General features: G+C 43.8%; 2 protein-coding genes across 2 annotated transcripts; one reads left to right on the top strand and one right to left on the bottom strand.

Annotated features, from left to right (window-relative positions):
• The first annotated feature begins 7,210 nt into the window (after nt 1–7,210).
• Nucleotides 7,211–53,564, top strand: Slc18a2 (solute carrier family 18 member A2). Its single transcript, XM_004659303.2, has 15 exons — nt 7,211–7,339; nt 9,365–9,722; nt 22,064–22,122; nt 22,380–22,463; nt 22,748–22,840; nt 23,511–23,600; nt 23,710–23,753; nt 23,825–23,885; nt 26,784–26,879; nt 41,241–41,319; nt 41,498–41,549; nt 42,598–42,661; nt 44,203–44,322; nt 44,441–44,574; nt 51,589–53,564. Exons 1-15 carry the CDS (start codon nt 7,219–7,221, stop codon nt 51,691–51,693), a joined length of 1,560 nt encoding a protein of 519 aa, XP_004659360.1. The 5' UTR covers nt 7,211–7,218; the 3' UTR covers nt 51,694–53,564.
• Nucleotides 53,565–54,761: 1,197 nt separating this feature from the next.
• On the bottom strand, nt 54,762–129,899 carry Pdzd8 (PDZ domain containing 8). Its single transcript, XM_004659302.3, has 5 exons — nt 129,013–129,899; nt 98,743–98,865; nt 86,799–86,901; nt 61,200–61,362; nt 54,762–59,411 (listed from the first exon to the last, which is right to left on the bottom strand). Exons 1-5 carry the CDS (start codon nt 129,882–129,884, stop codon nt 57,196–57,198), a joined length of 3,477 nt encoding a protein of 1,158 aa, XP_004659359.1. The 5' UTR covers nt 129,885–129,899; the 3' UTR covers nt 54,762–57,195.
• Between the last annotated feature and the right edge of the window lie 14,280 nt (nt 129,900–144,179).

Genomic DNA, 144,179 nt, shown 5'->3' with positions numbered 1-144,179 from the left:
TTACCCACCAGAGGTTAATGGTAAGACCCTACTGCGGAAGACACCATAAAGTGTCAGCAAGGACCATGGAGAGACCTGCTTGGGATCCGGAAGAGAGCCAGTCCCCAGATAATTAGCCCATCTAGGGCTGGAAAGTGCTATATGAGCTACAGGAGAAAAGTGGACAGCATATGTCTCAGCAACTCAAAGTCTAAGGGACTCAGAAGCAAACAACCTCATGTGATGCTCACATATGTGCAATAGTGGCATGCAGCCATGGTGGGCAACCATCTGCTCTTGAATTGGCTAACAGATCCACTCAATGGAAAGGAAACCATGCCTGGAACTGGGAAACAAGTCAGAATTATATCCAGATAACGATTCTGCTTTCCATTGTCAAACTCCCACTAATCTTGGGCTATAAGAGGGTCTACGCCCTTTAAATTCTCTCTAAAGTAATAAGGGCTATCTCATTTTACCAGTGCTGACTTCACTTTCTGTTGGAGAACATGCTTCTCTTTTTCAGACAGGAGCTGGACCTGAGGAGATAAATGACCCAGTGCACTCCACCCTGGCCCCAGCTGAAACCACCGAGGAATTGGGGAAATGAGAAATTTCTTAGTGAATTTGATATCAGCACAAGGATGAAGGAGATAGACACTGAGGACACTCAATGCCTACCAAACCAGAGATCCAGAGGCTCCTAAGTGCCCATCACTGAAGTAGACCTAAAATCCACCTAACATGGCTCAGGGAATTTTGCAGAAGAAAGGGCAGAAAGATCGTTAGGGCCACAAGTTGGGACATTTTGCACATAGACATTGCTTCTCCCCCATAACTGACTTCTGCCCCCATAATGCATGACCCACAATATCCATGAGGTTAACCTGCATCCCCAATGAGGAAGGCCTCTTCAGAAAAGGGGCAGGGAGGAGGAAAGGATGGTATCCACATGTGTTGTTTACATACTAAATATGTCCATATCCAATAAAATAAATTTAAAAAAGAATTCAGGGTATAGTAGTAGGAGAAGAATTTCACTTCAAAGGCATAGCAGGTATTTTCAACAAAATCATAGAAGAAAACATCCCCAAAATAGGGAATGTGATGCCAATACAGATACAGGAATATTATAGAATGCCAGACAAAATCAGGAAAGGACCTCTCACCCTCATATTATAATTAAGTTACAAAACACACAAACCAAAGGGGACTGGCAGTATCACCATACCTGATCTTACCCTACATTACGGAGCCATAGTAACAAAAACAGCATGGTGCTGGTAAAAAACAAACATGTAAATCAATGGAACAGGATAGAAGAGCCAGATGTAAGTCTGGATAGCTACAGCCACCTGATCTTTGACAAAAATGCCAAAAAAATTCACTGGAGAGATGTCAGCCTCTGCAACAAGTGGTGTTGGAAAATTGGATACCTATATATTAGAAGGATGAAAATGGATCTTTGTGTTTCCACGCATAAGAATTAAGTCCAACTGGATCAAAGACTTTCATATGAGACTGAAACTCTGAAACTGCTAGAGGAATATATTCAATATATTGACATAGACAATGACTTTCTGAATATAACCACAGTTGCTCAGGAAATAAAATCACTAATCAACCTATGGGACCTCATGAAATTACAAAGCTTTTGTACAGCAAAGGACACTGTGAATAAAGAGAAAACCTACAGAATGGGAGAAAAATCTTTGCCAGCTGTACATCTGACAGAGGATTAATAGCCAGAATATAAAAAGAACTAAAAAAAACCTAAATAATAAGAAACCAAACAACTCAATTAAAAATGGGCTATGGAACTAAATACAGAATTCTCAAAAGAAATACAGATGGCCTATAAACATCTAAAAAAAAATGTTTTACATCCTTAGCTATTGGAAATGCAAATGAAAAGTACTTTGAAATTCCATCTCTCTCCTGTCAGTATGGCTATCATCAAGCAAATAAATGACAATAAATGCTGGCAAGGACATGGAAAAAGGGGAATCCTTCTACACTGTTAATGGGAATTTAAAGTGGTCTAACCATTGTGGAAATCAGTGTGGATGTTCCTGAGATAGCTAAAAATAGATTTATCATATGACCCAGCTATACCATTCCTAGGCATATATCCTAAGGAATCATTGCACTACCATAGAGATACTTGCACATCTGTGCTTATTGCTGCTCTATTCACACTAGCTAGGAAATGAAACCAGCCTAGATGTCCCCTGACTGATGAGTGGGTAATGAAGATGTGGCACATTTATACAAAGAGTTCTATTTAGTGGTTAAAAAAAAATGAAATTAAGAAATTTGCAGAGAAATGGATAGACCTGGTAAGAATTAGTCTTAGTGATATAACCCAGGTCCAAAGAAAGCCAAGTGCCACATGTTCTCTCTCTTGTGTGGATCCTAGCTACAGATGCTTGGGCTTGTATGTGAGTTGGAATAAAACTCAGTATCAGAGGCCAGAGGCTAGAAAGAGGCTACAAGAGAGGGAGGCAAAGGGAGGACTTCAGGGGATGGTATTATATACATGTAAGTAGATGAACAGATTACTGGGGGTGGAAAGGCCTAGGTGAGGTCAGGGGCAGAGATTGAGTAAAGGGCGAGGGAGGGTTAATCAAGATCCAAGAGGATATGAACAAATCATATGGAAACCTACTTTTTTGGACAATGGCACATCCAGAAGCCATAGATTGTTACTAGAAAAATCTCAGTGCCAGGGATGGGATGCCTACCAGTGAGCTGCTGGCCCTGATGGTCCCCAAACATTCCAAACCATTGCCAAGGCTCTTGGCCACTAGGAATAGATGTCAAGACCCTACTGCTAAAGACTCCACATGCTTGGGCTGCAAGGTCACTGAGAAATCTTGCTGGCACTGAGCTACAAACCTCCTCCATGTAGACCAACTGACAGAAAGCTGGAAAAAGCTATGCTACATGAAGCTCCTTGGGAGAGAGAGAAGTCATCAGTGGAGATAAACAACAGCGGACACTGCAAACTTTAAGTTTGGCCAGCCAGGCCAAATGAGCCAATGGGTGCAATGTTGGCATATTTGTAATGGGGAAAACCAACCACCCTCTAACTGGACTGGAGGCCTGTTTCAAGGGCAGGAATACATACCTGATACTGAAAACCTATGGTGGAACAGGTCATGAGACCTAAGGGTGTAATGTCTTCTGGTGTCTGCTTAAATGCATATATTATGCTCATCAAATTGCCCAGTAAGCAGTTTTCTTAATATTCACACCCATATATCAATGCTACTTTTACTTTTGGTTAGAGAAACTCCTCTTTTTTTTTTTAAATTTTTTATTTATTAATTTGAGAGCGACAGACACAGAGAGAAAGGCAGATAGAGGGAGAGAGAGAGAATGGGCGCGCCAGGGCTTCCAGCCTCTGCAAACGAACTCCAGACGCGTGCGCCCCCTTGTGCATCTGGCTAACGTGGGACCTGGGGAACCAAGCCTCGAACCGGGGTCCTTAGGCTTCACAGGCAAGCGCTTAACCGCTAAGCCATCTCTCCAGCCCGAGAAACTCCTCTTTTCAGATTACAGTCACCTCTGGAATGAAAGGCATCATAGTGCTGAGAAGAAGTGACAGAGGAGTGCTCCGCACTGAAACATCTCTATTACACCTTCCAAGGCTCAGGGTCCATTGCAGAAGAAGGGGTGGGAAAAAAGTAAGAAACAGAGGAAGGGCAGGACTCCTTACAACGCGCTCTTCCAGACATGAAATGGCCTGGATATCCGTGACCTCACAGTGCCTGGCAACAGCTACTCAAGACCTTCATAATAGGAGAAAAATGGAGTGTTATCAAAATAAAAGAAAGACTAATTGAGAGGGGGATGGGATATGATGGAGAATGGAGTTGGGGAGGGGAAAGTGAGAGGGGAGGGAATTACCATGGTTTATTGTAAATAAATAAACCTGAACAAAAGGACAATATTGGTGTGTCTTTACTCAAGGATCTAAAATTCTTTTCTCCTTATCTATAATATATTGTAGGATGTCTTTGGTCAATGTAACTACTAACGATTGGTATGCCCACATCATCCTAGAAGGAACTGTGATGTCTAGAGCCTTGTTTAGAGGAGTTGCGAAGATGGCTTGGCAGATAAGAAAGGTATTTGTTTGCAAAGCCTTCTGGCCTGGGTTTGATTCCCCAGTACTTGCGTAAAGCCACATACACAAAGTGGTGCGCGCATCTGGAGTGTGTTTGCAGGAGCAGAGGCCATGGCGTGCCTATTCTCTTTCACTCTTTTTCCTCATAAATAACTACAGATATTTTATAAAAGAAATAAAACATCTAAGTAGGATGGAATTCTGCTGGAAGTGGAAGAACATGTTTAACATGAAAAGGGCACAAAGTAAGAGTTTTTGGCTGTTAGAGAAAAGCCTAAGGGGTGTCTTTTTAAGCCTATGGGGGTGGTTTGGCACTCCATAATAATTCTATCCCATTAAATATAATAGCTTGGTACTTATCATACAAATGGATATATTATCTTTATATAAAGTCAATATATACCACACATCCTAAACTATTTAAATTTGTTATTTAAAAAGACATTTTAGCTGCAAACTTAAAAACAAATACCATATTTATTGTTTTAAAAAGATTCTTTTGGGGACTGGTGCAACGGCTCAGCGGTTAAGGTGCTTGCCAGCAAAGCCAAAGGAGTGGGGTTTGATTTTCCAGTACCCATGTAAAGCCAGATGCACAAGGAGGTGCATGGGGCTGGAGTTTGTTTGCAGCGGCTAGGGGCCCTGGTGCACCCATTCTCCGCTCCCACTCTCTCTGTCTCTGCTTCTTTCTCTCTCTGAAACAAATAAATAAGTAAATAAAACATTAATACATAAACTGTTTTGGAGGAGGATATCAAATAGGTCATGGAGTCCTGGGGGCCTGGTGTGTCCCCTGGAACCAAGCTCCTCAGCTGGCAGGGCTGGGGCTTCGTGTGATTTCCTGTTCCCCACTTTATGAGGTGGCTACTGGATGTGAGCCCTCGAATGCAAGGATTTGAGCTCCCCGGCCTCCACCTTGGCGCTAGCTCAATCAGCGTGTGATCCTCTGCACAACGGCCTCTGTGTGCTAGGGACTACGGCACTGTGCAATGCCTCCTAATTCTCACCGTCACCCTGAAGTAGATCCAGTGGGGGTCCCACTCTGGAGCTGTGGAAAGGATGCCTAACCCATCAGAGGTCACCAATCAAGGAAACAATAGATGGGGGCCTGGACAGGACTCCTCTTTGAACTCCCAGGCATTCTGCAGCTTAGAGCCAGCACTTGGGGGCAGACATGAATGTGACCTCCCACTGCTCCCTTAGCTTTCTGCCATCTGCTTTCTTTTCCTGAGTGGGTTTCCCTCCTTGTTTAATATTTAAGTTACACACACATTCTGGAACTTCTAAGAGACCCATGTCACTGACCTACTTTCCCATCCACACATCTTTTCTCGCAGGGGGAGGGTAGCAACGGGAAGCGCAGGGGGTCTCTGAAGGACAGAAGTGGAGAGAGTGGGTACACTACCCATCCTCACACAGCTGCTCCAAGCAGGCTCCTGCTGCCAACAGGCGGGCATTAATAAAACAAGGTCAGATGCCTCTGCCAAGAGCCTGCGACAGGATAAAACTGATGCTAAGTGGCTTTCCAAGAACAAAGATCCCACCTTCTGGATCCCAAGAACGGCCTCAAAAGGTCTTTGTTATGTGGGGGAGGGGGTGGGCGGCGTTGCACCTCCTCTGTTTGTAATACGGTATTATAGGTGAAAAAAAATTTTTTTTGAGATAGGGTGTCACTCTAGACCAGGCTGACCTGAAACTCACTCTGTAAGTCCAGAGTGGCCTCCAACTCACAGTGATCCTCCAACCTGTCTCCTTGGGGATTAAAGAAGTGTGCCACCATGCCTCGCTTCACGGGTGCACTATTTATTTATTTAATTTTCGAGGTAGGGTCTTTCTCTAGCCTAGGCTGACCTGGAATTCACTATGTAGTCTCAGGGTGGCCTCGAACTCATGGCAATCCTCCCACCTCTGCCTCCCAATTAAAGGCGTGCACCACCACCCCAGGCTGGTGGGACCAGATCCGGGTTACACGAGCACTCAGTCTCCCTTAACCAGCTTGGCACAACCTAGGCACAGTGTGGAGGGCAGAGGGCCTTTCTCCAAGGCTTCATACTCTTCTCTCGTCTGCGTGTCCCGGGCCTGAGGCCAGGTGCTTCTGGACTCCCGAACCTGTTGATGTTTTCAGACGTGGATTCAAAGCCCCGACGGCTCTTACCTGTCCTCACGGTGTCCCTCGTCCCTGTTTCCATTTTATTTCCATGTCACCCTTCTGAGATGACCCACTTCAGTTTGCAGGGGGCGGGGCAGGGAAGGCCCTTGTGGTCTGCGAGAGATGCCTGCCTCAAGGCCTTCATTCATGTCTTTTGGGGCCATTTTAGAGACTTAGCATCCCACAGAGTCCTACAGTGTATTTCTTCTGGGCGGTTCGGGGCCACTCCTTGGAGTCAGAAGAAAGATCGCGACCTCCACACCATTGCTGGGACTCTTCAGCCCTGATCCGTGACTCCTGGCCCTTGAGGGCTCCTGACCTGCACCCATACCCGCAGCTTCCCCTCATCTATGTCCCCGGGCCTGCGGGAGTGGTGGGCGGGCGGGTGGGTGTGGGGGGGTCCCCAGGCGGGGTGGAGGCGAGGCGGTGAGCCCGGCGGGGACAGGCGGTGACGGTGCCTCGCGCGCAGCGACGGCGCGGGGTGGGCGGAGGCCGGCGCCCCGGCCCCCCGCCCGCCCGCGCGTGACGTCAGACCCGGACCCGGTAAAGTAAGCTGGTCGGCGGGGCGCTGGGACAGAGATCTGGCGATCCGGAGCGGCGCGGACACACGGACGGACGGCCAGGCAGACGGACGGACCGAGCCCAGGCGGCGAGGGCGGAGGAGCGGCGCGTGGATCCCGCAGGCGACTCGGAGGTACCCGGGGTGCAGAGAGGGGATCTGGAGAGACCCCACCCCTCCGTATAGCACGGCGCGGGCTGGCGGACGGGTGTCCCAGGTCGGGTCCCCGACGGAGCTCTTGGGGACGCCCTCGGGGTGGGCGCGCGCGCCGAGCCGGCGGTCCTGGGCTGCGGTGGGCGGGCGCCCGGTGCCCGGCAGTGGACGATCGGTACGGTCGCGGGCATCCGCGACCCTCACGCGGCCCCCACTCCAACCCCGCGCCCGCAGCCCTGCCGAGCCATGGCCCTGAGCGAGCTGTCGCTGCTGCGCTGGCTGCGGGACAGCCGCCACTCGAGGAAGCTCATCTTGTTCATCGTGTTCCTCGCGCTGCTGCTGGACAACATGCTGCTCACCGTCGTGGGTAGGTCGGGTTCCCCCCCCCCACCACACCCGCCCCAGCGCCACTCCGAAAGCTAAAGGGAGCTGGGCAACACCAAATGCACGCGCGCGCGCGGGCACACACACACACACACACACCAGCTCTCGCCTTTTGCGCCTGGGCTCCAAGGAGCTGCGTGCTTGTGGCTTTGCTTTCCTGCTGGTCAAGACGAGACCTGTAACACCCTGATAAGACCCAGAACTTGTGTTTCCTGCTGATAATTTGATAGTTTCCTGCTTCTCTTTTGCTCGCTTTGCGCTGCGCCGCAAAAGATTTCTGTGGAAGCAGAGTGGGGCTTTGAGTTTGCAGCCAGGCTTGGGAGCAGATGATCCGCTGCTGGGAAGGTGGGCTCACTCAAAGGCTGGTGTCACTGCGGAAGGAGCAAAGCTAGGACCGTCCCTTAAAACAGAAAGCAAGTGACATTTCTAGGTAAGCTGGCTAACTTAAGTGCGTCCTTGAGGTGGACGCCTCTCCTGACCCAGTGCCAGAGAAAATGAACAATGCTTGGATTCTTTTTCTTAAGATGGGGTGTTCAGATCAACTAATTAAAAAAAAACAGACCTCTTCATTAGCTCCATTTTAGGCGTGTGGCATGCTTTCCTGAACAATACACCGATTTTCAGTGAATAGGGAAACTTTTCCATTCACACTATTAAGTGGTAGGGTCACTTCCTTTCTCCCGTTCACAGGTTCGGAGAGTGTCAGGGTCATGTTTTCAGCTCAGGAGGGTCAGAGCTATATAGGGTCCCATCCTGGTTCAGGAGCCAGGGTCTCTGTTCCTCTTTGTCTTTCTTGAATATTTTGTTGTTACACCAGTGCCCGAAGCCTTAATATTAGAGTCTTACCTTTCCTGTATGGAAATCCAAGGGACTCCTAAATCGTACATAGGATATGGAAAATGGCAGATTGCCAGACACATAAGAGGAGGATGAAGTTGGCCTGTTGCAGAATTTCTTGTTTATTGCTTCCTGCAGGTTTGGCTCCTTCCAAGGTGCACAGTGAATGATGTGCATTTCCTCGCTCCGTTCACTTAGGAGTCTGTCAAGCCTCTCCAGGGAGCCCTGTAGACCAGGGTCAGTAGTGACCTGAATTCAGACAGCATTCGGCTCTTTTAGCGTATTCCCATGAAGGAATATTGTAGTAAAAGTCTTTGGGGTCAGTCCCTTCCCATAGTAGTTGCCCCTGGAGATGGCGGGGCTCCCGGAGCCTCTTCAGGCTTTGTTTCCTCTAGTGGGTGAAGCCGAGTGAAGTGTGTCTCCTGCCCAGGGTTCCCACTGCTGGGCCTCCTTCGACTTTAAAAAAATTATTTAGTTTCAGTGTGTATGGGCATGTCAGGGTCTCTTGCTGCTACAAATGAATACCCACACAGTTTTGTCCTGGTGTTGGGGATATTGAAGCTAGGCTGGCAGGCTTTGCCAAGAGCATCTTTAATCTTTGAGCCATTTCCCCAGCCCCTCCTTTGGCTTTTTTTAAAAAAAATACTTTCCCTCCTTCTCCTCCTCCTCATCCTTCTTCTTCTTTTTTGGTTTATTTTTACTTATATATTTGAAGTGACAGACAGAGAGAGAAAGAGGCAGAGAGAGAGAGAGAGAGAGAGAGAGAGAATGGGCGTGCCAGGGCCTCTAGCCACTGCAAACGAATTCCATACGCGAGCACCCCCTTGTGCATGTGGCTAACGTGGGTCCTGGGGAATCAAGCCTCTAACTGGGGTCCTTAGGCTTCACAGGCAAGCACCTTGCCGCTAAGCCATCTCTCCAGCCCCCCTCCCATTTTTTGAGATAGGGTTTTATTTTAGCCCAGGATGACCTGGAATTCACTATGTCATTTCAGAGTGGCCTCAAACTCATGGCAATCCTTCTACCTCTGTTTCCTGAGTGCTGGGATTAAAGGTGTGCACCACCACACCTGTCTTCATTTGGCTTTTGGCACAACTTCATTTTTTGCTGCCTTTTGTCTCTGGGAGGGCTCTGGAGTCATCATTCCTTCTTGTTCTGCCCTTGTCCCCAGTCCCCATCATCCCCAGTTACCTGTACAGCATTGAGCATGAGAAAAATGCTACAGAAAGCCCGACTACCAGGCCAGCGCAAACAGCCTCCACCTTGGGAAGCTTCCAGAGCATTTTCTCCTACTATGACAACTCTACTACCGTGGTCACCGGGAACGTCACTGGGAGCCTGTGGGGGATGCAGTCACATAAGGCCACCACCACGCAGCACACGGTGACTAACTCGTCCACCGCCCCTTCCGACTGTCCCAGCGAAGACAGAGACCTTCTGAATGAGAACGTACAAGTTGGGCTGCTGTTTGCCTCCAAAGCCACTGTCCAGCTGCTCACCAACCCCGTCACAGGACTGCTGACCAACAGGTAGGCGATGGGACTTGGGCAGCTTGGGGTTCATGTTGCTCCCTGCCCATGTCCCTGCGCATCGTCTTCAGCTGTCAGTGGAGGATCCGTAGTGACTGTGTGGGGAAGCCCAGTGCCCTGGCCCTGACATCTCTGCTCATCGTAACCAAGATTTTGCATTTGTTCCACCTTCCCTTCCTGCCCTCCGTTGCCCTGAAAGGACTAAGATAGAAAAGATAGCAGAATAAAGAGAAGCTTAGTGGGTCAAAAGCTTGCCATGCAAATATGAGGACCTGAGTTTAGTTCGCAGAACCCAGGCCAAAAAAAAAAAAGCCAGGTGTGGTGGCAAGCGTCTGTAATCCCAGCGCTGGGGAGGTGGAGATAGGAGGATCCCCTCCCAGGCTCTCTGACCAGCCAGTCTAGCAAGCTTCTGACCAGGGAGAAAGCCTGTTTTAAGAAGAGGTGAACAGTGTGTCTGAGGATGACACTGGAGGTTGATTCTATGGTTTCAAAATGACTCTCTCTCTCTCTCTCTCTCTCACACACACACACACACACAGTTGTATTCACACAATACTAACATACATATATGAACACCAAACACACACACACACACACACACACACACAGAGAGAGAGAGAGAGAGAGAGAGAGAGAGAGAGAGAGGGAGAGAGAGAGAGAGAGAGAAAAGGAGGAAAACAAAACTTTGGTTCTGTCTAGTGCCGGGTTCATAAGTACATTTGCCCTAGCTGCTGTAGGGCAATGGGATCTCTGCAGTAGCGGTTGGCTTGTGGCGATCATTGCCACGTGGATTTCCCTTGGTGCCGTCTCCTGTTCTTGCTGGGGCTTACAGAAGCTGCAGCGGCTTCTGCTCGGACCGGCATAGTGAGGGCGCTAGAACGCAGGAGAGATCATGCGGTCCTGCTGCGCGGCTCCAGCTCTAGCTGGTGCCAAGTTTCTCCTGTGCCCACGTGCTCCAAGGAAGTGTGCCGAGGCTGCTGTCTGGGGAATACAAGCTGCCCAACCTAACTATGTTAAACTGGAAGTCCTGGATTGGGGCCTGGACGCAGGGAATGATTAACTGCTCACACCTCCATTGTGGGCGACCTTCCAGCCAGTGTTGGTTCTTCTGCAGGTGGGATGGTCTGGTTTTGCCTTGTACACGGGGTCTCAAAGCCCAGGCAGTGAGCTTATGGGCAGCCCCCGAAGATGCCAGTTGCAAGGAGTGGTGGCTGGTTAACTATATGTCCCCACAGGCAAAAGAGCCTAGCATAGTGAAGCGCACCAGCAATCCTTGTACACAGGCTGAGCCAGGAGGATGGCCTCAGCTTCAAGGCCAGACTGGGCTACATGCATAGCAAGATCATTTCACACTTTTATTTAAAAAAAATTTTTTTTTTTAAAAAAGTGTTCTACCTTCTGGCCACACCCAGAGCCTTAACAAAGAAGGAAACACACTAGAGATGGCAGGGGCATCTAAGAGGGCAGGCTGAGGAGGGACCTTCCTGGTGACTGATTAAGGCCTCACGTGCTATGCCAGAGGAGTGGGGTTTCCCTGCCAGCGGCACTTGGAAATCTTCTGAGATTCCAAAGCGACAACAAAGAGTCCATGAGCCAAGCAGTAGAGAGTAGAGAGCTGGAGTGCCAGCTACTCTGGAGGGGAGGGTGCACTGCAAAGTGAAAATGTGGGCCCCTTGCCCAAGTGCCATGCAGCATTTGAAGACAGCAAGCACAGCATAGCAACCACGCGAGGGCCTTGAGCTCTGTGCCTCTCTGGGGCTTAGAGTTTGTGAGCTGAGAAGGCCGGGGTGCCTACAGGGGATCAGAGAGGGTGGGGCAGGTCTTACCTCCCCCCATGGCCAGCTTGGGCACTTGGCTTGCTACAGACGAGTTCATGTGCAGGTGCAGGGAGCTGGCTGCCATCGACAGTGTGATGTGGTGCACTGGGTACCGCTCTGCCACCGGGCCCATGTTCACAGTCCCAGGTCCCCGCTGGCCCTGATACAAAGCAAGTGAACCCTGGGAGGACTGATTATGCACCCCCAAGAGACCCCCATTATGGAGGTGACGTTCTACCGCTCCTCTGTTCTCCTGAACAAAACCAAACAGAGCTTGAGAGTCACAGGGGTGGTTTCCTTTCTTTCTCCCCCCCCACACCTTTTTTTTTCTCTTCAAGACCAAGAGTACTTCTTAAAATGCATCTGGTATAATTACAGAAACCGGCTCAGGGTTTTGTGTTCTGACAGAGCAAACAGCTCACATGCTATATGGGAAAATTGAGGACATTATCGTAATAATGCCTTGTCAATCACTTGGGCAGGACTGTTACCAGCGGCACTAGGTAACGCGCCTTAGAAACTCGCTGAAATCGTGGAGTATTCCAACCTTCCAAATGCAAATAGCAAACAAACAGCTTTTTCAAAATCCCATCTTACCTTTAATGCCTTGTCTGTGCTTCTGAGAAGCAGCTTGTTTAAAATCAGTGAGACTTTCCCCCTGCTACATATCCACGAGCTCTGAGGTCACAGCTTCCAAGCCTTTCATCTGGGTCCCCACAAGGTTGTCTTCCAAGAAACTCCTCATTTTGCTTTGTGACTCATGAAATGTGAACTCATCTTATGGTGAATGATCCACTTGGTAAATTTTCTAGAGCATAATGTTGACCCAAACAGGTTTCCCTAGCTACTCAGCAAATTAAAAAAAAAAAAAAAAAATCTGTTTCAGGCATCCAGTGCTGCCTGGTAACATGGAAATGCAAATAAATTTTAATATTGACTCATGCAAAACAATTGGGTGAACTCTAATTTTCCCTTCACAATGATCATAGTTTGTAACTTTGCTAGCGGACATTAATTTGAGAACTTGCTTTCTCCTCTAAGCACTTTGCGACTGTTCCCTTGTACAGTTTGGAGGGAAATAAGCACAGAAGGGACGAGTCCATTCCATTAGCTTTTACAGTTTTCCCCTGGAGCCATTGCAGTCTTTTGATGTAATTTGTGCCAGTCCCATCCTCAATTATCAACAAGAGGCATGACTCACACTTTCAGTGTTGTAAGCAAGTGTGTTTAAAACAGCATTTTAAAATTGATTAATATGTTTATGATTCAAGAGTTAAAAACATCATGTATGGGGCTGGAGAGATGGCTCAGCTATTTTTTTAAATTATTTATTTATTTATTTATTTATTTGACAGCGACAGACACAGAGAGAAAGACAGGTAGAGGGAGAGAGAGAGAATGGGCGCGCCAGGGCTTCCAGCCTCTGCAAACGAACTCCAGACGCGTGCGCCCCCTTGTGCATCTGGCTAACGTGGGACCTGGGGAACCGAGCCTCGAACCGGGGTCCTTCGGCTTCACAGGCAAGCGCTTAACCGCTAAGCCATCTCTCCAGCCCTGGCTCAGCTATTAAAGGCACTTGCTTGCAAGACCTGATGGCCCAGGTTTGATTCCCCAGGACCCATGTGAAGCCAGATGCACCACATGGTACACGCATCTAGAGTTTACTTGGAGTGGAAAGATGCCCAGGTGCACCCATCCACATACTCTCTCATCTCTCTTTCTGCTTGCCAATACATAAAGATATACTTAAAATTAAATATAATATAATATTAAATATACTTCAAAAAATTTAAAAAAAATACTTAAAATCCCTCTCCTGCTCTTTCCATATGCTTACTGTGATGCACTTTGTACTTTTAGCTATTAAAAATAAAGAACAAAGCTCTGAAATCTTTAACCCAGCCCTATTTTGGGGCCCTTTCTGGACCAGACTGAATGGGTCAAAGTCACTGCAAATATGAGCTGAGCTGGGGAACAAAGAACATTTGCTTTTGGCGCTTGAAATTATCATGTGTCCAGTGAGCGCCTTCCCGGGCTTCGGGGCGCTTTGACTCACTACTCTGTCACCCCGGGTGGACTATTCGACTCTTACTGGCAGCGGGGTGTCAAAAAGAGGTAGCAGGGTTCACCTAGTGATATCTATCCTCATTTGGTCCTGTGGCTTTGGAGCACATAGGTGCATAGGAGAAATGTTCTGGGCAGATAAACAGTGCAAACACTGTTTCTTCTGTAAATCAGGTGACGATATGGCCTCGTGTATGCCAAGCACCCACTCTTACCATTCTGCTGCACCTCCGGCTCCATATATGTAGCAGCCCTGTCTTGACTTGCTTAGCATGCAGTTTAAAGAGTAGTTGAATCTTTTGAACCGAGAGCTCCTCCAAGCCAGCCAGCTGCCTTGGGAGACTTCACTCTGTGGCTGGGGGTCGGCTCCCTGCACTTCCTCCTTAGCTTGTCATTGGGTGTTCTGCTTTTTATCAAGCCAGCATCCCTGGCTTAATTTATTTCCATAGTTACCTGGTATATTTGAAAGCAGTTATTTTTCCTCACAAATCTTAGCTAACATCTGAATGACAAGCAGGAAGCCACAGGGCATGAAATCTCTACGAAATCTACTGGGGTTATTTTTCCTTTTTTCTCCAGCTTCAGCCAGTTGGTCTGAAGTGGGCTTTGTAGGAATAAGCAGCGACCTTTTCAGCTTCTTTGCAGACAGGGAAACCAGCTGTTTGGGAAAGGGAACCTCCCAGCCTAGATATTGTGAGGTTAGTGGGTGGGGGGGCGGACAGAGTCTTCACCAGGAAACCAGAAGACACTGAGTGTGGAATTAGAGCAATTCTCACTCACACATAGGACAGTCACAAGTCTGTGATGCCACCTTACAGCTGAAAAGACTGCAGACCCAAGGGCTCGACCTAAGAATTTAGTTTCCTTTACTGAATGATTGACAAACTTAGATTTATATGGGAGCTAATTTCAAATAGCCTTCCATTCCCTGGCATTCATTTCCGGTTTCATCTTTAGGACTGTGCTGAGATTATTGCAAGGACAGCGCCTCTCAGCTGGTGACGGCTCACACCCTATGGGGTCCTTATTTATGTCCTTCCTTTTGTCATTTACTGTGGCGTGTGGAACTGTGGTCTTGACTGCAAATAGAGTCTGTGTTAGTCTGTGTGGCATTGGAGAATAATCTTGATTGTCAGAGATCATAGAAGGACCAGTACTTGTAATTAGCATAACATTTACTGTTTTACACGTTTTCTGAAGGATTCAATATATAATTTTAGTTGCGTTCAAATTGGATTAACTGCTCCCTGGTTCTGGGTTGAGGATGACCGTGGGCCAGAATGACTCACCAGGGGATGATAACAGGACATTTGGTTAGAGGTTTGCTGAAGCAGATCTATCTCTGTTAGCTGTACTTTAATTGAGATGGCATTGAATTGAGACCAGAGGTCTGACTCAGACAGTGCTGACTAATGTCATTTGAATCCCTGTCCATTTCAGAGACATTGTGAGGAAGCAGAAAGGGTGTTGTACTCTGCCCACTGATCAGTGACCTGAGGGCTTTGCATAGTGGCCCCCCTCCCAGAGCTGGAAGAGTTTGAGGGAGGATCCGCAGAAGTTGACTTCTTTGCCTTGGGGCCAGGAGCTAGGGAAAGATGGTGGTGTGGAAACCCCTGGGCTACCATTGCCAGCAGCTTGGCCAGTGTTGAGGGTGGGGCAGGCACGTGCCCAGTAAGGAGAAGGTGAGTGCCAGTGTGGGTACAGCATGCAATGCGCTCTGCAGGTGCCGCTGAGCTGCTCCCTCTCACTAAGGTGAGGGCGTGGACCGCCGGCCTTAGTGTTTCCTCGGGCTTTGCCTTTTGGTTTTGAAGTCTGTGCTTTGCTGAAATCCCAGTGGATTCGATGTTGCACAAGAAAATACAGCACCAAGCTTTGTGAAAAGCCCCACATGAGGTCCCACCCTGTGGTTTTCAGCCAGATGTCGTGCCCTTCATCCCACTGCCCATTAGGATCCTCTGTCCCTGGGACTGACCCAAATGTATTCCAGTGGCATCTTTAGAGGAGACATACTCCACTCTGCTGCCTGTAGCAACCTGAGGAGTTCTTTCCAGAAACCTCCACTCAGGTGAGATGGATAATTAAAAAAAAAAAATATTTGATTTGGGGTCTGGCGAGATGGCTTAGTGGTTAAGGTGTTTGCCTGGAAAGCCAAAGGACCCAGGTTAGAGTCCCCAGGACCCATGTTAGCCAGATGTGCAAGGGGGCACATGTGTCTGGAATTTGTTTGCAGTGGATGGAGGCCCTGGCTTGCCCATTCTCTCATTTTTTCTCTCTCTTTCTCTGTCAAATAAATAAATAAAAATAAAATATTAAAAAATATTTTAAGCCAGGCATGGTGGCACACGCCTTTAATCCCAGCACTCAGGAGGCAGAGGTAGGAGGATTGCCGTGAGTTCAAGGCCACCCTGAGACTACAGAGTTAATTCCAGGTCAGCCTTGACCAGAGTGAAACCCTACCTCGAAAAACAACAACAACAAATTATTTTTTATGTATTTCAGAGAGAGAGAGAGGAAAAAAAGAGGCAAATAGAGGGAGATAATGGGTTCTCTAGGATTTCTAGCCATTGCAAATGAACTCCAGATGCATGTGCCACCTTGTACATCTGGCTTTATGTGTGGATCCTGGGGAATCAAATCTGGGTTCTTTGGCTTTTCAGGCAAGCGCCTTACTTCACCAGCAAGCCACCTCTCCAACCCCAAAATATGATTTTTGACTTTGTTGCAGAAAAGAATTTCAGGATGACCCAGTCGTGGGCCCCTGGGTCCTCCAGGGTCAGCCACAGTTCCCTCAAGGCACCCAGACAACCGTGGTGAGCGTGCAGTGAGAGAAAGAATAACTCTTGGGAGACAGTCTCTGAACAGCTCACTTTAATCAATAGGGAAATGGCTTTATAAGCAGTTGAGGATCCTAAGGGGACTGGATGTACAAGGTTGCTTGCTGATGCCTAATTAGCATGTGGGGACATTTCACCATGTAGGCAATGGCAGAGGGAAGGTGTAGGGTACAGGGGGATGGGCTGTGTAAAGGTTGCTAGCTGATACCATATAAGGAGTTTCCTAGGCAACTGGCCAGTGGTCACAGGGCAAAGCCTAAATTCAGGTGTGCTGGGCTTGGAGAGGGAGTGGCCTCCTGTAGCCCGGGGGTCCTTGGACATGACTGGCAGCTCAGGCCTGTCTACTGAAGGCTTCAACCTGTGCCTGGCTGTGCCTGATACCAGCATGAAGCAGAGTTTAAGCTTATTAGGAAATTTTAACAAAAATTTAATCATGAGGGTCAATAGAGAAGTGCTCAGAGAAAAGATAAGATACAACCAAGTGTGGGTAGGTATGGGCTGCTCAAGAGGTAGTTATACATAATTGTCTTTACAATAGCTACACATACAATTTTGGTGAGTTCTGTAGTTATATTTTCAAAGGGCTGCTAAGGAAATTAAAGAAGATCATAGAGGGATTCCTTGGTTTTGCTGAATGGTATTACATCTGGAAGGTAAACCCCTATTGTCACTAGGGTTGTATGGGAAGTCAAAATATTTTTACTATAAACAACTTTATATTCTTATTTATAAGAGTCCCAGAAAAATTTAGGTTTACATCTGGGAAAAGTGTTAATGCTTAGATCTTAAGAATAGTTAACTGCTATTTTAACATTTTTACTTGAACTATCTTTCTATAAAAGAAACGTTGTCTCTATGTAGGTAATCTTTCCAGCACATGTAAATTGCTGTGAAGTTCTTGCCTGTCAGTGAGAGACTTCAGCCAGACTCTGGAGCCAGGGGTTTCTTTCCCTACCAAGGTTTCCTTAATTTCCCCACCTTTCTATATTGTCTCAGAGCAGACACTCACAGTACACCCATTACTTCAATATGGGGCAAGTTTTACCTTCCCAGGGACTCATTCTCCAGTCCCAGGCTGACCTTGAACTCATGATGATCCTATGACTTTTGCCTCCTGAGTGCTGGGATTAAAGGTGTGCATCGCTATGCCCAACAGTAGTCATAGGCTTTTGCCTTGGTCTTCAATACAAGGTATGAGTTGCCTCCTGGGCAGCAGGCCTCAAATCCAATCAGAAAACAATTGGATACCTCCCTAACAGTCACATCATTATTGCACCTTGCATGGCTGGTCAGTTGTATGGTTTTCCGGGTCCACTGCTGGTTAAGGCTGTGGATAACTTTTTTTTTTCCTTAGCATGCCTGCTAGTACTTTCTAGCCCTATGGCAACTAGGCAGCAGCATGAGCCATCTAGCTCAGTTCCAGCTTGATTTCTCATTGTTCTGCGATTGGGGTGTCTTTAGCAGTAGAGTCTTAACATCTACTTCTGGTGGGCAACCAAGAGTATTGGCAATTGGTTGTATTATTTTGGGGACATGGGAGAATTCTCCAACTAACCACTCATTGGGGGACATCCCACCCTGTTGTAGACAGCTTCACATTGCTGGGTTAACATCCAAAACAGACACAGTTTATAGGGAAAAAGGGTTTATTTCAAGCTTGCAGATCCAAGCGGGGGGGGGGGGAGTTCCATCATTGGCAGAATAAAATGCTTCCATGCACCCCTACAGAAAGGAAAACTGTAGTAAGTGAATCACCAGCACACACCCCCAAAGGCAGCAAGCACAACACCCACAGCAGGTAGCAAGGACCCTGCCAGAGCTTAGACTTCTCTGTAAACCTTTTGGTTGGAAATCACATCTTCCCCTAAATATGCCTTATGATTGACCACAAGATCCACCCCCCAGTGACACCTCCTCTAGCCAGAAGGCTGGAGACAAGCTTTAAGCTTTGATAGACTCCTGAGTATGTGAGGGACATGCATTCAAAGTACCACATCCCATCCCCGGCCCTCAATAGACGCTTGACCATCTCATATTGCAAATAATACTCTGTCCAACTTTAAAGGTCCACATAGTCTTTATCAACTTTAAAACTGTTCCAAAGTCCCAACTCTCATCAGAGATGAAAGACTGCGTCTTAATTGTGAGTCCTATAAACATCAAACAAGTTATATACTTTCAACATATAATGGCACAGAGCAAACATTTCCATTGTTATAAGTCACAACAAGGAGAGACTGGATGAATGTAAAATCAATAATCATTAGGCAAACATCATACATCTTTAGTTCAAGTCCCATATCTATAAACAGTGACAAGAGTCTCAGGATTTCCAATTCCATCCCTCCAGCTGGCCTGAGTAGCTGTGAAAACTTCCATCTCATGCCAACAGCACTCCATGGTAACCTCTGTATAGTCCTGGTATACCCTAAACATCTTTGGGTCTCTATTGTAAACCATGGTCTATCTTACAATGGCCTCTCTACCAGGGACATCACATCCTTTTTCATTTGCTGTGTCTCAGTAGCAGCTCCTAAAATTGTGTGCATTTTATGACCTACATCCATGTATTCTTCATGTTTCCAAAATCAATACCAGGTGTGTTGGGACACAGCCAATGTTAATCCAGGGGGAAAATAAATTGTGACCTTGAAGAGCAGGTTTTTTTCCTTTTAAGTCATCTCCTTTCAAAAGAGTTTGCATTTCTTTTTTTTTAATTTAAATTTTTATTAACATTTTCCATGATTATAAAATATATCCCATGGTAATTCCCTCCCCCCCGACCCCCACACTTTCCAATTTGAAATTCCATTCTCCATCATATAAGAGTTTGCATTTCTATCATTCATCTTTCCTGGATGGAATCACCTCACACATCTCTCTATTGTTTTAATGTAAGTTGTTAGCCATATTAGCAGTAACCTAAAACCTCTCTCTGTGCCAGTAATTTTAAACTTGTTTGACTTTTTTTCAACCTTAAATCTTTACCTCTCAGTTCTATTTCCTTAGCTAAGCACATCAGCTCAGTACTTCAAATTCAACCTTGATTAAACTCTCTGGGCGTGGGCATCATAATGCAGCCAGCCTTTATGCCAGTAGCTCAGTCCCAACAAAGTTCTTGGTAGTCTTTCCTTCCCCTTTGAAAATTCATATGCAAAGCCTCCAAATACAATTCTCTCTTCATTTAGCATTTTCGAACTCTACAAAATAACTCATAAGTTTTGGGTTACCATACTATGAGGCTTCTATAGTCACAAGTTTCAAGACTATATACATATCCTTCAGTACACAAGTTCCAAAAGACCAAAATCCACAGGGTCAGAGTCACTGCAGCAACAACCACACCACTCCTGGTACAAAATTTCTGTTGTAGACAGCTTCAAGTTTGCTGCAATAAACATCCAAACCAGACACAGTTTATGGGAGGAAGGGTTTATTTCAAGCTTAAGGATCCAGGGGGAAGTTCCATTAGTGGTCAAAGAAACTGCTTCCATACAATCAAACAGAGAGGAAAACTAGTCAGCAAAAACCAACAGCATATACACCAAAAAGAAGCAAGCACAAAATCAGCAGCAAGCAGCAGGGCTCCCTGCAAGAGCACAGACTGCTCTGTATACCTTTTGGCTGGAAATCAGGTCCTGTCCTAAACGTACCTTAGCGCTAGACCTCAGTATTCACTCTCCAGGACACCTCCTCCAGCTAGGATGATGGGAGACAAGCTTTAATAAAACACCTGAGGGGCTGGAGAGATGGCTTAGCGGTTAAGCGCTTACCTGTGAAGCCTAAGGACCCCGGTTCGAGGCTCGGTTCCCCAGGTCCCATGTTAGCCAGATGCACAAGGGGGCGCACGCGTCTGGAGTTCGTTTGCAGAGGCTAGAAGCCCTGGCGCGCCCATTCTCTCTCTCTCCCTCTATCTGTCTTTCTCTCTGTGTCTGTCACTCTCAAATAAATAAATTAATTAATTAAAAAACAAAACAAAACAAAAAACACCTGAGTTTATGTGGGACATACATGCAAACTATCCAACCTTTAGCTCTGAGGTTTTCCTATAAAAACCTGTGGCTTCTGGGAGCAACATTATTCACCCCCACAGAGTTCTTTTGGCCAAATTCTCTGTTTTAAAATGATATGCATATGCATTTAATTTAATTTGAGATAGAGAGCCCATGCTAGGCCTCTTGCCACTGCAGCTGAACTTCAAACACATGCGCCACCTTGTGCATCTGGCTTATGTAGGTACTAGGAAATCAAACCTGGGTCCTTAGGCTTTGCAGGCAAATGCCTTAACTGCTAAGCCATCTCTCTAGCCCTAAGGTTGTATTTTTAAGTAAGAAAGAAGTGGGTTCATGATGGATGCTTTTTGATAAGGCCTGAACTACAAGGAGAACCCTTATGGCATCCGGAGCTCATCATGCTTCGTTTTCTGCTTTCCTGGGTTCACTTAGTTCCTCTCCAGGTTCCTGGGTTTTAAGGAGGGAAGAGAGGCATGGAGATGCTCTAGTTTGCTTAGGGTTGGAATAGCCTAATAACTCAGCAAGGGTTGGCTCTTCTTCCTCCGAGCAGAAGGGTCTAGAAGCTGCTTACATGCGCTTGCCCACCCTGCACATCAGAGACTAAGCTGTCTCTTCATCCAGCACAAAGAGAGGGCAAGGAGGGGTGAGAAGGAGGGGGACGTGCGCCTGCTGAAGAGTCTCCTGTGCTCCAGGATCTGGTGGACAGTTGGATAAGATCCATGCTCTGGTCCTAGGCCAGCTGTCCTGCCCGCTGTGCGATGCAGGAAGACCAGTGGTGCTCTGCCAGCCCTGACCTTGTACCAGAGCCCCGGGTGGGCACTTGGCCTCATAGACACACTTGGATTTTGGCTTTTTTACAGAACATAAGTCTTTCAAGGATGGCTTCTGTCAAGTCAACAGGGAGGCAGGTTTTAAAACCTTGCTTTCTGGGCTGGAGAGATGGCTTAGCAGTTAAGTGCTTGCCTGGGAAGCCTAAGGACCCCGGTTCGAGGCTCAATTCCCCAGGACCCGTGTTAGCCAGATGCACCAGAAGGTGCATGTGTCTGGAGTTCGTTTTCAGTGGCTGGAGGCCCTGATGTGCCCATTCTCTCTCTCTCTATCTGCCTCTTTATCTCTGTGTCTGTCTCTCTCAAATAAATAAGAATAAAAAAAAAAAAAACCCTTGCTTTCTAATGCTTCCTAGATATGGGGCTGTTGTCTATCCTGCAAGGTGAGTCACTTGATGGCCTTTTACCAGAGTCATTTGGCTGCTGTTGTCCCTTTATGGACAGTTCTAGCAAAAGCTGTAATTACAGAAATAATAACAATAAAAATGGGCAGAAATTATGGCAGCATCTTTTGGGTGTGCTCAGAGCTACTTACTTGTCAATATTGTGTTAACATTTATTCCAGAAGAAATTTCCGTTCAGAGTGGCAGTCTGTAAGTGTATTCACGTTCCAAGACAGTCAAACATGAAAAGGTCACTTAGGAAGCACTGAGTATATGAATTTTTAGAAAAGTCGACCAAACACTTATCCAGCTGATCCCACAGGGTAATCACTAGAGAATCAATATAAAGCCTTGAAAAAATAACCAAAAGTCACCAGGTTCTCCTCGTACTTATGTTTTGCAGAATTGGCTATCCAATCCCCATGTTTGCTGGATTCTGCATTATGTTTATCTCAACCATTAGTAAGTGCCTTGTGTTTGCCTTATGAATGCAGGTCTTGGAAGGAGTTTGGCTTCCCATCAGCTGCAGATCAGACAGGCTTGGGTGAAGGGGGAAGGGTACATTAAGGAAGGGCTTCATGGGGCAGCCGAGAGCTCTGAATACAGAGATGTGCATTGGCTTCTGGGAGGGCTTTGAAATTTCCCCTTTTGGGGGTATCCCCATCCTGTAGGTGGGGGCATGGCCTGGATGTGAGGGCCTGGGTCTTTTCTCTTGGCAGTGTTTGCCTTCTCCAGCAGCTATGCCTTCCTGCTGATTGCCAGGTCCTTGCAGGGCATCGGCTCCTCCTGCTCCTCTGTGGCTGGTAGGTATGAAGAGACCTGTTGGGGGGGGGGGGCGCTGGCATCACTCTGGCTGAGACCTCACCCAGTGAACTGGGGCAATCTGGGAACTGAAGGTATAGGAGGGCCGGGGAGAGATGTTTGGAGAAGGTTCCCACTTTCCTGTTGGATTCTGCTTGGCTTCATATTTCAGTTAATCTCACGGGTCCAGGAGGATGGCTGGTCAGCTGGGCAGGGAGGGTGAGTGACGGGTGATGTTTACAGTATTCACCAGACATGACCACTGACCGCGTCTTCTTCCGTTTAGGGATGGGAATGCTGGCCAGCGTGTACACTGATGACGAAGAGAGAGGCAATGCCATGGGGATCGCCTTGGGAGGCCTGGCATTGGGGGTCTTAGGTACATAAAGGCTGCCATGCAGTTGGGGCCCGCCCAGCATCGAGTATCAGTGCTCTTTGCCCATTTCTGGCCACAATAGGACTGACTGTGTTCACATTCCAACAGGCAGATTTCCATCCCTGTCCTTCCTTTCTTACCTTCATGGTGGCTTTGGGAACAATGGACATGGTTGCATCCCAGCCTCTGCCTCAATAGTCCCTGGGCCCCACTGTAAAACACAGGGTTGAACAGCACATTCTGCCACTCCCCTTCCTCTCCACATTCTGCGCCTGCCACTCCAACTGCCTTGGCTTGGGCACCAGGCCAGGGAATGGACACTTTCCCTGAGAGAACTTGGGACCCTGTCCCCATCTTTGATAGTCTCTGGCTTTTGCTTTGGAGCCTGTGGCTCCTGCCTGTGCTGGTAGCTGATGGGTGGAGCCTCGGACCGCCCCGCCACAGAATCCATGCATTCCTTGGCCTGGCTTTCTTCCTCTTGGCCCTTGGTGCAGTATTCCCATTTGTCAGGTGAAAACTGGAGGGAAGTTCACCTTGATGAGCCCCTCAATAGATTACAGGGAGTGCACCTCAAGTCTTTGTTTGGAGCAAAGCATAGGATGGCATGGGAGGTTCTCATGGAAGGAGAAGTGTCCATCCATGGACGTGACTCAGCTCCCCTCTCTTTCCGCAGTGGGGCCCCCCTTTGGGAGTGTGTTCTATGAGTTTGTGGGGAAGACGGCTCCCTTCCTGGTGCTGGCTGCCTTTGTGCTCTTGGATGGAGGTGAGTGAGACCCTGTGGGATCTTTGCATGTGACCTTGGCCTCTGTGCTGGCACATGCTTGGGCCACATCTGCTGCCTGACCAGGGCCATCAGCGTTTTTCTCTTGTAGCTATTCAGCTCTTTGTGCTGCAGCCATCCCGGGTACAGCCAGAGGTGAGTAGGTGGGAGGTGAGGGCTCTGCGGTGTCCCCAGTGACTCTTCTGACCCCCGTTTCCTCTCCACAGAGTCAGAAAGGGACTCCTCTGACCACTCTGCTGAAGGACCCGTACATCCTCATTGCCGCGGGTGAGGCCCCTGGGTTCCTATTGCAGCTCAAGCTGTGAGCTAGAGGTTGAGCGGTGGGGTTCAGTTTCCAGTGACCTGCTGGAAACACGGGGCTGTAGGTGTGTCTGGAAATGGTGTTCTTCTGTCACTGATTTCTGAACCTCAACATGGGGCAAATATAAATGGTGTCTTCACCATTTACCGAGCTGCCCTGCCTCAGACCAGCTCGCTCACTGCTGTTCAATCATGGCTTGGCCTTGAACTTTCTGGAAGGACTTGGTAACTTCAATGCAGAGGTCTTAGGTAGGTGTTCTGATTCTCGTTGGCATGTAGTATAGACACTGCCAGCCGAGCCCAAGGTTGTCTTTCCTCCTGAAGAGGAGGAAACAGAACATCACTCTCTTGGGCTATGGGCCTAGAAAAGCTCAAAGAGAGCTGGCCGGTGGAGGCAGGCCATCTTCCTTCCCAGAGACCAGCCTCGTGCCTGGGCCTGTAGTCTGGGGCCAGGCGTCATGCAGGGACGAGGTCTGGCTGCGTGACGCTCTCTGGGCAGCCCTTCATTTTAGCTCAGTGCCAGGAGGTATGATTCGTCTGAGAAGGGTTCCCACGTTGCAAGAGGGCTTGAGAAACCTGGGAGAACTGGATCCTACTTCACTAAGGAGATTTAAATTCAGCTTTTTCAAGACTCCAGGCTAGGAGCTGAGGACGTAGCTCAGTTGGGAGGGCGCTTGCCTCCCATGCACAAAGCCCTGGGTTCCATCCCCAGCACCACATAAACCAAGGATGGGTGGTGATGCCTGGTGGAGATGAGAAGATGAGAAATACAAAGTCATCCTTAGCTACATAGTGAGTTCGAGACCAACTTTGGCTACATACATGAGACCCAGTCTCAAAAAAAAAAAAAAAAATCAGGTGCTGGAGAGATGCTCAGTGATTAAAGGTGCTTGCTTGCAAAGCCTTCTAGCCTGGGTTTGATTCCCCAGCTACTGACATCAAGTCAGAGATAAGTACTCACTTGCAGTTGCAAGAAACCCTGGTGTGCCCTGTCCCCCCCACACATGCAAATAATTAAACTTTCAAAAATCAGTAATAAAAAAATCAGTAATAAACCAGGCATGGTAGTATATGCCTTTAATTCTGGCCCCTGGCACTTGGGAGGCAGAGGTGGGAGGATTACCTTGAGTTCAAGGCCACCCTGAGACTACATAGTGAATCCTAGGTCAGTGTGAGCTGGAGTAAGACCCTACCTCAAAAAAAAAAAAAAATTAGTAATCAAAGCTCCAGGCTGGTTTGTTGAATCTGCTGAGATATTTGGACAGAGCAGTTCCTAATCTAAGGGCTGGGAGCTGGTACCCTGACTCCTCCATTCAGTAGGCCCCTCAGGGTACCGGCAGCATCCCAGACCCAGATACTCCTGCATCTCTAAGCATCCAAGGTAGAGATTGGCTGTGAGAGGTGTGGGATCCCAGTGTGACTCCCTGAATCTTGAGCACATTTAGGCTGGGCTGGGCAGCCTGGGCCCCTCCTGCTTCCTGGAATCTCAGTGATGGAAGGCAATGGAGAGTCGTACCCACTAATACTGTCAGACAAGCCCCAGTGCTCAGGGTCTGTGGGAGGGGGTGGTGGGGAGCAAGGTGGGTGGGAAGAAAGTCCCGTCAATCACATGTTCTGCCTTTAAATGTCACAGAGAATGAAATCGTCTTTCCTCATTATGTGCGCGTACGCGTGCATCACGATGGCACAGTATTCTTTGATTGTGTCCTAGCAAATTATAGGTTCCACAGAGCACAACACAGGAAGCTCCTAGAATGATGGAGAGCCATTCTCTGTGTCTTTTTCCAGATGGCTCTATACTTACAAATGGTCTTAATTGCAACCTGATAATATTTGCAAAGATATTCATGTGGATAGGTGGTGAGAAAAAAAAATCTGTCCACAGCACACTTGTATTGACCCTTTTTGGATTTTTCTGGCATCTCAGGCCATCATGAAAAGTATCCAAGGTTGGCACTGGGGAGATAGCTTGCTGGGTAAGAGTGTTTCTCACTTAGTCATGAGGGCCTGAGAATCCTAGTCTATTTGACTGCCCAGCACCCACATAAGCAGCTGGGAATGGCCATGCATGTTTGTAACCTCAGTCCTGTGGGGAGTCGAGACCAGAGAATTGCTGGGGCTCACCAGTCAGTTTGACTGAAAAAAGGAAAAGGCAGTTCTGGGTTCAGTGGAGACTCTGTCTCAAGGAAACACATGGATGAGCAGAAGATGGCCAACATTCTCCTCTGAGCTTGGCATGCACAAGCATAGGGCACGTGTATCTGTACATACCCATGCATGTACCACTCACACAGCACATAACACACACATAAAAAGTAAATCCATGGTCATTACATAATAAGACATAATCACCCAGCCAGGCATGGTGGTGTACACCTTTGATCCCTGCTCTTGGGAGGCAAAGGATCGCCATGAGTTAGAGATCACCCTGGGACATTAAAGTGAATTCCAGGTCAGCCTGGGCTAGAGGGAGACACTACCTCAAAACAAACAAACAAACAAACAAACAAACAAACAGACAACAAAAACATAGTCACCCAACACTGGGGTCTGCCTGGCTGTCTGGTGCCTCATGAAGCTTTCCTATTGGAGCTCTTCCCCTTCACTAATGAGTTGGGTAAGTTCAAAGACGTGATCTCCACGGCTCCCTCCCCCAGGTTCCGGACTTTATGACTCTAGAGTTCTGCTCGTTCAGAATTAAAGTAATAATTTAAAATCCCTCCATGCTCTGCTGCTTATCTTTTCCTCACGGAAGCAGGGGAAGTTCTGGGTATCTGAGCTGGGGCCTGTGGGCTCTGAGAGTCTGGAGACGGTCACGACGCTCAGTGTCAAAGCAAAGCCCTTGAGGCCTCTTATCCTTTGTAGGGTCCATCTGCTTTGCGAACATGGGGATCGCCATGCTGGAGCCAGCCCTGCCCATCTGGATGATGGAGACCATGTGTTCCCAGAAGTGGCAGCTGGGTAAGGTTCGCCCGTGTGTTCTCTGCAAAGCCTCCCACCACGAGAAATTCCTGATGTCAGTGCCTGGGGCAGCTCTGGGTCCATTTCAGCTCTGGTTTTTATATCATTCACAATGGAAGAGTTGAGTGAAAGGGGAAATGCAAGCTATTGAGGGAGGCAAGGGACTGTTCACATAGGTGATTGTGCAATATGTGGTTATAACTGTTCTATTTTATTGTAAATTACCATTGTTAATTTCTTCATTTCTGTCTTTGTCTTATAAATTAAATGTTATCATAGGTATGTGTGTGTAGGAGATACGGTGCATACCTAGGGTTTGTTACTATCCTTAGTTTCAGGTATTCACTGAGAGTCTTGAAATGTATCTCCCACCGAGACCAGAGACTCCTATAATTGCATCAGTTTGGGGGCAGCTATCATTGTAACGGTGTGACTATTTTCCTAAGCTGAGCTGTGTAGGGTGTTGTGATCCATTCCTTCTGACCCCCGCAGGTTTTGTTTTAACAAGCACTTTTTTACTTTTCTTTTCACCCTGTAAAGTTAGTCGCTGCTTAGCTTTCTGTTTCACATTCTGAATCTGTTATCTAAATGCAGTTAGGTATCCTGACCCGAGCTTTTTGTTATTATTCATTATTATTATTTAGCTCATCGTAGACACCTGTCCTAGCTCTCCAGTCTACACTTAGTGCTGTTCAGAGGCCACATGGGGACGTTCTTCCCCACCATGTGGGCATCTACTTTGCCTGCTCTGTTTCCTGTGTCCTTCTTTCCTGGGCCTTTCTTTCTTGGTTCGTGCCCTGTCCAGGAAGGAGCTCACCGTCAGCAGCTCTGCGGAAGGGGCCACGTGGCCCGCAGCATCCCGACGTCGTGAGTGTTGGCGGCGTCTTCATCTTCCTCTCACTCTAGTTGACTTAGTCTACCGTGTGATTCCTGGCTGGAAATTATTTTCCTTCAGAGTGTTTTTTTTTTCCCTTTCTAAATAATTTTATTTCTTTATATGTAAGGAGAGAGAGAGAGACAAAGACAGAGAGAGGCCAGGGGACCACTCATTCTCTCTTGACACTGCAAATAAAATCCAGATTTCAGCTGGGTGTGGTGGCGCACATCTTTGATTCCAACACTAGGGGAGCAGAGGTAGGAGAATCACTGTGAGTTCAAGGCCGCCCTGGGCCTACAGAGTGAATGCCAGGTCAGCCTGAGCTTTGAAGTTTTGAGGCCATTGTTCTGGTATCTTCTAGCCTGCAGGTGCTGTGCAGAGGGCTAACATTGTTCTCATGGTGGGCTCCCCACAGGCCTTCCTTTCTGGGATATGAGTGTTTGGGAGGACGCTTTGTAACAAGGCGTAACTTCCTCCACTCAGCCGGGCATGTGCTGGCCCAGCTCGTTCTCTTAGGGAGCCTGTTTCAATTCTGGGAAGCTTTTTTCTGTCGTCACTTTAGTTGACGCTGCCTGCCTCATTGTCTTCTCTTTTATGCCACTTAGGTGGATGTTGGACTTTTTTTTTCTTTGTTTGCTTTTGTTTTATTCCTGACTGTGTGTGTGCCTATCTGCTTGTAGAGATCTGAGAACAACTTTGGGTGTCATTTCTCAGGAACATCATCTGCCTCTTCTGAGACAGGGTAACTCACTGGCCTGCTGGACAAATAGGGCAAACTAACTGACCAACGAGCCTTCAGGGACTTTCCTGCCTCGGCCTTCCCAGGGCTAGGATTATAAGCACTTTCCACCATGCCTGGCTGTTTTCTGTACATACTGGGAATCAGACTCTGGTCCTCATGCTTGCAAGTGGGCACTTTACCAACTGAGCTATCTCTTTAGTCTTATTATCTTTATTTTTTGCCTTTAATTTTTTAATTTTTATTTATGGGGGGGGGAGAGAATGGGTGTGCCAGGGCTTCCAGCCATTGCAAATGAACTCCAGATGCGTGCGTCCCCTTGTGCATCTGGCTAATGTGGGTCCTGGGGAATTAAGCCTCGAACCAGTGTCCTTAGGCTTCACAGGCAAGCGCTTAACTGCTAAGCCATCTCTCCAGCCCTGCCTTTAATTTTTTATGTCTTATTTTAGAAAGAGAGGGAATTGGCATGCCAGGGTCTCAGCCACTGCAACTGAATGCCAGACGCTTGTGCCACCTAATGGGCATGTGTGACCTTGTACTTGCCTCACCTTTGTGTGTCTGGCTAACTGGGATCTGGAGAGTTGAACATAGCACCCTTAATTAATTTTTGAGACAGGGTGTATTACGTAGACCAGGGTGGTCTGGAACTCAGTTCTGGCTCAGTCTCTTCAGTGCAGAAATTTCAGTGTGTGCCACCACTTCCATCTTAATCTTGGTGCTGTCGTATCTTCCATGTCAGGGGCCCTTTGTGTATATGCTGAGTATTGTTTTATGTGTATGACATGGTTGCTGTGGAAGTGACACGCTCTCCTCCTGTTGGAGACTCTCATTCCCCTGACTCAACCTCCACTGCCTCTGCCTCCAAGCTGCCTGTGGTCCAGGGCCCCAAACCATTCTGTTCTGCTTCTCTCTAAAGAAAAAAAAAAACCTGTCTTCTCCCAGGATGAGGCTGGAGGGAAGAAGCCTTTCCACCCTGTGATAGTCAGCCCTTAGCTGGCCTGCGTTTCCCTGGACTCTCAGCTTTCCACCTTTCTTGACTATGGGCCCAGGGGCACTTGCTTCTTGTCAGTATCTCCACATGCAAGTGGAAAGTTCCAGATTTCTCTGCATTTCTCCCATTCTTTCTCTTTAATGCTTCCATTATTGATTCTGCTCCCCTCTCGGATTGTCTGTGCTTAGGTGTGCATGGGAAGTAGTTGACAATTTCATTTATTATGTACTGATTTTAAAAGGAGTTTGGGGGCAGAGTGGAGAGCCCTGTATGTGTACACTGTTTAAGTGGAAGCTTGTTACTCATTTCGATACTTGAATATTGTTCTGTTTTAAGGTTATGGACATGTATTTCCATCCAGATCTTATTGAAGGATGTTTGGGTTAGTATCAGTTTTTTATTTTTAGACAAGCCCAATGGGCTGGCCTTTTTTCATGTGAGAAAGCAAGAGCAAGGAAGAGAGAGAGAATTGGTGCACCAGGGCCTCCAGCCACTGTAATCAAACTCCAGATGCATGTGCCACCATGTGTGCATGTGTGACCTTGCACACTTGCATCACCTTGTACATCTGGCTTATGTGGGACTAGAAGAGTTGAACTTGGGTCCTCGGGCATCATAGGCAAGCGCCTTAACTGCTAAGCCATCTTCTCCAGCTCTAGTTTTTTTTTAACCACTGGAAACCATACCACATGGTTTACATGCCTTCCCTTTTATATTTGGACAAATATCTGTAGGACCTAGTCCCCAAACCAAATGGTTGTTTTGACAACCAGCATCGTTGGCAGTGGCACAGATACTAGCAATCCTTCCCAATCAAATATGTAAGAATGAGCTGGGTGACATGGTAGGCAGAGGTAGGAGGATCACTGTGAGTTTGAGGCCCGCATGAGATTATATAGTGAATTCCAGGTCAGCATGGGCTACAGTGAGACCCTACCTAGAAATAAAGTAGCAAGAATGAGGGTTTAATTTTTTCACAAACAACTGAAACTGAGTCTCTTTTTGTAGCTTTATTGGCAACATGTATTTTTTGTGCAATTTCTTTTGTTTTCTTTTTTTGAGACAAGGTCTCATTATTTAGCCCAAGCTGGCTCCAAACTCTTCCTTTTACCCATGTGCATGTGTGTGCTGTGCATGTATAAGCATGCTCGGCCTGTGGAGGCCAGAAGCTGGCATCAGGCGTCTCCCTCAACTGCTGTCTTCACTTACTGAAGCAGATGCTCTTCCCTTGAACTCAGAAAGTTGGCTGGTTTAGCTTGCCAGTTTGCTCTGGGCATCCCTTATCTCTGCCTCCTGAGTGCTGGGATTACGGACCAGCTGCCATGCCCACCAGCACTTATGTGGGTGCTAGGACCTGAACTCAGGTCTTCAGTGCTTTGACCCCGAGCCATCGCCTCAGCCCCTGACTTCAAAGTCCTGAGCCTCAGCCTTGCGGTGTGCATTGCCTCACTAGCTAGTATGGATTTTTAAATTGGTTTTCTTTGACCACTTTTCTGTTATTTCCCTTTCCATCTTGATTGCGAGTGTTCTTTGTATATCAAGTATCAGTCCTTTGTCAGAAATTTCATCAACATTTCCCTCCCTTTGCTGTGGCCTTTGACCTTAACTGTGGTATGTTTTTACACCGCTACTTCCTGAGTTTATCAGTCATCCTGTTTCATGTCCTTGTCCAGCTCGGAAAAGGCCTTTTCCACACTAAGATTGTATTATGAAATTAGCCACTGTTTTCCCATTTGTCTTTAGCTTTAGAATATTGGATTTTCGTGGGATTAATCTTGCTCTAAGGTATATGAAGGGGTTTTTATTTCCTGTGTGGTCAGCCACTGTTCCAGGTCCATGTCCCTAGGCATACATCTGAATTCCCATCTCCATCCCTCTCTGAATAGTCACATGTTCTTAGAACTGTTTCCGGATTCTCCTCTTTCAGTGATCTGCCATGACTCCTGGGTCAGAACCCCCTCTTAAGCCACCGTGGCTATAGAATGTTCTGGAAGGCTAGTCCCTGTACACACACCTTTTCCAGAAAGCACAGCTCTCAGTCCTGACTTCAGCTGGCATTTTCAGTGCTCTCAACCTTTCTGCAGATGATCTCATTGTCCCTCAGGCATCCAGCCCTCCACCTGTCCCTGCCCTAGACTTGCCCTCGCTCTGCGGGTCTGTCCAACTGTGATACGTGGACCTGCGGAGGGCCAGCCCCATTGGATTCGGAATTGACTACTTGCATTCTTTCATTACACATGTATTCACTGAAAACTCCCAGACTGCACCCTGTACAGGGTGAATTTTACAGAATGGAAATTTTATCACGAAACCAAACCAAACCCAAGCCCCAAATAACACCCATTCTCCACGGAAGGAAAAAGGATTCTTGGCGCTAAACGAAGGTCATTTTTCTGGCAGAAACTGCAGCTCTGACCTTCTTGGAGGCCAGAAGAGGATGCCAAGGGCTTTGAAGGTGCTCGGTGGGCGGCAGTGGGGGTGGGGGTTGCTTTCTCCTCATGAGCAGGTTTGCAGACAGGGGATCTCCCAGCTCTCTGTGTAGATTGCTGCAGGTCCTTGAGGGACATTTCCCAGCCTCCCCTGCTTGCTGGTCCTCAGCGTCCTGGGTGTCATCCAGGTGGGGTGTGCATGGCCCCGCCCAACTCCCTGCTTCTTCTGTGCAAGCTTACTGATGTCTCCGCTGAAACAGCTTCTGGTCCTAATTGAATGTGTCCTGGCCATGTGCAGGGCACTTAGGCTGCTCTGATGTCATCCTTTCCAGACAGAGCCTGCGGCTTTCTTTATAAAGTCTTTAAGGTCAGCCAGGAGCCCCCGGGCTACATGAGTGGGACGGAGCACAGGCCTGTCGCTTGTCCTGTGTTCACTTGACCTGCATTGTACATTGCAGCCTCTGAGTTTCTCTGCCTGCCTTTTGCCCCGGAGGAAGGTTTGTCTCTCTGCAAGAGGTTGTAACTTCCTTGCCTTAGCTCCTGTGTGAGGGGGATGTGGGCTTGTTCACGGGTCTCTGTAGCTTTGGGTTTGTGGTTCTTACAGATTGTCAGATCCACGAGCTGAGAATACTGTAGGTGGCACAGGGTAGAGGACCCTGTGCCCAAGGCCTGTGGCATTTTTGCTGGAGCCGTCTCTGTAACCTGGTCTCTGGCTGCCCAGGAGCTGCTGTTTTTGTCTTTGCAAGTCATGGAGAAAGACCAAAAATCGGCCACGCAGTCCTACTAGGGGTGTGAGTGACATGCAGTTGCTGTCATTAACGACTGTGGCTTTGGCTGTAGTTTCAAAGGGAGGGAGAGGGATGTCAAGCTTGTCTGTTCCAGAGGGCTCCCTTGTAAGCGTGCTCCAAACACTTCCTGTACAGTGTAATGAGCTGGGGTTGCTGGGGAAGGAATCACTTCATCATTTCTGTTTGTGGGTGTGCGCATGCACGTGTGGGTAACACCAGCCATTCCTCAAGTATACCATCCAACTCTTTTTGAGACAGGGTCTTTTAGTTCCCTATAGTTCACCAACTAAGCCTAACTGTCTGGACCCACGTAAGCCACATGTGTCTGGAGTTCGTTTGCAGCGGTTGGAGGTCCTGGTGTGCCTGTTCTCTTTCTCTGTCTAAAATAAATAAAAACAAAATATTTCTTTTTTAAAAAATGTGTTGTCTAAGAGCAGGTCTGTGCACTACTGGCCCACATGGTACAGTGTGCCTGCACAGGTGTGTGAGGTGAGGAGGCTGAGGTGAGTGAGCCTGAGAATGAATTGGGTTTCCTCTTTTCTCAGATGCCAGCTACATGCAACCAGCAAGGAGCTGGGGGCCGAGTCAGTTGTAGACATTGCATTGTAAAGGAGAGAGAGATGCTGGTGGGAGCTCTGCCACTGGGAAACAAAAAGCCCAGGGATGGAGTTTCTCCTTGTTCTTGCTATGCCTGGGCGGAGGGGAAATAGGAGCCATCTCTCACTGGCTCAGGGTGCAAACCAGGACCTTTGGTAGAAGAAACAGGGAAAGGGTGAGGCTCTAGGACCAGGAAGCCCACCCCAAGAGTGGTGTGGCCCAGAGAGTGGTGGACCTGGGTCTCAGAACTAACGACACAGCCGGACGCTGGCCGAGGCGCTGGCTGTCTGCTACATGGGGCACCAAGCTGCCCTCAGGATCTGGGCCGCTGAGATTCCCTACGCTGTGGGATCAGCTGGAAGCCCGACAAACAGGAGGTGCTGAGCAATGCCAGGGTGAGTGACATTGTCACTAGCTTGGAAGTTGGGGACGGACTCTGGGCTCCGGAGCACATTGCTGCTGTGACACCCTGGAGGCAGGCCTGGCTGTATGAGGTGAGGACCTCATTAGGTGCTTTACGTTATGCTGAGTGTCCTTACACTGGACCTTTCCTCTTGATGCCACAGTGCTCTGGCCACTCCTGCATGTCCCTGTAGAGCTGGACCATAGGGACAGTGAAGTACTCTCTGCTCTCTGTGATCTCACTGCAGTGCAGGAAGCACTGCAGATCGGGGTGGAGGATGAGAGATGGGGTGTACAAAGAGTATCAGACCACTGATACCAGAGTATAAAAAGCTTGTCTGGGTCCGTATGGTTCGTTTTGCCATTTGTTTCTCAAATCGACTGTAAAGTATGTAGGATGGGAATGATGGCTCCTTAGGGGCTGTATATAAAGGTTAGAGTGACTCCGGCAGGTGTCAGCCGTCAAGTTCAAGCTAGACTAAACCCTTTATTTCATTTTCCCTAATCTACTACATTTTGCTTGAGAATCTTTACATTGTGTTTAAGGCTGTGGAGTCCTTACCGTCCATGGAGAAAATATGATCAGCTGCTTTTGTGTCCCATGTGTGAGTGTGGTATCCAATCTGGTGTCCTCGTGTCCCGTGTGTGTGAGTGTGGCGTTCTCACCACTGTCCTCGTGTCCCGTGTGTGTGTGAGTGTGGTGTTCTCACCACTGTCCTCGTGTCCCGTGTGTGAGTGAGTGTGGTGTTCTCACCCACTGTCCTCGTGTCCCGTGTGTGTGAGTGTGGCGTTCTCACCACTGTCCTCGTGTCCCGTGTGTGTGTCAGTGTGGTGTTCTCACCACTGTCCTCGTGTCCCGTGTGTGTGTGAGTGTGGTTCTCACCCGCTGTCCTCGTGTCCCGTGTGTGTGTGAGTGTGGTTCTCACCCGCTGTCCTCGTGTCCCGTGTGTGTGTGAGTGTGGTGTTCTCACCCACCATCCTCGTGTCCCGTGTGAGTGAGTGTGGTGTTCTCACCCACTGTCCTCGTGTCCCGTGTGTGTGTGTGAGTGTGGTGTTCTCACCCACTGTCCTCGTGTCCCGTGTGTGAGTGTGGCGTTCTCACCACTGTCCTCGTGTCCCGTGTGTGTGTGAGTGTGGTGTTCTCACCACTCTCCTCGTGTCCCGTGTGTGTGTGAGTGTGGTGTTCTCACCACTGTCCTCGTGTCCCGTGTGTGTGTGAGTGTGGTGTTCTCACCACTCTCCTCGTGTCCCGTGTGTGTGTGAGTGTGGTGTTCTCACCACTGTCCTCGTGTCCCGTGTGTGAGTGAGTGTGGTGTTCTCACCACTGTCCTCGTGTCCCGTGTGTGTGTGAGTGTGGTGTTCTCACCACTGTCCTCATGTCCCGTGTGTGTGTGAGTGTGGCGTTCTCACCACTGTCCTCGTGTCCCGTGTGTGTGTGAGTGTGGTGTTCTCACCACTGTCCTCGTGTCCCGTGTGTGAGTGAGTGTGGTGTTCTCACCACTGTCCTCGTGTCCCGTGTGTGTGTGAGTGTGGTGTTCTCACCACTGTCCTCGTGTCCCGTGTGTGTGTGTGTGGCGTTCTCACCACTGTCCTCGTGTCCCGTGTGTGTGAGTGAGTGTGGCGTTCTCACCACTGTCCTCGTGTCCCGTGTGTGTGTGAGTGTGGCGTTCTCACCACTGTCCTCGTGTCCCGTGTGTGTGTGAGTGTGGTGTTCTCACCACTCTCCTCGTGTCCCGTGTGTGTGTGAGTGTTGTGTTCTCACCACTGTCCTCGTGTCCCGTGTGTGTGTGAGTGTGGTGTTCTCACCCACTGTCCTCGTGTCCCGTGTGTGTGAGTGTGGCGTTCTCACCACTGTCCCCGTGTCCCGTGTGTGAGTGAGTGTGGCGTTCTCACCACTGTCCTCGTGTCCCGTGTGGGAGTGTGGTGTTCTCACCACTGTCCTCGTGTCCCGTGTGTGAGTGAGTGTGGCGTTCTCACCACTGTCCTCGTGTCCCGTGTGTGTGTGAGTGTGGCGTTCTCACCACTGTCCCCGTGTCCCGTGTGTGAGTGAGTGTGGCGTTCTCACCACTGTCCTCGTGTCCCGTGTGTGAGTGAGTGTGGCGTTCTCACCACTGTCCTCGTGTCCCGTGTGTGAGTGAGTGTGGCGTTCTCACCACTGTCCTCGTGTCCCGTGTGTGAGTGTGGCGTTCTCACCACTGTCCTCGTGTCCCGTGTGTGAGTGAGTGTGGTGTTCTCACCACTGTCCTCGTGTCCCGTGTGTGTGTGAGTGTGGCGTTCTCACCCACTGTCCTCGTGTCCCGTGTGTGTGTGAGTGTGGTGTTCTCACCACTGTCCTCGTGTCCCGTGTGTGAGTGTGGCGTTCTCACCACTGTCCTCGTGTCCCGTGTGTGTGTGAGTGTGGTGTTCTCACCACTGTCCTCGTGTCCCGTGTGTGTGTGAGTGTGGCGTTCTCACCCACTGTCCTCGTGTCCCGTGTGTGTGTGAGTGTGGTGTTCTCACCACTGTCCTCGTGTCCCGTGTGTGTGTGAGTGTGGCGTTCTCACCACTGTCCTCGTGTCCCGTGTGTGTGTGAGTGTGGCGTTCTCACCACTGTCCTCGTGTCCCGTGTGTGTGTGAGTGTGGCGTTCTCACCCACTGTCCTCGTGTCCCGTGTGTGTGTGAGTGTGGCGTTCTCACCCACTGTCCTCGTGTCCCGTGTGTGTGTGAGTGTGGCATTCTCACCCACTGTCCTCGTGTCCCGTGTGTGTGTGAGTGTGGCGTTCTCACCACTGTCCTCGTGTCCCGTGTGTGTGTGAGTGTGGCGTTCTCACCACTGTCCTCGTGTCCCGTGTGTGTGTGAGTGTGGCGTTCTCACCACTGTCCTCGTGTCCCGTGTGTGAGTGTGGTGTTCTCACCACTGTCCTCGTGTCCCGTGTGTGTGTGAGTGTGGCGTTCTCACCACTGTCCTCGTGTCCCGTGTGTGTGTGAGTGTGGCGTTCTCACCACTGTCCTCGTGTCCCGTGTGTGTGTGAGTGTGGCGTTCTCACCCACTGTCCTCGTGTCCCGTGTGTGAGTGAGTGTGGCGTTCTCACCCACTGTCCTCGTGTCCCGTGTGTGAGTGAGTGTGGCGTTCTCACCCACTGTCCTCGTGTCCCGTGTGTGAGTGAGTGTGGCGTTCTCACCCACTGTCCTCGTGTCCCGTGTGTGAGTGAGTGTGGCGTTCTCACCCACTGTCCTCGTGTCCCGTGTGTGTGTGAGTGTGGCGTTCTCACCACTGTCCTCGTGTCCCGTGTGTGTGTGAGTGTGGCATTCTCACCCACTGTCCTCGTGTCCCGTGTGTGAGTGAGTGTGGCGTTCTCACCCACTGTCCTCGTGTCCCGTGTGTGTGTGAGTGTGGCATTCTCACCCACTGTCCTCGTGTCCCGTGTGTGTGTGAGTGTGGCGTTCTCACCCACTGTCCTCGTGTCCCGTGTGTGAGTGAGTGTGGTGTTCTCACCACTGTCCTCGTGTCCCGTGTGTGAGTGAGTGTGGTGTTCTCACCACTGTCCTCGTGTCCCGTGTGGGAGGGTGGTGTTCTCACCACTGTCCTCGGGTCCCGTGTGTGTGTGAGTGTGGCATTCTCACCCACTGTCCTCGTGTCCCGTGTGTGTGTGAGTGTGGCGTTCTCACCACTGTCCTCGTGTCCCGTGTGTGTGTGAGTGTGGCGTTCTCACCACTGTCCTCGTGTCCCGTGTGTGAGTGTGGCGTTCTCACCACTGTCCTCGTGTCCCATGTGTGTGTGAGTGTGGCGTTCTCACCACTGTCCTCGTGTCCCGTGTGTGTGTGAGTGTGGCGTTCTCACCACTGTCCTCGTGTCCCGTGTGTGTGTGTGGCGTTCTCACCACTGTCCTCGTGTCCCGTGTGTGTGTGAGTGTGGCGTTCTCACCACTGTCCTCGTGTCCCGTGTGTGTGTGAGTGTGGCGTTCTCACCCACTGTCCTCGTGTCCCGTGTGTGAGTGAGTGTGGTGTTCTCACCACTGTCCTCGTGTCCCGTGTGTGTGTGAGTGTGGTGTTCTCACCACTGTCCCCGTGTCCCGTGTGTGTGTGAGTGTGGTGTTCTCACCCGCTGTCCTCGTGTCTCGTGTGTGAGTGAGTGTGGTGTTCTCACCACTGTCCTCGTGTCCCGTGTGTGAGTGAGTGTGGTGTTCTCACCACTGTCCTCGTGTCCCGTGTGTGTGTGAGTGTGGTGTTCTCACCCACTGTCCTCGTGTCCCGTGTGTGAGTGAGTGTGGTGTTCTCACCACTGTCCTCGTGTCCCGTGTGTGAGTGAGTGTGGTGTTCTCACCACTGTCCTCGTGTCCCATGTGTGAGTGAGTGTGGCGTTCTCACCACTGTCCTCGTTTCCCGTGTGTGAGTGAGTGTGGCGTTCTCACCACTGTCCTCGTGTCCCGTGTGTGTGTGAGTGTTGTGTTCTCACCACTGTCCTCGTGTCCCGTGTGTGTGTGAGTGTGGTGTTCTCACCACTGTCCTCGTGTCCCGTGTGTGTGTGAGTGTGGCGTTCTCACCCACTGTCCTCGTGTCCCGTGTGTGTGTGAGTGTGGTGTTCTCACCACTGTCCCCGTGTCCCGTGTGTGAGTGAGTGTGGTGTTCTTACCCGCTGTCCTCGTGTCCCGTGTGTGTGTGAGTGTGGTTCTCACCACTGTCCTCGTGTCCCGTGTGTGTGTGAGTGTGGTGTTCTCACCACTGTCCCCGTGTCCCGTGTGTGAGTGAGTGTGGTGTTCTTACCCGCTGTCCTCGTGTCCCGTGTGTGTGTGAGTGTGGTTCTCACCCGCTGTCCTCGTGTCCCGTGTGTGAGTGAGTGTGGTGTTCTTACCCGCTGTCCTCGTGTCCCGTGTGTGTGTGAGTGTGGCGTTCTCACCCGCTGTCCTCGTGTCCCGTGTGTGTGTGAGTGTGGTGTTCTCACCCACTGTCCTCGTGTCCCGTGTGTGTGTGAGTGTGGTGTTCTCACCCATGTCCTCGTGTCCCGTGTGTGTGTGAGTGTGGTGTTCTCACCACTGTCCTCGTGTCCCGTGTGTGTGTGAGTGTGGTGTTCTCACCACTGTCCTCGTGTCCCGTGTGTGTGTGAGTGTGGTGTTCTCACCACTGTCCTCGTGTCCCGTGTGTGTGTGAGTGTGGTATTGTAATCTAGTGTCCTTGTGTCCCGTGTGTTAGTGTGGTATTTAATCTGGTCCTTTGTGTCTCATGTGTGAGTGTGGTGTCCTATGTACAAACATGGTATCTACATGTAGACTGAAAAGAAGTGGCTGCTCAGTGGCTTCTGCTGGAGTTTCTCTGCATCCCTCTGGAGCCTCTTCCCAGGCTCTGGTCAGAAGCACTTGGTAGAGGTCATGTGGACCTGGCTGGGTCCTCTGTAAGCTTTATGAGCTTTATGGCTCATCTGTGAATCAAGCTTAAGTAGGTTTCTTTGATTTTCTGGTATAGCAGTGGCCACCATTAGGTTTTACTTCTTAAAAAAAATTATCTCTATTTAAAAATCAGATCTTGGGCTGGAGAGATGGCTTAGCGGTTAAGCGCTTGCCTGTGAAGCCTAAGGAGCCCGGTTCGAGGCTCGGTTCCCCAGGTCCCACATTAGCCAGATGCACAAGGGGGCGCACGCGTCTGGAGTTCGTTTGCAGAGGCTGGAAGCCCTGGCGCGCCCATTCTCTCTCTCTCCCTCTATCTGTCTTTCTCTTTGTGTCTGTCACTCTCAAATAAATTAAAAAAAAAAATTAAAAAAAAAATCAGATCTTATGCAAGAACTCAGTTCCGGCTTATCTAGAAAACACAACCTCCAGTACTGGAAATGCAGTTCCCCAGGGCCGCAGTGGGCCGGTGCGAGTGGCAGTTGTGTCACACGGGATCCGGGCCCTGGCGTCCCACAGAACCCTTCTCCCTTTCTCCAGTTTCCTTCCATGTTGCTTCTACGATCCCGAGCCCGGGTGGCACTGGCTTGCTGTCTTGCTGCTCTGTTCCTCACAGTGTGCTTGCTTCCTTCACTCCTGCCTCCGTGGCCCTTGTTTCTGTTGACCTGCATGATTTCTCCCACCCAGACTCACCTGGTCTCTAGAGCTTGAGAAGTTGGCCACGAGTGAGGTCAGGTTTAAATACCATCCACTTGGGAGCATTCAGCCAGCTGCAGGTTTGAGGTTCCCAGAACACAGTGCTTTTGTTATGTTCTCAGCAAGGCCTTGTCACACAGTTCAAATATCCGTTCCTTGAAAGACATGTTCCATGGTGACAAGATCCATATTGTCATTGTGACTGCTGTGGGCAGGCTTTGGGCCAGGCACATGGCTGTCAGGTAATGTTTGCTGAATTACACTGAACAATTATTTGGTCTCTGCATATTGCTAGGTGTGATAGAAATGAGCGCCTGGAACATGAAAGGAGATTGCTTTCTGCTGTTTCCCAGGACCCTGGGTGTGGCATGAATTGGGTTGAGTTGTTCACAGATCCTGTCCTATTTAAGTTTCTGTGGTGGTGGAGGCTCACCTTGTCCCAGGGTTTGATGGCTTCCATTGGTGCTTTAGCCTTAAAAAGACGTGACAGCACCCGTTCATCTGTGACCTTGCCAGAGCAGCATTGTGAATGTAGCGGGCATCTGCTGGCCATCTATACACAGCCAGAATATGCACTCATGGTTGAGAACGAGGCAGCTTTTACCTCTTGTGGGAAAGGCTCGGAAGCAAGTCCCAGGTATCTGATTTCAAGAATCTACACTGAGTTCATTAAGAGGTTGAAAAGCAGTCTCTTATCATGAGATTATCTTCGTGATGGACAATACAGTTGAGGTGGACAGTTCTTGTGTCCATGTCTGGCTAGGGCTTTTCCTATTCAATGTGGGACCATGTTGAGGGCAACTTCTGCTCCCCCACAGTGCAAGGTCCCTCCCCTAGGGAAGCCTTGGCCATGAAGTGTTAGTCCTCTACAATTTCATCACGAAAAATGACCAAACGGACATTTTTATTAAACTTGAAGAAAAGTCATAAAGTTAATTGAGAAAAGCAGAATACACAGTAGGCACAGCCTAATTCCATTTATGTGCGCAAAACCTTATGTGCATGCGTGCACACACGTATAAACCTGTAAGGGAAAGTAATTGTGTTGCGTGCTGGGTCCTGGATAGTTTTCACGGCTCTTTTTGTTTGATCCGTTTCCCCTAATTCTGTCAATGCCTGAGCCCTACTTGTATCCTGGGGTACAGAGGGGAGGAGGACATGTCTGGCACATATGGATGGCCACTGCTAGGCTCCCAACAGTCGGGACCTGTCTGTATCGGTCCATGGGTAATGCTGCCATCAGACGAAGGTGGGAGGGAGATGCAGTCCTCGATAGAGAAATGGTTTCCATTTCTGGCATGTCTCGGCAGCCATCCGGGAAGGATAAGCCGTGTGGGGTCCAGACCAGGCCGGATATTAGCTGCTTGGGTGCAGGCCACGGGCTTCATCTCAGCTGCTTGAATCAACTCTGTGCTGTCTGTGGTTATTAGTTCTCTGACGTGCTGTCAGTACTGATAAGGTGTCCTTTTCATAAATTCACAGGCGTCGCTTTCTTGCCAGCGAGCATCTCTTATCTCATTGGAACCAATATTTTTGGGATACTTGCACACAAAATGGGGAGGTAAGATTAAATGAAAATAGCATTCACCCTGTGAATCCCAAGTGAACGTGATTCTCTGAAGAAATTTGAAGTGTTTCTGCTTTAGCTGTTACAAGGAATTGTTTGGATTACATTGACAAGGCAGTCTGGGGAAAACACCCCAAGTGGTCATTTATTGATGAGCTTTTTCTCCCTGTAGGTGGCTCTGTGCACTTCTGGGGATGATAATTGTTGGAATCAGCATTATATGTGTGAGTAGAAGATGGTGTTTGACAAACAGGGCCATCTGAGATTGAAACTTGAGCTTGGGGCAAGAACTAGCAGGCAACATGTTACAGCAGTTTGTTAATACTTAGTTTTATTGTATTTTTCATTATATTCCCATTTTTTTTTCAAGGTAGGGCTTCACTCTAGTCCAGGCTGATCTAGAATTTACTCTGTATTCTCAGGGTGGATTCGAACTCACGGCAATCCTCCTACCTCTGCCTCCCCAAGTGCTGGGATTAAAGGCGTGGGCCACCACATCTGGCTTGTTATCATTTTAATGGGATGTATCTTTAACACATTTGGAGAAAATTCTTCAGTGGGTATTTTAATTTAATTTTGGGGGGCATTTTAATTTTATGTCAAGCATTATTTAAGGTGTTTTATTGCAAACTTACTAAGTTGTTTTACTTATCATCTTACTCTTAATTTTACTTTCATAATTTTTTTTTTAGACAGGGTCTCCTTATGTAGCCAGTCTGACCTCAAACTCATGATAATCCCCTTGCCTCATTCTCTCAAATGCTGGGATTATAGTCATGAACCACCACACCCAGATCCACCATTATATTAAAGTGTCTTAAACTATTATGGCCACTATCCTGAATAAGATGTCTATAGAGAATAAACATCTTCTAATTGCCAATAACTCCCAGTGGCCAATGTTCTCCCAGTACAGCCATCTTCCCATGACTAGGCTTTCACAGGTAGCATGATGAATTTTCATGATAGTCTGCCTACTCATCTTAAGCTTGGATTTATAAATCTGTTTGTTTGTTCATTCATTTACTTATTTTGTGGTACTGAGGACTGACCTCAGCGCCTCATGCACACTACCTCTGAGGTATATTCCCAACTCAGGCTTTCACTTGCAAAGGTCAGGATAGCAACCCTCTTCCTTCCTCTTGCTCCTGGTTTTGTTTCAGGAGGGAATAGGCACACCAGACCCCGAGAAAATACTTTTAAGACTTTTTCAAGATTACTTAAGAGTTGGCTACCTTGTTGTTTTAGCATAATACTTGTTTCTGCTTTCAGATTCCTTTTGCAAAAAACATTTATGGACTCATCGCTCCCAACTTTGGAGTCGGTTTTGCGATTGGTAAGCCACAGGGATCCTGTGCTTCCCTTGGAATTGCGTTTGCTGTGGGGGAGGTTTTCCCCCTCTGGGAGACCGAGTAGACTCTGGTTATACAGCCCAGAAGCTTGAGTGGAGACTACAGTTGGCTTAGCTCAGTGACAGCCGTAGCCCAGGCAAATGAAGATACTGTGTCCAAGTGCAGGTGCTTATGTCCTGATGTCCTGAAAAGCAGTTTTAGAGGGGCCGATGTTACAGGGGCACAATGGGGCTTCATTTCTATGCTTTGACGGACACAAGCTCCCTCTATTGTAGCACATTTCCTTAGAATCAATTCTGCAAGCAGCACGTTTCAGCTGCAGATAGGGACAAAGACTTTGCCTGTGCTTTTTACAGGGGTTCGTGAAGAAAAAGACTGGTGTGGTGCAGGGCCGCACAAACAGAGGAAAATAACATGTTGGGGAAATTCTCACTTATAAGTACCAACTGATCATAATAAAAGTAAAGGCCAAATGTGTCACGCCACACAGCCAGGCAATTGATTGGGGGATAACAGTGGAAGGAATGAACAAAGCCCTTTATGACCTGAGCCAAGGTTGGGCTGCCTGGTATCTGTGTGTCCCCTCATGACATTCAGCCATCCATTGTCATTCAACTCTTTGCTTCATATCTTAGTCTTGTTCACCTCTTTCTCCCCAGCATCCTGCATGGATTAGACGTTCAATGAACGCAATCTAAGTGAAACTTCTCTCACTGCCTGTTGCTCTGTTAACACTTAAGCATGTGTGTTCACGGGCAGCCAGTCACTGATCATATGAAATCACTCCATTTTAGAGAGGATAGAAACAGTACCCAGGTGTTAAGCATGACCAGACACACTCAGCTAGAGATCTGAACCCACAACTCTGAATACTCTCTTATTTTTCTGTTCTCTGTCCCACTGTTCAAGAGATCAGAGATTGTCAGATTGGTAGTCTGTGTTGGCTTTTAGCAAACCAAATGAGGCAGCCTCTGGGGCTTTGGCTTTCTCAGTGTAAGACTCTTGGAGTTCTGGTACCTTCTGTATCTCCTCAGCAGTTTCCAGCTTGGCAGTGCTCATGGCCTAAGGCCTAGCGTGGGGCACGGATGGGAACGGGTGAAATTGTGTGCATGTGCCAAGTGGCAAGGGACGAGTGACAGAGAAAACGATGATGGGCGAGGTCAGCACTGAGCGGAAGTAGGCCAGGTGGCAGTAGATTGCAGCTTGCTGGGTCTAGAAAATGGAAAAGGGAGTCACCAGAAGACTGGGCGCCCAAGGAAGGGGACATTCCCACAGCAGAGGGCAAGGGAGACATGGCGGAGTTAGCAAGTGGTGGTCTAACAAGAACAGAGTCCTGGGTTCCATTCCTGCCACAGCCCTTGAACCCACTGTCCTTGGGGAGTTTTGCTGTCAGGGAGCCTGCCACAAGACTTGTAGGTGACAGTGATGGGCGGAAAAGAGCTGGCAGACTTGTGAGCGTGGAATGTCCAGCCCGTTTTGGGTTCAGATTCCTTTTCCCACACATTGAGTTCCCCGCTGTCCACAGGAATGGTGGATTCTTCAATGATGCCCATCATGGGCTACCTTGTGGACCTGCGCCACGTGTCCGTCTACGGGAGTGTGTATGCCATCGCGGATGTGGCCTTTTGCATGGGGTACGCGATTGGTAAGAAAGTCAGCTTTCCCCTCAATATGGGACAAATACTACCTCCTGGAATATTGAAATCTGCATTTTCTGTCAACAAGACATTTGTAGAGAGTTCTAATTCTCTATTTCCTCAAAGGTCCTTCTGCTGGCGGTGCCATTGCAAAGGCAATTGGCTTTCCATGGCTCATGACAATTATTGGGATAATTGATATTATTTTTGCTCCGCTCTGCTTTTTTCTTCGAAGTCCACCTGCCAAAGAAGAAAAAATGGTAAGAAAATATTTTTTAAATATTATTTTGTGCATGTAGACAGGTGTGTGTTTGGGGCGGGGCATGTGTGTACCATGGCAACTGTCTGGAGGTCAGAGGACAATGATACCGGGTCTTTCTTATTCACTGCTGTGGATGCCAGACTCGCTGGCCTGGGAGCTTTGGGATTCTCCTGCCTCTGCCTCTCACTGCTGTAGGTTTGCTGAGATTAGACACGTGTGCTGCTTGTATCTGGCTTTATGTGGGTTCTGGGGATCTGAACAAGAGTATTTGGGCTTGCCGTCTCCTCAGCCCCCAAGAAAGCGAATCTTGTGTGCACCCTGCTGCACACACTCCGAGGCACGCATGTAGCACTGTTTAATTTAGATCTTCATAGCCACAGGCAGGTTATAGAAAACAAACTGTCCCTCTTTGGAAGAAGCTCAAATTATGAGTTCTAAATTTGAAGCTTGAAATATCTGAGTTTTTTACCTTCTAAGGTATTTCTCCAACATAAAGAGCTCAGAGTTCCAATCATTTTCATTCTAGATAGTGAGGCAGCTAGTCTTTTGAGTGTCAAATGCTGAGAATTTTTTTTTAAGTGCCCAGTGTTCAGAGGAGAAAGCTTGTGGACTGAGGACTGGGAAGATGCAGGGAAGTGGTGGTTTTGTGTTCATGGACAAATCTCAGGCTCCTCTGTGATGCTCTTTTGGAGTGCATTGGAAGCACAGTCTGCAGAGCTTCACCACCCTGGTAATATGATTGAACCTCGGGCTTCATGCTTGTTAGACCAGTGGTCCCCAGCCCTCTCTACTTTTTTGCATCTTTAGACAGGGTCTCACTAAGTTGCTCGCCTTGAACCCACCTCTGGAATAGGTAGGTGTACCAGCTTTGCCATCAGGCTTGGCTCAGAAGTGCTGACAGTTGAGTGGATCTTAGTGCTTTGGGATTTCCTAAACTGCCTTTTTTGAAAAAAAAAAAAATATATATATATATATACACACACACACACACACAAACAGAGAGAGAAGAAAGACAAAGAGAATTGAAGTGCCAGGGCCTCAGCCACTACAAACTAATTCCAGATGCATGCACAACTTTGTACGTCTGGCTCTGTGTGGGACTGAATTCAGGTCCTTAGACTCTAAAGGGAAGCACCTCAACCACAGAGCCATTTCTCCAGCCCTGAACTGCCTTTTGATGGGTTTTTCCCAATAGTAGATTTAAAGCAGAACCTAAATCTAGGTTATATTTAGTCTGTTTGTCTGAAGCATTTTTTTTTTACATCCATCAGTTCATTCACCATATCTTAAAAACACTCCAAGCTCTGGCTTCTGGCCTTGTGCCTGAATCTGATGGGAATGGACGCGGGAGTTGAGTTTCTCACGGCCCGCTGGACTCCTAGGAAAGGAGCCGAGGCTGTGGAGATCCTTTAGTCCATGTCCTCTCTTTTCTTTCCCATTGCTGCACGTGTCTCCAGCTCTGTCCCCATAAGGACCTCCTGTTTTCCAGCCTGCTTGTGCCATCCTGATTCCACCTTTATTTGGCTGAGCACAGAACCTCGGGGGGGGGGGGGGGGGGGCGAGGACGTAACAAAGCGCTGGAGTGCTGTCCCTTTGTTGCCATATTAATTTGACTAAAGATGAATGGTTATTTCCCAACCCTTTTTGATCAAAGAAATCAAATCACTTGCAAGTGCTTCTGTCACCAAGGAGACTATTCAAGACTCTTGGGAGTGGTGTAGGGCTGGCATGGGCCTGGGAACAGGGCTGTGCAATTGTTTTCCTCTGTTGCATGGGAAACGATAGCATGAGCCTCACGGGCTTACAAGGGTTAGAAGACTTTCACGTGGGCTCAGTAAATGGGTTACTGCCTCCACTGCTACCCACCCACCCTTCCTACTTTATCCAGAGCTCCTACTCACCCAGAAAGCTTAGTCTAGTCCATCCAGGAATACACAAAAAAATGGTTCCCTTCTTTTGCTATCTGGACTCTTAGTTGTTGGCTGGGCATATGATATCCCTTTTGACAAGGCAGCAGACGTTAGTGGCTGTTGTTATCTGTCTGGGGACAACGGCATGAGCTAGTGGAGGAAATGAATGAGGTCCGAAGACTAGCTGGGGTGGGAGTGGGGCGATTCTTGTCCAGCCAGCCACCATGTTCTGCACAATGATGGCAGAGGCGAGGCTCAGTGCCTTCTCCTTTTTCCTTTTAAACCAGTGCTTTCCTTCATTAAACATACTGAAGGAAGTAGATGAGACACTCCTGAAAGGCAAAGCAGGAAGAATTACAGGTCTCCCATCCAAGTACTAACCAGGCCCGACCTAAAACAAATCGAACATGGCTCAGGGAAATTCATGGGAAGAGGGGGCGGAAAGACTTTTAGAGCCACAAGCTGGGATATTACGCACAGAGACATCGCCTCTTCCCCATAACCGATGGGTACCCCAACAATGTATGACCCTCCATCCCCATGGGGATAACCAGCATCCCCAACAAGGAGGGTCCCTTCAGGGGGGCATGGGTGATGGTAAGGATGGTACCAGCAAGTGCTGTTTACATACTGAGTGTGTCCATAATTAATTAAAAAAAAAAAAACTACAGGTCTCCAGAAAGGCTGCTTTCTGAAAAATGTCACAATCTTTAGTAAGTGCCTAGCAAGACAAATCATTAAAATTTTGCGATGTGCATTTTATTGCCCATAATTGGAGGATGCCATTTGACTGGCATAATGGTAACATTTGAGGGTGGCAAGCGGCAGCTGCTGCCTTCTCATTGTGCAAACAGGGCAGGAAGAAAGTGGTGGAGGCTGATAGCACCTAATGATAATGGTATGCAGACAGCGTGTGCCACTGAGGAGAAAACTGATCATCAGCCACTTGAGAAAGCCCACTGTACTCAAGTGCTGGCATGTAGCATTAGCAGTCACCAAAATGCAGGGGACAAGCAGTGCCAGGAGAAGGTATTCCACCCGGAGCAAAGAATTCTTTCATTAAGCAACCTCCCAGTAACAAGGTGTTTGCCCTGAAGCTGGCTGATATTGACAGAAGCTATGGTGTTTTCATGGATCCCAACTCACAGAATCACGAATGGGTTTGTGAGCACTTGAGTTTTCCTACCATTTGGATTTCTGCTCTTTTTATTTTTATTTTTTAATGATCAGTATTGTAGATGCAGGTGGAGAAGAAAACAACTCCTTGTCACTCAAGCCTGCAAGTGTAAGCCTGTATCCACAGTCAGTGGAGGACAACTGCAGTGATCAGACAGTGTGACAGGGCAAGCTGGATCTCTTAACATATCCAGCTGAGATGAGCAGAGTTCTGATGATAATTCAGGTGAAAGGATTATTTTACAGTAGGATACATTTCTCAGCCTTATTTTTATTCTTGAAGCTTTAAACCTTTGCCATGGCAGGAAAGGAGGTTTCCTGAGGAGGGTGGTCCCCTTAACTGGATGGCCCTTATAAGGTCCTTCTAATCTGGTTCCTGGATGTAGCGGACTGGGCAAGGATGAGGGCAGCTGGTGGCAGAGAACACATTCAGCAGACTGTGATCCACACGGAGACATTTGTCCCTTTTCTGGTACTTACATGGTGGATGCAAAGCCACTGTTTTTTTGTTTGTTTGTTTGTTTTCTTTCCCAGGCTAACCACCTTGGAACTATATAGCCAAGGACACTGTAAACTTCTGATCCCCCCGCTTCTACTGTCGGAGTTCTGGGATTACAGGTGTGCACCACCACACCCACGTTAGGTGGTGCTGGGGATGGAGCCCAGGGCTTCATACATGCTAGCCAAGCAGTCTAACTGAGCTACATTCCCGGTCCCAATTGCTATTTTCCCAGTTTTGTTAAAACAGATTTAAGCTTTTCTGTTCGGGCCCATGCCTATCTTTGTTACCCTTACCCTGTTTCACCATCCAGTGTTCCGTGTGTATTACTTTCCCACCTCATGTGGTTGGATGTGCTTTTATCACCTTGTGGGCTGCACTACAAATTCAATGCCAACCCCTACCTTCTCTTTTCATTTGAAAGGTGAACCCATTTTCCTCTTGCAGCAAAGTGTGGAATGCTGACTTAAATTCCTTGCCTACTTCATGGGCCGCAAGGCACTTGCTTTACCCACTTGATGTTGTTTGTGCCCGTCTTTTCATGGTGCCATTGAAATATTACACACCATCTGTCTTGTTTAAACATATATGACCATTTTTTAAAGGCACAACTATTGACCAATTACCCTATCAAGACAGGTACCAAAGCTAGCAAGCTAGGTTGTAAAGACCATGAAGCTGTCCTCTTAAACACCCAGGCTGTTGAGTTTGGCTGAATTGATAAATTATCATCATCTGTGTCCGCATAGATGACTGAACTTTCCTGAAGTGCAGTTTTTGCTGAGTCCATATTGTATACCCACTCCTAGGTCCAAGGGTCCTTCAGATGACTCAGCAGTTACCTACCATGAACTACGACTAGCTACCTTCTCATTGCTGGGACAAAGCACCTGACGGGAGGCATGTTGTTTTCTTTGGCTTACACTCAAGGGGAGCTCCACGATGGCAGGTTTAGAAAGAGTGGCATGAAAGAGGCTGGTCATCGCCTCTGCCACAGTAGGTGGAAACAGCAACAGGACAGTGAGCTGAGTTCCAGCAGGGAACGGTGAGGGGCACTGTAACAACCCAAAGCCCACACCCAACAACACGGCTCCCCCAGCAAGGCTTTAATTTGCAAATTGTCTTTAGCTGGGGATCCAGGGTTTAGAACACATGAGTTTATGGGGGACACATAATTCGAGCCACCACAATTACATATTCAAATGTAATGGGTGAATCGAAAGATGAAGGCAGTTGTGAATAAGGGAGAGACAGCCCTTTTCCAAGGTGTCCTTTCTGCCAGTGGGCCAATAAGGGTCAGGGGCAGTGCCCGGTGTCCCTGCTGTGGGGAGGAGGTTCCAACAGGCATCTCACACTGCCTCCGGATCAGGTAGGTCTTGGCTGGCCACACTGGCTTATTGTTTCGCTTAGTGTTCTGTTGACTGAACATTTCACCGGCCTTGCTGCGTCCATCCTTTTAGTTTTCAGTGCTCACTTCAGCTCCACCTCCTCTGCAGACTGCTGCCACTTAGCTCACAGTAGCCTCCACTACGACCTGCCTTTTACCAGTGCAGATGCTGAGTAAGAGCTCCGGGGCAAGAGCGTACACCCAGCAGGTGCCCCAGAAGCTCGTGTCAGGGAGATGACTACTTTGAGTCTTACAAAGTGCTCTCAAGTAGGGTAGGGTTTCTTGATGCTGCTCGCAGCCCTGTCAGGTGAAGGCAGGAATTTCACTTTAACCTGCTCCACTCTACCTCCACTGTGATCTTTCCTTGAGAATCCCCAACGTGGGGAGATAACATTTAACTATCAGGTTAAGACTGTAACAAAGGGAGAAAGGTCCAGGTGTACCATGATATCTATTGCTCCAATTATTTTAGAAATGGAACTCCTTATTAAATAAAAGTATCTATTCACTTAACAAGCAGCATAATTGGAAAGAAAGTTAAGTCTGAGGCTGGCAATCTGAGCTAGCAGCCTGATTCAGGTCAAGGAAGTCCTTATCGTCACATGTCACACAGCAGGTCATTTGAGAATTTCTTGAGAAATGATAAAAAAAAAAGGTTAATAAAGTACAGTCTTATCACATCTGCAGGATAAGAGCTGACAGTAAAAACTAACAGACACCGAGACAGATTACATCAGGTCAGTATCAGAAACATTTTAATCCATTCGGATTCTCAGAGTGCACAGAAGAGAACTGGGGAATGGGTTGTATGTGGGACGAACAATGCCAAGACCTAGCTGATGAGGAGTTCATTTGAGTTACACGCGCTGACGCTGTCACAGAGTGTTACCAGAGTGGACTCTGGGGCTGTCTTTGTTTCCCTTTGCCACATTCTAGTTATACGTATGAGTTCTACATCTGTGGATTCAATCAATTTGGACTCAAAGTGTGTGGGGAAAATATCTGCACCAATAGGTTACAGATTAACATTCCCCACATGGCATTTTATAGTAAGTAATCTAGAGCCAATATGAAATATACCCGGGAATCAATATATTATATGCAAATGGTGTGCTATAAATTGTTTGGTGACTGTGGGTGTTGCAGATGTAACTGTCTGAGGACACAGAGGGACAGCTATGTATCCCTTGGTCAAGTTCTTTCCCCCGTGCCTGTCCTCTCAATTTACCACACAGGCTTAGAGCAAAGTTAAGGTGTGTAGCATGCCCCTGACACAGTAAGTCAGTTGTAGTATCGGGCTTCTGCTTGGACCTGCACTTTCAGGAAGCATAATCGTTGCAGGTGCTTGTTAGTTAAGGATGCTTGGAAAGCAAAGCATCACTTTTATTTTTAACTCGCTTTTGTGTTAATTTTCTGTAACAATAAAAGAAGCCACCAGACTTTCATGTTCTTTAGAAACAGAACACTATGCTAGAGGACAGCCAGGATCTGGGAGGAGGGTGACCAAGAGGGCATCTTTGTGAACAAAGCTGTGGGATGTCTGGCCTAGGAAGATATCTAAGGGGCCATGGTGATGTGGTCTTAAAACATTGTAAAGGCTCCATGTCGGCGGCCCACAGCAGAGCCAGGGCCGTGAGTGGAAATAATGGAGTGGGCTGTAGTGCAGACTTCCTACGTTTCCAGTAAGCATCCTGCTGTAAGTCTATAAATAGAAGTTGGAGGGTCTGACCTACAAACCCCTCACCCCACTTACAAGATTCTCAGCAGCACTTTTAAAAACTAACCTACCTACTATTGCTTCACAAAAATAGATGTTTGCCCCCAACAGGTACAATGAAGACATCACAGAAATGGCTCCACCTCTGGCTATAGCTTTCACTTCTGGAGAATGCCAGAGCTCTTAGGTCAGGACCTGGTGACTGATCCAAATCACTGGTTAACAGAGGATAATGATACCAGTAACCCTTAAAAGCAGCAAGTTGAAACCATTTTAGCTTTATGGAAAAGGAGCTAATCAACTTGCAATTTGATCTTTTCCAGGCTATTCTCATGGATCACAACTGCCCCATTAAAACAAAAATGTATACCCAGAATAATGTCCAGTCATATCCAATTGGTGAAGAGGAGGAGTCTGAAAGTGACTGAGCCCCGCTGCAGTCATCCAGGTGTTTAACGTATAGAAGTGTTTCCAGTGCAGTGACTCGTGTGCCGAGCTTAGTCACGCCATCCATCCCTGGCAGAGAGTAAAACAACCAAAGGTGATTCTTTCTTTTTCATGGTCATGGTCGACTGCCAACAGCCTTATAAAGAAAAAGCGGCTTTTCTAGGGGTTTGTATAAACAGTGTTGAAAACTTTATTTTATGTATTTGATTTTATTAAATATTATACAATATATTTTGACGAAATAGGTATATTGTAAATGTATAAATATCTGAATCCAAATCAAATATAATTTTTTAACTTACATTCGCAAACACTTGGACAAAAAAAAATCATATTTTTTCTGAATACTGGTAATGAGTGTTTAAAAGCACACATTATCCGAGACTCTCCCAACAATGAGAAACTAGAAGTCTGCAAAAAAGAAATCATGGAAGACAGTGTGTTATATGGCAACACTGAATGGCAGTTATTTACCTTGTATGGGAATCAATGTAATTATGAGTTAAAAGCTAGTTATCTCAGGTGCAGAGGACAAGAAATTAAGTCAGCCACCTTTTGAACTTACTCACTAGCCTTCGCTGGCATTCGTTTCCTATATAAATAACCACCACCGGAATAGAGATGGTTGTAAACTTGCTGAGTCATGTGGTTGGCTGCAAACATTGAAGCCAAAGGGAAACATGGTGAAGCAAAGAGAAGCTTTCCCTTTATGATGTACACTTGCCTGTCTTCCTGAGTGAAAATGGAGGGTAGATTCCTTAGGCTGTTTTAAGCAGGGTAAGGTTTAACAACACCTAGTTCATGATTAATAAAAAGAAACTTACAAGGCTAGTAAGCTGCTAGAACTTGAAAAATCAGAATATTGAATCTTTTACCTGCCTGCAAGTCATCCAAGTGTTTTTCTAGGGCATCTATTAATTTTGAATCATCTGAAGCTATTATTTTCTAGATTCCTGAGTTCACATCAGTGTGGAAATGAATTTTGAACAAAGATGAAAGAATGAAATTGTGTCTAACATGGTTATGTTAGGAAAACATAAATAGGGTGGTCAGGATGCATCCCTTTTCCAAGCAGGAAAGAAAATCAAGCATCTAAAAACGTGTTTGTGTATCATCTTGTGTGCTGGGTAGTGTAACTTTTCTAAGCATGAAGTCACCGATGTCTTTTCAGTGTGCCGCAAACGCTATTAGTGAACAATGTCAGTCTGCACTGCGTTGCATGAAATTTGACTGGAATGTGAACACAGTGTGGAGCAGGACTCCAGTAGTTCTGGTTAATCCTGCAGTTCTGTCGTCACAAAAAACACCTGCCAGTTTGTGAAACCATGTTTGTGTTAACTTGGACATCAAGAAGCAAAGGACTTGGAACAAAGACTCCTCGACCTTACTGACGATTACATGTTTCTAGGAAGGTGGCTAAGCCTTTTATTTATTTATTTATTTTGCTTTCTGAAGCTTTTCTGTGGGACTTAGGTGACTAGAAAGCCGGTTTCCAAGTGCAACGTTGGAGGGAAACAGGCTTCCTTCTCACTGGACCACTGAAGTTATGCGGGTCCGGCTTTGGAAGATGATTCTGCAGGAACTCTTAAAAGGCTGAAAGGGAAAGGCAGCCTGAACAAAGAATGTGGTACAAACTGGTTCTCTCAGAGAGCTTGTGGTTTTCTCTGCCCACAGTACTACATAACTTATTCCTATTTTATTTTTGCCTTTAAGGCCTCAGCTTCTGTAAGAATGAGTGGCTAAGACAGGCCTTCTACTGATCTCTTAGAGTAAAGAGAGAGGAATTCTTCAGAACTGTTTAGGGAGCAAAAGATGAATTGTATCTGAAGGGGAAATATCGTGGGCATGCAGGACTGTGAAAATAGTTTTTTTTTTTTTTAATATAGTGCATGTATCAAAACAAAGACAAATCACTCTCTGAACATTTTTTAGGACAGGTGGCTTTTCTGTCTGCACTGTGAACACGGATACCCAAGCCTTGGTGAGGTGGCTGAGTGTTCAGCTCTCGTTATGTGGCTGGGCGTCTCTGTACTAGTCACATTTTAGCTAGTTTACGTAATAAATCTCCTTGAATGCTGTGCTGTGCCTGCCTGTGTTATTTCATAAACCAATATTGTCGTTGGAATAAAATAAGGTACAATACTATCACAAAGTACAATTTCTGTGGATTTTTTTAACATTAAAAAATATTCCTCTGTGCTTATAGGTATTGGGTGAAAGTCATACAGGGCCATGTGAACCACATACCTCCTGGCTTTGCACTTTTTTTTTTTTTAAATAAAAGACATAACTAGTCACATTAGGCCAATGTAGAAAAATCCTAAGCTGTCCTTAACTTGCTCACATTACTGTTCTGACTGCTATGAACCAAGGACTATCCGACCACCTTCAGTGCCCACCCAAATCACTGGAGAGAATGGGCCCTGGAAGTTCTTGGGGTCATTTTGAATAATGTGTACACAGCAGAGCTTCCAGATTTAGGGGTCTAGTTATAATCACACCTTAAAGAACATCTAGGATTCCAAACTTTTTTCTTTTTTCTCCCTAAGAAAAACTGTTATCTCAATTTAGAATTAAGAATTGTCTTCTTATCACCTTACTATTAGAACCAAGTAACTCAACCACATTAAAAAATTAGACATCCTTTAACTTGTTTGGTTATTTTTTCCTCTTACAATCAGAAAACACCTACATAAAATTCCAACTGTTTCTGATAGTGGAGAATATGAGGGGTGATATTAAGAAATGTATTATAATTATTTATGATTACAAAATAAAATGCTGCTAATTTTGTGTGATCCAGCCAGTTATTTATCTAATACCAATGAAGGAAATATACTTTAGTTGAATTTTTCTTGAGACAAGATCTCACTATGCATAGTCTAACTATTATTATATAGTATTAGAAAATCCTTAAATATATTTCACAAGTGAGGGAAGCAACAGCAAAAGTAATTTTAATGCTTTTGCAGTTTTCATAGTAAAGATGGACAGCTATCTTATCTACATGGCCCAATTATACCATACAATAATCCATAGACATGTGGCAGTCATCGTGGTTTTAGATGTCATGAAATGAAGATAGTCTGTTTGGTTTTTGTTTTTTTTTTTTTCTTGTGGTAGTCTTTATTTTTAAGCTACTGAGAACACAGCATGGCAGCAAGATTACATCAGTAATATAAGAAAATACAACCTTTTTCATGGTAACATCTGCCTTACTTACCCTTGAGTCTACTTGGGAGTATTTCCCCTGCTCTAAAGTGTAACTGGGATGCCTCTACTGCCTCTCCTAGAGGTAGAAAAATATTGCACTACAGTGAAGATATGCTTTACAAATGTCATTAGCAGCACTGCTGAGCTTTCCACTATGTGGTTCTAGAGTTCAATACTTTAAAACAGAAGTCGATTCTTGGGAAATTACAGTTCTGCATTCTGTCTGCAGCTTTCCAAGTGCATGTTTCAGGATTATGCTTGAGTATTGCTAACACCCCATGGTTTGATGCATGAACCCACCAGCTACTTACAGACACACCACCACCTTCCAACTTGCTTATGGCAAGTGGTCATTTTTTTTTACAAGATGAAATGCAGTTAGTTATACATTAGGCAGATTGTTGCAAGCATATGCTATGAAACAACATTTTAGCTTTGGGGGAATTTGTTGTGGTCTTTTATTACTGGGTTATTTTACAATGTGTGCATGCTTAAGTAAACATGAAGAAAAGGGTGCACAGATATACTCTTGCTGGAAACCGGCCCAGAAAGGTATGTGTTCTGATAATAGTTAGTGTCCTACAGTTCACTTTGTAACAGGGATGCATTGGCTATTGAGTTTGAAAGTGGAATAACTTCTCTACATTCAAACGGTTTTCTTGTATAAATAAGACCTTTTATTTGTACAGCTCTTTAACTGCTCAAAGCGCTTTTGTAGTCATGCTAGTTTTCCTCACAACATTCCTGTGAGGTAGAGTGAGTACCTTAGGAGACGGGACACTGCTGCAGGGGTTCTCTGGATTTTCCTATAGTTGAGCAGTTCCTTAAAGGAAGAGCTGGAACTTAGTGTGGAGTTTGGACTATACTGGGCCAGAGTCCTTACTGTTATCCTATGCATTTTCCTGCTGGCCAAAGAGCAGTTTCATATAGTTTTAATTCATGCCAGTTTATGTATTATCATAGCAGGTGCCTGCAAAGGGAAAAAATATCTATTGTATAGGTATGTAACAGGCCCAGACTTTTAAGATACACCAACAGAGGTCAAGCTCACGCAGCTTCCCTCAGGGGTGTGTTGCCGGCATCCTTACAATGGATCTAGCACCACAGCAGGTAGATCTTCCTTCTGAGAGAACTGGTCCCAATTCCTAAGTATACTATTTTATTTCCTTTTCCTGTTTTGAATGTTTTTTACAATGAATGAAGACAGTCTGAACTACAGAAAAATTCAGAATGACCAGTACGCCTGTCAGCCTGTATGATCCCAGATGACACAGTAAATATGTACTGAACCAGTTATCAGCAGTCATTTTCAGAAAAGTCTTTGGAAATTTCAAATATCCTTACACATGCTTTATTTCCTATGGCAGAACCGAAGATGAGAAGCCATCTTGAGTGCTCAGCACTTCCACTGAAAAGGAATGCATCAACATTTTGAAAATATTTCAAAATCCTGCTGGCTACTGTTCCTTAGTAATGAAATCTTGTTATCTTCTCTATAAAATTCATGTCCATCTATATTCTATACTTATTCCCTATTGAGTTTTTTCAGTACAAGCTTGTCCAGTTAATTAACTACCATTATAATTTTACTGTATTTCAAATGCATGAAAGCTTTAGGGAAAAAGGTCACAGAAGCATAGAAAACTATATATGTAGAAACTTTTAAAACTAAATCTGTAGGATAAGCATTCATGTTACATTTGGCAAAAAAAAGAAAAAAACCACCCCCTACCCCCCCAACTCAAAATAACACAAATCTCAGGCAAGTAGAGATGACAAACTTATAAACACAGAACAGAGATTTAAACCTGATCCCTCAGGACTGATGCTGTGATCGACTTGGGCATGCAGCAGATTCCTTGTAACCGTGATGAAAACAAACATGAAACATTTCAAGAATCTGGATAATATCCTCCTTAACACTAATTCAAAAGCCAAGGGAAAGAAAAAGAACAATGTGAGACGTCACACATATAACATGAAGTTAGCTTATGTCATTTACATAATTAGAAAAGATTAAAAATAAATTAGTAAAAAACCAATTCCCAGTATAAACCCCAAAAAGCGTAACTATAAATGCAACCTGAAACAACCAACTTGGTGAGATGGTCATGTTTCTGCTAGAAAACCACCCTTTTCCTCCCTGTTCCTGCATAGGCAAACAACTGCAAAAGCAGGCCAAAGTGCATCACAAGAGGACCAAGACATGGTGGCATCCAGGTCCTTTAAATGCATTTTGTCCCTGACCATTGGAAAGTTCATCCTGTTTACTACACAGACTCAGATGGGCCAAATAAGTCATCTGAGATGTTGCTGAATGGCGGAGTCTCTATCAGTTGGCTTATTTCGCTATCAAGGTCTTCTTCTGTATCATCCGCATACTTGCTGATTTTTTTGGAGTGCTGGTCCAAAGACAGACTTTCTAAGGTTTCCATATCTTCAATGCCTGCTCTGTAGTGGATCATGAGAAGTGTTAGAGCTTGGAGCCTTTCACCTGACTTAGCCAAAGCAGCAGAAAGCAGGGACTTTTTTCTTGTATCTGTCGTCTCCTTTTCTTCTCTAACAAGAGAATTATTGTGTTCCAGCTCCTGATCAATTTCATTCTGCAGCTTATCCAACATGAATTCTAGCTTTTGGATCCTTTCTTCTGTAGGCAGGCCTCTGTACAGATCTCGGCCAATTTCTTTAACTGCAATGAAAACACTATCATCCAGCCCACCTTCCTTTCTCACTAACTTTATTCCTGCACTGTTTCCCCGTTTGGAGGGACTGTTTGGACCACAGACTTCAGTGTCACTACCTTCATTGTCTGATGTGTTGGGTGTGTGTTTTGGTGAAGGTTCTGCCAGATCAGTTCCTGGTTCAGAAAGGCGAGTTTTAGAGACCTGCCGTAAATTTAGCAAACGAGAGCTAGTGTTAATGATGTGCCTCGTCAAACCTGTCGTTCTATTGACTGACTTAGCTTCCGTCTCAGCACGTGCAGGCAGGCTGACAAGGGGCTCCTGTCCTTCCAGCCTGAGGGTTTTCAAGGTCCGGTCTACTCGCCTCTCAGCTGCTCCACAAAGAGGAGTCTCAGCTAGACATTTTTCCTGACATTTTTTATGACAAACATAAGCACACAACATACACTGAGAGGCAGCTTTCGTCCAAACCTTTTTCTTACAGTAATCACACCAAGTTGGGTTTTGGAACTGGGTATCTTGGAAACTATGTTTATTTTCTGATAGACCCATCTGTCCAACAAAGTGTTCCTCTTTGGGGAGGGTAGAAACTTCTTCAACCAAATGGAGTTCTTTTTCTTTCTCTACATTAGTAACTACATGGTGATCTGGTTCTCCTTCCTTCAAATATTTGAAGTGGATAGTAATGTCACCAAAGCAAAACTTGTCATTGAAGCCCTTTTGCATACTCAAATTGCGTAGTGCAGTTCTAGTGACCATGGCCTTAGGTGCAGGGGCTTCCAGTCTGAATTTTGAAAGATACTCCATGTTTGACGTAGCGAGGCACCCCAGAGCCACCTCCTCAAGTTTTAAACTAACATGCCCCAAACAGATGAGACCTCCCAACTTGAAAGGATCCCTGCCCCACAGTGCAACATTCAGGTACCTGTGGCAGGATTCTATGTCAAACAAACACGACGCTTTGGTTCTTGACCATTTCCCCAGCTTATTACGATACAGAATCTCAGATGATTCCCATGTTTGACGGTCATCTGACATATCCTTAGTAGGGCAGGAACTTTCTGAAGTCATGTCCTTTGTCACTTCCTGCTTGGCTGAAGGCTGCTTACTGGGGCCTGCATCTTCATTATCCGTGCTCTTTGCTTGCTTGTCAAAGGGTTTTTCCCCAGCGGTGGCAGCAATAGCAGGGGGAGGCAGCGGCAGCACCTTCTCTGGCTTTTCAACAACATCTGGGTCGGCCTGAGTTGAGGTGTCAGTGGAAGGCAAAGCAATTTTTATCTGTGGTCGTGGTGGCACAGGTGGTTTGAAAGTGGGTCCTTGAGTGGATTTTGACACTTGGGCTGGCTCTGAGATCTCAGAAGTTTTGGGGGCTGATGGTTTATTTCCTTCTTTGGATGGAAGTTTTGGTGGTGGTGGGTGACTTCCTACAGCTAATTTACGGTTTAAAACTGGGGATATAGCGCCAAGGGGTTTCACAGAAAGTGTTGTTGGAATACGCTTGGGACTGTGACTTAAAGACTGTCCCTCCTCTTTGAACTCAGTTTGCACTCTGACATCACTTGCCAAGTCTTCAAATTCAGAATCCAGGTCTCTATTTTCAGCATCTGTTGCCAACCCAGCAGCTTCCTCTTCATAACCTGGTTGGCAGGAGCTTGATAGAAAGTTTTCCTCCAACTGCCCGAAGTTGTCCTGCAGGCCTGCACCTGGGTGGCTCTGGCCCCCAGGCCTCGCGTAGCAGACCAGGACTCGGGGACCGGCCTGCCGGATGAGCTTCAGCACCTGCAGTGTCGATGTGATTTTCACACCTGGTTTGAGATTTAAAAGGGAAACCATGTAAATTACTGCAATAAAAATTGTCCACATTTGCTATTGCCTCATGATTATTTACAAATGTAAGAGTAATAGTGAGACCAACCTCAAAAATATTTTACTTGGATTTGAGAGGAATCAGTGTACTGATACCCTGGAAACGCTCATCTGGTCAACCAGGATGATGGCCATTCAAGGCTACTTGCTTCCCATTCTTTCCTAAGCTAAATGAATAGTTGGGTTTTTTGTTTGTTTGTTTGTTTATAAATCAGTTTGAGTTAAGTAAGTGCACTGAGTGAGGTCTATTTCAAAGGGTTTACTGATGGGCAAAATCAGACTGATGGGAAGCTGTGCCTCTATGGAAGGAGATTCTGAAAAGCTTTGTGAGGAATGATTCAAATTTAGGGGCCAATGTCTGAAGCCAATGTAGCAAAATATTGTACTGTGAATAATGGATTCTTTCATAAATCTTTTGTTTTCAAAGGCATGTTCTCTGATAAGTAACCAAGGAAAACTATTCTTGATTTGGGAGCTGACCTCCCTTATTTATTGTGTTAGCTACAAAAGATCAACTCTGCCACTCTAAAAGACTGATTATGACCAGTCATATGTTCAAGAAATCCTTTGACATGCTTGTAATAGATTGGGCTAGATATTAAAGAATTTGAAAACACTTGGGCTTCCGCCTCGCTGCTAGCATACACACCAAAGCAAATCACCTACTTCAGTTTTTGTTTTTATTATTCGTAACAATACACCTAAAAGGCACTCATTTTCCATAGAGATTTAGGCTTAACTCTGAATAACAACATACTAAACAACAGATGGCCGTTCAAGTAATATGGAGTTCTGACACAGGTTAAGTGTACCCTCTTGGTCAAGGAACACTAGCTCCTCTCTGTTTATTTTCTAGTCTTACATGAAGGGCAGCTTAGGGTATAGTCACTATGGTGGTGGTTGGACAGAAAGGTAGCTTTTGGGCTAGAGAGATGGTTTAGCAGTTAGGGTGTTTGCCAGTAAAGCCAAAGGACCTACGTTTGATTCCCCAGTACCTACATAAAGCTGGATGCAAAAGGTGGAACATGCATCCAGAGTTCATTTGCAGTGACCAGAGGCCCTGTTATGGCCATACATACTCTCACTCACTCACTCTGCTTCCAAATAAATAATTTTTTTAAAGTGGTCTAACGATGAAGTAGGTTAAACATTTATTTAAAAAAAAAAAAAAAAAGGAGTACAGCTCTGTGCTTCCTGACCTCTCCTGCACCTCCGAGCTGCTGGTGGGTTCCCCTTTGGCTTAGTCCAGCCGGGTTGAGTGGAGGGCAGAGGCCCCCTAGCCCTTACTTTCCCTAGGGGCTTTTACCCTCCTTCTCTCTGTATGGCAGGAGCTCTTTGAACTTCCTTTTCACAGTTTGTCCGGCCATGTGAGTGTATGCATTCTCCTTTCCTTGGCTCTTTACTTCCCTCAATAAGTATAATAATTTAATTAAAAAGAGGAGTACAATGGTATGCATGTTTTATAAAGATCTATAAAATAAGGAGTAAAATGGTATGCACATTTTATAAAAATCTATAAAATAAGGAGTAAAATGGTATGCATGGTTTAAGAGCATTTGCATGTATCCTTCATATTCTTATTTGTAATAAAGTTTATTCTTTCATTCCACTATCACATTAACACATGCTTGTTTTAAAAATAAGGAAGGAAGGGAGGAGAAACCCCTCTAAATCTACTTTCTGGTTTCTGTGCACATGTGAATGACACTGTGCATTAGCATAATTACCCCCAATAGCAACGAGCCGGTCTCCACGCTGAAGATCTGCGATTGCAGCAGGCGAATTTGGAGCCACAGTCTCAATGAGGACGTGGCCAGCACACCCGTCAGATGACTGGACAAGGCGAAGTGTAAGTCCAACACTTTGTAAATTCCCTTTGATCAATTCAACCTTTGATAGAGTGACAAAAAATGAACCAGTGAGATAACACTAAGATACTAAGAACACCAGTTAACTATGACTTTTGTATAATGGTGGTAATAACTACAGCTCAAGGAGAGATAAAGGAATCACAATAATATAAATTAATATACTCTCAGATTATGGCCTAACACTTCCTTTATTAAAGATCCATACTCATAGCAGAACATTTGGAAAAAAGCAAAAGGAAAACCAGTCCTAATTATATGGAACTACTGTTGAATTTGCATTTGCTAATATATGTTTTAATACAAGATTGAAAATTGTGTCAAAACCGACACACTATCAATATAAACATATGCTGTGAATATAATTCTAATTCTGCTATTTTCAAATTTAAAATGAATTAACTGTTTTTAAATGTGCTTTCCAAGCTCCACTTTATATTTCTGAATCTATATTCAACCAATAATGTGACAAAAATATTCAGACAAGGGATGGAGAAACGGTTCTGTGGTTAAGGCACTTGCCTGTGAAACCTAAGGACCTAAGTTCAATTCTCCAGGACCCACATAAGTCAAATGCACAAGGTGGTGCATGTTTCTGGAGTTCATTTGTACTAGCTGGAGGCCTTGGCACTTCCATTTGCACTCACATGTATGTACTCTCTCTTTGCCTCATTCTCTCTCAAATAAATAAAAAAGTTTAAAAAAGTTTCTTTGAAAAAATATTCGGATGTAATGATTATGTTCAGACGTATTCCTTGCCACTACTGCTTACACAATACAGACTGAAAATTATTTACACTGCACAGGTGGTTGTGAATAACCTAGAGAAGGTGTAAGACACAGAAGAATATGCAAATAATATGTCATTTCACATTAAGAGAGTCAAGCATCCTTCAGGATGAGAGGACTGGGCAGGAACTCATTCACTGTGGAGAAATAACTGTATTGCTGGGGGTAAAGACAGAAAGTTCACATCTACATTGTACTTAAAGTGACCTGATTAGTGAGATGCCCTATTCTAACTCCTGCAGGTGATTCTGTTATCCAATATCAGGAATATATATCTCAGAGTAAAATCACCTGTAAACTTCAAAAATGGCACCATGCTATTTGTTTTCATTCAATTCACTGACAAGACAAAATATAAGGAGGAAAGGAAATGAAAGGGAGGAAAAGGGAAAGAAAGGGAAGGAAGGACAGAGTACTACCTCCTGTCCAGATAACTGTGCTCAATTTCAGAAGAACTGTCTAGAGGATATGTTATAAAAACTTGGCCTAAAACCTGCTAATATGTAATCCAAATATATCATTATCTATACAACTTTAAAATATAAATCTCAGTCAGCTAGAAAGTTAATTTTTCTAATTAATGATGGCTTGTAAAAATAACCCTTAGTGAAGTTGTTCTTTAGTTTTGGTGTTGAGAGGATTTGTGAAATTGTTTTTAAGGACACTTTAAAGCCCTACTGACACATTTTTTCACATCCAGAAATATAATACATTCTTTTTAAAAAAAAACTTTATGAGAAAAAGAGAATTGATGCACCAGGGCCTCCAGCAACTGCCATCAAACTCCAGATGCATGTATCATCTTGTGTGCACATGCGACCTTGCATGTTTGCATCACCTTGTGCGTCTGGAGAGTCAAACATGAGTCATTAGGCTTCACAGACAAATGCCTTAACTGCTAAGCTATCTCTCCATCCCAAATAATGCACTCTCTTGTTTGTGTTTTCGATGTAGGCTCTCACTCTAGCTCATGTCGACCTGGAATTCACTGTGGAGTCTCAGGGTGGCCTCAAACTCATGGTGATCTTCCTATCTTTGCCTCCTGAGTGCTGGGATGAAAGGCGTGCGCCATCATGGCTGGCTCAAATAATACATTCTTTAATAAGTACAAGGACAAAACTAAAACTTAGAATGTGCATCTTCATAAATTACAAAAGTTAAGGGTAGCAAATAGGCAAGAAACTAATTTGCATAAATCTGAGTGCTATAAAGTTTAAAAATGACAACCGGGCTTAGGATGACAACTGAATGAAAAATCCCAGATGGAAGAGAAAACTAATTTTTTCAGTAGAAAAAACTAGAGAAAATACTAAACTAGCCCCTATTCTTACTAATGATCACTAGCAAATGCTACTATTTTTGTATTTTTTTTTGTTTGTTTTTTCAAGGTAGGGTCTCACTGTGGTCCAGGCTGACCTGGAATTAACTCATGGCGATCCTCCTACCTCTGCCTCCCGAGTGCTGGGATTAAAGTATTTTTGTATTTACAAGGGAAACAGAATATGTTACTACTTTTTCACAACCTTGTTACTTTTTTCCTTTAAGTTTCCTACACTGATTTATCTAACTATGAAATTATACTTCTGATATTCCTGAAATAGGAATAACTATATTTTTATATTGTGTTAGTGATTCTCAAGATTAAGATTACTAAAAGAGCTCTTAATTAAAAACACAACAGAGGGTCTGGAGAGATGGCTTAGCAGTTCAGGTGTTTTGCCTGCAAATCCTAAGGATCCCCCAGTTTGATTCTCTAGGACCCACATAAGCCAGATGCACAAGGGTATGCATGCATCTGGAGTTCATTTGCAGTGGCTGGAGGCCCTGGTGCACCCATTCTCTCTCTCTTCCCTCCCTTTTTCTCTCTCAAATAAATAAATAAATTACAAAAAAAACCCCAAAAGAATAATGCACTTAAAATGAATATCATACAATACAGTTATAAAAGCTAAGACAAAGTTTAGAAAACTAATCAGATGATAAGCATACGTTTTCAAACAAAAATGACAGCTCCATGGGGAAAAACTACTGTTTTTAAACAATAGTGAAAAATATATAATTGTCTCTCATTTTTAGTTTTACAAAGACTATTTTTAAATAGTTTAAAGTTATGAAAAACTACTGAATATACCATGCAATATACATATTATAAATCATGTTGAATTAGAACTTTAAAAATAAAATATCATACTGTTAAATAATTCATGAGTTAAAGATGGACTTACAAGGCAAACTGTAAAAATTTGACTGAAATGATAAATGAGAACCAGAGGAATTTGCTGGACTCACCTAAATCAGTGTTTAGAGGAAATCTGTAACTTCAAATGCTTGTATCATATGGGGGAACACATCTAAAATGAGTTACATGAGTTCCTACCTTAGGAAATTTAAAACCCCAAAGCAGAAGCAAGAAATGCATATAGAACAGTAAAAATGAAACAGAAAATAAAAGACAGAAAAAAAAAATCAATGAAAGCTGATTCAATGAAGTGGTCAGTAAAATGAGTAAGCTGATAAAGGAAAGAGGGGCCTACAGAGATGGCGAAGCAATTCAGGGTGCTTGCTTGATAAGCCTGACAGGCCAGGTTCATTCCCAATACCCACGTAAAGCCAGAGGCACAGAGTGCTTCATGCATCTGGAGTTCATTTGCACTGGCAGGGGGGCTCTGATGTGCCCATTTTTCTCTCTGTTTGTTCCTCACTCTCTCTTTCTCTGAAGTAGTAAATAAAATATTTAAAGGAAAAAGGAGAAAAATGGGGCTGGGGAGATGGCTCAGTGGTTACAAGGTACTTGCTTGTAAACTTGCCAGCAAGGGTTCAATTCCCCAGCACCCACATAAAGGCAAGTGCAGGGCGAGCGCGCATTCGAGCTCCTCTGCACGGGCAGGGGTGCTCGTGCTCACTCATCTCCTCTCTCTCAGCCTGCAAATTTTTTTTTTTTAAAAACAACAACACAAGATAGCCATGCATTACTAAAATCATTAAAAAGGAGCTAGTCATTATAGGTCCTATAGACAGCAACAGGATAAAGCAGTAACACATCAACATTGCCCACACATCTGATCATGTAAATGAATTGGAAAAATTTGCTTCCCAAAAGATACAAGTGCTGGGATTACAGGTATCAGTCATCACACCCAATCACAGGTGAATTCTTAAAAGATATAATATCAAGAATCTTTTAGAAAGAAAGAAAAAGGGATATTCTAAATCTTATGTCAATGTAATGTCACACTGATTTCCAAATCTAGACAAAGATAACACCATTGTCTCAAATATTTAATTATAGGCAAAAAATGAAACACAGTCCAGTAATAGCAATATCAAAATGTTGATAATTGGGCTGGAGAGATGGCTTAGCAGTTCACTTGCCTGTGAAGCCTAAGAACCCAGGTTCAATTCTCCAATACCCACACAAGTCAGATGCACAGGGTGGCACATGTATCTGGAGTTTGTTTGCAGTGGCCCTAGTGTGCCCATTCACTCGCTCTCTCTCTAATAAATAAATAAAATAAAAGGAGTTAATTCCAGGAAACCAAAGCTGGTTTACCACTCAGAAATCAATGTAATTCATGAACAATGGAAATGGCCATATTAATATTTGAACAACAATGTGCTTAGCTATATTCAGCAATCCAGCAAACCTGATTACACATGTCTACAAAAATCTACAGACAACATACAGTTCAAAGAGGGTTCATGTTTCTACCTTAATGAGAAACTAAGCCAGCAGTTTTGCTCTTACCCCTTCAATACTGCACTGGGAGTTACAGCTTAATGAAGAAAAGAGGAAAAACATAAAATGTGCAAAGGGAATTAAAACTGTCATTACTTGCAAGTAAAAGGTTCTTTTGCATGGACAATTCCTCAAAATATGACAACTTTTTATTACTATACCAAGATATACAGATCCCTATCTCAGAACCCTTAAATTTTCAATTTGTCTATCAGGAAGAGTTCTTCCATTTAATTTATGACAATCAAATGTATACTGACTCTTAATTACACAGAACTGTTACTATAGATATTGGATTCAATAAGACATGATTAGAGAAAAAAAAAAAAAGAGACCTTGTCTCAAAAAGCCACGAAGTCTGTCTTCAGTTGATCTGAGAGATATTTTTTTCTAACAGTGAAATACTTTTAATCTACCAAACTTTGGACAATGTGCTGACTTTCCATCATTATCAGAAAAGACAAGGGTGTTAGCCTGTATAACTCAGACAGCTACAGCACTGTTTTCAGCTCTTCTACAATGCTAGTTGGAACTCTAAATTCACGTGCTACGTTATAGCCCTATACATCGTTCCTTAGCTTAGACAATCCCTATCTTGATATTTGGACTTTTAGCCTATCACCTCTCCTATTTTTAACGTTCTACCTTCTAAATTCTACCATGGAAGTGGATAATCACTCTATCTACTTTGTAACAATAAATAATTAAGGTTGATTACTTATTGTAAAGACTTTTTTCTTGGAGGTTGCTATAGTTTATATTCCCTCCAAAACCACAGTGAACTTTAATTGCTATGCCTATCAAGTGCTGGTCCCCACCTTCCACCTTGTTTGAGATGCTAGTACTACAACATCCAGCCTTTACGTGGGTTCTGGGCATCCAAACTCAGGTCCTCACGCTTACACAGAAAGCACTTCATCCACTGAGCCATCTTGTCAGGCCCTGAGAGTTGGGGTTTTTAAGAAGTGATTAGGTTATGACAGAGGCACCATCATGAATGAATGAATGACCTTTTTGCAGGCATGAGTTAGTTACGGAGAGAGAGGGCTTGCTTAAGTGTCTCCCTTTGGCCCCTGTGTCTTATGGATGTTCTACTTGTCCCTTCGCCATGCTATGACAAAGCTCACAGGCCCTCTCAATTTCCCAGCCTCCAGAGCAGCGATACACACATAAAGCTACTTCTGTTTATAATTTCCTTAGCTTATGGTACCAGCAGCAGAATTTTCTCTTTCAACTTAGCTTTTGCTTTAATTGGAGGATTTATATAAAAGTGCTGCTTTTAAAAGTACCTTGTTAGATCCATCTGTTCCGTACTTCCTAACACCTAGGTGAAGGTGACTTTTCCTTTACACTCTGCCCTCACTCGTGCCAGAAACAAACCAGTGAATAAATGTAGAATGTCAGAGTAGAAAATCATCATCTTGTAATTGCTAAGTATGTATGAAACTTGATAAGAACTAAACATGATTAAAAAAAAAAAGCTACAGAAATCTATGGCACATGGTGCACTGGGTACATCTTAATGTAGGTTGAAAATTAGGTCAAATTAGGGAATTACTCTTTTAAGTGTGATAATTGTTACTTAATTGTATACAATGTTCTGTTTTTAGAAAATTCATATGGAAATATTTAGGATAAAATAATCATTGCCTTTGATTTTAGGCAAGTGGTAACCTTTGTGAACTTCATTGGTAAATAACAGGTATTTTAGGAATGAGGCTCTGGAAAGGATCAGGATTCAGTATTATCACCACTGTTAGTAAGCCACACAGCTAGTCAAAAACAGGGATGCAAAAGGAAATTTAAAAACTAGACTACTAGGAATGAACTCAGCACGTACCTTCAATAACAAGGCAAAGACAACTCAGAACAAACATTACCTTGGGACAATTAGAATCCACTGTAGCATTCAAACAATAATGCAGTTTTATAGGATCCAGATTAGGAAGCTAAAACACAGTCAGTTTGAGCCTGCTAGAAGTAACGTAGTTCTAAAGAGTCAAAATTATACTCATGGTTAGTCAGGTGTGGAGGCACACACCTTTAATCCCAGCACTCAGGAGGCAGAGGTAGGAGGATCACCGTGAGTTCTAGGCAACCCTAAGACTACATAGTGAATTCCAGGTCAGCCTGGACTAAAGTGAGACCCTACCTCAAAAAACAAAAGAAAAAATTAAAAAAAATTATACTCATGGTGGTAATTATCTGCTTTTTCGTAACATTCTGAATTTTCATCCTGCCAAAGTGCTAACTTATGCACGGAAGTAAAGACAATAGATTGAGGCAGACATGAAGGAAAGGAGGAGAAAAACTGTGTTTCTAGCAGCAATGAAGAGCAAAGTGGACAAGGTGAACAGCGTCCTCTGGACTGCTCGTGCTGAGGTCCGTACTCACGACGAGTGAGACAATAAACACAGGCAGAGAGCTCATATGAAGTAGATCAAGTCACTCCCAATTCCCGTCACAGTGTTTCCTTTCTTCCAGGCAAGTGACTGGCTGGTTTAAAGTTCCACCAAGATCTGAGTCCTTGCTGGTACCAAAAATTAAGCTACAAACAGGGCAAACGAACGTCTACAAAATCTTCACTCAAAACCCTTGGAGATGGCGGAAGTTTACCTTCTGTGCTTGAAAACCTTCACTGTCCCATGCAGGAATCAAGACCAGAGCAGCAAGGAAAGTAATGTGGGGCCACTACACCTCTCCCCTTTAAACAGTCATCATGGAATGTTTGGAAATTTCAGGCTAAACCCTGCATGCCCAATTTTGTGGTGATGAAAAGTATAAAAACTCTTAGAGTAAGACAGTTCAAACAGCCAGGACCCGTCTTTGTGAGAGTTGGCAGTGTCATGGCCAGTACTAAATAGTGGTCAGCATCACTTTAGAGTATGCAAGTTATACTCCAAGACTGAAGCACAGCATGCCCCCAGATACAGTTACAATGGGAATTCAAGGGAGGCAATGACTGCCTCTGGGTGAGTGACTTGGGGAAGGTGTCATATGAAGTAACAGCACTTGCTTATGTGTGAAAGCACAATAAGTTAGATAGTCTAGGAGTTGGAATGGAAGACCTTATCATTCTGGGCTATTGTATACTGTATAGAGTAGAGAGATGGCATCCAAGACATGCTGAGAAGTTAAAAGTATCAAAACAAGGGGCTGAAGAGATAGATGGTTAAGCAGTTAAAACACTTGCCTGTGAAGTCTAAGGACCCAGGTTCAATTCCCTGGTAACCACATAAGGCAGATGCACAAGGTGGCACATAAGTCTGGAGTTCATTCTCAGTGGCTGGAAGTCCTGGTGTGCCCATTCTCTCTCTCTATATATATCTGACCCCCTTTCTCAAACAAATAAACAAAATATTAAAAAATAAAAGTATCAAGACCATATGCATTGATTTATTAGAAAACCTCTCTCCTTACTAACACACCAGTTTTGATAGAAGCAGCAGCATTTACAGACACAACACAGAGCCCCATGTATCCAGACTGCCCATAAATACAAAGCCTAGAGCATGTTACCATGCAGTAACTCTATGTGATCTGCACCATCTGTCAATGTCTATTTACTATAAGCATGTTTCTGAATTATTACTTTGGGGTAGAACTGATTTTTTAAGAGAAAGAAGAAATTATATTAGTAATACTTATTAAATGCTTACTATATGCCTATCATATATATATACCAATGTTTTCCAATCCTCCTCACCTGCAATTATCATTTGAGATAATAGCACATATGGTTATAGTAAGCACAGACACGTATGTTACACAACAGTGGATTGTCTTGCTTTGTTAGATGAGGCAGGGATACTCACTTGTAACCAGATACATCAGTTTCCACTTGTATACTTTGAAGTCAGATGCAGAGATTCCTTGAGTATAATGAACCTAAATGTAGTCATGGGAACCTGTGAGTGTTCTTATGGACTGGGAAATGGAGAATACCAGTCTCTAGAATGAAGACCAAAGCCCACGAACAGCCAGGGACAGAAGCAGAGGAGGTTGGGGGCTGTGCTGAATAGATGGAGCAGCCTGATAGAGTTTGAGCTACAGTTTTTGTTTGTTAATAAGGCCTGGATTGCGCCATGCTCTATGCAGAGACCCCACAACAATAGTGCCCTGGAAATTCAGAAAAACACCCAGGTCTCATAAAAATAAATACTTTGGGTTTTTGTTTGTTTGTTTTTACTAGTTTTAGTGAGTATCTGTTTCTCCCTAATAGATTCTAGCTTGCTGGGCACAGTGTCCTATTCAATATCCATTAAACTCAATGTATTATCTCAAACAATTATAAACATAGTATGTACTCTCTGACTTAATCTGCGTCAACTGACCTAAACTTTGCCACAACCAACTTAAATTTCTATTGGAGTAGAAATACTGCTTTTATGACATATACACAAATGTTTAACAATTATCAAGAGTTGTTGACACATGATCATTAGGCAGCAATTGCATGAGCTAAATTATAGGTGTCAATACATACACAAGAGTACAGATAGCCTGCATTTAACATTCCCAATATTAGCCACAAGTAGAAACCTTTCAGTTACATGATCATGAATCCTGAAAAGCATTTCATAATGACCAAAACAGACTTTAAGAGCTTTCACACACTGACATTCTTTTTGTCTTGGACTCAGTGGGCAGGCCTTGTTCTTCCATGGGGGGGAGGAATATTGATTTTTAATCTCTTTTAAATACAAACATAATTCTATATAGTTTATAGATAAGCAAAAGATATATTTTAATAATACATCAATAGAAATTTTTATAACACTGAACAAAACAAAAACTTCTACACCTAGGTATATTTGGAACATATTTTTATCAAATAACTCCTGACCAATTCATCATGAGAATGATTTCTGTTTGTTTTGTTGGATAGTGGGGCAGAAAGCAGAAAAATATTAAATAAAACTTTACAGTAATGTATGCATAGCCAGTATGAAACTTGCTTAATTTGACAAAACTAGTATGTTGAGCCAGAATCCAAACCCAACTGAGTACAAAGCAATCTTGTAATTTCCCCTCAAATTTTTCAAAATGTAAAAGGGATAGATGTATCAGTTCTTAGTTGTGATAGCAGGAATTCCTGAGGCAGGCTACTATGAAGAAAACGTTTACTTAGCTTGGTTTTGGGGGTTCAATGGTATGCATTGGCACTAGCTCTGGGGAAGCTCACATGACAGGATCTCTTCCTTATTACATGGGAACACGTACAGGAGACAGGTCACACAGCAGAGCAGGAGAGCGCTACCTTAGTTCTTTCTGAGGGCAGCTCTGTGCCCTAAGGACCTCCCACAAGGCCCCAGGTCATAAAGATTCTAAATCAGCTCCTACACTGTCAAACTGGGGACAAGCATTTACCTCTAATTACATCCATTCCAACTATATCCAAGTTATAGCAAAGAGGCCACTCATAATATCTTACTGTGGTAGTTTAAATAATCTGGCCCCAACATATTCAGGATTTTTTTAAAGTTTGTAATTTAGATCTGTATCCACCTGGCTGGAGGAGGTGTCACTGAGCAAATTTTAGGATCCAGCCCTGAGGTGTGGGGATGGATCTAGAAGCTTAATGATATGTTGAGTGCTTTAGTTCTGCCTGGACTTCCTGAAGTGCACTTGCTTGTGCTGGTGATGGTGTTAGTTCCTCTCTCTGCTCCAGTCTGTGAAGGCAGGCCAGCTTTTTCCACCATTATGGAACTTCCCCTGGATCTGTAAGTGTCAATAAATATCCCTTCTTCCATAACTGTGCCCTATCTGGAAGTTCATCTCAGCAACCTGAAGCTGTCATACTTACCATACCAGGTAGAGCCAGGATTAAATGAAGCTGAACATAAATGTTAAACAGAATAAATATATTTCCAAAATCCTTGCTCAGAAAGACTTCTTTGAGGGTGAAAATACAAGTAAGGACTTTTAAAACAGAATGCCAACTTGGTCATCAGATAACTTCACCTCTAAAGTAACTGGAGGGTAAATTAGAACTGCATCTTTCAGCTACAGACAGACAACACAGATCTAGAAATACCCTGAAAAAGTCAACTCCATTATACAAATACATAAGACATAAGAGAGCTAAGGAAAAAAAAAATGATGCCATTTAGGTTGGAAGGCTGTTAGAAAAATAGTTATGTATGATGAATTAGTTCACTTAAGGTTTCTTCATTTGTCTCTTAAAATCTAATTAGCAGTTAAGGCACTTGCCTGAGAAGTCTAAGGGCCCATGTTGGACTCCCCAGATCTTACATAAGCCAGACGCACAAGGTCTGCAAGCATGCAAGGTCGCACATATGCACAAAGTGGCACGTGCGTCTGGAGTCTGACTACAGTGGCTAGAGGCCCCGGTGTGCCAATTCTCTCTCCCCAATAAAAATTATTTTAAAAAATCCAATTAAAGTCTCTATTATTGCTTTGATTTGAAACAAATTTTAATTTTATACAAAGATTCCAGTGAACTAAGAAGCTAAGAAAAGCAGGCAAAGGCTGAGGTTGTTATGGAAACAAGAGCATGGAATATTTTTGCCCTTTTTAATTCCCTTGTCAAACAAAAACGGCACTTACTTTGAATCACCAAGTCAACCTTCACCTTCATTAACACTACACTTCTGCAAAGTGATTCACATCTTCCAAAGGAAGTGGGGGAGCCTCATGGAAAGATAGGTTTGCTTAAAAATTATTTTCATCTTGATATAATTTCATGAGCAACAGGGAAGTTGTTAAAATGTAACAAAGATTTCCCACTTATTATGAACCTGTATTTCCTGACTAAAATTTCACCATACTTGTTCCTCCCTTTGCGTATTTTTTCATGAATTATTTGAAAATAAGGTAGAGACATGACATCCCTTACCCCTACCTACTTAAGTCTTTTCTAACAAAGAACATCCTTTCATATAATCCATCCTCCTCCTAAAACCCTGAAGTAAACTTGCTGATGTTCTCAAATCATTATTTGGTCTCTTATCTTAAAAAAGTACTTGCCCATAATGAAGATTTTTATTCTGCCCTCTCATGGAAAGGATTTGAGGGAAGGGAATGAGGCATGGTCCTTAGACAGACACCCGGAATGTCAGCACTAACACGAAGAAGTAAACAGGAGTTTTTACTGGGTGCCAGGCAGTGTGCTAAGTGTCTGACATGCATTCAAACCCCATGCCCTGTAAGGCAGATATAATTTCCTCTATTTTAAGGGTCATGAAAGAACTTGCTCGTAGCCATAGAACAGAATAAAAGAATATGGATTTGAATCCAGGCTTACTGGGTACAATTTGTAGCGATAATTGTAATGTGAAGTAAGCTCTCTGAAGAAGCTGCAGGTATGTTAATATGCAGCAACTGACTAGAACATCATTTATTGTGAGGAGATAGAATGTTGTAGGTCCACAGCCAAAATTCCTTCTGGATATTGTAGGCTCTTTTATAGCTAGCTATCTTAACTTCAGTATCTGGTCTAACATTTTCTTGACTATTATGTAAGCTGTAAACTTCATAGAATGTGCCACTAAGTATACCTTTAGCCTCCAACAATCTTATAACTCTAAATATGTTATGAGATAAAATCTGAAATCTTTATAGGAAAATTCCTCTAACTTGCTGTGGGCCTACTTACCTGATGGTTCCCATCAGTGAAATTGGTACATGTATTAATTCATGACTTTTCTTTGTTGCTCTGTGACTATCAAAGTATACATATCCTCTTCCAGGATGGGTCATACCATTCAGGGTAACCTGAATCCATGTTCTGTAGTGTGGTGGTTTAAAATGGATGTCCCCCAGTAGATTCAAGAGTTTATTAGAACTTGTAATTTAGATCTCCAGCTGCCTGGCTGGAGGATGTGTCACTGGGGGCAAATACTAGGGTCCAGTCTTAAGGTGTGTTTGCAGGCAGATCTGAATTCCAGCAAAAGATACACAAAGTGCCAGAACACTGCCTTATGTTCCTGGAATGCTCTTGCTTGTGGTGATAGTGATGGTTACTTCTCTCTGCATGGACCTGTAGAAGTGGTCCAGCTTCTTCTGCCATTATGGAACTTCCCCTCTATCGGTAAACTTCAACAAATCCCTTCCTCACATATCTTGTGCCTGGTTTGGAAGTTCATTCCAGCACCTTGAAGCTGACTGTGACACCTAGTTATGGTCACTCCTCTGTGACTCAGAACAACCTAGCTTCTCATTCATTTAAAGCAGATTTGTTACTTCACATCAACATCAGTACAGAAAATCAGCTGTGGGTCGCTCAGCTTAGCGGTGCAGAATGTCTACCACTTGCCAACTGGGCCTTTTCTCTTTTCATGTCTTGGTTCCTTTACATGTAAGATGAAGATGATAACATGCCTATCATCATTATGTCTTTTGGGACTGATCCATGCAGACTAAACAGTTAATGCATATACAGGTCTAAAACTTGACCAGAAGAAATGGCAGTATCTTATAAATGCTGACTCTTTCTGACTGGGTACTTCTGGGCAATAAGGTGGGTAACTACTTACTGCACTAACTCTGACAATACCTCTTAACATGTTCTTGAACCCTTTGTGACCTAGTTCCACATTCTGCATCTATGCATAACTCAAAAAATGAGCTGTCTGGTGAAGTAAGTTTTTATGGGAAGGCACTACCATGCCTTAAAAAGGACGTTTTGGCTTGTGAGAAAGGGACTGAGTCAAACAGTTTTACTTAGATCACAGTAAACTGAAATGTACTGAGAAACAGAACATAAAGCAATGTTAAGCTTTATAGCTATTATCATTAAATTTAAGGCTGGGGATACAATTCAATGTGCAGCACTTGCCTAACATGTGCAAACCCCTAGGTTTGATCCCTTGTGTTGTCAAGATATAAATGATTTTTTAATTTTAACACTAAATTGTGAAACCATTATTTTTCTTAATCCACTAAGAAAAAAACCAAATTAGGCATAAAGCACAAATAATGTGTTCAACTTAAAAGTTCACTAAAAGTTGAAGTAAGAGAGGATGGGGAGTTTTCTCACCAATTAAGCTAGTAAACCCTACTGCCCTGGGTTCAATTCCCCAGCACTTATCTTAAGCCAAAAACAAAAGTGGTACATGCATTTGCTGCAGCAAGAGATGTTGGCATGCACCTCTTCCCAACCCATCCCCCCACATATCAATAAAAATTTAAAACAAGCCGGATATGGTTGTGTACACCTTTAATCCCAGCACTCAGGAGGCAGAGGTAGGAGCATCAGTGTGAGTTGGGGGCCACCATAAGATAGATGGTAGAGTAAATTCTAGGTAGGCCTGGGCTATAATGAGACCCTGCCTCAAAAAAAAAAAAAACAAAAAAAAAATTAAAACACAAAGTTGAAATGGTAACATTGAAAATACAAAAGCAGAACCCAGCAGATCAAAAAAAAAAAAAAAAAAAATCCTCTACTGTTGACCTGCCCTTTGACAGTTACTATAACTTCAAATCAAGCTTACAGAATGAGATCTTTTCCTCTTCCTCCCTCCTGCTCAAAACTGTGGTCTTTCTGGCTTCATTTCTCATGATAGCAGAGGGTATCCCAAGCTACCCTGACTCTATCTTTCATTTCTGTTATCACCATCCTGGTTTAGAATTTTAATTTCCTGTCAGCTCTACTATTTCAAGTCTTTTTCTTGCCAAGTCATCCTTGATTTTACATACTGAATAAATGTATTATTGACTATTTCCTATGTACCAGATGCTGTGCTAGAAATTTTCATGTGTAGACTCTCCTTTCATCCCCATGTGTCATATTCATTAGCCAAATTGGCCACCTCCCTGTGCCCTACTCAGCACTATCAGTCTGAATGGGAAGGGTGCATATCATTTCTTCCATCTGATAAGCCGGCCTCCTTGCTGTCTCAAAATCCTACATATACTATTAAGGCTTGGCTCAAATATCATTTTTATATATATATTCATTTCTAGCTTCCCCAATGTTATTTCCTCTTTACCAGAACCATAGTACCTTGTTATAAAACTTTACCACAATCCTAAACCAGCAGCAAAACTTGATATACACAGTAATGCTGATCTCATTTCTCTTGAAGAGAAGGATCATGAGAGATAAAGCAAGAGGGGAGAAGGGGAGAGATAGATATTACAAAATTACTTATGCCTCATATTCAATGGTTTCCTTCACATACTTACAGATGTGGAGTAAACCCTACGTTTTAACACAAGTTCCTACTCTTTCTCAGAACTTCACAATCATATTAAACAGTAAGAAAGCCTGAGTCAGAGAAATTTATCCCTTATTTTTAACTAAGATGAACCTTAAGGTGGAAATGTTACACAGGATTTACTATTGAAGATAAAAGCATTTGGTTTATTTAAGAAGACAAATTATAAAACATTACATATGGCTAAAATTTCATTGAATCCCCACTATACGCTCAAATGTTATCAAACTGAACTAAACCAGAGTTTTCATAAAAACTGATATTCCCAACCCCCCAAAAGCTTTATTTGGTTTAATCTTTCTCTTCTTTTTGATAATATGATGGCAAATGGTTAAATAGACACACCAAAATGCTACCTGCAAGGCATCTGGCCTTAAGGGCCAAAATGCTACCTGAAGGCATCTACTTTAAAAACTTATGGAAATGCTACCTGAAGGCATCCTTCTTAAACACACCCAAAACACTACCTGAAGGCATGTTCTACAAACACACTAGGCATGGAGCACTTTGCTCCCCTTACATGTTATTATTTCAGATCCCGGTTCTTCAAAGAGCTTTAAAATGCTTGTGTGAACATTCAGGGAAGATGAACCAATCTAGACATCGTAGATTCATTCATATCATTTATTAGAACCATTTTTGTGAATTAGATCTCAAAAATCATTATTTTCCCCCTTTCCTTCCAAATCATTCACTGAACAGCTGCAAAATGAAAATGCAGCATACACCGAGCATATCTGTCCCTTGTGACATCCATGAGCAAGCATGCAGCCTGCAGTAATGTCAAAGACTTTTAAGCATCCTTTCATCATTAATCATCAGGGACATGAGATTTATCTTCATAACTCAATAGATCCAGTTTCCTGCCCAGTAATATTTGTTGATTACCCAATTGTTTACTTTTTTGCATTTACATACACTCACTAATCATAATCACTCACCTACCTCTATATTTTTAGCTAAGGAATATTGATTTTTTTCTCACTCATTTAAATTAATATGGTTATCTCAAGTTAATTCCCCCACCCCTACTTTATCAAGTTCTGTATTATAGAAAACAGAAATGTAAAGAATTCTCCATGAGAATTTCATGGTTTCAATATAAGCATAAATAAATCTAATATTTTAAAAAAATATTTTATTTGGGGGAAAGACAGAAAAAGGGAGAGAATGGGCTTGCAAGGGCCTCTCTAGCCACTGCAAACGAACTCCAGATACATGTGCCAGCTAGTGCATCTGGCTTATGTAGGTACTGGGGAATCAAACCCGGGATCTTAGGCTTCATAGGCAAGCTCCTTAACCTGCTAAGCCATCTCTCCAGCCCACAAATCTACTTTTTGTTACCTACTCTCATGGAAAGTTGAGCTTCCTGTTTTGGAGGCACAGTGACATAGAGTGTAAGTTCTTTAAGCATCCTACAGCTTTTTAGGTGAACAGTGTAGAATTCTTCCTTATGTACCTACTTATAAGAGCTCTTCCTTAATTTTGTACCTCTTAACTTGGCTCTTTTTGGAAAAGCTCACTGGTGTGCCCAAATGTGAAGATGTATTGTAGATCCTTCCTGATCCGTGCTGTTCCACATAGCAGCCATGGCTACTGGTGGCTACAGAGCATTTGAAAAGTTGGTTGGGATGAGCAGAGGTTCAAACAACTTTTTAAAATGTGCTGACGACAAAATTTAAAATAATCTAATTGAAATGTCCTCAATCATTTGGGCCATTATAGCTGGTCATCCTTATTGCTTTCTACATCTTTAAGCCACATCTATTTGTTGCAAAATATTTTTTAATTTGATGTCTGGGGAATTTTTGATAAAATACCATCATTAAAAGTTTTCTGAGCCAGGCATGGTGGTGCACACCTTTAATCCCAGCACTCAGGAGGCAGAGGTAGGAGGATCACCATGAGTTTGAGGACACCCTGAGACTACACAGTGAATTTCAGGTCAGCCTGGACTACAGTGAGACCCTATCTCGGAAAAATAAAAAAGTTTTCTGGGCTAGACAGATGACTTAGTGCTTAAGGCACTTGCCTGAGAAGGCTAAGGACCCAGATTCAATTCCCCAGTACCCACATAAGCCATATTTACAAGGTGGCACATGCATCTGGAGTTCGACTGCAATGGCTGGAAGCCCTGATGCAGTCATTCATATCCTTCCCCTCCGTGTGTGTGTGTGTGTGTGTGTGTGTGTGTGTGTGTGTGTGTGTGTCCCCAGTAAGCTAGAAAGGGGACATAAAGGGATAAAACGGGAGGGAGTAGACGAGGACTTAAGAGGATGGTACTGTATATACGTAAGTAGAAGAACAGATTAATGGGGGTAAAAAGGCCTAAGTGAGGTCAGGGGAAGAGACTGAGTAAAGGAAAGGTGGAAGAGGGTTAATCAAATCTAAGAGGATATAAATAAGTTACATGGAAAACTACTTTTTTGGATAATGGCATACCCAGAAACTAGACTGCTACTAGAGAATTTTCAGTGACAGGGATGGGATACCTTCCAATGGCTTGTTGGCTAGGGAGTTCCTTGATCCCCCCCCCAAAACATTACAGGCCATTGCCAAGGCCCTTGGCTTCCCACCAGGAATAGATGGTAAGACCCTATTGCTGAAGACTCCACAATACTTGGGCTGCAAGGCCACTGAGAAATCCTGCTAGAGCTGAGCTGAAAACCTCCTCCATGGAGACCAGCTGACAGAAAGCTGGAAAAAGCCATACTGCATGCAGTTCAATGGGAGAGAGAAATCATCTGTAATAAACAATAGTAGACACTGCAAGCCTTAAATTTGGCCAGCCAGGACAAAGAGGTACAATTGTGACATGTCTGTTATGGGGGAAACCAACCAATCTCTAACTGGACTGGAGGCCCATGCCACAGGAGGGAATACATCCCTGATACTGAAAACCTATGACAGGGGAAGTCAAGAGCCCTAGGGGTGTAACACCTGCATTTGTCTGGCTAAATGTATATACTATGCTCACCAAACGGCTCAGTATGTACTTCTTTTAGTGTTCATACCCATATATTAATACTACTCTCACTTTTGTTTAGAGAAGCTTTTCTTTTCAGATGGCAATGACCTTGGGATGACTCAGAAGGCATCATGGTGCTGAGAAGTGACCGAGGAGAGCTTAGCACTAAAACGTCTCTATCACAACTTCCAAGGTTCAGGGTCCATTGTGGAAGAGGTGGCAGAAAAGAGGCAAAGGAAGGGTAGGACTCCTTACAATGCAATTTTCCAGACACAAAATGGCCTGAATATCCATGATGTCACAGTGCCTGGCAATACCTACACAAGACCCCCATAATAGGAAGAAAAGATGACAATATCAAAGTAAAAGAGAGACTAATTGAGAGGGGAAGGGGATATGATGGAGAATGGAGTTGGGAAGGGGGAAGTGAGGAGAGAAGGAATCATCATGGCTTATTGTAAGAAAAAAATTTAAAAAATCACTAAACAAAAGGACAATATTGGTGTGTCTTTAATCAAGGATCTAAAAATCTTCTCTCTAGCACAATAAACAATACACATTTACTCATTTATTTATGTTGTTGTTGTTTTGGGTCAAGCCCTTGCTAGGTAGCCAATGTATTACTCTCTCGTTGCAGGACAAAATAACTGACTAGAAGCAACGTAAGGAAAGAAGGGCTAATTTCAGGGAAGAGTCAGGCCAAGTCCGCAATGGCAGGGGAGGCACAGCGGCCGGAGCTGCCACAGCTGGCCCCACTCTGCACACAGCGAGCCCGCTACGACTGCTCAGCTCACCTTCTCCCTTTTGTTCTCACTGGGAGCCTCGCCTGTGGGATGGCACTGCCCACTGCTACAGTGACGCTTCCCATTTCAAGTAGCCCAGCCCAGAAATCCCTCACGGACATACCCAGAAATGTGTTGACACGGTGATTCTAAATCCTGTCAAGTAGACACCCACACTGACCTTGAACTCTTGATCCTTCTGCATTAGCTTCACAAGTGCTGGGATTACATGTGTGCACCACCAGACCAAGCTTAAGACACTTGAATCACAATATTCCTTTTTCTATTTAATCGTCGTCAAAGTTGATAATATACTTGAGATTGCATAGGAAAAGATGGTATCAAAATAAGAGAGACTGATTGGGGGGAGGGTATGATGGAGAGTAGAGTTGCAAATGGGAAAGTGGGGGGGAGGAAGGAATTACCATGGTTTATCATTTATAATTATGGAAGTTGTCAATAAAAAGAAAAACAATTCTAAAAATTGAAAATTCATTTGATGCTTCCTTTTGTTCTATTTATATACTCATTTATCATTTTCATCACATAGGAGTGATTCCCTTAAATACAGCTTTCTCCCCCAACAGACTGCCTTTCATCTACCAAGTGTTTGTTGTATTTAATTGTTATAACTTTTACTCTGGCAATAAAAGGAGTCACTGGGCTTTACAATAAGCCAGGATTCCTATGGATTGGCCTCAGTCTTGGACATCTGCACATGACTGATCTTTTGAAGGCCCCTGCATTTACATGTCTTCTTCCTGTACTTTAGACATCTCTCCTTACCTTAGTTGTAAAATTATCCCATTCTCACCACTCCCAAGCTGTCTCTTAAGTATGAGAATAGCATTCATAGGCCAGATTTTTGCTGGTGGCAGTGGAACTTAACAGAACCAATACAGATCTTATATACAATCAGAAAACTTTAGTCCTTTGTAGTCCACCTCTTCCACAATGGACCCTGAACCTTGGAAGTTGTGATAGAGACGTTTTAGTGCTAAGCTCTCCTCGGTCACTTCTCAGCACCATGATGCCTTCTGAGTCATCCCAAGGTCATTGCCATCTGAAAAGAAAAGCTTCTCTAAACAAAAGTGAGAGTAGTATTAATATATGGGTATGAACACTAAAAGAAGTGTCTTTGTACCCTCCAAAGCACAGATTCATTAGACTTTTGTCTGCCCATCTCTTTCTGGTACTTCTTAGAGAATGGGCATCATTTCCTCAAGTACATCTAATTGTAAGGGTGTGTCAAAGGTAGCTGATGGAAGCCTGATGAGCAACTGGTCACTTCTCAGAAGCAAATTCTTAAAATAAACAAAACAACAACAACAACAAAAACAGCAGCAAAGAGAAGAAAAAGTACCATAAAAGTCAAGCTGAAAGATAAACATCTAGAATCTGTAAATTCAATTTGTAAAGCTTCAGAGTTCTGGGTAAGGCTGTCTCTATGGAAAGCTCATATAATAGTTGCCAATGTCAAGTTGCTGGTTCTGCTGAAAAAAATATACTCTCACCCTAATAATTTCAAAAACTCATTTATGGATTCTCCCTAAATCTTAGCTGAATGTCCTCCAAGGACTTACCAGTCCATGATTTTTAGGTTAAAAGAGCATAGTATGCCCTACTGCCCTTAAAAGCACAGTAACCTCCAGAACCTGCACATGAGATCGCACAGAGCACGGACTCTTACACGTCAGCTCATAGTGAACAAACAGCTGCTCTCCTACTTCTTTTACCCATCTACTCTACAGTAGGAGACGTAGAAGTCTTCCTTGTAATTCTCTCTATTTCAAAACAGGAAGAAATCCATACTTGTCCACTGTTGCATAGTGTTGATATTTTTACATTAATTCTACTTGTTGCATTCCTAATCTTCTGTCTCTAACTATAGAAAGAGCCTTGGTCTCTTAGGAAGGGCAGTTGATTAAGAAGTGTTGGAGTGCAGTGTGGGAGGCTAGAAAGAGGGAGCAAGGTTAGCATCGAGAGAGTTCAAGGCAAGTACATTTTACTTCAGATGCTGACAAAAGGCCAGGATATACCTCAGTTGGCGGGACACTTGCCTCTCATGTACAAGGCCTGAATTCAATCCCACAAGTGAGAGATAGCATTAAGCTTATTTCATTCTTTAAATTCATTGTAATTAATGAAAAATTTACTGAGTGGACAGCTCAGTGGGTAAAGTGCTTTGCACAAGCAGGAGGACCCTAAGATCAGATCTTCAGCACCCAGGTAAAGGCTGGGCCCTGCAGCACTCATTTGTAATCCCGAAGCTGGGGAAGAGACAGGAGGATCCCTGGGGGCTGCTGGCCAGCTAGCCTACCGGAGTTGGTGATCTACAAGATCAGTAAGAAAACCAAATAAGGTATCTCAAATAAATAAGGTGGAAACAAAATGAGGAAACCGTCCAACATGACCTCTGACCTCCACATGCACGAGTGCACATACACATTATGGTATTTACACAAAAAAATGGACTTAAGCATGAAGATGTTATCTATACCAAGACAGCTTCCTAAGCCCATCAAATAATTTATTATATTTGTTTTGTAGTGATATGTTATTATATATACCCTAAAGCATCAAATCTTTTCTTTTTCTTTTTTTTTTTTTTTTTTTTTGGTTTTTTGAGGTAGGATCTCACTCTAGCCCAGGCTGACCTGAAATTCACTATGGGGTCTCAGGGTGGCCTCGAACTCACAGTGATCCTCCCATCTCTGCCTCCTGAGTGCTGGGATTAAAGGCGTGCGCCACCACGCCCGGCACAAATCTTATTTCTTACGTTTTATGTTATTTTGAAAGCATGGTTTCGCTTGACATGGTGACGCATACGTTTAATACCATCACTGGGGTGGCTAAGGTTGGAGGATCACTGTTACAGGCCAGACTGGGCTACAGAGTAAGTTCCAGGTTAGTGTGGGCTAGAGTGAGAACCTGCTTCAGGAATTTTTTTTTTTTTAATAAGAAAACACATTTAAGTCACCAAACTATAATTTAATGCCTATAGACACTGTTGTTGACATTTTCAATACCAGATGTAATTAGAAACTAGACTCCTGTCTTGAAAACCAACTATGACATGTGCTACAATCTAAAGCAATGATTCAAGATTAAAGACTCACTAACTATTCCTATAAAATATTAAAGCTGTCTAATCTCATATCTTTGCAAATACAATAAAGAAAACTGAAAAGGCCAGCAACAATGGCAAGTTATGACCAATTCAAAGTAAAGCCAAAACCTAACAGCACAAAACAATAATGCTTTTTAAAACCTGGATGCCTAAAGCAATCCTGAGCATAAGGAATGTTAAAGGTTGATTTCAAGTTTTACTACACAACCACAGAAACAAAACTAGCAAGGTACTGAGAGCAAAAGACATGCAGATCAAGGGAAGAGAACAGAGGATCCAGATATAAACCAATGTAGCCACAGTCACTTAATTCTTAACAAAGATGCAAAAAATATAATCGAGGGAGAAAACAACCCTTTCAACCAATAGTCCTGGGAAAACTGGATGTCTGCACGCAGAAGAATGAAACCAGATTCTTTTCCTTTCACCTTGTACAAAAAAAAAAAAAAAAAAATCAACTCCTAATGGATCAAATAAATCCTTCATGTGGGACCTAAAATTCTGAAACTGGTGGAAGGAAAAGTGCTGAACACTGCTCAAGACACACTCATAGGCAAAGGCTTTCTGAACAGGACTCCATTCACTCAGGAATAATGCCAACAGTTGACAAGATCATAGAAAATTAAAAAGCTTGTGCACAGCAAAGGAGATAGTTAACTTAATGAAGAGATGGCTTGCAAGATGGGAAAAAAATCTTTGCTAGCTGTACATCTGGCAGAGGATTAATATCTAGAATGTAACTTAATAATATGTAGACTGTAGCTTAATAATACCTAGAATGTAACTTAATATCTATACTGTATCTTACAGACCAATGAGAGCAGGGAGAGGTGAGAAAGGGAGGGTACGGAGCATGGAGAGAAAATGCACAAAGTACAATACAGGTTTCTATGAAAAGTCCTAGTGTAATATAGTTCTGTGTGTAATAAATATGCATATGTACAATTAAATAATAAAAGAACTCAAAAGCTAAACAGTAAGAAATTAAACTACCTAATCAATGAAAGAGCTAATGAGATGAACAGAGTTCTGAAAAGATGAATCACAAAAGGCTTTTAATATACCCATGAAAAAACTGTCCTACCTCAGTAGTCATCAGAGAAATGCAAATTACAACTACATTGAGATTCCACCTCACCCCAGTAAGCATGGCAGTCCTTAAGAAAATAAGGAACAACTCTGGAAGGATGTGGACAAAAAGGAAGCCTTATGCATCGCTGGTGGGAATGTAAGCAAGCTGAGGCATTATGGCAACCAGTATTGAGATTTTTAACAGAACTAAAATTAGTCCTACCATATGACTCAGCTTTACCAATCTTTGGTATTTACCCAAAGGACTCCAAGTGAACATACCACAGAGATACTTTCACATCAATGTTTAGTGCAGAACTATTTTGAATAGCTATGTTATAGAATCAACTTGGATGTCCAACAATAGAGGAAAGGACACAGAAAATGTACTATGTACATACATGGAACTTCATTCGCAGGAAAATGAATCCAATGGGACATACTTATATTAAGTGAATTAAGTCAGTCTCAAAAAGAGAAATATCCATGTTTCTCTCATTTGTGGTTCCCGGATTTTACACAAAATCATGTGTGTACATCTGACAGGAAAGCAGACAAAACTACCTGGGGGAGGAGGTGAGGCAGGGACTAACCAGAACAGGGAGGAGTAAGAAAAGGACAACAGGCGTGTGTGAGTGTGAGGTATCCATGATCAGTGTACCCCATACACCTGTCTGAAAGTGTCTCTCTGTAACATAGTACCACATTCAATGAATACACAATAAAAATTAAATAATAATAACAACAACAACAATAATACTTTTTCATAGCAGGGTGTGGTGGTGCACACCTCTAATCCCAGCACTCAGGAGGCAGAGGTAGGGGGATCACTGTGATTTCGAGGTCACCCTGAGATTATATAGTCAATTCCAGGACAGTCTGAGCTAGAATAAGACCCTACCACAAACAAACTTTTTCAAGTAGTTATATGTTTGAGCACAAACTACAACTGGTCTATTGACTATTTGGAGGTGTTACTTCAAATTGTTTAAAATGTAACTTAGGGCCTGGTGGTTAAGGAGCTTGCCTACAAAGCCAAAGTTCCCAGGTTTAATTCCCCAGGATCCACATAAACTAGATGCACAAGGTGAAGCATGCATCTGGAATTAGTTTGCAGCGGCTAGACGGCCCGGCATGCTCATTCTCTCTCTATCTGCCTTTCTCTCTCTCCCTCTCAAATAAATAAATAAAAATTAAAACAAGAAAAAATGTTACATGTGACAAAGTTGGGGCAGGAAGAGCCACTAAAGAAAAAGGAAACCTCCCCTCCTAAGTCCTCTGTTCTGACCAAGCCATTACCATGTTCAAATCTTAAACAGCTCCTAACTTTCAAAACCTCAGGCTCTGTGGGTCAGCTCATTCTCTCCTACTAGTTTAATTTCTCCTTGTTTTCCCAATTAGAACAAAATTACTGTATTTCTTCTAAGAAAACTTCAAAGCACCCACACCAGTCACTATTATATGAAGAAAGTAGGAACAATCTAAAAGTTAAGGAACATCCATAGAAATGCCCCATGGTCATCAATTAATAAGTTAGTAGCATCCTGGCAGACACCCTGAGATACCAGGGACATATTCATACTAAAAAATTATTAATGGTTTCCAGTGATTCAAATCGACCTGGGTACCCTGTACTCACTCAGGCAAGCTACTCCAGCAAGACTAAGGCCTTTGCTACCAGCACAGGATTAAAAAGCTTCCTTTATCGTAACTGCCAACCCCTCCATCAGAGCGTCGCCATCTTCGGAGTGCGCCATCCGCTTTGCTGTTTGCTCGCTCTATCTTGAGGGTGTGCTCAACCCTCTCCCTAGTCTTCTACCACACCACATCTGCCAGACCATGCCAATGCCAAAGGAATAGCTTCTACTTGTCCTTAGCTGTTTCCTCAGTGTCTGCAACAGTGCTTAGTACAAAGTAACTGTTTAAAAAATAGCAGTCAAGGGTAGGAGAGATAGCTTAGCAATTAAGGTGTTTGCCTGCAAAGCCAAAGGACCCTGGTTCGATTCCCCAGGACCCATGTAAGCCAGCTGCACAAGGTGGTACATGTATCTGGAGTTTGTTTGCAGTGGCTCAAGGCTTCAACATACCCATTCTCTTTCTCTCTATCTGCCTCTCTCTTTCTCTTGCTCAAATAAATAAATAATTTAATAAAAAAAAAAAAAACATCAGTGAGAGCAGGGCACGGTGGCACACACCTTTAATCCCAGCACTTCTGAGGCAGAGGTAGGAGGACTGCTGTGAGCTCAAGGCCACCCTGAGACTACATAATGAATTCTAGGTCAGCCTGGGCTACAGTGAGACCCGACCTTCAACCCCCCGCCAAAAAAAGTGAATGAACGAATGCTCTGAATTACATGCCTTCTAAATTTAGTAAAATTATTTCCTTCTGATTCCTTAACTCAAACAAAATGCTGAAATCCTGAAACAAAATCTAATCAGACTGCTTCTTATGCAGTCTTGAATATTACCTAGTTTTATTTATTTTTTATTTTTTTATTTTTTTTCTTTTTCCGAGTTAGGGTCTCACTCTGGTCCAGGCTGACCTGGAATTAACTCTGTAGTCTCAGGGTGGCCTTGAACTCACGGCGATCCTCCTACCTCTGCCTCCCGATTGCTGGGATTAAAGGCGTGCGCCACCACACCCGGCTTACCTAGTTTTATTTATTCTATTTTGTTAACAAGACAAGAAAGAATTGTTTATAGCTTTGCGATGACCAACAATCGCCCTAGGAATACAGAACATTAATACAAGCATTCCTACAGACTAACAAGCAGCTTATAGACAAGACTGTCCATTTTACCGTCTTAATAGAACTCCTTTGTTTTTCTTCCCAAACGCCACTGCTCAACTCAAGTGTGCAATGAACATTGGCTTCTCTGTCATAGGACCCAAAAATGAGTAACCTGCAACACAAAAACAAACCAGGGAAAGTATTATAGCAGTCATGTGCAACAAATATGTTCTTACTGATAATCCAGTAGTAATACATTATTCCATTTATATCTCAGTAACAGAAAAAACTAAACGTTTGTAACACCCTCTAGTGGAAAAGTGAAGTACAGCTCAAGTTTCATGAGGTTCCAGAGCATGTGTTTCAGCAGCTAAATGAAATACTCGTGAGGTTAAAGCATTGGCCAGATATCTTTATGTAGCTAGCAAGAGCTACAGATTTTCAAACTGGATTGTCAAATTCAAAATAAATACAAGTGATGCATACAGTAACACCATCTATGAAAATCCAACTGCAGAAGTATCCTACAATCAACTATAAACTCTCTCTTTCACACTTTGTTGCTTATTGTGCCTTTAAACAAATTAACTTCTCTGAAACTATTTCCACCTCTGAGAAAGGGACAAAAATTGTACTTACTTTTCAGAACTACTTTCAGGGAAAAACAAGACAATATATATAACACACAGTGCCTAGCAAACAACAAGTGCTCAGTAAATGTTTTCTAATCTTTAAAAAATGCTAAAGAATAATGCCATCACCTAATTGTCATGCAAACATTCAGTTCAAATATGAACACTGAGGCCCCATTCTAAGACATAAAAGAGTTTTATTTTGGGGGTGTGTGTGTGTATACATTTTTATTTTTGAGGCAGGGTTTCACTCTAGTTCAGGCTGACTTGGAATTCTCTATGTAGTCTCAAGGTGGCCTTGAATTTCAACATGGCGATCCTCCTACCTCTGCCTCCCAAGTGCTCGACTTAAAACTTTTATGGTTGAAGAAAACAAAAGTACCAGTGTGTTCAAATTCCATATGATATAGCCTCAGAATCACACTGTAATTTCCTAGCTTTTCTCTGGAGTAAGCTTGTTAAGAGATTTAGCATTAATCAACATTTTGACTGTCAGTTTAGTACTTTATCTCTACATGGAGAGCATAGGCATGAATGAGAGATAAAAGTGGATAAATTGTATCATGGAAATTTGAGAAAACTGTGGACTAAGTTTAGAGATCTTAAGCAAGATCTCATATCATGCTCACATTTCACAAACTGAGAAACCTGAATAATTGCATGGAGGTAAACCCTAAATTTAAATAATTCTTAAATATCATTAAAAGTCTTTAAGCTTAGTGCTCAAGACCTATTAACAAAAAGAAGGTTGGCCAAATGCACTGGGAGGATACCTGTGTTTAAAGTATTGAGTTCAGAGCAATAAGAATTTTCAGTCACCAAAGCTCTACTGCCATCATCTGGTCAAAGAGTGAACTGCTTTGGGGCATTCACCAGACACCACAGAATGTGCCCAACCAGGGCTCAAAGGCTAGGTCAAAGCTCAGGAGTTCAACTCAGAAGCCTAATTTCCAGGAATTCTCCCTAAAATCATAAGCTGTTCTATATTCTTAATAGTACTTTTAAAATAATAATACAAAGCATAATAAAACATTAACTCAAAATGGCCACAGTGCTAAATACAAAATCTTAATTATAAAACTTTCATTAGAAAAAAAAATCTTTTTTGTCTCTAGAGTAGGCAATGGATTCCTATGACACAAAACACACAAACATCAAAAGGAAAAGCAAAGTTTGATTTGATCACATTTTCAGTTCTCTGTAGGGCCTGAAGAGTTACCTCAGTGGTAGAACAGCAGCAACAGGGAGAAAAATGAAAAGAAAAGAAAAATAAAACAAGAACAAAGAATCAATTTTTTTTTGTATTTGAATGAATATTATTACTACATAAGTAAAAAGTGACTGTGAATGAATATGGGGGACTTTTTTGAGACGGATGAAATGTTAGGGGGTGCTAGGGAGATTGCTCAGTGGTTAAAGACACTTGCTTGCAAAGTCTGCTGGCCCAGGTTTAACATCCCAGACATACATATAAAGCCAGGTTCCTTTTCAGCAGCAAAAGACTCCGGTGCACTGATAAACACATAGACATGAGTGACTTTAACAATAATCACTTTTATGAGATAGGATCATATGCTTCAAAGATGTTTTTATAAAGATAAAACAAATAACTGATTTACTATTATGATTCAGTAAAATATTGAGACAAGACAATATATTTCAATAAAACATAAATGTGATCTTGATCTGGGATGGTTGTCTGATAACCTACTATATTAAAAGAAAGATACTACAAGGTAAAATAAGTTATAAATAAAAATCCCTAAAATATTAAAAGATAATATCACAAACATTTACTACTATTCTTAAAAATGAGAATTTAGGGGTTGAGAGATGGATTTTTTTTTTTTTGCCTGAGAAGCCTAAGGACCCAGGTTTGATTCCCCAGGACCCATGTGAGCCAGATGCACAAGGTGGCACAAGTGTCTGGTGTTCTCATGCTCGCTCGCACATGCTCTCTCTCTCAAAAAAAAAAATTAAAAAAAAATAATTTTTAAGTGAGAATTTAAACACAAACAGCATTATTTGTCCTACCCAGAAGTGTTGGAGGATTCACTAACAAATATAAATTGTCATTATTTAGTGAGTATAACACCTAAACTAGCTCCTCTTGATAGGAATTTTAAAATTCCATAGTAGTCCTCCTTGCAGAAGAACTAAATATTATTATAAAATATGGGCTTAATGCTAAAGGATTACTTCTGTTTCTCTATCAATCTTTCAACTTTAAACTGCTTCACCCTTTACATATTAAAGCAAAAATCAATTGAAATTTAAAAAAACTTTACTCACATAATCAAAAACCTTCTTTTGCTTTATAAAAAACACAGTAATTGGATATTATTAAAGAATAAAAACAGCTGGGCATGGTGGTACATGCCTTTAATCCCATCACTTGGATGGCAGGGATAGGAAGATTGCTGTGAGTTTGAGGCCATCCTGGAACTACAGAATGAATTCCAGTCAGACTGGACTAGAATGAAACTCTACTTTTGGTGGTGGTGGTGGTGGTGGTGGGGATTAAAAATGTCAAAGTCATATTATTTCTTATTCTACCAGGAGGTCAGGTGTGTTGGTGGCATGGTCTGACTCTCTAAATCACCCCCTCCCCATAAAAGCACAGAAAGCGGGCTGGAGGGATGGCTTAGCAGTTAAAAGTGTTCATCTGCAAAGCCAAAGGACCCAGGTTTGATTCCCCAGGACCCATATAAGCCAGATGCACAAGGGGACACACCCATCTGGACTTCATTTGCAGTGGCTGGAGCCCTGACGTGCCCATTCTTTCTCTCTCTCTCTCTCTCCCCCTCCCTCCCTCCTTCCCTTCCTCTCTGTCAAATACATTAAAAAAAATATTTTTTAAATAAAATTAAAAAGCACAGAAAGCAATAATGAAACAAAAGCAAAGACATTAAAGCCTAACAAAACCAGTGACCAGTATTTTATGTAACAGAAGTGAAACAGTCACAAGTGCAATTATAAAATAGGGTAAAAACAATTTGAAAAAGCCGGGCATGGTGGCACACGCCTTTAATCCCAGCACTTGGGAGGCAGAGGTAGGAGGATCACCATGAGTTCGTCACCCTGAGACTAAATAGTGAATTCCAGGTCAGCGTGAGCTGCAATGATACCCTCCCTTGAACGACCCCCACCCCAGTTTTTTGGAAAATCACATAAACAATGAGAAGCTAAAAGTAGATAAGAGTCTGCTCTGAGATGAATATTTAATCTAAAACACTTGTATCTGGAAGGAGTACAGAAGTTAGCTTGCGGTTTTCTAGTCTAGGCACCATTCAACCTGAGCTGCAGGAAAATAGTAGTGCTGAAAAGAAAGCACAAGGTTCACGGGCTGCAAGTATCAGAAGACTCGACGCAAAGAGCACTGAATTGGGACAACCAGCACTTGACCATCACATCCTCCTGCCTGAATAAAGCAAGGAAAACTGCCAATGAATCCTCAACTCCTTGCAGTAGCTTCTTGCGCTTGCATGAATAAGGCAAGTTTGAAACTATTTGAAATGTATTAAAGGACTCAGGGTATGAGTGATGCCTTTGGATCATCTCCACTAAGCTTGTAGTTTCTGATGAAGTCCGCAAGTCCACCTGACACTGCTGAGAGTAATGAAATACAAACTGGAGAAGAGCCATAGCAAGGAATCCCCATGAAAACAGACTGGATATGGGCCTATCAGGCGAATCAGGATATCCAAAATATACTTGCATATGTGTATAAATAAGTATATTTCCTAATTCTGCCTATTGAAGTGGACCTACAGATACATGAAGTAGCAATGAACACACACACACACACACACACACACACACACACACAATGCCTAAACATTGGGTTTCTAGACCATTCTAGAACCAGGCAGCACTCTTTAGAAGAACAGCTGGTTCTAGGATGGTGGCAGAGATGACACGAGATAAACATGTAGCACATTATTAAACACAAACAAAAGAGGGAATTGTGATAGAAGCACTCAGGAGCCAGCATGAGGAAGGCTCCTATTGGCCAAATCTGAAACAATTTAAGCACTAACCTAATTAAGTATAGTGCAAACTTGTATCTTAAGAAAAACTGGTATCTATGAGTCCACAATGACAACAGATCAATGAAGGATAAAGGCAGATGCTTGGCTACAGACAATATCAACTGCTATGGTGCTCTGTATTTTGATTATATTTAACATTAAAAGAAAAACCTGTGGGCTGGAGAGATAGCTTAGTGGTCAAGGTGCTTGCCTATAGTACCTAGTGACCCAGGTTCAACTCCCCAGATCCTATGTAAGTAAGACACAGAAGGGGACACACGTGCAAGGCCGCACATGTGCACAAGGTGGTGCATGCATCTGGAGTTCGATTACATTGGCTGGAGGCCCTAGGGTGCCAATTCTCTCTCTCTCTCATAAAAAGGCCAGTCTATTGGGCTTGCTTCAACAAAATAAAAATAAGAAAACCTTTTTAAAGACATATTTTTGGAACCCAATAACACAAAACAACACCTTTAAAGTGGATGAGAAATCACAGGCCTTAGAACATCACAAGTGTGACAGTGAAAAACTGACCTGAAGTATCTCCTACTTAAAATGAGTAAAACTCTACTAAAAATACTGCTTTGGAGTATACATCATCCTCATATATCAAAACTTTACAGCTCTTACTTTCATTGAGCATACCCTTCATTTGTTCTTAAAAGTATAACTAGTTGATAAAATCAGCCTCTCACAATAAATCCATTATGTCATTAAATGTCTTTTATATAAAGATCTGTGGGCAAATCTCGCTTAGAATTTGAAGCCAGAATCTTTTTCTCTTCAAGAACATGTGTAGTTCACCAGAAACCACAAATGAACTAAGATACGTGATAACTGGCTTGACTTGGTCATTTCACAATGTATGCAGATTTCAAAACAACATACTGTGTAAGATAAACGCAATTTTGTCAGTTAAAACAAGTTAATTTAAAAAATAAAAATGGGGGCTGGAGAGATGGCTTAGCGGTTAAGCGCTTGCCTGTGAAGCCTAAAGATTTCGGTTCGAGGCTCGATTCCCAAGGACCCATATTAGCCAGATGCACAAGGGGGCACATGCGTCTGGAGTTCGTTTGCAGTGGCTGGAAGCCTTGGTGCGCCCATTCTCTCTTTCTCTCTCTCCCTCTTTTCCCCTCTGTCTGTTGCTCTCAAATAAATAAATAAAAATTAAAAAAATATTATTTTTAAATGATAATAGGAGCTAAGTAATCCATCAAGTTTGTTTGTTGTAAGAAAATTGATTTCTATGTGGTTTTTTATATATCTTATATATAAGTACATAAGTACATTTTTTTTGCAAAACATTCTAAATCCATGAAGATGTAAGATGCTTAACTTACAAAGAATCTTAGCACTATGAAAGTAACAGTAATGTGAAATAAGGCTGTCTCTTTAATAGTACTACAAATATAGCAACTGAGTTTATCTATGTGCTGACTTCAGTTAACTTAAAACTATGCAATCATTAAGAGTGACTGCTTTTTAAAAAGTTTACAAAAACAAAGTGCTAGAACCAATTTTTTACAAATAAAATCACTTTTTCACTTTCGAGATATTGGTTAGAAAATTCAAAACTGAAGGGAGGAGGGTACTTAATAGGTTGATATTGTATATATGTAAGTACAATGATTGTTATGGGGAGGTAATATGATGGAGAATGGAATTTCAAAGGAGAAAGTGGGGGGGAGGGAGGGAATTAACACGGGATTTTTTTATAATCATGGAAAATGCTAATAAAAATTTAAAAAAAAGAAAATTCAAAACTGCATTTCAGGTAACTAAAACTTAGCCTTCTTTTATAGTATGAGGCCCTTTTAACTTAATGGAATTGAAAATCAAGTTTTCATAACCAATATGCAAAAAGAACATAGCTTTGTTTAAAGGTCTTTCTTCTTGATACACACCCCTGTGATCACCGTGAGACATGACAGAAGTTCATTCCATCTTCCACAGGCTTACGATGAAGTAAACCTGTCCCTTAGTTCTCCCTCTCATCACAGTACTCACCAAGGTTAGGGAGCATCCCTGCTCACTTGACAGATGAAAATGCTAGAATGGGTTGAAAGAGTAACTTCTCCTCCTCCCATAAACACTTTCACGCAATCTTTAAACTATGTGAATAACATTATACCACACAACAACATTCATGTTAAAACAGTGCCACGAAAATTCTTTAGATGCTGAGCTGTTCCTAAGGTTAAGCCAGCCCCTGGCTTACAGAACCGATCTAAGAACAAGACTGACAACTATTTCCCCCTTTAACTTCATTATGAACTCTCTAGAAATATTGGTCTAATTTTTGACAGGTGACATGGAGTCTGTGGGTAGTCCAGGAATGTCCTTGAACTCCAAACCCTTAGTTTATGTCTGCTTTTAACCAAAGAATTGGATAAAATAAGACTGAGAAGGATAATTATTAAATTATTATACTTATTTAGGGAAGAACAAAAATCGAGAAGGAAAACAGATACATCCATGTGGTCTGAAAGCCCATGTAGGCCTAAAAGAAACGTGAAAAGACAATTAGAGAGAGGAAAAAAGAAGTACAGAGAGCTGCTGCCATGTGGAGGGCAGGAGGGTAGAGAGGGTCAGAGGAGACTCACCAGAACCTGAAGGTCCAGGAGCCATGAACTGGCAGTTCAGAGAGCTTGCCCCTCCCCCATATTTATAACCTTACTGTGGTGGGCTTTACCTTCTGACTCAGGCAAACCAGAGTGAGAGTTGATTGGTCTGGGCTAGGGGCTGCTTTATGAAGAGGCCAACCATGATGCTGAACTTGACCAACTACAATGTCAGAATTAGATTTTACATTCTAGGAAAGGGGACCTCCCTCCTAGGAGGGGCTCAGGTTGGTTGTAGAAAAACAGATATAGTGAACTCCTTTAGGCAAGAGATAAGGAGAAGCTAGCTTCCTCTTTGATCTCTAGCAAAGTCCTGCTCCCCCAGTCACCCTAACTGCCTAACAAAGCTACCTGACTCCCTCTCATTTCCTCTTCTCTTGAAGACACTCTAACTGCTGTTACAGGAAAGAGGATGACGGTCAGCCTTTAACTGCTTCCAGCTGAACAGGGTTGCAGAGTAACTGTACTTAAGAGTCTCTCCCAGAGGGAGGACTATCTAAGGGACCCCAAAAGTGTACTGATAGAGTGCGGGAAGACAGTTTTTGGAAGAAAAAGTTAGAGAGAAAGAATAAAAAGCAAGGAGTTAAGGGGAAGGGGACACACAGCAAACTGGTCACCATCAGAGTTTCCATTCTTGTACACTTCTAAGCCTTGGAGAGTACTCAAGGGAACCCAGGTGGATGGGAGTTACATTGTCTCAGGACCATCTGAACCTGAGCTGACTGAAATATGAAAAGCTAGGTTAGCTACCCAGTAGGCAGGACAGCCAGAGGGAGGGATCTTAAATCATACCCTTACCACACACCTTGGCACACCTTGCCTGCTTCAGTCATAGGACTCAACTCACTTAATCAGATCTCTCTCAAACATGCCCCCTGCCCAAGTGTGGTACATTCCTCCTTTGAGCCTAGGCTGACTGGCTGGGATACCTAGTAGAGGTGTGCCCACCTCTTCCTGAGCACAGACTCTAAAATATAACTGCAAAAAAAAAAAGTATTATTAATTTATGTGATGACATATGCACACGCACACACACATGGTGGGGGGAAGGAAGGAGGGAAGGGGAGAGAGAGAGAGAGACAGACAGACAGACAGACAGGCAGGCACAAAATTGGCACACTAGGGCCTTTAGCCATGGCAAATGAACTCCAGACAAATGTGCCACCTGTGCATCTGGCTTATGTGGGTACTGGGGAATTGAACCTGGGTCCTTAACCAAGTGCCTTAACCACTAAACCATCTCTCCAGCCCTGAAATATATCTTACTTGGGCACAAAGGGAAGTATTCTTCCCCTCTCTGGCCCTTGAGCCACAAATGACGACATGCCTGGATCTTCATGCCAGTCAGATTCTCTCTCCACCTGCCAGGGTGGGAAGGGATGTTTTTTATTACTACCTTTACTGTTTCATCTCTTTGGAAGCACACATTATTTTTAAACCCTGTTTCCACATATTTATCCAAGGTTCATGTTTGTTTATGGACTCCCAGACCACGTGATGTATCTCTCCCCCCAGTTTACCTGACTTTCCTCAGCCCTTTCCCACCCTCACAACCCTGTGACATTTGAATACAATGTGGCAATTTAAATTGAAAATTATTTTCTCTAGTCTGGATTGGCAATTCTTTTGTTAATTACGACATGATTGTAGGATTTGGGGTTCCAGGAAGCACTCCAGTCCCCCAAAGTCGTCCAATTCAACCTAATGACAAAAATCGAACAATATAAAAACCCAGCGAAAGTTTGGCTGTCACATTCACCCTATCCATCATCGTCAACCGAGTTCCTACTCTTCCCTGCTGAAGAGGTCACTGGTTTCCTATGTACCCTTCAGAGCCCAGGACACAGTCTTTCAAATACTCTAAAAATCTTAATGCCTTTCTTTGTGCCATCTGTCTCAATTCAACATGACCTAAATACTCTCTTGACTACTTTCTCAATGCATGCTGCAGTCTTTATTCCTGTAGCAAGGCCAGAAGTAAGCAGCACTACAGATAAAGTAGGCGAATGTGAGCAAAGAGCACCAAAGCTAAGAGATAATCAACCTTCAATCCTCCAGCACCACAGTGACCACAGAACTCACCTTTTCTTAAATATCTAGCCTTGTAACAATTAGGCTTATTTTATTGTACATTATGATTCCTTTTATAAGATACACATATTTGAATATTTGGCCCCTTTCTTGATAAAACACTTCTTCACAAGACTTTCTGACACAATGATACATAATCCTGAGTCACCTCAGGACTTACCAGTATACTTAAAGTTAACCTATTAACAAGGACACGGATGCGTTAGGTAATATAACTTTAGTGCTCCAGTTCTTATTTGTATTACAGGTTGGAAATAAGAATTAAAACCAGCATGTATCAAGTTAGAAGCACAAATAAATATCACAGAAATGCAGCAAAGGACAGTACACTCAGAATCCTGAACAGACAGAGACATTAAGAAGACAGCTAGCTTTTGAGCTGTACCAGCAGGGGTTGGTTTTAGAGAGACAGGATAGGCCAGGAAAGTAGCTTAGGTCAATAAGGATCCTGGCACTTTAAAAGACCTATGTGGGGCTAGAGAGATGGCTCAACAGTTAAGTAAACTTCCTGTGCAAGCATGAGAGCCTGAGGGGTCTGACTGTGCCTCATACAAAGCCTGGCATACGTGCACATGCCTGCAATCTAAGTCCCGCAAAGGGGAGCAGAGACCAGGGACTCACTGGGCTCTAGAAAGCAGTGAGCTCCAGTATCAGTAAGAGACTCTGGCTCAAACAAGAAAGGGCAGAAGAGTGATGCAGCAGGACACTCCACATCCTGCACTGGCCACTCAAGGCAGCTGAGTGCGTGGGGAGCCACAAAGGCACATACAAGTGAACACACCACATACCACATTATATATACATAATACACACAAGCCAGCTAAATAAGCTGTCTAGTGAGGAATGGTGAACTACAGTCTGTAGTCCAAATTTAGGCAACTACCTGTGTTATATGGGCCACTAATGGTTTTCATATTTTTACATGGCTGAAAAATAAATAAAAAACTATTTCATAACATATAAAAATTATGAAACTTGGGGCTGGGTGATGGCTCAGTAAGTTCAATCTCCAGACTCTATGTGAAAAAGAATAAGCCAGGGCTGGAGGGATGGCTTAGCAGTTAAGGTACCTGTCTGCAAAGCCAAAGGGCCTAGGTTCGCTACCCCAGGACCCACGTTAGCCAGATGCACAAGGGGACACACGCATCTGGAGTTCGTTTGCAGAGGCTGGAGCCCTGGTGTGCCCATTCTCTCTCTCTCTCCCCTTCTCTTTCTCCCTCTTTCTCTCTGTCAAGTAAATAAATAAATAAATAAAATATTTAAAAAAAAATAAGCCAAAAGCCATGGGTGGCAGTTCTATAATCCTAGCGTGATTATGCTCATGATGGGGTGGGAGGTGGAGACAGCATTTCCCAGAAAGCTCCCTAAGCGCAGGGAAGAAGCGCAGAGTGAGAATCTGGGGAGAACCCTGCCTCATACAAGGTGGGAAGGTGAGGCCTGACCCAAACATTGTTCCCTGACCTCATGTGCACTGTGGCATATGCACACCGGCACTTACATATGAACACACACATACCACACACCAGTAAAAAAATAAACAGGGCTGGAGAGATGGCTCAGTGGTTAAGAGTGCTTCCTGTGTGAGTGTGAGGGCTGAGGGAGGCCACCTGAGTGCCATTCCTTAGAACCCACAGAAAGAGGTGGCATGGCTAAGCACTTGTGTCACCCTAGAATCACTGGGGCTGGTTAAACCACCAGACACACCAGAATCTCCTCAAGGAAGCAAGTGGATACGCAATGGAGATGACAGTCAATGCTCTCTGCTGGCCTCTGCACACACATGTGCACACCTTACTCACACTGCCTAACACCTACTACACACATGTGCACACATAAAGCTAGCTCTGAAACCTGATATATGTATCACCTGTGACTGTACTTATAGTACATGCTAGAATTCAGAAGCTGCCACAGGGACTGTGTGAATCACAGAGCCCAAAATATTTACAACACAGACCTTCGGAGGTTTAGTAGCCTCTCTTCCCCTTGGGAAGGCCTATATAACTGAAGCACTCTGAGGATAGTCTGAGTGGGAGGCAATGAGCGACAAGCTGTAACACATAGAGAAGAAGATTACAGTCTCATCCTAAGAGTCAATGGGAAGCTACTTAGTTATAAGTAGGAGGGCGACAATCAGATCTCTGTCTTTAAAGTTATTCTGGCTATTATATGGACAACCACAGTAAGAAAACTAGTACAGGAAATAATTTAAGCAATGTATGAATATGGCTTGGGCTACTGTAGTAAAATGACAAGGCAAGGCAAGATTCCTTCCAAATGCATCATGGTTCAGCATCTCATTTTGCCAATTTAATGGCCACTTAGAATTCTCACAATTCTAAAAACTATTATGCTAGGAATCGCTTCCCAATAGGCAAAGTAAATAAGAAATATGCCAACAGAATACTATGCATCTAAAGGAACTGGCAATTACCATAGAATGTCTCCCCAGAGTACTTTCTAAAATACGGTTTTGTAAAATAGAAAGGACTATTTTTTATTAAATTTATGTTTAAAGTAGATGATTTATTATTTATAAGTAAAGAACATAAGCTAATATCAAAGAACACAGTACTTCAGAACATTTCCATCGCACGTTCTTGCCCATGACGTAGTAATGACAAGACAAAGAACCCACCTGCTACATTCTAACAGCGTCACTTTAAGACGACCCTCAGTAAGTGCCCACTGTTGTATATGGACGTGCTCGTCATCGTCTTCAAGTCCTTGTGAGGTTTGGTGTGGAAAAAACGGCTTAAACCTGGAAAAAGGAAAGATCAGTCTGAATTTCTGAATAATAAATGCCATAGTTTAGAGCAAAACAGCATACTAGCTGTATTTTAAAAACTCGTAACAGAACATCTGACACTGTATGTGTTCTAGAAAACCAAAGCTTACCACACTTCCTCTTAACTGGGAAACTAACAGAACCTTTCATGGTGGCCCGCAGGAAGTCTTACTGTACGCCTTCACTGACAAACCAGGACACTTAGAACACAGAAAAGGGAAAAGTAAACTTATCCTCAAGTTTGGACAGGGGCAAGTGAGAGATTTTTGGACCAGATGGGAAGCATGTTCCTAGAGTACAAGATCCAAATTCAGAATGTACTACTCTGTGGACACAAAATAAGAGACTGGTAAGTACACATTGAAGATGACAATAATGACAGTATTAATATCAGCAACAATTACAGCAGTGAGGTCTACAATGCAGATGTTGATGACTTTCCACACAACAGTGCTCTGGAGCAGGCAATACTGCTAGCTTCCCTCTGCAGATGAAGAGTGTGCTCAACTGTATACTGTAGTCACTAACTCCGAATTCAAGCTAGCTTAGCTTCAAAGTCAAAGCAGGGGACTTGGGAGCTGACTCAGTGGGTAAATTGCTTTCCATACAAGCATGAGGATTTGACTTTGGACCCCCAGCACCCATGTATTAAAAACGTGGCAGCACATGCCTATAATCCCAGCACTGGGGAAGCAGAGACAGAGGATCTCCAGAGATTACTGGCTAGCAAGTGCAGCCAAGACTGAACAGCTATCTCCAAAACTCCATTTTTTTTTTTTTAATTTGAGGAGAGGAGACGAGAAGAAAGGGGAGGAAAGGAGAGGGGAAACAGAGAGAATGGGCACATCAGGGCCTCCAGCCACTGCAAATGAAATCCAGACACATGTGCCACTTTGTGCATCTGGCTTTATGTGGGCACTGGGAATAGAACTCAGGCTTCCAGGCAAATGCCTTAACCTCTGAACCATCTCTCCAGCCCCTATATTAGTTCTAAGTCTATGGAGAAGCTCAAATTTAGATTATCATCAGGAACAAAGAAGACTTTAACAGAAACAAGTAGAATATTCATTGATTTAAGAAGCATATAGCACACACTTCAGGCCACTGAGTTTCCAGGGGAGAACAAGAATATAAGACAAGCTGTGAGTACCTCTCCTAGGGGAAAACAAAATCAAACACTGCCCCAAGAAACCCTGAAGGAGCCACAATTTGATTAATTTGTTTACAGAACAATTTGTGCCTTGGAGCACTGCTAGAAACAGTAGGCTCAAAATGAGAACTTTAACTCAGATCATTTACGAATCCAGGTAGTTTCTAGAAAACAAGCCAATACCCAGGCCTACAAACACAGCACAGATCTTAGGCTCAAGATCAGCCTAGGCTATAAAACAAGATCCTATCTTCAGAAAAAAAAAAAAAAAAAAAAGAAAGAAAGAAAGAAAGAAAGAAAGCAGCTAACAAGCACTGGGGTAGGAAAATCCAGTAGCCAAGAATTGATAAATTATCTAAAATTTCAAGTCTACACCCAACAAATTATGACGTAATTCAAGTAAACAGAAAAACATGGTCTATTAAGAGAAACAAATGGCTTGTGAGAGAGTGACCAGATGTTGGGCCTTACAGAAAAAGACTTTAAAATAACCATTATAAACAATTATGTTCATAGGGGAAAAAAGGAGGGGGTATGGTAGAAGTCAAATTAAAATAGTATTAATACAGAAATAAATATACAAACAGAAAAAGAAATAGAAATCTACAGTTGAAAAATAACTAAAATAATAAATTTTAACTGAAGGACTTTCAACAGATCCCAACTGGTAGAAAGAACTAGTGAATCTGAAGACATAACAACCAAGGACAGACAGGCCACGGAGAGAGAAAAATGACAGACAAACCTAGCTCTAGAAAGCTGTGTGACTGCAATAAGCACATCAACCACTGCATGATACTAGCACTAGAAACACAATGGAGACAAGCAAGAGGGGAACTGAAAACAATATTCCAAGACATAGGAGAGTGCCCCGGCCAGAGGGGAGTCGAACGAGGACTCGAGGAGAAGCTAACCTGAGTGGGAAAAGGCAAACAGACACAAGAAGGAGACAATGCCAGGTGTTTGTCAAGGCCTCGAGATTTTATTTTTTCCACGTAGGTTTATATAGGGTTGTAGGGGGAAGGGGACGTGGTCAGGGCAAAGAGCACACAGTTACTGGTTAAACCGCAATGCCTTTGTTTCTTCATCAGTTACCGGCAGGATGGGGGAGTGTTCAGCCAGGCATATGATCCCATTGTTTCTGGTAGTTGAATATTAGGTGAGGAAGTAGAAACTTAACTTGCTATATGGCGGTTTCTGTTAACATGGCTGAGGTTTGGTTCATAGCTCCCAACAGGAGAGATAGGAAGTAGCCACAAAGACCACATGTCATATGATTCCCTTCATATAAAAATCCAAAAGACAAGCTGGGTGTGGTGGCGCATGCCTTTAATCCCAGCATTTGGGAGGCAGAGGTAGGAGGATTATCGTGAGTTCAAGGCCACCCTGAGAATGCATAGTGAGTTCCAGGTCAGCCTGAGCTAGAGGGAGACCCTACCTTGAAAAACCAAAAACCAAAACAAACAAACAAAAAATCCAGAAGACAGGAATCTATAGAGGCAGAAGGCACTTCAGTGGTCATTTAGTCCTGGGAACAGGTAAGGGATTAGAAGATGAGAGGGGCGTACAGTTGGGGTAGACCTCTGGAAGGAAGAAAAAAAGCAGGAAAGTTTGCACTTGCTAGAAGTCAAAGATGACCTGACTTATATGCGTACTTGCCTATTTCCCTTGACCTGTTTTTCCACAAACAACCAGGAGACCCCCCCCCCCGCCCCCTGGGAGGGAGGTCTTTCATAGGATTTAAACATTGTGGTTGATCAAGTTCAGCCCCCAGAACTTGGTGTCAGGGCTAGCTTCTTCCTGATACAGTCCCTAGCACTAGCCAACCAGCTGTCCCTCTGGTTCACCTGAGCCTGAAGACAGCCCACCACTGTAAGGTTATACATACCTTTGCAAGGGAAGGGCAGGCTCTCCGACCACTTGGGAACTTCCAGCTGTGGGTAAGTTTTTCCCTCGGCCAGGCCTGCGCTGGCTCCAGCCAAGAGGGCCCCTTTACCCCCTCCAGCTCCCCCACATGGCAGGAGCTCCTTGAACTCTCTTTTCTTTCTTTTCCTTCTTCAGTTTTTCCAAGCCCTCCATGTGGGATCTCTAGCCACATGAGTACCTTTCCTTGGGCTCTGTGCTTCCCTCAATAAATATAGTTTCATTAACTATCCATCTCAGTCTTTTTTTTATTCTATTCTTTTATTAAAATTAGAAATGAAGGCAGGCATGGTAGCATATACCTTTAATCCCAGGGCTTGGAGGTAGGAGGATCTACATGAGTTCAAGGCCACTCTGAAACTGCATAGTGAATTCCAGGTCAGCTTGAGCTACAGTGAGACCCTACCTCAAAAAAACAATAAATAAATAAGCAATAAATAGAAAGAAAATTAGAAACAAACCTAGGGTTTGGGGTTCAAGGACTTTGCTGGACCCCAAACACCCCATTGCAGAGTGATAGCTCAAGGTTATTGGTATTCTTTCGGAGTTACATAAAGTCCTAAAGTCCAGTCCTAGGGCTGGAGAGATGATTGAGCTAAAGGTTAAGGCGACTGCCTGCAAAGCCAAAAGGACCCAGGTACAATCCCCCAGCATTCACCTAAGCCAGATGCACAAGGAGCTGCATGCATCTGGAGTTCATCAGCCATGGCTGGATGCCCCAGCACACCCATTATCTCTCTCTCCCTCTTACCTCTCTCTTCAAATAAATAAATAAGTAAAATGTCCTAAAATCAACTGTAGTGGTTGCATATATATGTAAGTATACTTAAAAAACTACTGAATTCCAAGCTTTAAATAGATAAAGTATATGGAATATAACTTTCAATAAAGTTGTTAAAAAAAAATACTTTCTTGGAGGCAGATACAGGAAGATCACCATGAGTTTGAGGCCACCCTGAGACTACATAGTGAATTCCAGGCAGCCTGGGCTAGAATGAAACCCTACCTGGAAAAAAAAAAAAAAAAACCCAAAATAAATACTTTCTTTTGTAACTGCTTTGATATGCAAGTATTTGGCTAGATAAAATTTAAAAAAATGACAGCTTCATTAAGACAAATTTTAATTCCCTGAAGGCTGATGAGAAAACTATTTACTGAACTGCTATGACTACAAGTTCTGACTGTGTCAAGCACCTTATATTTACTTTGTAACCTGATCTTTAACAATCACCCCAAAACCAGTCCATAAGGAAAGTCTTGGAACTTTCATATCCAGTAAATGCTGCAGCTCAAACCGGAACTTCTACTGTCTTGCTAAGACTTCCATAACAGAACACCATGGCATGGGGCACTTAAACAACAGTTACATATTTTCTCATTTCAGAAGACTGAAAATCTGTGACAAAGATACACACAGAGCTGGTTTGTGGTGAGGACTGCCTGTCTCCAACTGCAGACGGCTGTGTTCTCTCATGAATCAAGAAGAGTGGTGTGGCACTACTCAGCAATACAGAGCAAATGCCAAAATCATATGGATAACGTTCCATGTAAATGGCATTGTATTTATTTATCTCCCAAGACAGTATTATAATTACCCCCCATTTTGTAGATGAGGAAACTGAGGCAAAGAACAGTTAAATAACTTGCTCAAGGATGTGCATCCTAGTAGGTGGTAAGCCAAGAATACATAAAGTCTAGAGTCAGAACTCAGTCTCTCAATCATGATTCTTAATACCTTATTCCTAATTCTTAATACTGTTAAAAAGAGAAATAGGGGCCAGGCATGGTGGCACACACCTTTAATCCCAGCACTTGGGAGGCAGAGGTAGGAGGATCACTGTGAGTTCGAGACCACTCTGAGACTACATTGTGAATTCCAGGTCAGCCTAGTCTCGAGTAAGACCCTACCTCAAAAAAAAAAAAAAAAAAAAAGAGAGAGAGAGAGAGAGAGAGAAAGAGAAATAAGAGGATCAGGTGTTGCAATCAGGTTCGCATTGCTGGTAAAAATCACCTGACCAAGCGCAGCTTGTGGGAAAAAGGTTTATTTTGGCTTATAGTCTCGAGGAGAAGCTCCAGGATGGCAGTGAAAATGATAGTATGAGCAGAGGGTGGACATCACCCCCTGGCCAACATAAGGTGGACCATAACTAGCAATAGGAGAGTTGCCAAACATTGGCAGGGGAAACTGGCTATAACACCCATAAGCCCACCCCCAACAATACACTCCCTCCAGGAGACATTAATTCCCAAATCTCCATCAGCTGGGAACCTAGCATTCAGCACACTTAAGTTTATGGGGGACACCTGAATAAAACCACCACAAAGCCTCATAAGCAACAGCTCTTTGAGGTATATTGGGACCCTAAGAACAAAGTGTTTGAAAAGCACTAGACTAACCTGATGCATGTACAGGTTCTCTCTCTCTCTCTCTCTCTCTCTCTCCTGTCTCTCTCTCTTTGTTAACAGTGTTGACTATTAGAGGCATTATTTCAGTTGTCAGTTAATACTGTTGGTCCATCTTGTAAAACACACAGGTTTACCATTTACTGTTAACCACAGATAAGATGTTTGACCTTCTTTATCTCTGATTTCCTCCTATGGAAATAAAGCTTGTAATACCACACATTGTATGAACCACAAGAATCAAGAATGCATATAAAAAATCATCAATTACAAAAGTGTTATAAATGTACAAAGTGGTAGTTTTTATTAATTTATTCATTTGAGGGATATTTATGTGAGAATATGATAGCGAGAGGCAGGGGAAAGAATGAATGAGCCAAGGCTTCCAGCCACTGCAAATGAGCTCCACATACCTGTGCTATATCTTGTGCATCTGGCGTACATGGGGGTCATGGGGAAATGAACCTGGGTCCTTTAGCTTTGCAGGCAAGCACCTTAACCACTAAGACATTCTTCTAGCCCTGAGGTGATAGTTTTAACATTCGTATTCAAGGTATGAGTGGGGAAAATATGATAGAGAGGAAAAGGAGCTTGGATTTGACAAATCTGATTTTGTAAAAGTTGAAAATTCTGGCTAACTGATCACAGATTATGTTAGCCTAGGCTAGAGCGAGACCCTACCTCAACCTCCTCCCTGCAAAGAAAAAGAAAAATTTCCTTATGATACTATCTGTTTTCAATTACAAATGAACTCTACATGCATGCCACACTTAGTGCATCTGGCTTTATGTGGGTACTTTACTCTGGGATGGCAGGTAATTGTTAAGCCATCTCCCCAGTGCAATTCTTTTGTCTTCTTTAAATATTTTACTGTTTTGTTTGCTTTTGCTAGAAAATTTTATGCATTTATGTATAATGCAAACTAAAACAATAGTGTGCTATATTTTAAAATATTTTTTTTTTCTTCTTGAGGTAGGGTTTCACTCTATCTCAGGCTGACCTGGACATCACTATGTAGTCTTAGAGTGGTTTTGAACTCACAGTGATCCTCTTATCTCTGCCTCCCGAGTGCTGAGATTAAAGGTGTGTGCCACAACACATGGCAAAATAGTTTAATTGTTTAAGGAGATTTAGAGATTCCGCAGAGAATGCTCCAAAACTTCATGAGGCAAATATGAAGTAATTTTTCATATGGATGTGCTGTCAGTAATGCCTATGAAAACTATTTGGGATAGTTCTAATTTCTTTCCTTCCCTTTTGTTCCTTTCTGAGTCTCACCCCAGTCCCCAGGGCTGGCTTAATGGTAGAGTATAATATTGGTTTTGAGATAGGGTCTTCCTCTAACCCAGGCTGATCTGGAATTCACTTCGTAGTCTCAGCCTGGCCTCAAACTCACAGTGATTCTTGTACCTCTGCCTCCTAAGTGCTGGGATTAAAGGTGTCACCACACCCAGATTGAGTACATAATATTTGATCACATTAGTCTAATTCAGCTTTTGTCAATAATGTTAGGAGTAGGAATAATGAAGCTTCCACCCAAAGTGGTGATCTTGTCAATTTGGCAGACTAGAAGTTAGTTTTATTCCTAACAGAGCACTGGCCTTGAATATCAGTGTACCTGTTTTTAAATTTAGTAGTAGCTCTAGTTTCTTAATTTCTAAATTTTCATTAATGTTACATTATTAGATATCTATGGCGCTATCTTTCATGTCTAATGTCTATAGAATAAAGAATTTTAATCTTCATGATTCTCTTCAAATAGAATTTGTCTTTTTAACTTCTTTAATGATTAGATGAAAAATTACTTAACTTACTAAATGATGTTAAGATGGAATAGTAAATGGTAGGCAATTCCAGATTCAGCATAGTTCTCTAAAAATAGCATTATTGAAAACTCATTAGCTAGAAAAGGAGGAATGACCATAGAATGGACCAGTTAATAGAATTCATTGTTCATGTTTTAAAGTCAGAAAGTCTATAAGCTTTAGAGCCTCTTCTCTCCAAGACTCAGGACCTGTGTTCTTAGAAAAGAGAAAAATCAACTATATAACAAAAGTTAAACATAAGGGTTGGAGAAACGGCTCACCAGTTAAGGCACTTGACTGCAAAGCTGAAGGATCCAGGTTCAGTTCCCCATTACCCACATAAAGCCAGATGTCCGAAGTGGCACATGTGTCTGCAGTTCATTTGCAGTGGCTAGATGCCCTGGTGCACCCATTCTCTCTCTCTCTTTCTCTGCCTCTTTCTCTCTCTCATAAATAAGTAAAATATTTTTTTTAAGTTAAACATAGGTCACAGCTATTACAATAGAGGAGACCAACAATTCTGAGATTTCTTCTCAAAAGTTTTGAAGATATTTAGAAAAGTGAGTTTGTAATATAATTTAATATTAAGCTGTTTTGTCATCTAAGAGCTTCTGTAGAGCGGGTTATGGGCAGCATCAACACTCAGGAGGCTGAGGCAAGGGGACTGCAAGGTTAAGGGCAACCTGAACAGCAGCAATGAAGGAGCTTTTTGTTTCAGTGGATGTTATGTTAAATGTCAGTATATGTGCCTGACATTTTGTTTAACGCTAAGAATTTAAGTCAGGCAATAATACCTTAAGTGAGTGTTTGCTGGCCCAGTGCTAAGTGCTTTTCATTGTTTCATGCAATCCTTGTACTAGCAGTGTGAAGTTGGTGTATTTATTACATATCTTTAGTGTTTAAAAAGGCTGAGGCTCAGGACAAAGTGAACTCAAGGTCATCTTGCTAGTAAATGGCACAACAGGGTTCCCTGCCAACCTATCTGGCTCCACAGACTTTGGTCTTGCCCACAATCTTGTAAGACATTTCACTTTTTCCCAGGCAACTCCCAGTTTAGTTGTGAGGAGGGAACTGAGTGGTGAGGACTGAGAGACTGGCCTCTAACAAGGTGCCAAGAGTCAGGAGAGCACATGCGCATATGAACCTTTCAGAGGGTAGGTGGGGAAGCAATTTCCAGGCGTACAAAGAGAGGAAGAAGGACAGAGAGGAGATGACCAAAGCAGAGCTGGAGTAAGAAGGCTTTTTCTTACACATCGCTAGGGATGAGCATCACAGTTAATCCGGTATAACTTACCAGGAGCAATGGCGTGGTAATACTGACCTGGAAAACAAAGACTCTTGGTGTATGGTTTTCCTGTGTATGTGTGCTTGTGTGCGTGAATGCGTGTGTGCATATGCGTGTGCATACATGCAAGCAAGCAAGGGGTGGATGTCAAGGTGTCTTCAGTCATTTTCCACCTTATTTTCTTGAGGCAGGAGCTGTCATTGAAGCTAAAGCTCACAGTTCAGCTAGACTGGCTGGACAGTGAGTCCCAGGGGTCTTCCAGCCTCTGCCTTCCCCTGACGGTAGCACAGGTAGGATGGTGGAATTCTGAGTTCATATCCCATTGGCTGTGCAGCAAGCTCTTTGCAATTGAGCCACACCCACTCAGCTCCCTAGTTCTCTATTTTAATGAAGTATCAATTAAAGTGCTTAAATAAAGTTGAAATTTTAAAAATTTATTTATTTATTTTTAAGGGGAAAGGGAGAAAGGAAGGACAGAGTTAGGAAGGGAGGGAAGGAGGCAGAGAGAAAACACACCAGGGCATCCAGTCATTGCAAACAAACTCCAGATGCATGTGCCACTTTGTGCATCTGGCTTTACATGGATACTGGGGAATCCAACCCAGGTCGTTAGACGTTCCAGGCAAGTGCCTTAAATGCTAAGCGTCTCTCTAGCCCCAAATGAACTTTTCCCCCAAAACTGAAAATTTTAACTTTAGGCTTAAATTGGGCTAGACAGGTTGGCCAGTTTGCCCAGGGATCCTCCTGTCTGGGATTACAGATGCACACCAGCACACCTGGCAGTTTTTACATGGACACTAGGGGTCAAACTCGGGTCTTCATGCTTGTGGGGCAAACAATGTACTGACTGAGCTATCTCCTCAGCCCCTAAGTTTTAAATGCAGGCAGAGAAACTTGTTTAAAGGAGAACTGCTTCTGAAACATGGTAAATGAAGAAACACTGAAAATGAGCATCCTTTGATTCATGCCGCTTAAACTTGATGCTAGAATAATTCTGAGAGCTCTTGTGTTTGCTTGCTCCTACTGAGAGCCAGGTTGAAAGGCAGAAATCACACAGGACAGCAGCGTAGGCCCGAAGTCGTCCACATTCCTGAGAGTGAATCAGGCTGTAGACTACAGATCTCACGTGGGCTGGTCTATTTCCAAGTAAGCCTGCTCATTGAATGATGAGATGACTGATAGACAGTAGTTCAGCTTTAGACAAGGAGATGGAGAAAGGAGGAAATCACAAAGAAATGTAGAGCAGGAGTCTTGGAGTTCCCTGCCAGTATACCAATATATAGCAATGCACCAATAAACATGGGGTATGCCTGGGTCTTTGTCTTATTAATTAAAGAATTAGAATCCATAGATCAGAGGGTAAGGTTTGTAAAGACTTTATTAGACTAAAGAAAAGGAAAGAGAAGAAAGTTCAAAGAGTTGGTAGGAGGAGGTAGAGAGCCTACGTGGGAGTAGGGACAGCCCGCCCCATCATTCCAGTTGGGCTGGGATGAGGCAAGGCCTGGGAGGTTCAGGCATCAAGAAACATGAATGCCATAAAGAAGCCCTGCTCACCTGGTAAGTACCTATTTATAATCTTTTACCTTCAGGCTCAGGAGAATCAGAGAGCTAATTGTTCTGGGATTAAGAGGTATTGGTTCAGGAAGAGGTCAGCAACCTGAGTAGGGGCAGAAGAGTTCATTGGATAGACTGGATTGGTTGCTGAACTTTGGTTTTGCTGAAGCGGGAGACAGTGTGACATCGTTTGTTTCCCTCTGTTGGACCCTCTGCTAACTGGCTACCTAATAATAAAGCTGTGTGACTAGTTCCCTCTCATATGGAAATCAAACATTGCAGGATATCTCTAGGAATTCAGTGAAGAAGCCTGTTTGAAAGACTCAAGCATAGGGCTGGAGAGATGGCTTAGCGGTTAAGCGCTTGCCTGTGAAGCCTAAGGACCCCGGTTCGAGGCTCGATTCCCCAGGACCCACATTAGCCAGATGCACAAGGGGGCGCACGCGTCTGGAGTTCGTTTGCAGAGGCTGGAAGCCCTGGGCCCATTCTCTCTCTCTCCATCTATCTGCCTCTTTCTCTCTCTGTCACTCTCAAATAAATAAATAAAAATGAACAAAAAGATTAAACTTTTTGAAAGACTCAAGCATATAGAAAGAATGAAGAGCAGGGTTGTGCACACGTGTGTGCATAGTTCAGAGGTTGACATCAGTTGCCCTTCTTAGTTGCGCTCTGTCTTATCCTTTGAGATAGAGCCTCTCACTGAACTTGGAGTTCACCAACTGTGCTAGACGAGGCCGCTAGCAAGCCCTAGGGTTACTTCTGTCTTTGTCTCCCCCTGTGCTGGGATCACTGGGACGCATGCCACCATGCCCAGCATTTTCCATGGTGCTGGGGATAAAAACCCAGGGCCTCATGTTTGTGTGGCTTTACCCACTGAGTCATCTCTCTGGTTCCCAATCATCTCTCTGCCTTCTGTAATTAGGCAGGAACTTTTCTAGTGCTACATACTCATGAGCTCTTTATTTAGTATTCCTAATAGTGTCTTAACCCCAAAAAGCTATAACATGTGAGACAATGCACTAGTAACAAACAGCTTAATTTAGCCATACCTGTTTCAACATACCTATTTCAACACAGCAGTCTGCATATGACCAGTATGTATGATGGATTTGGTCAGCTAACATTTTTTTTTAAATTTATTTATGTATTTATTTGAGAGCGACAGACACAGAGAGAAAGACAGATAGAGGGAGAGAGAGAGAATGGGCGCGCCAGGGCTTCCAGCCTCTGCAAACGAACTCCAGACGCATGCGCCCCCTTGTGCATCTGGCTAACGTGGGACCTGGGGAACTGAGCCTCGAACCGGGGTCCTTAGGCTTCACAGGCAAGTGCTTAACCGCTAAGCCATCTCTCCAGCCCTCAGCTAACATTTTTTAAAAGACCCTGCATGTTATAAGAGTGAAATGAGTTAATAATACAGGTAAAACTCCAAGACCAATGCCTGGCACATAAAGTGATAGCTTTGTTTTCTGTCACTATGGGTATACAAACACGTTTATAGTTATGACACTATTTCTAATAGCTAGTTGTGTGGACAAGTCACTTTTTAGGACCTCACTTCCCATAGAAAATGAGGAGGTTGACCAAGATAATGTCTAAGATTTATACATCTTTACATTTCTATTTATTGATTGATAAAATGCGTATTATTTTGGATATCATGTGGGAAACAAAGGTACCTTTTAGGAGAAAATTGTGGGGTTTTGTTCCCTTAAAATCTTAAGATTGTTTTACATGTGCTAAAAGTTGAAGTCTCACTATATGGGTGTAAAGAACAGAACACGTGGTCCTTATAAATATGCTGCACACTTAAGAGTGCATTGTCAGGTACCTCAGAGGTGACAAAGACACCTTAGGACTCTATGTTTAGCAGGCAGCATTTCTAATGATAACCTTACAGTATAAAAAGTGATGGCAGATAACTTATCTTTATCAAAAATACCACTTCCTTTTTTTTAATTTTTAAATTTTTATTAACATTTTCCATGATTACAAAAAAATATCCCATGGTAATTCCCTCCCTCCCCACTCCCACACTTTCCCCTTTGAAAGTCCACCACTTCCTCCTTTTGAACAAGAAACTGAAGCAGAGGGAGATGAAAACCCTTGCTGAAATCACATGTTTTATAAGTAATGGAGTTGAGACTACAATCACTATTTGTATTATTGTAAATTTTGTGTTCTCTTTTCAATGCTTTGCCTCCTTGACAGACCCTCATCTAACTCTCACCTGAGTATTTTTAATTAGAAGGCTTACTCTGCACCGAGTGGGCTGTCCTCTTGTAAACTAGCTCTAATTGTTGCAATGTTCCTTTTATTGAATTGAAAACTCTAGCATGAAGATTACCCAGGTGAGGACACGCAAGCCGGACTGAAGTTGAGAGATTAGATCTCAGCATATTTATATACTGGGTTTACATTAAACCCTTTTCTCTAAGGATCACAGTGTTTGCAAACAGTTTCCCTGCTGCTCTGTGATGAAGATGTCACCAACTGGCATTCAGGGTACTTTACAGTCTTAAGAACACATCTTTGAGTGAAAATATATTTTACATGTTACAAAAGACACTCTCAGAGCCACACATGAGAAGGCGCATATTCTGAATTTTTAATAAAGTAATGGATATTTTAAAATCAAACATGTTTCTTTTCCTTGAAGTAATTGAAGCAGAACTCATGACCTAAAAAGTTTATCATTATGAAATTTAGCTTAGTGAATTCTGACAAGGTGAGCCAGTCCACAAAACCAGCATTCCAAATAAGCAGCAGTACCACCTCTCTCCACACACTAAAGAAACCCATCATGTGCTATCCAGTTCCTATTCCTGCCTGCTTGGCAGAAAAGGAACCACTCTCCTGACTTCAAATGCCATTTGGGCTGCTTTTTATCTTTATATAAATTGAATACTGTGTTAATTTTTTTTAATGTCTAGCTTCTTTGACTGGTAATCTGTGTTGTTGGGTTTGGATGTAGTAATTTCACTGTATTTCAGGCTATCTTCCCCAGTTATAGTGGCCAATTATATACTGTTGTGACAAACATTTTACCCATGTCTTTTTATGAACATTTGTTCACATTTCTGTTGATATGCCTTGAATTAGGATTCCTGAGTCAGAGGCTGTGCATCTCTTTAGGTTTTAGAAAGTGATCACCTTAAAAGTAGTTATAATGTAGTCTATCTCAGCAGTTTCACATTCCCTCCAACATTTGGTATTATCTCTTTTCATTTTAATTTGAATATAATTTTAAAACCAAATAGAACAGAAGGCTTTATTTACTTCCTGTCTTCATTTCTTCCTTACTTACCTACTTTGGTGCTGGATATTGAACTCAGGACTTTGCACAAGCTAGGCAAGAATAATTACTGAGGGCTGGAGAGATGGCTTAGCGGTTGAGCGCTTGCCTGTGAAGCCTAAGGACCCCGGTTCGAGGCTCGGTTCCCCAGGTCCCACGTTAGCCAGATGCATAAGGGAGCGCATGCGTCTGGAGTTCGTTTGCAGAGGCTGGAAGCCCTGGCGCGCCCATTCTCTCTCTCTCCCTCTATCTGTCTTTCTCTCTGTGTCTGTCGCTCTCAAATAAATAAAAATAAAAATAAAAAATTTTAAAAAAAGAGAAGAATTACTGAGGCCCAGTCCCAGGGCAAACAAAGATTTAAATAAAATTGTCAGTTATCTCTCTAATTTTCTTATTTCACTGCCCTAATTCATAGCCTCTGAGTAGCCATTTGTAATTACTGCAGTTAGTTCACATTGATGTGACAAACATCCAACCTTAAATAGCTTCTGGGAGGAAGAGGACTCATTTCAGGCTCACAAATTCCAAGGAAACACCATCAGTGGTGGAAGATGATTTCTATAGATCCAGACAGAGAGATATCACCAGACAGCTAGCAAGCACCAAAGCAGCAAGCACAAACAGAGCTCAAAACTGTTCTACCCACACCTTAGAGCAGGACTTAAGATCTACCCTAAAAACATCCTAGGGCTGGACTCAAAGATCTGTGCCCCCAATAGCATCTGTGTCCCTATTAGGGTTCTGAACACAGGAGACTCATGATTCAAGCCTGAGTCTAATGAGGCCACACTTTTAAACCACTACATGCCAACCCTGTCCAATAGAATGATGACCCTTTTACAATGCAAATTATATTCAGTCAAACTTCAAAGGTCCCCATAAGCTTTACCAACATTAAGATTGTTCCAAAGTCTCATTTGAGATTCCAGACTGTCTCTTAACTGAGTAGTGTAAATTCAAAATTGGTTACATACTTCCAAACATAATGGCACAGAGTAAACATTTCCCTTTCATTAAGGCATAACAAGGAGAGAGTATACCAACACAAATCAATAACCATCACATCAACACCAAACATCTGAAGTTCAAGTCCAGTATCCACACCCAGTGACAAGTTTCGGGATTTTCTGTTCTGCCCCTCCAGCTGGGATGAGTAACCTGAGGAAAACTTTCATCCCAAGCCACCAGAGCTCCATGGTAGCCGTTGCACAGTCCTGGTATGCTGGAAAAACTTTGGGTCTCCACTGCAAACCATGATCCATCATCACAGCTCCATACAATGACCTTTTGGCCTGAAACACAGGGATTTATCCTTGCTTCCCACTGACACATCTCAGCAGCAACCAAAACTTGTTCATCTTCATACAGTGGCAGCACTGGGCCTCCACACAGGGACCTCACACTGCTGCTCATGTGGCTCCTGGAACCTTGTGCACTTCATGACCAGCTCCCCTGCATTTTTCATACTTCCAAAACCTGTGTGGCATAGCCAAATTTGTTAATCCAGGCAGGGAAATAGTCCTTGACCTTGAAGAGCAGGACACTTCTTTAGAATTCTTCCTTTAAGTCACTTCCTTGTAGAAGAGTTTGCATTCCTACTTATTGAGCCTTTCCTGGGTGGCTTTTACTCTCAGGCTTCTTTTCCATTGTCCCAATGCAAAGCAACTGGCCTACCCTTAATGGTAATTTTCTGTTTAACAACTATAGCATCAGCAACCAAAACGAAAAGTCTCTGTGCCAGTAACTTTAAATTTGCTTTAATTTTATTGTGACAAACTTTATATTCTTCTGCTTTACATGGTCTGTCAGGTTCACTAGTCCCTTTTAAATTCAACCTTGATAAACTTCTCTGGGCATGGGCAGAAGACTACAGCCAACCTTTATGCCAGTATCCCAGTTCCTATCTCTGTTTCCCCTTTGAAAGTCCATAAGTCAAGCCTTCGTAGGTCACAGTTCTTTCTGCATTTAGTATTATTAAACTCTCACCAGAGTAGCCCATCATGCTCTGCTTACCACAGCATTGTAAGGCTTCTCCAGTCCCTAATATGAAGTCTTTCCACATTTCCCCAGTACCTAAGTTCCAGAGAAGCCCACAATCCACATGGTCAGATTTATCACATTAATGACCCCACTTCTCTGGTACCAAATTACTGTTGCAGTTAGTTCATATTGCTGGGACAAAAATCCAACCAGAAGCAGCTTAAGGGTGAAAAAGGATTTGCTTCAGGCTTACAAATTTCAGGGGAATACTATCAATGGCAGAAGAAGCTGGCCCATTTGTGTAGATCCAAGCAGAGATGCATCACCAAAAAACCAGCAAGCGCCAACATTAGCAAGCATGGTCAGAGCTCAAAACAGCTCTCCACACAACTTAGGAATGAACTTATGACCTGCCCCAAATACATCTTAAAAGCTGGATCCCAAGATCCCCCTGCTCCTCCTCAGTGAAATACTACTTTCCTAGTAGGAAGTTGCCACTGGAAACTCAAGATTAAAGCCTCAGTCTATGGGGCCACACATTTAAACCACAACAGTAATTATTTTTCTTTTACTCATTTTTTAAATGTCTGTTTGTGCAGGTGCATGTATGTACTATGTATGTGTGAAGGCAGGGGATAACCTCAAGTATCATCCTAAAAAAAAATCCACTTTTCTTAAGACAAGGTTTCTCACTGGTGTGGTGCTCAGCAATTAGGCTAGACTGGCTGGCCAGCCAGCCCACAGATTTTCCTGTCTTTACCTCCCCAGTGCTGGGGTTATTAGCACATGTGCCATCATGGCTGACATTTTTATGTTGGTACTGGATATAGAACTCAAGTCCTCATGCTTGTAAGATAAGCAATTTACTGATTGAGCTGTCTCTCCAACCCCTACTCTGTCTTGCTTCTCCCCCCCTTTTTTTTGGGGGGGGTTCCGGGTAGGGTTTCACTCTAGCCTAGGCTGACCTGGGAATGCATTATGTAGTCGCAGGGTAGCCTTGAACCCACTGAAATTCTCATACCTCTGTGTCTCAAGAGTTAGATTAGAGGTGTGTGCCACCATGCCTGGTATGGTGGTTTGATTCAGATGTCACCCATAAACTTAGGTGATCTGGGTGTTAGGTTCCCCAGCTGATGGCAACTGAAAATTAATGCCTCCTGGAGGCAGTGTATTGTTGGGGACAGGCTTATGGGTGTGCTTATGGGTGTTACAGCCAGTTTCCCCATGCCAGTGTTTGGCACACTCTCCTGTTCCTGTTGTCCACCTTACGTGGGCCAGGAGGTGATGTCCACCTGCTCATGCCATCATTTTCCCCTGCTATCATGGAGCTTCCCATCGAGCCTATAAGCCAAAATAAACTCTTTTTCCCAAAAGCTGCTCTTGGTTGGGTGATTTCTACCAGCAATGAGAGCCTAACTGCAACAGGCTTATATCTATTACTATTTCCCACAAGAAATTTAAAACAATAGTATTTATAAGTGCTAGAACATATAAGCCTGCTTGCAGGGTGATGGTGTCATAACATCATGTGACGTCCAGAAAACTCTACTATAAAAGAATGAACAAGGTGCTGGAGAGATGGCTTAGTGGTTAAGGCCTTTCCCTGTGAACCCTAAGGACCCTGGTTCGATACCAAAAACCCATGTAAGCTAGATACACAAGGTGGCACATGTGTCTAGAGTTAGTTTGCAATAGCTAGAGGCCCTGATGTATTCATCCTCTCTCTCTCTCCCCTCCTTTCCTCTTTCTCAAATAAATAAATAAAATATTTTTCAAAAGAATGAATGAGAAAGGCAAATAACATTCTTGTATTAAAGGACAGTTTTAGCTTTTAGGGCTCTTTTAAGGGCTTAGGAAATCTGTAGTAATACCTCAACTCCACTTTGAAAGCCACTGAGTTTCACTGTATCAACTCTTTATCGAGGCAATTCTTCTAACTACTGTTTCTTTCTTACAACCACACTAATAAGGGTGGGGGGGGGAGGATTGTTTTAATTTATTCTCTTCAGCACTAATTATTTATGCAGCGAATAATACCTTGGCAAGTTGGTATTAAACATTTATTGACTAAACTGAGTCTCTTCCAACATCTTGTGGAATGGGGGAAAGAAAATATTCTAAGGAACCACATTGGTTTGGTAAAGACACTAGCAATTTCATATCAAACACAGAAGTGTGCTCATCTTCCGCTAGCTGGATGTATCAAATAGACAAATTCCTTCAAGATACTAAGTACAGAAGAATCTGAACAAGACAAATGAGGAGAAATTGATAATTCAGTTATGGCTGTTTCCTAGTTGTCCTTTACCTAAATAAAACCAAATTACCTTTGAAGTGAAACTGATTTTGACATTGTTTGTATCTGTCTATTTCAGTTTATAGTAATTACTTCACTCAATCTGGAATTTACTAAATGACAATGCTTGTAGGATAAGCAATCTGTATCTGCAGATTGACAGCAATCGACAAGATCTTTTAGGGTAAGATCCAGCCTGCACAAGAAACTGGAGAGTGTTAAATATGGGCACCATGTATTTGTATAACTCCTTTCTCTAAAACCTTTAAAAACTGTTTTTTTTAATTTTTTTAGAAAATATTTATGTATTTATTTTTAGGAGAGACACTATAGGCCACCAGGACCTCCTGTCCCTGTAAACATATTCCAGACACGTGTGCTACTTTGTGCATCTATCTGGCTTTATGTGTATATTGGGAAATAAAATCCAGGCTGGCAAGCTTTGCAAGGAAGCACCTCTAACCACTGAGCAATCTCTCCACAGCCCCAAAACTAGGTACTGTATTTCACTCAGACTCAAAAATAATAATCAGTATGATTTTTTCCAAGGACATACTAAACCAAGAAATCTATAGTAATTCTAGAAATTTTCCTTTTCTCCTAACCCTACTTCAGGGCCAGAAGCTGAGCTACTTTCAAGAGACCTAAGAGTTCAGATTATTTCCTAAATTCCTAAGCAATCGCTACCACAGTCTGGTTCAATAAATTCTCGCTGACTATCATGATTCTCAGGTTGGAATCCAAATCATCACTCCATGGTTATTAAAAAGTTCAAGTATTTTGAGTTAGTAATTTACTCAGATATTTTAAGTAGGTAGTGTATTTAGATATTTTAGGTGTATAATTTATTTGGTTATATTAAGTAAGCAATTTGCTTAAAAGTAGGTTACAATTTACATATAGTGTATTTATGGGCTTATTCCTAATCAGGATTATCAAGAATTTTCTCTTCACATTTTACTCATCATAGGGCTGAACTAAATTTTGTTTGTACTACTGACTAGACCAGCACTAGGAGACAAAAGGACATGTTTTGCTATGAATATTTAGTTAAGTTCTTGCCATGTCAAAAGCTAACCATTCTGGTCAACTTAAAATCTTGCCATTTAACACTGAGAACTAATCTTTTGTTAAAGTTAAGCAAATGCAAACCCAAATATCTCAGTATGCCACCCAGCCTATCATCAGCTCTGTTCTTCCTAAAATACATTGAGAATTCATGGGCAGACATGCCCAATCTGCTGACGAGAGAATAAAGAGAAATGTGTTCTACAACATTTTGCTGATTTCACAAAACTTGGCAATTATGCACTAGACTAATAAAAATAGGTTTATTGTTATTCTATATCAGGACAGGGAAAGAATGAGCTACAGTTTATCAATATTGACTTTTCTAGGAATATGAAATTAAAACCCACGGCTTCTGGAGTGTTAGGGAAGGCTGCAAACACATCTGCTTGGCTTTCCACTTTGGTGTAGAGAGGAGAGGGGGCAGTAACCACAGGGTGCCCAGACAGACCCTGGAATCCTTGCAGCAAAGGGATGGAGACCTCAATCAGAACAGCCCGCCTCCAGGCATGGTGAGGTGCAAGGCATACTTCCCAAATACTCATTTAAGAAAGTTTGGGTTATTTATCATCAGCCTGTGCCTACAATGACAACCTTTAGCCATTAAAAAGTTAAATATGCTCCATACACTGCTTAGAAATCCTACAGAGCCTGAATTCAAAATCACTTCACTTACATGCCTGAATTCATTTTGTGAAAATTCATCATTGCAAACTTAGGATTTTGGAAATCTCTGTACATAGGCACACATAAACATACTGAATTTCAATAAGAAAATCTCTAGCACTTAAAGAATCAGTTCACTTTTATAATCTAGGATGTAAAAGGTGGCATTTAAAATGGCAGTCTGAAAAGCCAGGCATGGTGGCGCATGCCTTTAATCCCAGCACTTGGGAGGCAGAGGTAGGACGATCACCGTGAGTTCAAGGCCACCCTGAGAATGCAGAGTGAATTCCAGGTCAGCCTGAGCTAGAGTGAGACCCTACCTTGAAAAACCAAAAAAAAAAAAAAAAAAAAAAGGGCAGTCTGAAATGAGAGCCCTTGACTTTCTGTGGGAAAAGCTTCCAGAAGAGGTAATAGCAAGGGCCCTGTGGCAGAATCATACTTGGAGTATAAAACAGCCAGAAAGCATGGATGAGCAGAGGAAAGCGAAAGAAGATGGGTCAGAGATAGAAAGAATAGTCAAGCGTGAAGTAAAGCATGAATGAGTTGGTTCCACCCACACTGTCTGGAGGGATACCTTCGTTACTGACAAATACTAGGCTAGGTCACACCTAAATATTGCCATTTTGTTATTAAGGAGAGAAATGGAGGGAGAAGATGAGGGCAGGAATACAGGAGGGAGGAAGAGAAAAAAGAGTGCTATCTACTCTTTGTGGAAAAGGCTTAGGTATGTGTTTGGATCACTTAGGTGTTATTCCTCCTGCATAATACTGGTTATAACAGGACTAGAGTTTTAGCTACAAGTATATTAACTGCTTATTCAATACTACTTAAATGTCTAAATAAAATAAACTAGCAAAAATGCTTTTTAAAAATCCAGCATCTAATCAATGAAATAAGTGAAAGAAATTCATGGCATCATCATTTGTACCAGTGAGAAGTTAGGAAGCAACAAGGAAGTAGTAACTTGTGGCACTACTAATCAATGTTATTCCATTTGCTTGTTAAAACAAATGAAGTAGGTATATTTAGAAAATGAAAGATATACTGTGGATGGAGGAGAAAGATAGTAACACTAGACTACTAAGTATGATCCTGCTTTTGTAAATTAATAATAAGTTAGAATACATTTCTTAAAAAGTAGTTTTTTCCATATATTACAAGAGACTTTCCACTTTGATATTACATTATTTTCAAACTCCCTGAATTTTTTAATGAGCTTATTATTTATTCATAAAGGAAAATCATGCATGTTTCACCTACAAAATATATGATACATCACTAGTAAAATGTCTGATTGAAAGTAATCAACGCATTTGATTGGTCATAAAGGAAAGATACCTACGGGTTATTATCCACAATTAAATGTTATCCCCATCACCATTTCATGCACAGTCTTAGGAAAGTAAGACTAAAGAGCTTTTGTCCAAGCAGTCGATCTGGTGACAGTGCTGATACTTGGACTCAGATCCACGCTATTCCAGTTTTATCTATGAGCAGAGTTCATCTAAATGCTTCTCTACAGCCTGGGCAAAACACCCCCAGCTAATTCCATACACAGTGCTGGCTTTCTCTCCTATCATCCACAGTTCTACTCATCTGAAGATGAACAATGCTCGTTCCTCCCCCCCCTCAGTCAAATACGTAAGTATACAGTTTTGTGCCAGGGTTAGCAATTCAGTAAGAGAGATTTCAGAGCTGTTCTGTAAAATGTCTACTCATGACCAGGCAGTTGACTTTCTGACTTTCCAATAAAGAGTGACATGCTCTACTGTGATGACAAACAAGTGTCAGTATGTCCGCATCCCTCAAGTACTTCCTGGTGACATTCTTTTGAGAAAATGATGGGATGAAAGGACAATTTCTAACTTTTGAACACTGTATTTAAGGACAGAAACTTTAACTTTAGATGTCTTGAACCACTGAGTTGAAGTCAGACAGCTATAGAGAAATTTTACCAACAGAGCAAACAAGAGACAGACAGGCAGAGACAGAAAAATTATACTTAATCAGAGCCTTGTGAAGAAATGCTTGCGCCATGCAATCTGGGATCCAGACTAAGAAGCGAAACAAGACCATACAGTGCACTTGCAGCTTCAAAGTTGAGTCCTGTCTATGTTTTCAATCTGAAGTTTATGAACCCTACACAGGCTTCAAGGGGACTACTGATTTCATGAAAGTAAATGAAAACCTACTTGAACATTTTTTTGACAGAAATGAATCTACAGCTTGCATGAACTTTCCAAAACTAAAACCACAAGACAAAGCCAGGACTTTCAAGAAGACTGGGAAGTGCTTTCAGTGTGCATGCATGTAAACCTATTTTTTTTTATTTTTTAAAGAAAACATATTAGATTTTTATTTTTTATTTTTTGTCTTTAAGGGTTAAAAGAAGGAAACCACCAAAACTTTCCTGTAAAAAGACAGGCAGTAGATATTTCTAAATTTGCAAGTACATATGGTTGATCCCATATTTTTAAACAAAATTAAATCTGAAATTAACTTAGAATAGTTGTTTTATCTCTATAGATACAGCATGGGGCACTGGGGATCCAAGATTTTTTTTAATTGGCAGCTTCCATGCATACAGACAATAAACCATGATAATTCCCTCTCCTCCACCACTTTCCCCTTCACAAATCCACACTTCATTATATCCCCTCCCTCTCTCCATTAGCTTCTCTTTTATTTTGATGTCATCATCTTTTCTTTCTATTATGAGGGTCCAAGATTATTTTTTATTTATCACTCTAAGAAAGTCACTAATCCCTTCTAAGTCTCTATTTTCTTCATCTGTTAAAATGAGATACCCATCTGTTGTACTCAGGTTCACACTGCTCACAGGAAACACCTGAACAAGAGAAGCTTGGGGGGGGGGGGGAAGGTTTACATTGGCTTACAGAATCAAGAAGAAGATCCCCAATAGCAGGGGAAAACAATGACATGAGCAGAGGGTGGACATCATCTCCTTGCCAACATCAGGAGGACAACAGCAACAGGAGTATGTGCCCAAAACTGGCATGGGGAAACTGGCTATAACACCCATAAGTCCATCTCCAACAATACACTGCCTCTAGGAGGTGTTAATTCCCAAAGCTCCATCAGCTAGGAACCTAGCATTCAGAACACCTAAGTTTACGGGGGACACCTGAGTCAAACCACCACACCATCTTTCCCACATAGAAGTGAGGAAGAACTGTGTTGTACTGCCCATGGTGCCTGGCACATGCATATTTAGGAAACTCATTTTATTACCAAGCTCATATAGTAGATTGTTAGTAATACCTGTAAGTCAATAGTAAATGTTTGACCAGGCATGCTCCTCTAATATAGCCTACTTTATGATGGTCTGTTTTTGCATTTCTAGAAATAAACTATAACTTTTGGGATAGCCAATACACAGTACATTACTGGTTAAAGCCTAAGTCTCTCCTCACCCTCTTCTTCCCTTAGATTTCTAAAGAAGACTTGTCAATACATTATTTTCCATCTAAAGTGTTTGAAAGCCGGGCGTGGTGGCGCATGCCTTTAATCCCAGCACTGGGGAGGCAGAGGTAGGAGGATCGCCATGAGTTCAAGGCCACCCTGAGACTCCACAGTGAATTCTAGGTCAGCTTGGGCTAGAGTGAGACCCTACCTCGAAAATCCAAAATAAATAAATAAATAAATAAAATAAAGTGTTTGAAAAACCCAAATCACTATAACCGTTACTTTCAGGAAACTCACTGTACAAAAATAAACCTAGCAGCAAGCTACAGTACACATGTGTGCTAAGGAACCTAAGGTCCTAACATACAGCAGCCCTTCCTGATCCACAGTGGACATGCTTGAAGACCCCAGAGGATGTCTAAACTAAAGACAATACTGAACCCTGCATATAAGGGGTTTTCCCATACATTATATACACACACACACACACATATAAAATAAAGTAATCAGTTAAGTGCCTCAGCAGATATACTGATCTCTTCCTGTTTTTTATAATCTGAAGGTCTTAAATATAACCAAATGTCACTATATAAGCTTTAATTATTGCTTGCCCTAGAAAAAACAGCACAACAGCATAGATACCTTATAATCATTTTCATCACCCACACAGTACTTACAACACTAGGTATGGTAGTCTGTGGTAAACACTTACTGAAAATAAATGACTCCTTTTTAAATGACTTTGTGATTCAGCTCAGAAGATGATATTGAAATTTCATATATAAATAGACATGAAAACAGGTTTCTTCTGAGTAACAGTATGAGAAAAATCACAATAGTTTAAAAATTAGCTATCACATTATGTCGTTACTCCAAGACAACTAGCATAATATATATACCAATGCCACTGTTTCTCCTATCTCAAAGTATCTAATCTTACTTCCTAATAAAACTACAATTATGGGCTGGAGAGATGGCTTAGTGGTTAAGCGCTTGCCTATGAAGCCAAAGGACCCCGGTTCGAGGCTCGGTTCCCCAGGTCCCACATTAGCCAGATGCACAAGGGGGCACACGCGTCTGGAGTTCGTTTGCAGAGGCTGGAAGCCCTGGCGCACCCATTCTCTCTCTCTCCCTCTATCTGTCTTTCTGTCTGTCTGTCGCTCTCAAATAAATAAATAAATAAATAAATAAAAATTTTAAAAAACTACAATTATTCTAATCACTAAGAAATTCTAGTATCTATTTTTAAGTATTTTCCAATCAAAGTAAAGACATCCCTTTAAGGTTTTTATATGAATTAGTATGAAAGAGAAGTAAGTACACTGCACTATCCTTAATGTTACTTTTGTCGGTGGTCTGTGCATTTTCTTTCAAAGTACTTAATAGGATATAGATGTTGTGTGGAGGATGTGCATGTGTGCATGTCCATGTGGAGACCAGAGGCTGACATTTGGTATCTTCCTCAATCTCAATCGCTCTGCTTTATTTACTGTGGCAGGGTCTCCTGCTCAAACCCAGGGCTGGCTGACAGAGTTAGCTGGCCCTTTGTGCTGGAGACCACCAGGCATTCACATGGGCCCGGGAACTGAAACTCTGGTCCTCATGCTTACATAGCACATGCTTTATCCCCTAAGCCATCTCCCTAGCCCCATGGGCATAGATTATTTAAAACCATCTTTCACCGGCTGTGGTAACACATGCCTTTAATCCTGACATGCAAGGACTGAGGTGGAAGGATCACCATAAATTCAAAGCCAACCTGGGCTATAGGGTGAGATCCAGGTCAGCCTGGGCTAGAGTGAGACCATTTAAAAAAAAACAAAAACAAAAACAAAAAAAAAACAATAAAAAGACTGGAGAGATGGCTTAGTGGTTAAGGTGCTTGTCTACAAAGGCTAAGGACCCAGGTTCAATTCCCTAGTTCCAATATAAAGCCAGACACACAAAGAGGTACATGTACCTGGACTTCATTTGCAGTGTCTAGAGGCCCTGGCACACTAAGTCTCTGTCTCTGCTTGCAAATAAGTAATAAAAAAAAAAAAAGTAAAACCATCTTTGCCTTAAATAAACAGTGAAATTTAAAAATAAACTATAATTAACATTAAGAATAAATGATTTTCTTCTTCATTCCAGAAGACCAAGAAATAAATTATTATTTAGTAACAGCATATAGATTAATATAAAGATGTCACAGCCCTACCCCTCACCCTGAGGACAATATTCATCATTGTTCTCCAATCACTAAGGATAGTTGAAAATGTTTCACAAGAACATTTCAAAATGTTTTTCAGGAGTAAAAAAAAAAAAGTTATGGATCAGAAAACCTGCTGTGAACCTATGCAGTGAATTTTCCCTAAATGTATTCCATAGTCGTTAAATTCAAATATTTATATATTAAATTCAAATTATTTATATGTGTGTGTGTCAATGAGTAGGTATCCTGTCTTTTGTAGATCAGAGAAGTAAATGCTTAATTATTGACCAAACCCACGAAAGCAAAATACCTACTTTAAAACTGAAGCAAAAAACAGCCATAGCCTACTTACTGGCACTACATGACTGGAGAATCACTGGGGCTCACAAAGAGCAGCCTTGGGTCGAGGGAGAGAGACTGCCCCAAGGAAGTATGAGCAATAAAGAAGGGTAACCAATGTTCTCCCCTGGCCTCTAAATACAAGTGCATTAGGTGTATGGTATCTGTGTATAACAGTGCATGTACCATACAGACCTGAGCTTCAAGATGTTACAAATTTGTCTAAAAAAAAAAAAAATGACAGAAAACTAATCATGAAATTTGTCTCACCTTTTAACGTTGGCAAATTTAAAAAAAAGTGCATGCCAAATAGGAAGTATCCAAAAACAGTCTGCCCTTCCAGTATGTAACCAGCAAGTACCTGAACACAAAGTGCCCCGCCAGTAAGCAACCAGCAGCAAGTACACTCTGGCATCTGGCTTTAACAAGACTCTCAAATACTGACTGCTAAACATCCCCACGTCCCACAACAGGGCTATCCTCAGACTTCACAATGAAGACATGCTCCAGGTATCAAACACCACCAGTGATGTTCTCTTTTAAAGATCAATGTGGAGGTTAAAAGACTTAAAATATTTCTACTTTAGCACACCATTTTAAAGTATACATTTTCAAAGACAATGAAAAGGTGGCTAAACCAAGGAACTATCTTCAACACATCAGTGAACACATTTTCTGCATTATCACAATTCAGTTTTAAAAATCTAATGTGTTATAAATTAAACGCATTAGTGGATAAAACTGAGTGTTCTCAGCTGGGTCTTTAGGAAGCTACCACTTGGGGATTTCTAGGTGAAACCCTGAGACCTAACAGTTCTAATAGGCCCTTTCATTTTAGCAACACGAAACAATAAAAAGAAACACGACAGGGAGAAGTGACAAAAAATATGAACTGGAAAGAGATATGTTACATAATGATTAAAGTGCTAAAGAACTCCAAGAGTTATTACAATTTTCTTCACTATTTTAGCTCTAAGAAGATTAAATGGCTAAAGTGGATAAACTAGCAAGACCTTCTATTTGGAAACAATCTGCTGGATTAAAACAGAAATGCTATGCAGCATAGCGCCTAAAGGTTGAGCCTTACAATTTAACTTTAAAAAGATCCACCCATATTTCCAACTTACTGAGGGGGGTGGTTGTGGGAAGATATAGCATATTCTTTAATGGCATACTTTTAAACTATTGCTTAAGAACAATGCAATATAGCTTAAAAAGGAGGAAGGGAGGGAGGAGAGCAGGATGGAGGGGAAATGGCGGAAGGTACTGGGCCAGTACGTGCAGTGCTTGGTCTTAGGAGTGGGTGGGTACGTGAGTGTATTGCTGTTATTAAAAACCTGGAGCAACCAGAAGGGAACATCCTCTGTTTGCTAGTCCGCCTTACTGAAGGAACCATCATATTTTTTGTAGTGTGAATAATAAAGATAATTAAATATGGACATTTTGTTGCATTTATTGGATTGTAGCTCTGTTTAGGGTAAAGGTTTGGGCTGTGTAAAATGTTTCAAATATATTTTGAATTTGGAGAATTTAGTTAGAATGACTTATAAGTTTTTATAATTAAACATTAAAACTATTAAACACTTATTAGTTAGTAATGTATATATTCCCATTCCAAGAAACATAATGTATGATTGAAGTTGAAATAATTTCTTTACAGTTTTTTTGTTTTTTTAAGGGCGGCCTCATTTTATCAGAGCACAGTTGCACCACCCTAACTGTGTGACTTTAAACAAGTTATTTACTCTGAGCACCAATCTTTCAGCTAGTAAACAGAATAAACACTCACTGCTTCCTCACTGGGAGAATGAAGACCCATCTTGGATGTTGTGATGGCTAGTACTGTACTGTAGTACCCAACAGGATCTTCAGTCACCTAGCAGACAATTCTCTGGGACTGTCTCTGAAGGAGTTTCTTTGTCAGGATAACTGAGTGTTTGACCCACCCTAATAGTGAAGCAGCACCAGTCCATGTGGGAGATTACAGACTGAAAAAGAAAAGGATGAGCTGAACACAAGCATTTATTGGACTGAGTGACCACATTAACACCACATCATTCTATTCTTGGATGATGGACACTAACCTCAAACCATGAGCCACAATAAATAAACTTTTTTCCTCCCTTAAATTGCCTCTTCCTGGGTATTTGGTCATAGCAATGAGGGGAAAAAAACACTAATGTGTTACACTACATTCTCTTATCTGAAAACAGAATCAGCCCTACCACATCAACAGTTTTTTTTTTTAATTTTTTTTTAAATTTATTTATTTATTTATTTTGAGAGTGACAGACACAGAGAGAAAGACAGATAGAGGGAGAGAGTGAGAATGGGCGTGCCAGGGCTTCCAGCCTCTGCAAATGAACTCCAGACGCATGCGCCCCCTTGTGCATCTGGCTAACGTGGGACCTGGGGAACCGAGTCTCGAACCGGGGTCCTTAGGCTTCACAGGCAAGCGCTTAACCGCTAAGCCATCTCTCCAGCCCCCACATCAACAGTTTTAAGCACATGTGGCAAAGTGGCTACACAGACAGAAGTCAACCCTTCCTTTAGCTTGGTAAAAGAAAAGCGGAAACACATTCTTATTTTCCTTTTATTTTTACTAAGCTAAGAGAAGATTCTTCATAATTTCAACTTCTTGGTCAATCTCCCCCTCATTTAAATGTTACCAAAGTACAGGTAGCTGAGGAGGTTCTAAATTTTAAGGTGAAAGTGGTCTACTTCTGGTCAATATTGGAGCCCTAGCACCTAGACCAATGGCAAGAATATAGTGTCAATAACCATCTGTAGAATAGTAGTTCTTATTAATGAACTGTCCTCTCATACATATAGCAGAGAAATGGACATTTTTGGAGGTCATCATTTAATGCCATAATTAAACTTTATGCAATGCTTTAAAAAAGACAAAAGATCCCTTTGGATGTAATAAGAGCAATCTGTCCGCTCATAGTAGTGTTGCTAAATAAAACATATGCCGAAGTTTCTTCAAAGCAACAAACTTCTCAATAGCTCCATCACTCTCATTCAAAATTTCTTTCAGACCTAACTGAATTTAACTAAATTTCTAGTCTACATTTTTTAAAAGATTCTCAAAATGATATGCAACCTCAGCAAAGTTACTGCCACCTGCTATTCCACAAATAACTCCAAAATATTCACATCCTCGTCCCCACATTCCTCAACTACCCAGGTAATACCAAAATAGAAGATGTGGTAGATTATCAAAACCTGTAACAACCTTTTCTAACTTTCTTAGCAACACACTGCTCTAAGCATTTCACTGCTTAAACACTAAACTCATTTAGAACGCAGACACTCAAGACTCCAGACTTCAAGAAGGTTTCATACAATACTCTCTACACAGTACACAGTTAACAACCAGTTGTTAACACTCCTAATCTATGGGAACATTCCCACTGCACAATAAACATTGGCTGCCACCCAACTGCTTCAAACTGTAATTCTGATCTAAACAAAACAGAAGATAAACCAGCTACATACACAAGTCAGAAATCCATTTCAAACTGACAGTTTGTCTAGGATGTATGGCTTAAGATTGTGGCAGAAAACTCGTGATCAGAGGAACAGCGGCCTTCCACAAATGGTATTAGTAATGTAAGATTAACACAAGACTGACAGAATTCTATAGTAAAGAGCAAAATCTAAATGGGAAAAAACATTTTAGTTAACATAAAATTAATGGAGGTCATAAAGAGAACCTTACAAACATCATCTGTTGTAAAGCAGCAGGTACTGATAAGACACTACTCCAACAAGCCTTCCCAGATGCAAGTGGACGAGCCTCTGACTCTGCCTTCCAAAACTTCACCTCCACTTCCACAGCTACAATACATCAATCACAACAGAATATTGCATAAAACTAGACCAGTCGAGGCTGGAGGGCTTTAGATCATTAAAATTACTACCTACCACTTAAGTACTTACTATCTACCAGATGACTTGAGATACTGGGTGAGGAACTTAGAGCCACAGAGGACAGGCACCTGAGGGAGCAGAGTCTGGGTCTGTGTGTGTGCTGCAGAACTACCCTCAAAAGGACAGGTGACAACAGTTCAAACTGCAAAGGGGGGAAGTCCACTATGCACATGCCCTCAACTCCCCGGAACACAGTGCAGCTACCACCTCTGCTCAGCCATCCAAAAGCATTAAAGCAGATGCGGCCTGCTGGGAGGACACAGAACTGCCCTGGGCCAGAGTACACCCCTCACGCCTGCACGGTGCCCAGGAACAATTTCCCAGCGTGGCCCAGGCGATGCTGCAAAGCCAGTGAGTAGGTGGCCGCTGCTCCTTTGGTTGCAGCGCACAGTGTATACATACATACATACATACATACATACATACATACATACATACATACACACACACACATACACACACACACACACACACACACACACACACCGGGATGTCAGGGACCTCCTTCCCTTCCCTTCCCCACGTCATCTTAGACGATCCCACCCCGTCGCTAGCGCTGAATTCCCACGAACACGTGGAAAGGACGGTTCCAGCTGGCAGCGATGCCTTTCGGAAGGTAAAGAAGCATCTGTCCACAAGTTCGTTTCCTTTTACCTGGGGCCTGTCCAGGGAGGGATGGAGCGCTGCGGAACGGAAGGGGCCGGCCGTGAACAGCTTTTTAAAAACACCCTGCCCACTGCTGGAGGGACGGCCGGCCGCAGCCCAGGCCCGAGGACCACCCTCTCCCCTTCCCTTCTCACCTGATCTTGTAGCTGGGCAGGGTGTGCTTGCGTTTGATGACCTTCTTGAGCTGGTTGACAATGATGGAGGTGAGCTGGGGCATGGGGCGCCCTTCAAACTGGGAGCGCACCTCGAAGTCGATCAGCGGGTCTTCCACGAAGGAGAAGAACCAGTGGGTGAAGGGCACGCGGGTGAAGACGAAGCGCAGCCTCCCCACCACCCGGGACAGCTTGACGAACAGATAGGCGGACTTGCCGAACACCAGGTCCACGTCGATGGCCAGGTGGAAGCCGCCGGCGTACTCCACGTCGGCCTCGAAGGCCAGCTCCTCGGGACAGGCGGCGGGCGGCAGCGTGTCCCCCACGTCGGGGCCGTCGGGCTCGCCGGCGCTGGGGGCCACCAGCACGGGTCTCACGAGCCGGATGGTCTTGACGAAGGGCACCGCCTCGCCCAGGAACACGTCCCGCAGGCTCAGCCCCTCCAGCAGACGGCCGGCCGTCTTGGTCTGCAGCAGCTCCTCGAACTCCACCTTGATCTTCTTGGTGACCCAGCGGCGGGTCAGCGCCGTGTCCCGCAGCTCCCGGAACAGGAACAGGATGGTGGCGTTGAGGAAGTAGCAGGTCTCGGTGGTCGGAGGGGCGGCGGCGTCCGGGCTCGTGCCGCCGCCGCCTTCGGGGGACGGCTCCTCGGCCCCGCCAACGCCGCCGCCATAGAGGTACTCCCGCAGGGGCAGGCCCGGCACCGGCTTGACGTGGCGGAAGCCGTCGGCCGCGCGGGCAGCCTCGTCCTCGGGCCGCTCGGGCTGTCTGCGGTAGAGCAGCAGGAACTGGGCGAGGAGCGTGAGGAACGAGCCCAGCACGGCCGACGCCACGATCATGAGCAGCAGCCCCATCCCGCCGCCGCCGCCGCCGCCGCCGCCCGGACTCCGCTTCCCGCTCCCGCGGCGCCGCAGCTCTCCTCACGCCGTCGTCCCCGCCGCCTCCATCTTGAGCGCATCGGGCGCGACGCGGTCCCGGCCGAGACGCTTCCCAACGGGCCTGTGCGCGGAGCTCGGGCCCGGGCGCTTCTTCTACACGCTCCGGGAGGGGGATGGACTGGGGTGGGGGGGGACGGCCCGAGCGGCGGCGGCGGCGACCGCGGCGGCCGAGAGGAGCGGAGAGGGGGCGGGCACGGCGTCGTCCCTCCTCCCACCCCCCCAACACACAGGACCCTCGCTCATTGGCTGACGGGCGCGTGACGTCAGAGCGTGCTCGCTCCCGCCTGCGTCTCCAGGCAGCAGGCGTCCGGGCGCGCGCGCGGACGCGGGTCCTTGCTTGCCTCCCGGGCGCCCTTCCAGCCCCTCTCCCTCTCCTCCGTCCACCCCCCCCCCCCCGCACCATGCCCGTATTCCAGTGCCCGGGGTCCCACGTGGCTGTGGCTGTCACCTAGGGCTCCGGGAGCATCGCAGCGGAGGAGCGGGAGGACCTCGTTGGCCGAGTGGGAGGTCGGCGGGCACGACTTGGCGCGGTCGTCGGTTATCTTCTCGGCGCCCGTCACCCCGCCCCCCGCGCTGCTGGCCGCGGTCCGCGCCCGGGACCTCTGCGGCAGCCTCGTTTCTTCCCGCAGTGTGCTGCTTCCTGTCGCCCGGGAAGAGCTGGGCGTGCGGAGGCGGCTTCGCCTGCAGGGCAGCGCCGCACACGGAGGAGGCCGAGCAGCCCTTTGGGACGCCACTGCCCAGCCGGGTCGGAGACTTGACTTCCAGAGACTACCCTCGCTCTCCATCTATCCGGAGTCCGCCGAGGGTGGGCCCTGGGGAGGGACGGGCAGAGGGGAAGAAAGGGCATAAGATGCTGACCAACATTCCCACCTAAAGTGGAAAAGGGGATCTGCGAGGAGTAAGATGGGTGGTAGGAATTTGTGCGCCCCGAGTTTACCCCAAGGAGTCATCGCTGAGGCAGGCTCCCGCCCATTTCACAGATGCGAACTGGCCACGTCTAAAGAAGTTGCTTAGGGTAATAGGATAGTGGGGCCCGATGTACGCAATACGAAGCTCTAACGTGTTGGTCTCTGTACCTTAACACCTAGTGAAAATGCTATACTTGTAAGACGACCCATCAGTTCTCTGGTTCGCCAGAAGGGAGGATTAGGATGCAGGGACTGAGAAAACTTAAAGGCATTTTCACAGGGCAGCACCTGGGCCAAAGCCATCGAGTGGGAAGCCAGCAAGTTGAGACACTGTCTCCCTTCCCCATTGGGATTGGAACAATATAAAAACCAAGAAAGCAGCCGGGAAGCAGAGACTGACCATGGGCACAGAAGTTGTCTGAAGCTTCCAGAAGTTTTATCCAGGCTGCTCAGCAGACACCTGCCTTATGTCTTCCTAGCAATAAAGCTATATTCTGGTATAAGACTGGGCATCAATGAGTAAGGTGACATCAGTTTGTTTCCAAAGTTCTGTATGTGTTTCAGCTGGGTCAGAACTCTGTGATTCTGTTCTAGAACTCACACAATCACACAATGGCCTGACTATTTCCAAGGGCTAGAGAGGGATTCCTGCACTGAAGGGGCTTAGGGCCAGTCAGAATCTGCCAGACATTCAGAGTAGAATATTTAAGACCCCAGTAAGACTAGACATGCTGTGTCCATGTGCAAGGACTTTGATTAAGAAGGTATATGGTATTATTTGTTAGGCGAAATATCTTCCTTCTGTATGGCTTTGGTCCAGGTGCCATCCGGTGCAAAATCCCTTAAACCAAAATAAATCTTTCCTCCTTTAACTTCGGTCTGCCAGGCATTTTTGTCATGCTGGCCCTAAAAAGAAATGATTGCTACAAAGCTAGGCATTCATTATTTTAAAATATTTATATGTTTTTAAAATGTATTTAAAAATCAAAATGTTTATGTAAAGTCAAATGTATTTTATACTTGCACCAGGTGGTTAATGTTCATAGTCATTTGAGTGTAACATGCACTTTATTTTATGAAATAATGCTGTGTTAATGGAAACTTAGTGATTTTTTAATGCTGTTCTTGAAAGAATACAAATCCAGCACACCTCTTTTTCTTTTTCAGTATTAATACTGGCTCATAGGAATACAAAAGTAGCCTTGTAATTCACTATCCTTGGCTCTGAAAATCTGAGATTCTGGGTGGTATTTGAAGAAAGGAATTGCACTGCTAATCCATGTACATGTTTTGTCTGGTTTCTTCTTCTTTTTTATTTTTAAGAAAAGGTCTGGGCTGGAGAGATGGCTTAGCGGTTAGGCGCTTGCCTGTGAAGCCTAAGGACCCCGGTTCGAGGCTCGGTTCCCCAGGTCCCACGTTAGCCAGATGCACAAGGGGGCACACGCGTCTGGAGTTCGTTTGCAGAGGCTGGAAGCCCTGGCGCGCCCATTCTCTCTCTCTCCCTCTATCTGTCTTTCTCTCTGTGTCTGTCTCTCTCAAATAAATAAATAAAATTTTAAAAAAGAAAGAAAGAAAGAAAAGGTCTCATGTAGTGCAGACTTGCTTCAAATTTGATACTTAGGCAAGGATACCCTTGAACTCCTCTGGTTTATATACTGATGGTTAACTTGACTGGACCTAGGATCACCTGTGAGAGATTATTTAGATTAGTTAGCCTTTGGTCATGCCTAAGGGGGAGATATCTTGACTAGTTTAATTGAGGTCGGAAGACCTGTGGGAGTCATCATTTAAGGGTTAGGTCGTCAACTGTACAAAAAAAGACAGATGTGTCTTAGCACTGACCTTCACTTTCTATTTCCTCAACATGGGCTAAGCACGACCAGCTTTGCTTCAAGGCCCTGCTGCCATGCCTTCCCTGCCCAGATGGACTGTGGCCTGGAACTGTCAGCCAAAGTAAACCATTCCTCCCTTAAACTGATTTTCGTCAGATATTTTGTCCCAGCACTGAGCAAGGTCACTAATACAATTCCTGGTTCCTCTGCCTCTGTCTCCCAAGTGGTGGCATTTCAGGCATGTACCACTGAGTCCAGCCATTGATATGCTTTAAATGACAATGCTGAAAATAAACTTCTCACAGCCTTCCTGGGAAGCATCCATTTCAAAGGTAAAGCCACTTGAATACTGGAAGAGAGGTTTCACATTAGCCTCACCAACCAGGGACAGGTAGGGGCTTTAAGTACTGGTATACTCTGACCCTCAGTAGGAGAAAGCCACAGCTTGTGAATGTGGGAGTTGTGGAGTACATGAAAATCCATTTTGATTTTTAAATTATATGAAATAATAAAAATATTCTGTGATGGTTAACCTTGCCCACTAGATTGAACTGAGACACACGTAGGAGACTTGTAACACAGCCTGGTTATGTTGGTGATGCTGTTCTCAGAGATAATTAGAACATCCGAGCTCGGAGCTAATGAATTGACTAATCTCTTTGATGGTCTCATAACATGATGGCATTATTGGGAGGTGGTAAGAGGTAGTTGGAGGAAGTGCACTTGTAGGGTATCTCCTGCCCTGGTTTCTTTCTGTGTCCTCTCCCTGCTTCCTGGCTCTCATGATGTGAGCTGCTCGGCTCTGACCCAGCCCTCCATGCCAGGATGTACACCTCTGAGACCAGCAACTGAAATTAACCATCCTCCCCCCCCCCCCCCGCCCCCGAATTGGGTATGTCAGGTATGCGTCACAAGAACAAGATAAGTAACTCATACAATGGCAAATTTTGCAGGGGGGAGTATAGAAATTAGAATTTTTGCTTAATGAAGAACATATTGACTCACCTTGTGAACTGAGCTGAAATAAACCCAATAACTATTTTCTGAGCATCTAACACGTGTCAGACTGGAGGATACTGAAACAGTCACCCTGAGGGGTGACAAGCTAGAAGCACACACATTCCTATATAACTCTGATGATAAGAGAGTTACTGCTCTCACAGAGAGGATCTCAAGATATTGTAGGAGCAGAGCCTTCTGACTCAGGGGCAGGGACAGTAGACTGAAAAGAACAGAAACTGCCTCAGGCTAGCTTCACTGACATGCAATTCCTGTTAAAGGCACTAGAATATTTCTGGGAGCTCAGCTGCAGAGGTGTTCATTTGGGGCTTGGGTTTGCATAGGAACCTAGATTCAAAAGAACACACACCCATACACTTCTCCCTCCCCTCCTTTCCCTTCCCTTGCTCCCCCCTCTCTTCTCCCTCTCTATTCCCCTCCCTTCTCCTTCCCTCCTCTCCCCTCTCCTCTCCACTGTCACTTCCTGTGTTCCTGTCTCCACCCAGTATTTTCTCTGTACACTTCTCTGCTCTTCGTTCTCTTTCCCCTGTGGCCTCAGGGAAGCAGCTTGGAAAGCACCAGCATTTCATCCAAACCAAGAAGCTCCTGTATCTGATGCCCATTGAGGCCCTAGTTCTCAATCTTCTCAGTGCTAGCAGAAAATCCTCACCCGCCCCACTAATCAATCACTTGTGCCCACAGGCACCTGCTTCTGGGTGAGGCAACTTCTCCCAGGAAGGACAGGAAGAAAATGTGATTCCAGTTTGTTAGGGGACTATCCTGGCTTGAGAAAGTGGGAAGTCTCTTGGGGAGGAAGGAATTTGCTTTGATGACTGGAGAAGGAGTGTTCTAAACCAAAGGAAACAAAAGCTCAGAAGTTAGAAATCCAGGGAAACAGGCAGGAGAAGGATGGAGTGAACAGGGTTGGTGTCTGGAAGGATAGTAGATGGAGGTCAGGTAGCAACATGATGGTAGCTAAGTTATGTAAGAGCTGAGTGTTGAGGAGAAGTTCAATTCTATCTTGTAACCTTCGTGCTGTCAAAAGGCTTTTAAGCAAGAGCGTAGCATTACCACTTTTCCTTCCCATCTCAAGATGAGTAATTTTTTAAAAATATACTTATTATTGTTTTGTTTTGTTTTTCCAGGTAGGGTCTCACTCTAGCCCAGGCTGACCTGAAATGCTCTATGTAGTCTCAGGGTTGCCTCGAACTCATAGCGATCCTTCTACCTCTGCCTCCTGGGATTAAAGGTGTGCCCCACTACACCCAGCTGCACTTATTTATTAGAGAGAAAGTGCAGAAGTCTAGACACTTGCAATTTTGTGCATCTGGCTTTAGATGGGTACTGGAGAATTGAACCCAGGCTACCAGGCTTTGGATCACCTTTTAACTGCTAAGCCATCTGTTCAGCCTAAGATAAGTAACTTTTTGTGTTTGCACTATGTGTGGAAGAGTGCACATTGTGTGTGTGCATGCGCACATAGTGGCCAGAGATTGACGTCTCACACATAATCCCAACCCCAGAGCACTCTGTTGTTCCAACTTGCACCCTCTGCTTTAAGACCTCCAGAACAAGGACCCCACATTCCGTCCGGAAATGGCGACACCCCAAATCGCTCACAAGAAACGGTCTTGAGGCAACCAGCAAGAGGATTTTTATTCCAAGCGCGCTGGGGCCCACAGTCGTACACCGCACAGGGGTAGAGGACTGCAGAGCCCCAAATGCAAGAATGGGACAGCTTTTATATGGTTTCTAACAAATCCTGTGCATTAAAACCAATCATTTCTTAGCATCAGGAGCCTGTGCAGTGCGGGCCAGTCAGTTTATGCCACTCCATAGTTTCTAAGCCAATCATTTTAAATTACCCAAGCCCGCACTCCGTGGACCAATCAGTTTCCTATAACCTTGGTGGTCAGCATTTGCGTGGGCTCCTGGGTGGGGGTGACAAAGTGTAGTTAAGACAGGTTACTAGGGCTTATGGTGTGAGCAGTTTACAGAAGCCAGATAAGCGGTTTAATCCGTTACTCACTTCCCATCCTCAAGGACCTGTCTTACGCCCCTTTACCTAGTTTTATATCGAGAGCGGGCTCTGACACAATGAGAAGAGTGACTTTTACTTACTTTCTAGCAGAGAGCAGGACCTGGAATTTGAGGTATGCAGCCCCCCCCCCCCCCTCGCTAAAGCGCCTTTTGGAGCATGATAGTATTTCTAGGCTCCTGGCTTCTTGGGCCTTTCACTGCCTCTCTAAGCTGATGTTCTTCGTCTTGGTTAGTGTTCTCACTGAGCCCCCCCCCCCCCCCCCGACACTTTTCTCCAGTATCCTAGCCAGCACCTTCTCTTATTTCCCACACAAGCCCTATCAAACCTTGATGTCTCTGGCCTCACACCTGCTTCCTGCCGTGCTCCAGAGACGACCAGCTTCCCATTTCAAAAAGAACAAGAGGCTCTTCGGCTAGCCTGGCTAAGGATCCTGGCTTCTCGGACCCCAGCATCTCTGTAGGAGCTCTGTGGCTCTTCAAGAATCTGTCTTGCAACAACAGAAACACAGCCAGCAACAAATCAGAGCGGAAACCTGCACGTGCTGCGGGTCCTACTTCCAGCAGACTGTCTGTCTCCTCGCCTGCAGCATTTCAATCAGTCTCTCCATGCCCATCAAATGAAAACAAAAATCCCAAGAGCATCCTACCTTAAGCCCTCCAACTTCCAACTCCTGCTCATTTAACCACAGTATCAAACCTTTTTAAAGGATCAGTCTCTCTGTGGCTTTCCCCCATTCATTCCTTCACCCAAGGTATTTCACTTCTGCCTAAACAGCAGGCTGTCCACCCACACTTCCAGGAACCCATTCTTGCCCAAGCTCCAGTGACTTCCTTGTGGCTCTGTTTTCATCAGAATTTGAGGACCCTCTAATAATATGGCGCATTTTTTCTTTCCTGAAACCTCTCCTTTTGGCAACACTGTACAGAACTCTAAGTAAGGTCAAACTTCCAACACACCTCTTTGATTTAGTCATTAGCATGAGAAACTGTCCTTTTAAAGTTGCTTAACACGTTTGTTTCTGGAGATAATGATAGAAAACAAAGTTCCCTGATGAAACCTCTGGGTTCAGGGTGGCCGACTTTCCAGTGCACTCAGGGAAAGACGGTTCTTGGGAGCAAGACCTTCAGTGGTAAGATTAGAGAAGTCCTGGGCAAAGTGGGACGAGCTAGCCACCCTGCCTAGGGGGTGTTACTTCTAGGGGTGGAGATAAAGGTTGACTTTTCCCATCTTTCTAAGGAAACGAGGGACACTTTATGGACGAGTGGGGGGATAGGAATAGGCTGCTTCTGGGAATATATTCAGGAGATTCAAACAATAGCCCCGAGTGCCATCTGCTTTACACTTTCATTAGTATAATTGCCAAGTTCAAAATGTCTCATCTTTGATTTAGGGCACTCTACTAGTGACGGCTCTTTGGTTCTTGTTCAGAAAACAAACTAAACGAGCTGTGAGGCTTCTCAGTAGTGTCATTTTGCTTGTCCCCTTCCTCAAACACCTGTAATCAATAGGCAAGAATTTAACTAGCTTTGGCATGCCCCTTCCACTTTCGGGGTCCTCTGAAAGCCCTCCGGTGTGGCACACTGCAGATTCCTACCACCGCCTAATTAGTCGAATCACCTGCAGCTTTCCTCTCACCCCCCCCTTCCCAGCTCTGTTGCCAAGCAAAAGTAAGCTTCGAATCCTTCACATCTTTCAACAGCTCCCCCGGGTGTGTACAACGCTGCTTCCTGAGCCGGAGAAGTCTGGGGCTCTAGGGATGTCACCATCCAGCCCTTGCCTACTGCTTCTAGCCCTCCACGTAACCTTTCCCTGCTCAGCTCCGCACTCCAGCCTTCCTAAACTTCTTGGCATCCTGCCTTATGCCTCCTCCTTTCTCTTTCTCTTTCTCTTTATCTTTACACACACTACTTCTTTCCCTTGAAAGGGGACTTCCTACAAGGCCATACTTAAATATTCCTGTCTGGGAGCCTCCTTACGCCGGCCGTACTGTAGGCTGACCCTTTGCCTTATGCTCCTGCAACATTCTCACCCTGGCTGTCTTCTGATGTTTATAGCCAAGACTGCCCATTGCTTCTCACAGAGCCATTCACTTCTCAGCAGTCAAAGAATTTGGAAGCAGCAGATAAATGTGTCCAGTGAAATGCAAACAGAAGTTTTGGGGTGAAATGCTTTAAATGGTTTTGACTTATTGTGTTCCAGACTTATTGGTTTCTCTCTTCTCTGTGCCTGGAAAGCAGATGTGCTGGCTGGATTATAGTGTAGTGTACCTGAACACTGTGCCTCTGCCCTGGCCACCAGATATCTGTTCCAACACAACAGCCACAGGAACCGTGCTGATGTACAAACCTGATCACGTGACTCATCTATCCCAAATCCATCCATAGTTTTGTGATGAATAAATAATAATAATAACCTTCTACAGGTGCCCTAATCCCCAGAGCTCATGAACTTGTTTGGTTTTATGGCAAAGGTGAATTAGTATTGCAGGCGGAATTAAGACTGCTAATCAGCTGACCTTCAGGTAAGATTAGCACAGATTATCCAGTTGGGCCCAATACAGTCTGTCACAAGGTGAAGAGGGAGGCAGAAGGGAAAGTCCAACGATGGGGTCTGGGAATGATTCAACCAGCCATTCACTGTAAGTTTTCAAGGTGGAAGGTGCAGAAGCAAGGAATTAGGGGTGGCCTTTGAGAGCTAGAAAAGGGAAATGAAATGCATTCTCCCTCATAGCTTCCAAAAGGCAGCTCTGTATACATCTTGATTTCTATCCAGTAAGACCAGCTAGAGTGAATTTTTGAATCTAGAGTTGTAAGGTGTTTCAGTTACCTTCTCGTTGCTGAGGCAAACACCTGACCAGAAGCAGCTTATGGGAGGAAAAAGGGTTTATTTCAGGTGTACAGATTCCAAGGGAAGCTTTGTCTCAGCAAAAGAACATGGTTCCCTTCAGTCGTCCACAGTACAGAGAGAACCAGCAGCCAGAGCTCAGGCTGGCTCTCTACACACCTAGAAGGGCTGGACTCCAGATCCGCCCCCAGTGACACACCTCCACCCGGGATCTGCCTGCTGCAGATTTATGTAGGAAGCTTAATCCTAACCCAAAATACCTCAGGCTATTGATCCATACATTCACATTCAAACCACCACATAAGATATAAACATGGGTTCTTCCTTTTATTTCATTTTTGTAATAAAATGGTTGCACACATAGACCCCCCCCTCCCTTGCCCCAACTCTGCTGAGGTCTTTGATGGAGTTATGGGTCTTCACTGTGGGTTCCTTTGAGCTACTGAGCTTGTGGAATTCATTACAACATCGACAAGAAGTGAACAGTTCTGGTTCATGCCAGGTAGAGCCACAAAGTCCCACCTGCAAAGTCCCACGCCCCTCGTCAGCCTCGTCTTCAGTGCCCCACCCACCCTGCCCTCTTGCTCAGTAAATGAAAGAATGATCTCAAAACTTCTTATTTTTAGAAGAAAGAGAAGAGAGCTGCCTTGCTTATGGCCCTACCAGAGACTTGAACCCAGAACTCCTGCCTGATTTCCATGTAGATTGTCTATGTTCTTGACCTTCACTTGCACACCTTCCTTCAGAGAAGTGTTTAAATTCCCATCCAATGACAAAATTGCTTTGGTCGCTACATGATCTCCTGCTATATGAAAACCACCAGAGCAACAGGCAGGAGAGGAAATTCCTGGATATCAGGTTATACTGACTAAGACAGGCAAGCATCTCTGGAGGCAAAGACAGACCTGGCCTTCCCCAGCTGTGGACATTTACTGTTGCTTCCTGTTGAGATCTGGACGGATGGGCAGAGCTACATGGAAGCCCAGATGGGTCTCTGGATACTACTGACAATGTCAGTCTGAGAGCAAATGACTCTCCTGTGACTTCGCGATGACATTTCCAAATGAGAATAATTCAGTCAAGAGTCTTCAGAGCTCACCATCCTCTCTGGTGTCCAGTAGATATATGAGGGCTGGAGGGATGGCTTAATGGTTAAGGTGTTTGCCTGCAAAGCCAAAGGTCCTCTGTTCAATTCCTCGGGACCCACATAAGTCAGATGCACAAGGTGGCACACACATCTGGAGTTTGCAGTGGCAGGAGGCCCTGGTATATCTCTCTCTTTCTCTCTTTCTCTCTCCTCCTCTGCCTCTTGTTCTCTCTCTCTTTCTCAAATAACTAAAGAAAGTATTAAAAAGTACATACTTAGCTTTTGAATGTTCTTTTGAAATTGAATCCTGTTTTTCCTTACCGTCTTCTTTATTAAAACACTTTCCATAGGTAAGGTCACAATCCTTTCCAGGCTTGCAAGGTCTGACTTATGCCATCTGGTCAGGGGGGTCTGCCAACTTTTTCTGACAGGTCAGAGTAAATGTTTCAGGATTTGTGGGCCATCGTGCGTGTTTCCATTGCAACTTTTCAGCACTACTGTTGTAGCTGAAAGCAGCTGCTGCTGGGAGTAAGCAAACAAATGGGTGTGCCTGAGTGCCAATAAAACTTTATTTACTCAAGCAGGCTGTGTACAGGATATGGACAGTGGGCCCCAATTTGCTGGCCCTGATCGGAAAGGTCTGAACCCTTGTCACACACATCTGGCCTTAGTGGTCTTTCGGTATATTCCTGCTCTAACCCACAGCGTTGCCTGCATAGGGCCTCCACCCAAGCCGTTTCCTCAGCCTAGCATATTCCCACAGCCCTTTGTACAGCTAACCCTATTTTAACACCCAGAACACTCCTTCCCTGCCATGTCTCCAGTGAACTCTTCCCTGACCTGAGACCTGGCCAGATCCCCCCAGTGCACACAATCAGAGCATTCTCTTCTTCTTTTTCATACCTTTTTCTTAGCTATCATTTCCAGGCATACTTTCTTGGGAGAGAAGAAAATATGGACTCAGTCCTTTTGCCCTTTTGCCTGCTAAGCGACTGAGAAAAATGGACAGCACACGTATGTTTGTTCCCAGAGATCAGTACTGCTCACAGCCCCAATCACAGAAGTTTCTTTCGGCAATGGACAGAGGTCAATACAGAGATACGCAGGTGGCCACATTGCCGAGAATAAGCCACTGCTGTCTGCTCAGCCTCAAACAGGATAACTCGGCCACCGCCTCCAAGGTTCAGGGCACCTCATAGAAGAGGGGCTGAGGGGAGAATGTCAGAGCAGGAAGATGGGGAGGGGAGGCAGAGAGACGCTGTGTTTTGGATACAACGTGGCTGTCACACTCATGAACTCACAGCAGCTGCGGTTGTCCATATAAAAGGGAGCCTGAGTATTTCATCATGGGTGGGGGAAGTGCTCATAAGACCCCTCACCTCCCAGAGTAGCTAAGGGCACCTAATAGTTGCTGGAGAAGTGGGAGTCAACATCAGTGTGGTAGCCACTGGTCATTCCCCCATGTTCTTAATAAGTAACCTCTCACTAACTCCCCCTCAAGCAAATGACTGAGCAAGAGCAGTAACCATAAAAGGGTAGTTTTATTGCCTACCCATTGTCGAGATCAGGAGAAAACAAAGAATTGGTAAAACTGGTATTCCTTGCCCATGCAGATCCTTTATTGCTTTGGTGTCTGGGCATTATTCTCTGTAGTGATAGCAGATCTCTGGTCATACTATGGATTAAGGGTGGAATGGGGACATCTCCATGAAGCCCTTTCTCCCAGTGCTTAGCCTAGACCTCATGGATCCTAGTTCCCCTTATGGATGTCCACTGAGGTCAGTGTTGCAGTCCGGTTCACATTGCTGGTAGAAATCGCCCAACCAAAAGCAGCTTCTGGGAAAAAGAGATTTATTTTGGCTCACAGGCTCGAGGGGAAGCTCCACGATGGCAGGGAAAAACGATGGCATGAGCAGAGGGTGGACATCACCCCCTGGCCAACAGAAGATGGACCACAGCAACAGGAGAGTGTGCCAAACACTGGCATGGGGAAACTGGCTATAAAGCCCTTAAGCCCGCCCCCAACAATACACTCCCTCCAGGAGGAATTAATTCCCAAATATCCATCAGCTGGGAACCTAGCATTCAGAACACCTAAGTTTATGGGGGACACCTGAATCAAACCACCACATTCCGCCCCTGGCCCCCATAAACTGATATCCATACATGATGTAAAATATAATGCATTCAGTCTGACTTTAAAAGTCCCCATAGTTTTTATCAATTCCAATGATGTTCATACATCCCCATAGTTCAAGATCTTTTAACTGAGCCGTAATACCAAAAAATAACCTCAAAAAACCCATAATGGCACAGAATAAATTTTCACACTACAAAAGATGGCACTGGGCATAGCAAAGAAACATTCAACCAATACAAGATTTAAAACAACAAGGGCAAACATCAAACTCTGTAGCTTCAAGTCCAGCAAATCTAGCCAGTGACAAATCTTCAAGTCCGATAATTCTAACCAGCAACAAGTCTCTGGCATTCCAATTCTGCCCCTCCAGCTAGGCTACTCACAGTCCTGGGAAACTTCATGGGGGCCGGCAGCTCCTCGGCAGCCATCTCATGGTCCCAGCATCTCCACTGGGTCTCCAGTGCAAGCCACGGTTCATCCTCATGGCCCCATGGGGTCTCTATGCAGACAACCAGCAAACCCGCTTCACACTGCCCATGGCCATTTCCAAAACACAAGACCGTGTTGCAAACTCAATGACCCTCTTTCCAGCATTTCTTATACTCCATGATACCAGGTAGGGTGCCAATTTGTTAATCCAGGGGGGAATAAAGCTGACTTTGAAGAACAGGACTCCTTGAGCACTCAGGCCCCTTCTAAAGAGTCTACGTTCTTCCTGTTGCCCCTGCGCAGGTCAGCTAGCCCAGTCTCAAAGGTTGTAATCTCTCAGTTGCAGCTGAATGGGCAATAGTTCACCCAAAGATTTTTCTTTCTGTGCCATATCCCTCTGCACACACCAGTTCATTTCTACGCAAAGCAACCCTGCACAACTTCTCAGGACACGGGCACAAGAGCAAGCTTCTCACACAAACTGCTAGACCAGTCCAGGCACAGCTCTTTGTCACCCTCATAAGCCAAACCTCACAGTCCATAGTTGTTACTGCATTCAGGTCTTGGAGCTCAGGCCAGAATAGTCCATTAAGCTGTACTTACAGCACTGCAAGGCATCTCTTAGGTCAAGGTTTCAAATCCTCCCACATTCCTCTTAAAAATCAGCTCCAAAAGGCAAAGCCACACAGTCGGGTGTCTAGCAGCAATCCCACTCCTCAGTACCACTTTACTGTTGCAGTCCGGTTCACATTGCTGGTAGAAATCACCCAACCAAAAGCAGCTTCTGGGAAAAAGAGATTTATTTTGGCTCACAGGCTCGAGGGGAAGCTCCACGATGGCAGGGAAAAATGATGGCATGAGCAGAGGGTGGACATCACCCCCTGGCCAACAGAAGATGGACCACAGCAACAGGAGGGTGTGCCAAACACTGGCATGGGGAAACTGGCTATAAAGCCCTTAAGCCTGCCCCCAACAATACACTCCCTCCAGGAGGCATTAATTCCCAAATATCCATCAGCTGGGAACCTAGCATTCAGAACACCTAAGTTTATGGGGGACACCTGAATCAAACCACCACAGTCAGCTATCCCCATGTCTTTTTCCCAAAAAATACTCAGGCCTCCTAAGGACAGACCCCAGCTCTAGAATTTAAGGATTATAAGACTGGAAGCAAGTTACATAAGGGCTTCCAAAACCTCAATTTTCCTCCTGGTAAAGTCTGTTAAGATGTAAGTCTGCCGGGCGTGGTGGCACATGCCTTTAATCCCAGCACTTGGGAGGCAGAGGTAGGAGGATTGCCATGAGTTTGAGGCCACCCTGAGACTCCATAGTGAATTCCAGGTCAGCCTGGGCTAGAGTGAGACCCTACCTCGAAAAACCAAAAAAAAAAAAAAAAAAAAGATGTAAGTCTATTGAGGAGATTTGATGAGATAACATGGAGAAAATACTTTACACATGGCCTAGCACATGTAAAATGTCTATAAGTCAGCTATTATTAGATAAATTTTATAAGAATAAACAGATTATTTGATCAAAACATTTGAGCCCATCCTTAAGATCTGTGGGAGTGTGACTAGGGTACAAATGTTCTAAACACTGAAAAATTCAAATCAAACTGTTAAACCTAATGTTTTTCTTCTCTCCCTACATTGGCAAAATATGACTTTGTAAGGGCAAATATTTTTAAGTTGGAAAACTAATGTTTATACGAACGAAAATCTGAAAAATGTCAAAGACAACTGAGTTTCATTTTTCCTGTGCTATTGATGGCACAGAGATGTTTAAGTGAGTGAAAAAACTAAAGACAGATTTTATATAACTCATAAATGTTTTTCTCATGGTGTAAAAATTATCACTTATGTAATTATTATCAAAGTACATGAATAATTTATGTGGTACTAAGAGTAACTGCCTATAGGATTAAAATAACA

Source organism: Jaculus jaculus, chromosome 1 (genome assembly GCF_020740685.1).
Source record: "Jaculus jaculus isolate mJacJac1 chromosome 1, mJacJac1.mat.Y.cur, whole genome shotgun sequence".
Classification (NCBI taxonomy): domain Eukaryota; kingdom Metazoa; phylum Chordata; class Mammalia; order Rodentia; family Dipodidae; genus Jaculus; species Jaculus jaculus.
This window is presented reverse-complemented; position numbering and strand designations above follow the sequence as displayed.

Excerpts from the sequence above, each read along its gene's own strand:
- Slc18a2 (XM_004659303.2), top strand. The coding sequence starts at position 7,219 with ATGGCCCTGAGCGAGCTGTCGCTGCTGCGCTGGCTGCGGGACAGCCGC. Across the intron at positions 22,464-22,747 it reads CTCCTGCTCCTCTGTGGCTG|GGATGGGAATGCTGGCCAGC; the intron begins GTAGGTATGAAG and ends TCTTCCGTTTAG. Across the intron at positions 41,550-42,597 it reads TTGGAATCAGCATTATATGT|ATTCCTTTTGCAAAAAACAT; the intron begins GTGAGTAGAAGA and ends TTCTGCTTTCAG.
- Pdzd8 (XM_004659302.3), bottom strand. The coding sequence starts at position 129,884 with ATGGGGCTGCTGCTCATGATCGTGGCGTCGGCCGTGCTGGGCTCGTTC. Across the intron at positions 86,902-98,742 it reads ACGCTGTTAGAATGTAGCAG|GTTACTCATTTTTGGGTCCT; the intron begins GTGGGTTCTTTG and ends TTTGTGTTGCAG. Across the intron at positions 59,412-61,199 it reads CCGGCTCGTTGCTATTGGGG|GTGTGAAAATCACATCGACA; the intron begins GTAATTATGCTA and ends ATCTCAAACCAG.